The following is a 103,097-nucleotide window of genomic DNA, read 5'->3' on the forward strand; positions in this document are numbered from 1 at the left end:
CCATCAGGAGGTCCATCAGTGAGGCCAGGACACTAGAAGCCCTTCCACTGTGCCCCCCACAAGCACCAAGAAGACATAGCATCACTGCCCCAGAAACAAGAACATAAGAGAAGCCATGCTGGATCAGGCCAGTGGCCCATCCGGTCTAACACTCTGTATCACACAGTGGCCAAAAAACCCAGGTGCCATCAGGAGGTTCATCAGTGGGGCCAGGACACTAGAAGTCCTTACAGTGTTGCCCCCACTCAAGCACCAAGAGTAAAGAGTATCACTGCCCCACACATAAGAACATAAGAGAAGCCATGTTGGATCAGGCCAATGGCCCATCCAGTCCAACATTGTGTGTCACATAAGAACATAGGAGAAGCCATGTTGGATCAGGCCAATGGCCCCTCCAGTCCAACATTGTGTGTCACATAAGAACATAGGAGAAGCCATGTTGGATCAGGCCAATGGCCCATCCAGTCCAACATTGTGTGTCACATAAGAACATCAGAGAAGCCCTGTTGGATCAGGCCAATGGCCCCTCCAGTCCAACATTGTGTGTCACATAAGAACATAGGAGAAGCCATGTTGGATCAGGCCAATGGCCCCTCCAGTCCAACATTGTGTGTCACATAAGAACATCAGAGAAGCCATGTTGGATCAGGCCAATGGCCCATCCAGTCCAACACTCTGTCACATAAGAGAAGCCATGTTGTATCAGGCCAATGGCCCCTCCAGTCCAACATTCTGTGTCACATAAGAACATAGGAGAAGCCATGTTGGATCAGGCCAATGCCCCTCCAGTCCAACACTCTGTGTCACATAAGAACATCAGAGAAGCCCTGTTGGATCAGGCCAATGGCCCCTCCAGTCCAACACTCTGTGTCACATAAGAACATCAGAGAAGCCCTGTTGGATCAGGCCAATGGCCCATCCAATCCAGCACTCTGTGTCACATAAGAACATAAGAGAAGCCATGTTGGATCAGGCCAATGGCCCCTCCAGTCCAACACTCTGTGTCACATAAGAACATCAGAGAAGCCCTGTTGGATCAGGCCAACGGCCCCTCCAGTCCAACACTCTGTGTCACATAAGAACATCAGAGAAGCCCTGTTGGATCAGGCCAATGGCCCCTCCAGTCCAACATTCTGTGTCACACAGTGGCCAAAAAACCAGGTGCCATCAGGAGGTCCATCAGTGGGGCCAGGACACTAGAAGCCCTCCCTGCACCCCCCCAGCAGCTAGAATGCAGAGCATCACTTGTTCCCACTTCTCCCCACCCATGCATCGAATTAGTGAGACAACCTGCCTGGCTGTCTCTATTCCTCACCTTTCTAAGCAGGCAAAGAGTCCGGCTTTTCCTCCCACAGCACAGAGCACTTTAGGCGGGCAGCGAGGGCGTGTCGTCAGCACTGTCTGATAGGACAACCTGTGCTCAGGCATGAAGTGGTACTTCAGGGCTTCGTTCAGCAGGTGCTTGCAGGTGTGGTCGTCGCGGATGAGGTGGTTGGCCTCATAGAGCCTGGTGAGGAACTTCACGCTCAGCAGCGGCAGGCGCACACAATGCAGCAGCTGGGCCAGGTACTTCTGACGCTCCTGCACGTCGTACTTGATCCAGGACTCCAGGGCGTAGAAGACCGTCTCCTCCGTGACCACGTTCAAGCAGTCGTTGGAGACGATTTCGTCCAGCTCGGAATGCGTCAGCTCAAAAAACTCCTCCGTCTGGCAAACGTCTTCGAAGTTCTGGCAGATGTACTTGTTGGCAGCCAAGTAGAGGTCGTGGCAGCCGTAAGTCTCCGCAAAGCGAGAGATCCCGATGCAGTTCCCGGGATCCAGCTGGCTTTCCAGGAAGGTGCAACATTCCTTTAGCACGAGCTTGATCTGGAGGAGGTTGGCAGCGGGCAAGAGAGACTCCACCGTGTCCTGGGAGATGAACACCGTCCCCGTGTAAGCGTACTCCACAATGGCCTGCAGGGCGGCCTCAGCGATGCACTGGAATTCCACCTCGGAGTTCTCCTTTTCGGAAAGGTTGCCGCCGAACATGGCTTTGAAGTAGGGGCTGATGCTGGCGAGCACCACCTTGTGGGCGTGGATCTTGACGTCTCCGACCCGCAGGATGATGTCGCAGAGTTCATGGTGCTGCCGGAGGAGGTTCAGGCCCTGCAGGAGCTGCTCTGAGTGCAAGGGAGTTAAGTTGGCAATCATGTACGTCGGAGACGGCTGGTCCATCTAAGACAAAGGGAGACACGTTTTTAAACTGGAGAGCCAGTTTGGTGTAGTGGTTAAGTGTGCGGACTCTTATCTGGGAGATCCGGGTTTGATTCCCCACTCCTCCACTTGCTGCTGCTGGAATGGCCTTGGGTCAGCCATAGCTCTCGCAGAGTTGTCCTTAAAAGGGCAGCTGCTGTGAGAGCCCTCTCAGCCCCACCCACCTCACCGGGTGTCTGTTGTGGGGGAGGAAGATAAAGGAGATTGTTGGTTAAAACAATTTTATTTGGTAACATATGGTAACAAATTATATTTCTTGCATCATTAATAACTTCTTTTATCTATCCCATATATTACTTTCTACCCACCCCTCCCCCCGTTACTTGACCCCCGCCGGTGTTATTTACTTAAAGTACTAATATTTAAAGGTACCCTTAACTAATAAAAACAAAAATTAATATTCTTCTATTTTCTAAGGCTTAATCATTATCAAAAATTGTCCAATGTCCTTTTATTTTCCACTTTTTCCCCCACATATCTTCTGAACTTTTTCAACTCCATCTTAAAAACTCCTAAATCATAGTCTCTTAAAATTCTTGTTAATTTGTCCATTTCACTCCATGTCATAACTTTTACAATCCAATCCCATTTCTCTGGTATTTTTTCTTGCTTCCACAACTGCACATCCAATGTCCTAGCAGCTAAAAGCAAGTACCAAATTATAGTTCTATCTTCTTTTGGAAATTTTTCTATTTGTAATCCCAACAGAAAAGTCTCTGCAACTTTGTTAAATTCATATCCCAAGATCCTAGAAATTTCTTGTTGAATCATTTGCCAATACTTTTTTTGCTCTTTCACAAGTCCACCACATATGGTAGAAAGAACCTTCATGTTTTTTACATTTCCAACATCTGTCTGGCATCTTATTATTCATCTTTGCCAATTTCTTAGGCGTCATATACCATCAATACATCATTTTAAAACAGTTCTCTTTAATACTATGACACGTCGAAAGCTTCATAGAGTTCCTCCACAAATATTCCCAAGTTTCCATCTGTATTTCTTTATTTACATTAATTGCCCACTTAATCATTTGAGATTTCACTACTTCATCTTCCGTAGACCATTTTTAAAATAATTTATAAAATTTTGAAATAAATTTTTCGTTGCCTCCAAGCAGAACTTTTTCCATTTCTGTTTGCTCTTTTCTTATTCCTTCAGTTTTAATGTCATTCTCCACCAAGCTCTTTATTTGTTTGCATTTGAAACCAATCATATTTATTATTCAGCTCTTCAGCAGTTTTCAATTCAATTTTGCCACTTTGTATTTTTAATAGTTGATTATATGACAACCACTTTTCTTCATCCGTCTCAGCTGTTATTTTTATCACTTCGGCTGGCACTATCCATAACAGTTTTCTCTCATCTCCATATTTCTTATATTTCATCCATGTATTTAGCAAGCTGTTTCTTATATAATGGTGAGAGAAAAAGCCGTCTATCTTTTTCCCCCCATAATACATATAAGCGTGCTAGCCAAATTTATTTTCATGACCTTCCAACGCTAAGAGTTTTTTGTTTAACAACATTATCCATTCTTTTATCCATACTAAGCAAACTGCTTAATGATATAATTTTAAGTCTGGTAATTGAAATCCACCTCTCTCTTTTGCATCTGTTAAAATTTTCATTTTAATTCTTGGTTTCCTCCCCGCCAACACAAACTCTGAAATTTTTCTTTGCCATCTATTAAATTGTTTACTGTCTTTCACAATCGGAATAGTTTGAAACAAATACATTATTCTTTGTAGAATATTCATTTTAATTGCGGCTATTCTACCCAACAGTGACAAATTACGTTTATTCCGCTTTAACATATCTTCATCCATTATACGCCATAGAAAAAGGAGATTGTGAGCCGCTCTGAGACTCTGTCCTTGAAAGGGCAGCTGCTGTGAGAGCCCTCTCCAGCCCCACCCACCTCATAGGGTGTCTGTTGTGGGGGAGGAAGGGAAAGGAGATTGTAGGCCTCTCTGAGCCTCTGTCCTTGAAAGGGCAGTTGCTGTGAGAGCCCTCTCAGTCCCACCCACCTCACAGGGTGTCTGTTGTGGGGGAGGAAGGGAAAGGAAATTGTGAGGCGCTCTGAGACTCTTGGGAGTGGAGGGCGGGATATAAATCCATTATCATCTTCTTCAAAAAAGCGCTCAGCAGGGCTTGGGGCTCAAACCTACCCCTGCCACCTGGGCTGGTCAGCCATGGGGAGGGACTCTGGTTCCATGGTAGCACCTCTAGTTTGCATGCAAATGGTCCTAAGTTCAATCTTGAGCATTTCTGGTGAAAAGAATCAGGCAGGAGTGGACGTGGAAGATTTCTGCCTGGGACCCTGGAGAACTGCTGCCAGTCAGTTCAGTTTATTGTTACAGTCAGAACATTTCAGTCATCTAGAACAGGGGTCCCCAACCCCTGGGCCGTGGACCGGTACCGGGATATGGCCTGTTAGCCATCGGGCCGTGAGTTGTATAATTATTTCATTATATATTACAATGTAGTAGTAATAATAATAATAATAATACATTCGATTTATATTCTGTCCTCCACTCCGAAGAGTCTCAGAGCAGCTCACAATCTCCTTTCTCTTCCTCCCCCACAACAGACACCCTGTGAGGTGGATGGGGCTGAGAGGGCTCTCACAGCAGCTGCCCTTTCAAGGACAGAGGCTCAGAGTGGCCTACAATCTCCTTACCCTTCCTCCCCCACAACAGACACCCTGTGAGGTAGATGAAGATACTGGATTTATATCCCACCCTCCACTCCGGAGAGTCTCAGAGCGGCTCACAATCTCCTTTCCCTTCCTCCCCCACAACAGACACCCTGTGAGGTAGATGAAGATATTGGATTTATAGAAGAAGAAGAAGAAGAATTGCAGATTTATATTCCGCCCTTCTCCCTGAATCAGAGACTCAGAGCGGCTTACAATCTCCTATGTCTTCTCCCCTCACAACAGACACCCTGTGAGGTGGGTGGGGCTGGAGAGGGCTCTCACAGCAGCTGCCCTTTCAAGGACAACTTCTGCCAGAGCTATGGCTGACCCAAGGCCATTCCAGCAGGTGCAGATTTATATCCCGCCCTCTACTCCGAAGAGTCTCAGAGTGGCTCACAATCTCCTTTCTCTTCCTCCCCCACAACAGACACCTTGTGAGGTAGGTGGGGCTGAAAGAGCTCTCCCAAAAGCTGCCCTTTCAAGGACAACTCTGCAAGAGCTATGGCTGACCCAAGGCCATTCCAGCAGCTGCAATTGGGAAATCAAACCCAGTCCCCCCAGGTAAGAGTCTGCACAGTTAACGGCCACACCAAAATAAAGTGCACAACTGTATCATCTTGAAACCATCCCCCCCCCCACCCCAGTCTGTGAAAAAATTGTCTTCCACAAACCAGTCCCTGGTGCCAAAAGATTGGGGACTGCTGATCTAGAAAAACCTTAAAAGTACCTTATAAAAAGTCCCACAAAGAATCTGCATGTTAAAATTTGATGACTTGGGGGTTATAACAGTAAAAAAAAACTTAAAAGATTATTATTTAACCCTTTCAACCATTTTAAAAAGTCATTTTAAAATTTTGTGAAAAGATTTACTGTTTGGCCTATTTGTCTCGCTTTTTGTGTTCTTTACACACCTGGGAACAGAACCTAGCCCCCTATTGTTTGGTGGTTCCTATCTGACAGAAGATAATCTAACTTTAGTTTATTTGATATGCCAGGGCACCTTTCCAACAGCAGGCTGATAATTTCCCTTTGGCTCGCCATATGAAAAGAACAATTAAATATATAAATTATATATATATCTTCCAGAGAAACTGCCAGTCTGAGTAGACAGCATGGATCTTGATGGACCAAAGGGAGGGGGGTCTAATTCAGTACAAGGCAGCTTCATGTGTTCTCATCCCAAGCTACAGTATGGAGCAGCAAGGGGCAGAATGTTCCTTTCCAAGCTTTGAAACAACTCTTAAGAACATAAGGACATAAGAGAAGCCCTGTTGGATCAGGTCAATGGCCCCTCGAGTCCAACACTCTGTGTCACACAGCGGCCAAAAAACCCCAGGTGCCATCAGGAGGTCCATCAGTGGGGCCAGGACACTAGAAGCCCTCCCACTGTGCTCCCCCCAAGCACCAGGAATACAGAGCATCACTGCCCCGGACATAAGTACATAAGAGAACCCACGTTGGATCAGGCCAATGGCCCATCCAGTCCAACACTGTGTCACACAATGGCCAAAAAACCCAGGTGCCATGAGGAGGCCCACCAGTGGGGCCAGGACACCAGAAGCCCTCCCACTGTTGCCCCCCCACAAGCACCAAGAATACAGAGCATCACTGCTCCAGACATAAGAACATAAGAGAAGCCATGTTGGATCAGGTCAATGACCCATCCAATCCAACACTCTGCGTCACACAATGATCAAAAAACCCAGGTGCCATCAGAAGGTCCATCAGTGGGGCCAAGACAATAGAAGCCCTCCCAGTGTTGCCCCCCCCCCCAAACACCAAGAATACAGAGCATCACTTGCCCCAGACAGAGAGCTCCAACAATACTCTGTGGCTAATAGCCAGTGATGGACTTCTGCTCCAGAGAGTCAGTTTGGTGTAGTGGTTAAGTGCATGGACTCTTATCTGGGAGAACCGGGTTTGATTCCCCACTCCTCCACTTGCAGCTGTCGGAATGGCCTTGGGTTAGCCATAGCTCTCACAGAGTTGTCCTTGAAAGGGCAGCTTCTGAGAGAGCTCTCTCAGCCCCACCCATCTCACGGGGTGTCTGTTGTGGGGGGAGAAGACATAGGAGATTGGAAGCTGCTCTGAGTCTCTGATTCAGAGAGAAGGGCGGGATATAAATCTGCAGTCTTCTTCAATCCCCTCTTGAAGTTGTCTATGCTCGTAGCCGCCATCATCTCCGGTGGCAGTGAATTCCAGGTGTTAATCACCTTTTGGGTGGAGAAGTGCATGCTTTTATCTGTTCTAACCTTGCCGGCTCAGCGATTTCGTTGTGTTAACCCTTCCCTTAACAGTCTCTCGGAGTTTTTGTCTGCAGGCTCTGGGCCTTCCTGCCATTTATGTTCCTACTGTCTGCCTGTATCCCTTCTTCGCCCTGACTCAGATAGACTGCTCACACGCAGCTGCCTGTTCCTGAATCAGACTCTTGGTCCAGCAAGGTCAGTATTGTCCACTTGAGCCGGCAGTGGCTCTCCTGGTCTCAGGCTGAGGTTATTCACCATCAGCTGCCGGTGGATCCTTCCAACTGGAGCAGGCGAGGCTTGAACCTGGGACCTCCTGCAAGCCAGGCAGATACTCTACCACTGAGCCAAACTCATTGGCTTGACTTTCGGCTGACGGCTGCATGCTGCTTCCACACAGACTTGCTTTCTAGATGCTGCCTGGGCCCTGTTGCGGGAAGTGGGAGAAAAACAGGAAGCAGCTAAGCAGAGAAGACGTGAAAGAAAGTCACGGCTGCAGCCCTTCAGGGCCTGCTGTGCGCAGAGACAAGAAGCAACAGAAGTGAACGGGAGAGGGAGTGTAATCAATGCAAAAAAAGTGCGCCCTTTCCTTTCTTGGGATGCAGCCAGGTGGGTTTCAGGGGCTCTTTGTGGTCCATCTCTCAAGTTCTGGCACCTGAGAATTGGAATTGCTCGCTGAAAACCTCCAACGAGGCCCTTCTCTCAGCACGACATACCTAACAAGAGCATCTCATTCCTCGTAGCGTATGAGCAAACAAAGCAGCCAGCTCTTCTCGGCTGTACAGGAATAGCGCAGAAAAAAGAGAAACAAGCAAAATAGATATATAACTCGTTACTGACTGGGAAAGGCAGTCGTGATACTGCATTTACTTGGCTCCAAGTTGCCAGAGGACTGAACATATGAACATATGAAGCTGCCTTATACTGAATCAGACCCTTGGTCTATCAAAGTCAGTATTGTCTTCTCAGACTGGCAGCGGCTCTCCAGGGTCTCAAGCTGAGGATTTTCACGCCTACTTGCCTGGACCCTTTTTGGAGATGCCAGGGATTGAACCTGGGACCTTCTGCTTCCCAAGCAGATGCTCTACCACTGAGCCACCGTCCCTCGACTGCTTGGGTGTTTATTCCACGCCCCGCCAAGTTAGCACCGAACACACACCGAACAGCCTTCTATTGAATCCAACCCCTGGGCCATCAATGTCAGCATTGCCTACTTAAGATTGGCAGCAGCTCTGCAGAGTCTCAGGCAGAAAAGGATCTTTCACAGCATCTACTACTGTCTGGCTCTTTGTAACTGGAGATGACCAAGACTGAACCTGGACCTTCTGAAGATCATATAAGTGCATACCAAGCTGTCTTAACAATGGGTCAAGCCACTGGCCATCAGTACTGTCTACTCAGACTGACAGTAGATCTCCAGGGTCTCAGGTACAGATCTCTCACATCACACACAGTGCGGTCCTTTTAACAAGCGATTAAAACAGGGAACTTGTGAATGCCAAGCAGATGCTCTACCACTGAACCGTAGCCCCTCCCCAAAGAATATTCAGAACATCGTGAGTTGTCAGGACTCAGGGGGATCTTATCAATTGCTGCCACCACTCTGGGTTAAGGGTTCCCCTTGAGAAGGCCCAGAGTCCCCTCCCAAGCCCTTCAGGCCTCTTGTAGCCTAGGCCAAATAATAGGCGTGAGAACCAGGCAGAGTGAGCAACAACAAAAAGGTTTATTTTAAAGTCAGTGCAACATAAATTAACAAGGTGCAGAAAACAGTAAAAGGGTGGAGGGAAAACAAACAAAAGTCCTGACGCGTCTGAACTTACATTCCCTGAACTACTAACCAGTACTCACCCCTTGCCTTGGATGAGGGAGCTTTCCCCTGCTCAAGCTCTTCAGGCACAGCCTGCCTCCAGCTCAGCCTTCCAGGGAAAGACCCCCCCCCTTCCTGGGCTTGGCCTTTATATTCTCTTCCCAGGCCCCACCCCTCTCCGACCCTGTTTCCCTCCAAACCCCTTGCTACCCAATCGGAGGGACAGAGGGGATCCTGGGAGATGTAAGCTTTTCCCAGTAACTCCTAAGCAGGCTTCCCTGGGGCCTACAGGCCTCACTAGACCCAGTATCATGACATGAGTGCACAGGCAAAGCTGCCTTATACTGAATTTGATCATTTGGCCCATCAACATCAGTATTGCCTATTCCAGGAGTGGGAAACAGTGGCTCTCCAGACGTTTTTGCCTACAACTCCCATCAGCCCCAGCCATTGGCCATGCAGGCTGGGGCTGATGGGAGTTGTAGGCAAAAAACATCTGGAGAGCCACTGTTCTCCACCCCTGGTCTATTCAGACTGGCAGCAGCTCTCCAGGGTCTCAGGTAGACATCTTTCACATCAGTTTGGTGTAGTGGTTAAGTGTACAGACTCTTATTTGGGAGAACCGGGTTTGATTCCCCACTCTTCCACTTGCACCTGCTAGAATGGCCTTGGGTCAGCCAGAGCTCTGGCCGAGGTTGTCCTTGAAAAGGCAGCTGCTGTGACAGCCCTCTCATCCCACCCACTTCACAGGGTGTCTGTTGTGGGGGAAGGAGATAAAGGAGATTGTAAGCCGCTCTGAGTCTCTGATTCAGAGAGAAGGGCAGGGTATAAATTTGCAATTCAATTCTTCTTCATCACCTCCCGCTTGGTTTTTTGAACTGGAGATGCTGGGGATCGAACCTGGGACCTTCTGCATGCCAGGCAGATGCTCTATCATTGAGTCAAATCCCCTCCCCAAACACACACAGAACTGCCTTATACTACCCTTGGATCATGAAGGTCAGTGTTGCCTGCTCAGACTGGTAGCAGCTCTCCAGGGATCTCAGGCAGAAATCTTTCACATCACCTCTTCATTTTAATGGGAGACGACAGGGACTGAACCTGGGACCGTCTGCATGCCAAGCAGATGCTCTGCCAGAGAGCCACAGCCCAAACACACATGGAACTGCCTTCTATGGAACCAGACCCTGGGTCCATCAAGGTCGGCACTGCCCACTCAGAGTGGCAGCAGTTCTCCTGGGTCCCTGGCAGAGAAAGCACTTCTAGGCCTCTTACTGCCCGGCTCTTTGAAGTGGAGATGCTGCCTGCCAGGGATTGAACCTGGGACCATCTGAGGATGCTCAGTCACTAAGCCCTATCCCTTACCCTCCCACGAAGTGGGGCAGGACAAAGGGAGGGATGGAGGCCCCTGCCTGCCCTCGCCTCTCAGCCGCTGCAACTCAAGGGGGCCTCTCAGGGGTTGGTGCAAGGGGAGGGGTCTCTATGGCGCCCCAGAGGAGATAGCACCCAGCCTGACGTGCAAAGAAAGGCTGGATATATAGATAATAATAATAATAAAGATAAATATAGATAAATACAAATTAATACAGATGAATATACGTATATACACCCACACCAACCACACACAAAGACAAACACACACAAAGACATACAAATACACACATAAAGATACACACACGCACAAAGATATGAACACACACACACAAAGACACACACAGACACACAAAGATTTGTTGCTGTTCAGTCTCACAGTCGAGTCCGACTTTTTGTGACCCCATGGACCAAGTCACACCAGGCCCTTCTGTCTTCCACCAACCTCTGAAGTCTGCTCAAATTTGTGTTTGTTACATCAGTAACACTGTCCAGCCATCTCCTCTTCTGCCCTTCCCTTCTTTTGCCTTCTGTCTTTCCCAGCATCAAGGTCTTCTCCCTTCTCATTTGGTGGCCAAAGTATTGGAACTTCAGTTTCAGCATCTGACCTTCCAGGGAACAGTCTGGGTTGATTCCCCTTAGGACTGACTGATTTGATCTTGCAGTCCAAGAGACTCTCAAGAGTCTTCTCCAGCACCACAGCTCAAAAGCATCTATAATTCTGTGCTCGGCCTTCCCTATGGTCCAGCTCTAACAGCCATATATTACTGCTGGGAATACCATTGCTTTGACTATACGGACTTTTGTTGACTGGGTGATGTCTCTGCTCTTTTTTATACTGCCCAGGTTTGCCACAGCTGTCCTTCTAAGGAGCAACTGTCTTTTAATTTCATGGCTACAGTCACCATCTGCAGTGATCTTGGATCCCAGAAATGTGAAGTCTGTCAGTACTTCCATGTCTTCTCCTTCAATTTGCCAAGGTGTGATGGGGCCGGATGCCATGATCTTAGTTTTTTTGATGTTGCGTTCCTGCCAAGTGTGCTTATTTCTGTGATATAATGAATTCTGAGACAGTTCTCCCGCTTTATACTGCTCCCCCCTTATTTACAACCATGGGGCAAGGATGTTTATGCTACAGCCTGGCTGGTACCACTTTCAAGCCGCCTCTCCCACAGGTTCACACAGACAGCTAGAGAAGTGTGAGAATGGGAGATGTTTTTAGTAGCCTAAATTCCTTAGTAAGAAAAGAGATAGTGTTCAGCAACCTTTGAACCCGTGACTCAAGTATGCATCTGTAATGCAACCTTTGAAGATATCCTCTATAGCAACTGTGTAACTTTGTATATGTCCTCACTCCCAAGGCTTGTGTCCTTGGTACAGCTTCTGAGTTTCTAAAATAAAACAGCTTTGATTTAAAACAAAAGACTGCTTATTGAGAAATATCGACGCTTGACAGTTTCAAAGCCTACTTTTGTGCTCTCCTCTTTCACCCTCAACAAGAGGTTCTTTTGGTTCTCCTCACTTTCTGCCATTGGAGTGGTGCCATCTGCAGATCTGAGGTTGTCGATGACACAGACAGACAAAGACTCACACACAGACACCCCCCACGCCAAAGGGCCTTTGCGGGCGTTGCAGCCAAGCCGCCCTCGAGGCCTGCCGGGAGAGGGGCGGGAGAACTTGGCACCCGCCCAGGGGCAGGGGGAGGGGCTGGCGGGCCCTCCCCCCATTCCCTTCCCCGCGGGGCGGGGGTCGCAGGCTCACCTGGGCGGGCGGGCGGGCAGGGCCCTCCGCAGGCTCCTCTCAGGCACCCCAACGGAAGCGGCGGCGGTGGCGTCACTTCCGGGCAGAAGGAGGTTCCCTCAGGGGCGGAGGGGAAGTTTGGAGGGCAGGCCCGGATGTTGGCGACCTCTTTTCCGGAGAAGGCGCCGGGGCGTGTGCTGCGCAGGCGCGGTTCCGTCTGGTGCGGAGCGGAGGCCCGGATGTTGGCGACCTCTCTTCCGGAGAAGGGTCCAGGGCGTGTGCTGCGCAGGCGCAGTTTTGTCTGGTGCGGAGGGGAGGCCCTGATGTTGGCGGCCTCTCTTCCTGGGCGTGTGCTGCGCAGGCGCAGTTTTGTCTGGTGCGGAGGGGAGGGCCGGATGTTGGCGGCCTCTCTTCCTGGGCGTGTGCTGCGCAGGCGCAGTTTTGTCTGGTGTGGAGAGGAGGCCCTGATGTTGGCGGCCTCTCTTCCTGGGTGTGTGCTGCGCAGGCGCAGTTTTGTCTGGTGTGGAGGGGAGGCCCTGATGTTGGCGGCCTCTCTTCCTGGGCGTGTGCTGCGCAGGCGCAGTTTTGTCTGGTGCGGAGGGGAGGGCCGGATGTTGGCGGCCTCTCTTGCGGGGCGTGTGCTGCGCAGGCGCAGTTCCGTCTGGGGCGGCGGCAGAGCCCGGATGTCGGCGGCCTCTGTCCCCCAGAAGGCGCCGCGGCGTGTGGTGCGCAGGCGCGGCGTTGCCGTGGCGACGGCGATGCGGCTGCCGTGCGCGGGGCCGGCGGGGGGTCTGGTCGCGCTGGCGGGGTCGCCGGGCGAGGCGGAGGAGCTGGTGCCGCGGGAGCTGCGGGCGCGGCTGCTGGACGCGCGGGACCACCGCGGGCGGGCGGCGGCGATGGCGGCGCTGGGGCGGGCGCTGTGGGAGGCCCCTGCGGGCGCGCTGTCGGGGCCGGGGCTGCCGGCGCTGCTGGGGCTGCTGCGGGGCGCGCTGGGCGACGCGAGCCTGGCGGTGGCGCGGGGCGCGCTGGAGGCGCTGGGGCTGGTGGCGGCGCGGCTGGGCCCGGAGGCGGCGGGCTGGCTGGAGGCGCTGGTGGGCGCGGCGGCGGCGGCGCTGGGGGACCCGAAGCCCGCCGTGCGCCTGCGCTGCCAGCAGCTCTTCGTGGGCCTCATGCGCGCCGCCGGGCCCCAGCCCGTCCTCGACCGCCTGCTGCGCCCCGAGCGCCTGCAGCACCGCCAGGCCCGCGTGAGGGAGGCCCTGCTCGCCCTCGCCGCCGCCGCGCTCCTCGCCTTCCCGCGCGCCGCCTTCCGCCTGCCGCGCCTCGCCCGCGCCCTCGCGCCCGCCCTCGCCGACCCCAAGCCCCGCGTCCGCCGCGCCGCCCTCGAGGCCCTCGCCGCCCTGCACGCCGCCCTCGGGCCCGCCCGCGCCGCCACCCTCCTCCGCGCCGTCGACGCCCTCGAGCTCCGCCGGGAGGGACGCGGCGCCCTCGCCGCCCTGCGCGCCCGCCTCGCCAGGAAGGCCCTGCCGCGCCTCACCCCGCACGGCCTCCTCGAGTACGCCCTGCCCATGCCCGCCGCGCCCGGAGCGCCCCCCGGCGCCGACACCGACTGGCTGCTCCAGCCCGCCCGCGCACGCAGCGCCCACAGCGGCACCAGCGCCCGCGACGACGACGACCCCGCCGGGCCCTGCCCCCGCAGGGTGCTCAGCGCAGGGAAGGGCAAGCTGCCCTGGGAGAGCGACCCCGCCAGCCTGCCCCACACCACCGCAACCGTGAGTAGCGCTCAGGGCGGCCATCTAGGCCAGCACCCTCTCTCACACACAGGGCAGCATGGGGACACAAGCAGAGCCCTCCTGGGTCAGGCCAGGGAGGCTCCATCTAGCCCAGCACCCTCTCTCACACACAGGGCAGCATGGGGACACAAGCAGAGCCCTCCTGGGTCAGGCCAGGGAGGGTCCATCTAGTCCAGCACCCTCTCCCACACGCAGGGCAGCAACAGGACATGGGGACACAAGCAGAGCTCTCCTGGGTCAGGCCAGGGAGGCTCCATCTAGCCCAGCACCCTCTCTCACACACAGGGCAGCATGGGGACACAAGCAGAGCCCTCCTGGGTCAGGCCAGGGAGGCTCCATCTAGCCCAGCACCCTCTCTCACACACAGGGCAGCAACAGGACACAAGCAGAGCCCTCCTGGGTCAGGCCAGGGAGGCTCCATCTAGTCCCCTCTCCCGCACACGGGCCAGCAACAGGACACAAGCAGAGCCCTCCTGGGTCAGGCCAGGGAGGCTCCATCTAGTCCAGCACCCTCTCCCACACACGGGCCAGCAACAGGACACAAGCAGAGCCCTCCTGGATCAGGCCACGGAGGCTCCATCTAGCCCAGTACCCTCTCCCACACACGGGGCAGCAACAGGACACAAGCAGAGCCCTCCTGGGTCAGGCCAGGGAGGGTCCATCTAGCCCAGCACCCTCTCTCACACACAGGGCAGCAACAGGACACAAGCAGAGCCCTCCTGGATCAGGCCAAGGAGGGTCCATCTAGTCCAGCACCCTCTCCCACACACGGGCCAGCAACAGGACACGAGCAGAGCCCTCCTGGATCAGGCCAGGGAGGCTCCATCTAGCCCAGCCCCCTCTCTCACACACGGGCCAGCAACAGGACATGAGCACAGCCCTCCTGGATCAGGCCAGGGAGGCTCCATCTAGTCCAGCACCCTCTCCCACACGGTGATCCACAGCAGTATGTAAGAATGTATGCAGAGCCCTCCAGGGTCAGGCCACTGAGGGGCCGTCTAGTCCAGCCCCCTCTCCCACACACAGGGCAGCATGGGGACACAAGCAGAGCCCTCCTGGGTCAGGCCAGGGAGGCTCCATCTAGCCCAGCACCCTCTCTCACACACAGGGCAGCATGGGGACACAAGCAGAGCCCTCCTGGGTCAGGCCAGGGAGGCTCCATCTAGCCCAGCACCCTCTCTCACACACAGGGCAGCATGGGGACACAAGCAGAGCCCTCCTGGGTCAGGCCAGGGAGGCTCCATCTAGCCCAGCACCCTCTCTCACACACAGGGCAGCAACAGGACACAAGCAGAGCCCTCCTGGGTCAGGCCAGGGAGGGTCCATCTAGTCCAGCACCCTCTCCCACACACGGGCCAGCAACAGGACACAAGCAGAGCCCTCCTGGATCAGGCCAGGGAGGCTCCATCTAGCCCAGCCCCCTCTCTCACACACAGGCCAGCAACAGGACATGAGCAGAGCCCTCCTGGATCAGGCCAGGGAGGCTCCATCTAGTCCAGCACCCTCTCTCACACACAGGGCAGCATGGGGACACAAGCAGAGCCCTCCTGGGTCAGGCCAGGGAGGCTCCATCTAGCCCAGCACCCTCTCTCACACACAGGGCAGCAACAGGACATGGGGACACAAGCAGAGCCCTCCTGGGTCAGGCCACGGAGGCTCCATCTAGCCCAGTACCCTCTCCCGCACACAGGCCAGCAACAGGACATGAGCAGAGCCCTCCTGGATCAGGCCAGGGAGGCTCCATCTAGCCCAGCCCCCTCTCTCACACACGGGCCAGCAACAGGACATGAGCAGAGCCCTCCTGGGTCAGGCCAGGGAGGCTCCATCTAGCCCAGCACCCTCTCTCACACACAGGGCAGCAACAGGACATGGGGACACAAGCAGAGCCCTCCTGGGTCAGGCCACGGAGGCTCCATCTAGCCCAGTACCCTCTCCCGCACACAGGCCAGCAACAGGACATGAGCAGAGCCCTCCTGGGTCAGGCCAGGGAGGCTCCATCTAGCCCAGCACCCTCTCTCACACACAGGGCAGCAACAGGACACAAGCAGAGCCCTCCTGGGTCAGGCCAGGGAGGCTCCATCTAGCCCAGCACCCTCTCTCACACACAGGGCAGCAACAGGACACAAGCAGAGCCCTCCTGGGTCAGGCCAGGGAGGCTCCATCTAGCCCAGCACCCTCTCTCACACACAGGGCAGCAACAGGACACAAGCAGAGCCCTCCTGGGTCAGGCCAGGGAGGCTCCATCTAGCCCAGCACCCTCTCCCGCACACAGGCCAGCAACAGGACACAAGCAGAGCCCTCCTGGGTCAGGCCAGGGAGGCTCCATCTAGCCCAGCCCCCTCTCTCACACACGGGCCAGCAACAGGACATGAGCAGAGCCCTCCTGGGTCAGGCCAGGGAGGCTCCATCTAGCCCAGCACCCTCTCTCACACACAGGCCAGCAACAGGACACAAGCAGAGCCCTCCTGGGTCAGGCCAGGGAGGCTCCATCTAGCCCAGTACCCTCTCCCACACACGGGCCAGCAACAGGACATGAGCAGAGCCCTCCTGGATCAGGCCAGGGAGGCTCCATCTAGCCCAGCACCCTCTCTCACACACAGGGCAGCATGGGGACACAAGCACAGCCCTCCTGGGTCAGGCCAGGGAGGGTCCATCTAGCCCAGCACCCTCTCCCACACATGGGCCAGCAACAGGACATGAGCAGAGCCCTCCTGGATCAGGCCAGGGAGGCTCCATCTAGTCCCCTCTCCCGCACACGGGCCAGCAACAGGACATGGGGACACAAGCAGAGCCCTCCTGGGTCAGGCCAGGGAGGCTCCATCTAACCCAGCACCCTCTCCCGCACACAGGCCAGCAACAGGACACAAGCAGCGCCCTCCTGGGTTAGGCCAGGGAGGGTCTATCTAGTCCAGCACCCTCTCCCACGCACAGGCCAGCAACAGGACATGAGCAGAGCCCTCCTGGGTCAGGCCAGGGAGGCTCCATCTAGCCCAGCCCCCTCTCTCACACACGGGCCAGCAACAGGACATGAGCAGAGCCCTCCTGGGTCAGGCCAGGGAGGCTCCATCTAGCCCAGCACCCTCTCTCACACACAGGGCAGCAACAGGACATGGGGACACAAGCAGAGCCCTCTTGGATCAGGCCAGGGAGGGTCCATCTAGTCCAGCACCCTCTCTCACACACGGGCCAGCAACAGGACATGAGCAGAGCCCTGGATCAGGCCAGGGAGGCTCCATCTAGCCCAGCACCCTCTCTCACACACAGGGCAGCATGGGGACACAAGCAGAGCCCTCCTGGGTCAGGCCAGGGAGGCTCCATCTAGTCCCCTCTCCCGCACACGGGCCAGCAACAGGACATGGGGACACAAGCAGAGCCCTCCTGGGTCAGGCCAGGGAGGGTCCATCTAGTCCAGCACCCTCTCCCACACACGGGCCAGCAACAGGACACAAGCAGAGCCCTCCTGGATCAGGCCAGGGAGGCTCCATCTAGCCCAGCCCCCTCTCTCACACACAGGCCAGCAACAGGACATGAGCAGAGCCCTCCTGGATCAGGCCAGGGAGGCTCCATCTAGCCCAGCACCCTCTCTCACACACAGGGCAGCATGGGGACACAAGCAGAGCCCTCCTGGGTCAGGCCAGGGAGGCTCCATCTAGCCCAGCACCCTCTCTCACACACAGGGCAGCATGGGGACACAAGCAGAGCCCTCCTGGGTCAGGCCACGGAGGCTCCATCTAGCCCAGTACCCTCTCCCACACACGGGGCAGCAACAGGACACAAGCAGAGCCCTCCTGGGTCAGGCCAGGGAGGGTCCATCTAGCCCAGCACCCTCTCTCACACACAGGGCAGCAACAGGACACAAGCAGAGCCCTCCTGGATCAGGCCAAGGAGGGTCCATCTAGTCCAGCACCCTCTCCCACACACGGGCCAGCAACAGGACATGAGCACAGCCCTCCTGGATCAGGCCAGGGAGGCTCCATCTAGCCCAGCCCCCTCTCCCACACACGGGCCAGCAACAGGACATGAGCACAGCCCTCCTGGATCAGGCCAGGGAGGCTCCATCTAGTCCAGCACCCTCTCCCACACGGTGATCCACAGCAGTATGTAAGAATGTATGCAGAGCCCTCCAGGGTCAGGCCACTGAGGGGCCGTCTAGTCCAGCCCCCTCTCCCACACACGAGCCAGCAACAGGACATGAGGACACAAACAGAGCCTTCCTGGGTTAGGCCAGTGAGGGTCCGTCTAGCCCAGCATCCTCTCTCACACATTGGCCCACAACAGTAGGTAAGGAGGTAAGTAGAGCCTTCCTGGGTCAGGCCAAGGAGGCTCCATCTACTCCAGCATCCTCTCTCATACAGGAGCCAATAACAGTACGTAAGAACGTAAACAGAGTCCTGCTGGGTCAGGCCACCGAGGGGCTGTCTAGTGCAGCATCCTCTCCCACATGGTGGTCCACAGCAGTACGTAAGAACGTAAACAGAGTCCTGCTGGGTCAGGCCACCGAGGGGCTGTCTAGTCCAGCATCCTCTCCCACACAGCGGTCAACAACAATACAGAGCATAAGTACATATGAACGTCAGACTATTGAGGGTCCATCTAATCCAGCATTCTATCTCACACAGTGGCCGGGCAGTTTAACAACAGGGCATAGAAGCTGTGACTTTCCCCCGATGTTGCCTCCTGACTCTGCGATTCAGAGGATTAATGCCTCTGAAGTTAAACTAAATTATGCAAGTATCAGGTGCCTGCAAAGATTATATGCCTCTAGTAGGCGTGTGTAGTCAAGCAAACAGTTTAGCAAGTTACAAGTTCAAGATAAGATAACAGTGTTTTGTCCTCCGGGGGCTGGATTCTAATCATCTTTTGAAGGCAGGTCGCATTTCAGACATGCTTGGACTTACTAGGAAATCTCTGCCTGTGTAAGTTGTTAGCTTGCCAGCCCATATGTGGGTATATCGGTTATGTAGGCCCTGGAGAGAAGGCAAGGAAGTAGAGGAAAGACAAACACGTTTATTGCCCGAAGCTTGCGTTTTTCTACTCTTGGCAGCCATCGTTTCTTGGCACGCAAGGAAGCAGCTGTTTGCAAACAGGCACTGTTGCTTTGAGAGTGATGATGTTTGATGTGTTCACTAAGTCTCAGGTGGCTGGCTTACTGTGGAACAACAGAGATGTGTGCTCTCTTTTCCTGGGGTTGCTTTTGTTACTTTATGGAGAGATTGAGGGTGGGGTTCTCTTACTGCCTTGTTGCTTCAGCCTGAGCTGAGGTTCCTCCAGCAAATGTGTTTGAATGAGCTTAACATTGAAGGCTCAGGTTCCGAGCTGAATTTTGACGCTGGCTACGATGCCGTTAAGAGCCCCGTGATGCAGACTGGTAAAGCTGCAGTACCGCAGTCCATGCTCTCTGCTCATGACCCGAGTTCGATCCTGGCGGAAGCTAGGTTCAGGTAGCTGACTCCAGGTTGATTCAGCCTTCCGTCCTTCCGAGGTTGGTCAAATGAATACCCAGCTTGCTGGGGGGAAAGCGTAGAGGACTGGGGAAGGCAATGGCAAACCACCCTGTAAAAAGTCTGCAGTGAAAACATTGTGAAAGCAACGAGTGGTGCTTCCACAGGGGTCTACCTTTATCTTTACTATGCCATAGTGACTGGCAGATTCAGCTTCTTACTTGCTGTTGTTTAATAGTTGTTATTAATAAGTATAGAATTGCAAACTAATCTTTTATCTAGTGAATATTCTTCCTTGTATCAGAAACCTATACATTTAATTTGGGACGGTTTGTTGTGCTTCTCAGTTGCATTCCCGTTGTCCCACATTGTACGATGAAATGTTATGGAGGTTTGTAGTGAAAATTCTTAAATTCTTTCCTTTAGGTTGAGTCCCACAAATAGGGAAGTCTGTTTACCCCTGTATTGCTTTCACAGAATACACGCATAGCGTAGCTGCTTAGGGTGGGGAGTTTGGAACTGTGTGTGAACAGCTGGGAAAAGAAGAGGGATTCTTGGGGTCAGAGTCATAGATTGGGGTAATGGTTCGGTGCAGCCATTTTGGTGTAGTGGTTAAGTGAACTGGCTCCAATCTGGGAGAACCAGGTTTGATTCCCCGCTCCTCCTCTGCATGCAGCTGCTGGTGTGATCTTGGGCCAGTCGTAGTTCTCTCAGAGCGGTTTCCTCAAGAGCTCTCTCAGCCCCACCTACTTCACAAAATGTCTGTTGTTGGGAGATCCCAGTAGGCAGCTGTGTTGGTCTGAAGCAACAGAGCAAAGCAGTAGATAAGTGTACCTTTAATTCAGAATGCAAGCTTTCGTATGCTCTTAAGCAGACTTCATCAGACAAAATGGCATTTTGTCTGATGAAGTCTGCTCAAGAGCATACAAAAGCTTACATTCTAAATAAAACTTGGTTAATCTTAAAGGTGCACTTTTCTACTGCTTTGTTCTGTTGTTGGGAGAGGAAGGGAAAGGAGATTGTAAATTGCTCCAAGACTCCGAGTGGAGGGTGGGATATAAATCCAATATCTTCATCTACCTCACAGGGTGTTTGTTGTGGGGGAGGAAGGGAAAGGAGATTGTGAGCCGCTCTGAGACTCTTCGGAGTGGAGGGCGGGATATAAATCCAATATCTTCATCTACCTCACAGGGTGTCTGTTGTGGGGGAGGAAGGGAAAGGAGATTGTGAGCCGCTCTGAGACTCTTCGGAGTGGAGGGCGGGATATAAATCCAATATCTTCATCTACCTCACAGGGTGTCTGTTGTGGGGGAGGAAGGGAAAGGAGATTGTGAGCCGCTCTGAGACTCTTCGGAGTGGAGGGCGGGATATAAATCCAATATCTTCATCTACCTCACAGGGTGTTTGTTGTGGGGGAGGAAGGGAAAGGAGATTGTGAGCCGCTCTGAGACTCTTCGGAGTGGAGGGAGGGATATAAATCCAATATCTTCATCTACCTCACGGGGTGTCTGTTGTGGTGGGGAGGGGAGGAAGGTAAAGGAGATTGTGAGCCGCTCTGAGACTCTTCGTTGTGGAGGGCGGGATATAAATCCAAAATCTTCTTTCCTGCAGTACCAGAGGAAACACGTGTCATTTGGGACGTTTACAAGCACTAGATAGGTAAATTTTGTAGCAACCGAAATTAATCAGCTCCTCCCCCACCACCTCGTAAAAAAAGGAAAAACCGGAGTACATGTAATACTCCCTTTTTTTGTTGAACCTAAACATATTTTACTGATTCAATAATTTTAAAAAAATGCATTCATCATCATCATCATCACCATGTAATTAATCACCCCATCGCAGCTTGGGTAAGGCTCTGGGCAATTTACAACATAGTTAAAACACTTAAAATTAATAACAGCATACACATTAGCTAAAATTGTAAAAAACACAAATGGAACCCTGTAGGCATTCTTTAAATCCTAGACTACCAGGGCATCCTGCTGTGGGGGGAGAAGGATACTTGCAAAGTGTCTGCGGGGAGGGGAAAGGAAAAAAGGAGGTGCAAGCCAGATAATAAACTGTTGCCACCCTCAGCTAAAAATTCTGCCTTACAGGTATCCTACTCAGGGAGTATATAAAATTATATAATTTGGCATATTTGTGAAACAACAAAGCGTTAATGTTCTTGTTATACATAGATGTGTTGGTGTGCGTGTATGCACACACAAACATACACATAAACTGCAAATGTGCCAAGTACTTGAGAATGAGTTGCAAACTGCTGATGCTGTATGTTACCGTTGTATCTTGCTTATCTGAGAGGTACCAAAAAAAATTACATATAGAAAGTTCTGTACTGAACAAGAGAAAGTGTCTTATTTGGGCAGAAATGCTCTTTTACAGTCACATGAGGTAGAATTATTCCCCAAATACCCCAGTTATTTTGTTGGATAAATTTGAACACACACACATACACCTTCCCCCCCCCCACACACACACATTTCCCTGATTTTTCCCAGCCTTCACCTGTCCAACAAACACTGGATAAATCTTATCTATTGCCTATATTTATGGATCAGTTGATTAATTGAAAGGAAATTGTAAGGCTGGGTAGTTCTCTCAAGGTCTGAAAATGTTTTTCTTTTGGAGTGACGGAGGAAACAGATGTAATTATTAATTTTTGGTGCATTCCAGCGAGTGCAGCTTGTTACAAATTAACACACAGCGGCAGAGGGTATTTATGGCTTCAGCAAATTGGTAACAGTAGCTAGAGTTGGAAGGAGAGGGGGAGAAGCCACAGGAATGGTGCAGGTCTTGGAAGGGAGCCGTTGTTGGGAGAGCTTCTGGGTCTAATGGACGGCAGACCTCTGTTTCCACCGGTAATCAGCTCACGGGTGGAGCAGAGGGCAGGAAGTAGACAGTGCTCACTTTATATATTTAGAAAATGTACACAACGGTCTCTCCGCAGAGCCTGCTTTTGAGGCACATCCATACAAGAATTCCAGCCAGGGCAGAGTCTTTGTTTGATTACTTTAACCGATTAACTGAAGGCCAAGAAGTCTCCAATAATGTGGATAATCACCATATTTCAACGTTTTTCTCTTTTCTTTTCCTCTTGCAGTTCTCGACATCGAATGATTTCTTTCATTCTCCAAGACTGAGGCCGTCTCAGGGTAAGCCAGCCACGCGCAAAGCGCAAACTGTGTCTCAGGTCCCACGGGTGCTCTTGGTCATGCTTTTGGGACACGGCGCGATGGGGTGCAAAGGAGAAGGCGCCTTCTCCTCCGGGCTCGCCTCCCAGGGGGACGGGCAGCAACATTACAAGGTCTGAGTCCAGCGGCCCCTTTAAAACCAACAAAGTTTTAATTAAGGTATTAGCTTTTGTGTGTACGCACACTTTCCCAGGTATCTGAAGAAGTGCGCACGTGTGGACGCTTATAATAATAATAATAATAAATTTTGCATAAAACAATTTTAAAATAGTTAATAAATACATTTAAAACAGTTACATAAAAAGTTAAAACTACAATAAATTAAGGTGCTATGTTCAGTAGATGTATTCCGATGGCTAGATATCACTTTCAGGGCTCCTTATAAGCTTGCAGAAGGAGGGTGGTTTTGCAAGCCCTGCGGAACTGATTAAAGTCCCGCAGGGCTCGCGCTTCCTCCGGTAGTTGATTCCACCAGTGGGGGGCCATTATGGAGAAGGCCTGCTCCCTCGTTGCTTTCAGTTTGGCCTCCTTTGGTCCAGGGATCCTTAAAAGGCTTTGGGAGCTAGATCTTAGTGCTCTCTGGGGAACATGTGGGGAGAGGCGGTCCCTTAGGTAGGCAGGTCCTCGGCCATATAGGGCTTTAAAGGTAATAACCAGCACCTTGTAGCGAACTCGGAATATAATTGGAAGCCAGTGCAGTTCCTTTGGATAGAACTTCGTTGGTCTTAAAGGTGCAGCTGGACTCGAAGTTTGTACTGCTGCTTCAGGCCAACACAGCGGCCCACTTGGATCTTGTTTCTGCGCAGTCTCAGGCACAGCCTTTCCCCCTGTTGCCTCAGGGCCAGCGTGGCTCTTGGGAATTCGGTGGGCATGGGAATGACTCACACTCAGCATTCCAAGCTGAGTCTAACTCACTCTCCCCTGCCCATCCTTTGCTCAGGCTCTTGCCTGCTGCCATGTGGCAAGCAGAGCGGATGAAGAAAGGGGCTCGTGCCCCACCTGGGGCCAAGATGGGAGAGACCAAGCACTAGGACCCTGTTGTGGGAAAATTCTGCATTGGCCTCTTTAGGAAAGCAACCCTTGACATTTGCAGGCTTTTCATACAGTGTTTGAAGCACTTAAAATCTACTTGCTGCCTATAAGCTTGTGGAATTTAGCTGCCAGAAGAGAATCTAGGTCAGAAGAGAGTTTATCTGAGGATGTCTGGCTTAACGGAAGATGGGAAACTCTTGATAGCAAAAAATTTCTCACTGGACTTTATCTGAGCCCAGCATGAGATCTCAGAGAGATGGACATTGGTCGACATGGGAGTCCATCTGCACAAGCAGGTGGTAAGAAAAGTGTCAAAGTGACATTAGCAGGCAAGACGGGTCTCGCTCATGACAGAGGCTGTAAAAGCTTTAACATTTTACCATCTCCTTGCTGTCTCCTTAGAGCAGGGGTGGGGAACCTCTGTCCCGAGGGCCGCATACATCCGTCAAGGTCACTTGGTGTGGCCCTCGGGGATTGCTGGGCCCAACCGAGCCATGTGGCAGCCTCCCTGGGGCCTGGCTGGCCGGCGAGGATCGTGGGTCCCAGCCGCACTGTGCAGCAGCCTCCCCAGGGCCAGGCAGGGATCACAGGGCCCAGATGTACTGTGCGGCAGCCTCCGTGGGGCCTGGCTGGCTGGCCAGAATTGCTGCAGGGCCTGGAAAACTTGCTGTCACAGTTCAGTTTGCGCATGATGATCCCAGATGGGTGTGGACTATTACACTAATGAGTGTGTGACCTAATATGCTAACATTAGGGGATGTGGTCTAATATGCTACTGAATTCATCCATGTGCCTAGGGTGTGTGTGTGGGCTAGATTAGGCTCTCCCCGCATGACTTCACATAGGACAACAACGATTTGCGTTAATTTTGCTAGCCTGAATCATTCTCCCTCGGTGGAGCACTGTTTTTTTAAGTTGATAATTTTATATGGCCTGCGAATAATGTTATAAATATCCATATGGCCCTTGGCAGAAAAAAAGGTTCCCCACCCCTGCCTTAGAGAGCCAACAAGGGTGCTGTGGAGAGGTCAGCCAATTTGGTTAAAGATCTTTAACAAGAGTGGGTTGATAGAACTTAGAGAAGAGAAATATTGAGAGCTTAGAAACTTAGCTTCTGACATGCTTAAGCATCTAGCTTAGAATCTAGCAAGTATAAAATTGTGCAAGACTTTCTAACGAAGAAAAATAGAGGGTGTGAGCCTTGTTATTAAAACTGGAAATTGTTCTGAGAGTATAAGGTATAAGAGTTTCTTACTATAAGAGCACAGAGTGTACGTTTTGTTATCTATAACTGGAAATTGTTTTGCTTCTTCTACAAGAAGCCTGAATACGCTGTTTGTAGAGATCGCTGAAAAATAAAGTCTTAGCAGTTGTGTGGAACAGGGACTTTGTGTCTCATGTATTGGACGCTGGGAGAAAGTTTTGTTTTGAGAAACAGTGGTAAGGGAAAGTGTGTAATTATAAGAGAATATAAAAAGCAAATCTCTGACATGCCCGTTAGTCCAGATGCTCACCTTTGTCCTACCTACCCATTGCTCCAGTGCAAATTGCTGGGATGGGTCCAGATCATTCTAGCAGGATGGCTTATACTAGGAATCTCCAGCCCGTCTGCTGTCTGCTTGCTTCTGGAAAGAGTCAGGCCAAATGGTCTTGAATGGAACAAAAATCTGGGGGGTTTGGGATCGCCCAACTGGCTACAAAGCTCATTCGGGACGATGGTGTCATTTCTGTTGACCTGTGGCTTTTCAGGGGATGAGGTCTCCCCACTCTTTGCAAACCCAAACCCAAATTGCCTCTCTCCCCCAAATCAAGGAGCCCATTCCTCCCACCCTCACCCAGCATGGCAGCAATTTGTAAAAATGGTCGCTACCCTTTCTGAACATTCCATGGTCAACGGCAGGCTCCCAAAGCTTTTGGGACTACAGGATAGTCTCTGAGTGCAAAGGTGCCTTTTTTATTTCATCTCTAGTACATTTTTGTCGTTCTTTCTTGAGTCAGCTGGAAGGAAAAAAGGATCAAAATTTCTTAATATTTCTGTAGTAGTAGTAGAAAGATGGTGATGATGTGCTGTCAGTTTGTGAATAAGGTGACCCTTTGTGGGGTTTTCAAGGCAAAAGATGTTCCAACATAAGAGAAGCCATGTTGGATCAGACCAATGGTCCATTCAGTCCAACACTCTGTATCACACAGTGGCCAAAATATATATATATACACACGCGCACACACATACTGTGGCTAATAGCCACCGATGGACCTCTGCTCCATATTTTTATCCTATCCCCTCTTGAAGCTGGCTATGCTTGTAGCCACCACCACCTCCTGTGGCAGTGAATTCCACATGTTAATCACCCTTTACGTGAAGAAGGACTTCCTTTTATCCATTCTAACCCAACTGCTCAGCAATTTCATTGAATGCCCACGAGTTCTCGTATTGTGAGAAAGGGAGAAAAGTACTTCTTTCTCTACTTTCTCCATCCCATGCATTATCTTGTCAACCTCTATCATGTCACCCCGCAGTCGACGTTTCTCCAAGCTAAAGAGCCCCAAGCGTTTCAACCTTTCTTCATAGGGAAAGTGTTCCAACCCTTTAATCATTCTACTTGCCCTTTTCTGCACTTTTCCCAATGCTATAATATCCTTTTTGAGGTGCAGTGACCAGAATTGTACACAGAATTCCAAATGAGATCGCACCATCGATTTATACATGGGCATTGTGATACTGGCTGATTTGTTTTCAATTCCCTTCCAAGGTGACTTGCTATTCATTGCCTGCCTCTACGTAGCAACCCTGGACTGACTTAGCGGTCTCCCATTCCTTGCTTAGCTTCCTCATTCTGACAAGTTTAGGCTAGTCTGGGGCAAAAGGCAGGTTTTCTCCTAGCAGCTTAACCTTGCCCTTTTTATTACAAACTGTGCTGCCCACTCGAGTTCGGCTTTCTTGGTTGTCGACCGATAGACAGAAAAGCAAGGATATGCGTTTCCTTTGCTGGATTCGAACGTCAAAGTAGTCTGTGCTTGCTCCGTCGCTGAAGATTCTCGCAACATGTGCGGTGAAGGGCATTGGGCATTTCAGATCCATTGTGCTCACCTCCGTAGCGGAGGTCTCGTCTGCTCTGTATGCATCTCCACTCAGAGATGGATTTCGCCTCTGACAAGCGTGGCCTGACTTTGGTTGCCTTGCATCCCTTCTGCCTGAATGGTCCGGTTTCTGAGTTGAGACATTCAGCTGATGATGAAGTCAGAAGTTCCGCTGCTCTGTGTGAGGTCTGGCCACGCATGGATACTCAGCTGCCTTTCGAGTCACTCCTCCACTCCACATACCCCTCCCCCAGGAATTTCTCCCCCCCCCCCCAAAGCAAACAATCACCCGTTCATCCTATTTCCAAGACCAAGAGGAGGGAGCTGGGGTTATTGCATAGACCGCACAACGCAGGAGAATGTGTCCCTCCTTGCCAGTTACATTAGCCAAACGTTTTAAAATCTTTCTGTACGAAGCCATCAGGAGTTTCTTGCAAGCTCTTCGGAAATGAGCCTGGGCTGCCAAATGACAGAATGGGGGAAGGCACAGAGCCGGCTGCTTTAATGGGGTCCCTTTGTGCAGAAACACCAGCTGCGGTTGTCGTAGGAACCAGGCCATGGGGCCCTTTCAGGAAAAGTGCCGGCTTCCTGTTGAACCAAGAGCATGGGGAAAGTGGTGCCAAGATAGCCCTGCTTCCCCCCTCCCCCAAGAAGTGTTTGCTGGGAGCGCTCCTGTTTTAATGTGAGTGTTTGCTTCTTTATGCTTTCTTTCTACGTCCATGATAGGATAACGAGTAAGAGATGCGGATGCAGTTGCATGGAGTTGAAAGCCTTACAGCAATCGTCTCCAACCTGTTTTGAGGCCATGGGCACCTTTGCTCTGGCTCCTGATTTTGGCCACTGTGCTGGACTGCATGGGCCATTGGCCTAATCCAGTACGGCTTCTCTTCTGTTTTATGTCTGGGGCAGTGATGCTCTGTATTCTTGGTGCTTTGGGGGGGGGGGGGCGCAGTGGGAGGGCTTCTAGTGTCCTGGCCCCACTGATGGACCTCCTGTTGGCACCTGGGTTTTTTGGCCACTGTGTGACACAGAGTGTTGGACTGGATGGGCCATTGGCCTGATCCAGTATGGCTTCTCTTCTTTTCTTATGTCTGGGGCAGTGATGCCCTGTATTCTTTGTGCTTGGGTGGGGGCAGCAGTGGGAGGGCTTCTAGTGTCCTGGCCCCACTGATGGGCCTATTTTTGGCACCTGGGTTTTTTGGCCGCTGTGTGACACAGAGTGTTGGACTGGATGGGCCATTGGCCTGATCCAGTATGGCTTCTCTTCTTATGTCTGGGGCAGTGATGCTCTGTATTCTTTGTGCTTGGGTGGGGGCAGCAGTGGGAGGGCTTCTAGTGTCCTGGCCCCACTGATGGACCTCCTTTTGGCACCTGGGTTTTTTGGCCACTGTGTGACACAGAGTGTTGGACTGGATGGGCCATTGGCCTGATCCAGTATTGCTTCTCTTCTGTTCTTATGTCTGTGCCAGTGATGCTCTGTATTCTTTGTGCTTGGGGGGTAGCAGTGGGAGGGCTTCTGGAGTTCTAGCCCTGCTGGTGGATCTCCTGAAGGCCCCTACGGTTTCACCACTGTGTGACAGAGTGCTGCTAGACTAGATGGGCCATTAGCCTGATCCAACATGGCTTCTCTTATGTCTGGAGCAGCGGCTCTCTGTGTTCTTGGGGGGTAAAAGTGTGGGGGCTTCTGGAGTTCTCGTCCTGCTGGTGGACCTCCTGAAGGCCCCTGGGTTTTGGCCACTGTGTGACACAGAGTGCTGGACTGCATGGACCACTGGCCTGATCCAGTACGGCTTCTCTTCTGTTCTTATGTCTGGGGCGGTGATGCTCTGTATTCTTTGTGCTTGGGGGGCAGCAGTGGGAGGGCTTCTGGAGTTCTAGTCCTGTTGGTGGAACTCCTGAAGCCCCTGGGTTTTGGCCACTGTGTGACACAGAGTGCTGCTAGACTTGATGGGACATTGTGGGAATTTCAGAAACTTGGTGGAATGAGGAGAATCAGTGAGACACAGTGATTCCTAGATATAAGTTATATCGGAAGGATAGGAAGGGAAGGGTTGGAGGTGGGGTGGCTCTGTATGTCAGAGAGGGCATACGGTCCAGTAAGACTGAGGTCAGAGAATTAGATTCCCTTCTAGAAATGCTTTGGGTTGAGAGAGCCCAAAAGGAAATTTAACTATGGGAGTTTGTTATCGCCCACCAAATCAAAAGATAGAGGACGACAATAATATGATGGAAGTAGCTAGATGTAAAAACTAGATAGTGGCTAGATGTAAAAACTGTGTTGTCATAGGTGATTTTAACTACCCTCAGATTGATTGGGTCAATATGTGTTCTGGTCGAGAGAAAGAGATTGAGTTTCTTGATGCTCTCAATGACTGTGCTATGGAGCAGATGGTCTCAGAACCTACCAGGGGTGGGGCGATCCTGGATCTGGTCCTAAGTAATGCCCAAGACTTGGTGAGAGATGTAAAAGTGATTGCGCCGCTTGGGAGCAGTGACCATAATGTTATTGATTTCACCGTTTGTATAAATAGAGAGTTGCCCCAAAAGACCAGCACAACCATGTTTAACTTTAAAAGGGGTAAATTCTCTGAGATGAGGAGGCATGTGAAGAGGAAACGGAAAGGAAAGGTAAATACAGTCAAAACCCTTGGGGAAGCGTGGAGGCTATTTAAAACTACAACCCTATAAGCTCAGATAAAATATATACCACAAGTTAGGAAAGGCACAAACAGGTATAAGAGAAGGCCTGCATGGTTAACAAACAAAGTAATGGAAGCTGTAAAAGTTAAGAAGGACTCCTTTAAGCGGTGGAAAGCTTGTCCAAGTGAGATTAATAAAAGGGAACGCAGGCAGTGGCAAATCAAGTGTTGAGCCGGAAACTCTTTTGTTTTAATTTCAACCCATTGGTTCTGGTCCTACCTTCCGGGGCTACAGAAAACAATTCTGCACCATCCTCTATAGGACAGCCCTTCAAGTTCTTGAAGATGGTGATCCTATCACCTCTCAGCCGCGTCCTCTCCAGGCTAAACATCCCCAGCTCCTTCAACCTTTCTTCATAGGACTTGGTCTCCAGACCCCTCACCATCTTCATCACCCTCCTCTGGACCCGTTCCAGCTTGTCTAAATCCTTCTTAAAATGTGGTGCCCAAAACTGAACACAGTCCTCCAGGTGAGGCCTTACCAGAGCAGAGTAAAGCGATACCATCACATCACGTGATCTGCACACTAGACTTCTGTTGATACAGCCCAAAATTGCATTTGCCTTTTTAGCCACCACATCACACTTTTGGCTCATGTTTTTTTTTTTTTTTTTTTTTTTTTTTTTGTATTTATAAATTTATTGCTTATAAATTATATACAAACATATTGTTAACAAATAAGTAATTTCAGTCACTTAGTGCACAGGTAATAAATATATAATTATTTTTTTTATAGGATTAACAGCATCCTATTACCTATCATGTAATCTAATGAGGTGAAACCCATGGTATTGAAACAGTACCGCTACACATTATCACCGAATCTCTTTATCTAATAAAAATAGATTAATAACAAATAACAAATAAACATTTAAGTTTAATTATTTTCTAACCACAGATATATTTTTTCCCATCTTCTTTTTGCTTCTTCCTTCGTATTTCCTTTCATCATACTAGCTAGGATATCCATTTCAGCCACCCTCAAAATTTTTTGGATAATTTCCTCCTTCTTAGGGAATGTTTTAGACTTCCAGTTTTGGGCGAATAGAATTCTGGCCACGGTTATAATATATATCATAATAAATTCATCCTCACGTGGAACCTCCTCTTTAACTAAAGATAACAACATAATTTCTGGTTTGAGGGCAAAATTAGTCTTAAGTATTTCAACCAAAATTTTATGAATTCCCTGCCAATATTTTTTAGACATTTTACAAGACCACCATAAGTGGAAATAGGTTCCTGCTTTAGTATTACATTTCCAACAGATAGGTGGAATATCTTTATTAATTTTATTCAATAAAACTGGTGTAATATGCCATCTATAAAAAAGTTTCAAAAAGTTTTCACGAAGGTTTACCGGTTTTATGATCTTATAATTGTTCTTCCAAAGCGTCTCCCATTGATCCAGTGTAATGGTAATCTTCAAATTCTCAGCCCATTTGAGCATCACATTTTTGACAGTTTCGTCCTCCAATTTAATATGTAAAAAATAATTGTAAACTTTCTTAATCATTTTATCAGTTTTCGTGGCTAATAATATATCAAAATCAAAATTTGCTCTTGTAAACCCTTGTGTCTTGTCTTTATTATATTTAGCTATGATTTGCGTCATTGTCCACCAGTCTATTAAAATTCCTCTTGCTTCTATGTCCTCCTTCTGTTTTAATTTATCATTTTCATCTAATAGGTCTTTGTATCTTATTATCGTCTCTAAGGGCTGCGATTGGGGTCGTTTTGAAGCCTCCACAGGGGACAGCCACCTAGGTGTTTTGTTATATATTTTCCTCCTTATTTTTGTCCAGACTTGTAATAAAGATTTGCGAATAAGATGGTTTTTGAAATACTTTTGAGGTTTTTGAATGTACCACATATTGGCATGCCATCCAGCTTGTAGATCCGAGCCTTCTATCGTAAGAAGTCGGAAATCTTCTAACATAATCCAATCTTTGAGCCATAAAATTAAACAAGCAGTATGATATATCTCATAATCAGGAAGACCAAGACCTCCATTTTCTTTTCTATCTGTAAGAATTTTCCAACTAATTCTTGGTTTTTTCCCCTGCCATATAAATTTTTTCGAAAGCTGGTTAAGGTCTACAAAAAACGAATCTTTTACAACAAACCCTGCTGTCTGAAACAGAAATAAAACTTTAGGAAGAATAACCATTTTAAGCAAAGATACTCTCCCCATAAATGATAATTTCAGATTTTCCCATTTTTTAAAGGAGGACGCTATTTCCTTCAGTACAGGCACGTAATTATCTTCATATATAGTGCTACATTTTTCGGATATTACTAATCCCAGATATTTTATTTTCCTAGCCCTTTGAAATCCCGATTTCCTTTCGAGTTCTGATATTACTTGTCCAGACATGTTTTTGGTTAACATTTTTGACTTGTCTATGTTAATCTTCAACCCGGCAACTCTCCTATAATCTGCTAAATGGTCCAAAACTACATCAATTGAGTCCAATGGGTTTTGAAGGACCAGGACCATATCGTCTGCATATGCTAACATCTTGTAATTTTGACCTTTAACTTTTATACCCTCAACTCTACTATCAGTCCTGATTGTCTCCATAAACAACTCCAGAGTAAAAATAAATAATAAAGGGGACAGGGGACAACCTTGCCTTGTACCCTTACTGATACAAATTTCTTCAGTCAAATCTCCATTAATTATAAACTTTGCGTATTGTTTATCATATATAGCCCGGATACTATTTACAAATTTTTCACCAAAATCATATTTATCGAAAAGATCTAACATAAAATCCCAATCCAGATTGTCAAATGCTTTCTCCGCGTCTAAAAATAAAAGTGCTAATTGTTTGTCCCTATTGACCTCAAAGTATTCTAAAAAATCAAATATCAACCTGGTGTTTGTTCGGAGATGTCTTCTTGGTAAAAACCCTGTTTGATCGGGGTGGATAATTTCCCTCAAGATCATCTTTAATCTGTTTGAGAGTATAGTTGTGAATATTTTATAATCTATGTTTAATAAAGATATGGGACGATAATTCCCTATATCGTCTACTTCTTTACCGGGTTTTGGGATGAGGACCACATTACTGTGCCGCCATGACTCTGGGATAACAGCAGTACACCAAACCTCCTCTATTAACAATTTAAATGGATCCACTAATTTCTCTTTAAAAATTATGTAGTATTCCGGAGGTATGCCGTCCGGACCTGCTGCCTTATTACGTTTTATTTTATTCCACGCTTCTATTATTTCCACCATTGTTATCGGTCCGGATAGTAGTTCTCTCTGCTCAGATTTTGGCTCATGTTCAGTGTATGACCCACTAGGACCCTGAGATCCTTTTCGCATATACTACTGCTAAGACAAATCTCCCCCATCCTATAACCAACCTATAATGAAGCTTTGCGAAGTGTATCTTCTCCAGCAGGGACTGCAATTCTCCCAGCCCTCCCTACCTCACTTCTGAAGCAGGCAGAACACTTTTGTACAGCCCGGGGGTGGGGGTGGGGGCTCTCCTTCTGTGGAGATGTCCTTGCAAATATTGTCTTAAGGTGCTGCAGGAATTGAGTCTAGCTGTTCTGCGGACCGGCGCGGCTACTGCCTGTAATGATCTGCCGCCTGAGATCCTTTAGGGAAGCGACCACGGTTCAGTGGTAGAGTGTCTCTTTTCCATGCAAAAGGTCCCCAGGTTCAGTCCCTGGAATCTCCAGTTCAACGGATCGGGTAGTAGCTTTTATGCAGTACCTTTCATCCTAGGAAGACCCTTTTTTTGAAATCTCCCAGCATTTTGCTGTTGGCTGTGCACAGAAACTGACATGACGTTTTTGTGTATTCAGAAACTGACTTGAGGGGAATTTGTAGCAACATTCTGTAAGGAACTATAAATACAACACAGTAAGGCAGGAGGAATTATACATAACGAAGGGTAACAATTGAATTTCGGCACTACTTACCTACTGCATTTATTATTTGAGAAGACAGTCCCTCGAAGAAGGGCTATTTGGCCGGAAGTGGTTTTTGGACCGGTTCTCCAGTCGGACTTTTCATAAACTTTATTACATTTGGACGTTAGTCACAGAAAGTACAGTAGGAGTGGCGCGCGTTGGGGATGGATCTTTTCCTGTATGATTTCTTGTATATTATATTGGAACTTAGTATTGTTTGGGTTTGTTAGTAAACACCTGTATTTGTTAAATTGTTAAATTTTGATTATCGTGCTTTCACGGGAGAGAGGGTTTGTTGATAATGTGCACAGTCGTTCCTCTGTGGTCCTTGAGGGAGGGACGGTGGCTCAGTGGTTAGAGCATCTGCTTGGTAAGCAGAAGGTCCCAGGTTCCATCCCCGGCATCTCAAACTAAAAAGGGTCCAGGCAAAGAGGCATGAAGAACCTCAGCTTGAGACCCTGCAGAGCAGCTGCAAGACTGAGGAAACAAGACTGACTTTGATGGACCGAAGGTCTGATTCAGTGTAAGGCAGCTTCTTCTGTTCATATGTTTAGGGGAGGGATGGTGGCTCAGTGGCAGAGCATCTGCTTGGGAAGCAGAAGGTCCCAGGTTCAATCCCTGGCATCTCCAAAAAAGGGTCCAGGCAAATAGTTTTTCACACCTATTTGTGAAAACCTCAGCTTGAGACCTTGGAGAGCCGCTGCCAGTCTGAGAAGACAAGACTGACTTTGATGGACCCAGGGTCTGATTCAGTATAAGGCAGCTTCATATGTTCATATGTAGGGGAGGGACGGTGGCTCACTGATAGAGCATCTGCTTGGTAAGCAGAAGGTCCCAGGTTCAATCCCCGGCATCTCCAACTAAAAAGGGTCCAGGCAAGTAGGTGTGAGAAACCTCAGCTTGAGATCCTGGAGAGCGGCTGCAAGTCTGAGGAAACAAGACTGACTTTGATGGACCGAGGATCTGATTCAGTATAAGGCAGCTTCTTATGTTCATATGTTTAGGGGAGGGATGGTGGCTCAGTGGTAGAGCATCTGCTTGGTAAGCAGAAGGTCCCAGGTTCAGTCCCCAGCATCTCCAACTAAAAAGGGTCCAGGCAAATAGGCGTGAAAAACCTCAGCTTGAGACCCTGGAGAGCCGCTGCCAGTCTGAGAAGACAAGACTGACTTTGATGGACCAAAGGTCTGGTTCAGTATAAGGCAGTTTCATATGTAGGGGAGGGACGGTGGCTCACTGGTAGAGCATCTGCTTGGTAAGCAGGAGGTTCCAGGTTCAATCCCCGGCATCTCCAACTAAAATGGGTCCAGGCAAGTAGATGTGAAAAACCTCAGCTTGAGACCCTGGAGAGCCTCTGCCAGTCTGAGGAGACAAGACTGACTTTGATGGACCCAGGGTCTGATAAGGCAGCTTCATATGTCCTGGCAGCTAGCAACGGCTGTGCACATCTGGCAGCTGTTTGGTGGTTGTGCTGCCGCAGAGTTCCACGGGCCAGATTATGGACCTCCACAGTAGGCAGCATCACTGACCTTGAGAGGCCAGTGATCTGACTTTGCAAGTTCCTGTGGAGGTGTCAAGAACTGGAATGGGGGGAGGAAGAACGGGGGTTCTGCATACAAAGGTCCTCCTGTATCACTGAGCCACAGTCTTCTCTGCCTTTGGTTAATCCTGTGTCATTTTTGGTGCCAGCAAATGTAAAATAATGGTGTGGGGGGGAGTGCTCCGGGGTTGTGTGGGGAGCACACGTTGCTGGTGGTTGACAGGAGAATGTGGGGGGGAGGTGTATGTACCAGCTCCGTACACTTGAGAAAGGAATTCTTAGAGCATTTAGACTCATCAGCACATTTTTGAAAGGGTGCCGAAACTCAGGGACTTCTAAAACAAAAGCGCCCTCTTGCTTTAATAAGTAACCAGCCTTAATCCTTCCTGCCCCCTGTGAATACTGAAGAGGCCCGCGGAAAGATCGGGGCAAGCCCGGGCCTGCTGTGTTCCCTTGCCTTGGCACATCTCTGCGTTCATTTAGCAGCATGCCTGGTTTGGCGGACTCTTTGAAGCACCCCGTTTAGAAAAAGAGTATCTGATTTCCTTTAGTTCTGCGTATTTAAAGAAAAAAAAAGTTATGTTTCGATGTGTACCTTTGTTGTACTCTGTTTGATTAGAGCAAGGAGGCATTTACGGGCAGCTGCTGTGTCTCTCCTAATAGGCCTCGGCACAGCGCGCTTCCCTGCCTTCTGCCAGCTGCTGTGTCCTGTCTGTGAACATGAAGAAAACCGGCTGAACAGTTGCCTGGGAGATTTTTTTGCAGGCAGCCCTGGGCGGGAGGGCTGCCAAAGCATCACTTCTCATTCTTTCCCCCCCTTCCCCCCCAAAAAAAATCCCCCAAAGGGTGTGAAATTCCCAGGACAGAGCTGGGTGCCTCTTTCTTTTTCCTTAATAAACCTGTGCAAAATCTGTTGCTGCAGGCAGCACAAGGGAGGTTGCTTGACCTGCTTTTCCTTTGTGTCTGAAAGGTGCCATGGCCTCTCACCAGCCTCCGCTGTCCGGAAAACCTGGGCTGCTGGGCTTGCGGGGGAAGAGCGGCAGCGTGGATTCCGACTTGCAGTTCCTCGGGCTGAGTACCCCCCGGCACGAGACAGGTACCTGAAGGACCGCTGCCTGGGGGAGGGTTGGGTGGGTCTCCGCACATCCCCTCCCAGTATGTGCCATGCTTTGTGCCAGGGGAGGGGTCCAGCTGGGACAGGGGACTGGTTGGCATGAGCTCAGCTAGCCTGAAAGGGGGGAGGGGGGGGCTCTGGCCAGTGGCAGCTTCAGAACTTCTTTGGCAGAATGCTGCCCTGTTCCACTGTCGGAGGTGTCTGGGATTGGTCTTGTGCAAAGGGCAACGGCTGTAGAATTGCAAAAACAACAGGAGCCAAAAGGTAGGCCTTCCGTTTAATATAGTCATGGGTTCTTCTCCTTGCCGTCAGCAAAGGCACATCCAAGTGCAGGCGAGGGATCTCCCTCCACCCCAGTGGGGCAGCAGTAACAGATTCCAGCCCCAGGGTCAGTTTGTTGGCTTTTCTCTACAAAGCAAGGTTTCTGACTGTGACTGAAGACCTAGGAAGTGACCTGATAGCTTCCTGACAGCCGGAGCGTCATCCCTCGTCACTCAGCTGTGGTGGCTCTGATTGGCAATGGCTGCCTGCAGGGGATCGGGCAGAAGAAGGCCCTTCCTGTCACCTGCTGCCTTGAGCTTCTTGAACTGGAAGGGGTGAGGGTAGGGCTGCCAGGCCCCCATCCAGGCGGGGCTTCCCCCGCCTGAGAGCTTCCCAACTCACCAGCCCGGTTTTCCCTCCCTAAATACTCTATGGTTTTCCCGGACGCCCTAGCAATTTGTGGGGGAAACTCTATGGTACAATAGTTTTCCCTCCCAAAATACTCTGTGGTTTTCCCGGACGCCCTAGCAATTTGTGAGGGAAAACTCTATGATACAATAGTTTTCCCTCCCAAAATACTCTATGGTTTTCCCGGACGCCCTAGCAATTTGTGGGGGAAACTCTATGGTACAATAGTTTTCCCTCCCAAAATACTCTGTGGTTTTCCCGGACGCCCTAGCAATTTGTGAGGGAAAACTCTATGATACAATAGTTTCCCCTCCCAAAATACTCTATGGTTTTCCCGGACGCCCTAGCAATTTGTGGGGGAAACTCTATGGTACAATAGAGTTTCCCCAGACAACGCCTAGAGCTGCTGGTGCGTGACATCACTGGCACGATGACATCACTCACGGGAGACGTCATCGTGCCATGCATGCGAAACAAATCCCCCGCCAGAGGCTGGGAGGGACATGGCAACTCTAGGTGAGTGTTGGATCTGAGTTGGGGGCCCTGCTGCTGAGCTGTGGCCCTTCCCTGTGATTCTGGCTCTCTGCTTTTTTAAAAAAGGCCTGTGAGAAAGCTCAGTGCCGCCTACTTCCCACTGTGGCCTTCCACTGTTTCCTTACCTTGTTTCAGAGGTGGAACAGAGAAGAGTCTTGTGGTCCCCCTAAAACAGCAGTTTCATTTCGGCATAAGTGCTCACAAACTGCGGCCCGCTTCTTGAGATGCTCACAGGTAGAACCTGAGGTCTGCTTTGGGCATTTGCTCCCTGGGTCCACTTCCAAGTACCTGATTGGATCTAGGCCTTAATTCCAAGGCCCACTTGGGCACACAGCTAGCGATTAAAATCTGGCAGAGGAGGTAGCGACGGCCACAGGAATGAACAGCTTCCCCCTCCCAGATCCTCTTGCATGTAGAATGACAGTATCCAGCAGGCCGAACTGTTAAGAGTCGGAGTTACGCATAACCCTGGGATATTTTGTGGCTGCACCCACCGCCCTGTGTGCACATTTCAAAGGAGCCTGGGGGCTCGGAAAGGTTGTAGCCTCGTTGGCCCAGGGAAGGGAGCCGTCTTGCCTCGCTCCAGAGCTCTCCCCTGAAAGACACAGACAGTCGCTTGCAAGGAAAATAGTTCTCCTGGTTGGCACGATTAGGAGCTCACAGGGAATCATCTCCGTGCGAGTAGAGCATGAAACGGCTTGCACACACTTTCTTTCTTACTCTTTTTTTTTTTACTGACTCTGGTATCTTGTTTCCCGCTATTTTATTGGCTTTGCCCTCTGCCCTTCTCACACAGATTCGGTTCGTGCCAGCCTCAGTTTCACCAGCAAGCCCCAGCGGATGTTCTGCAGCCCGCCTGAGCCGGCTCCTCCTCTCCTGGGCTCCCACACCACCCCGGGGGCCTTCATTCTCCCGTCCTATCCCTTCTCGTCGCCCAGCCACAGCCCAAAGCATGCCTCCTCTCTGGCCGATCCGCTGAAGAAGTCACCAGGGTTCGGGGTCAGCTTCTCGAACTCCTGGCCCCTGAAGAGTTTTGAAGGCCTTCCGAAACCGGCTGCCCAGAAGAAGTTCTCCAGCCCGACAACAGGAGGGGACGCAGGTAAAAATCTGAGTGAGAACAGCCCTCGTGCAGGCGCCGGTGTAGCAAGGGGTGGGGAAAGAAGGCAGAGCAGCACCCAGACCAGCCCCAAGGGCAGACCTCTCCCTCGTGCCAGATAGGGGATGCATTCATCAAACCGAAACTGCTGGGTGGGCTTGCTTTATTTTAGGCAGTGCCAGGAAACTGCAAAGGAGAGCGGGAAGGAAATTTAGGACATCATCCTTTATTTCCTCCCCCAGTTTTATAACATTTTTATTAATTAAAATAAACCTACTGTTGTGTACTCTTTTGAGAGCCAGTTTGATGAAGTGGTTAAGAACGCGGACTCTTATCTGGGAGAACCGAGTTTGATTCCCCACTCCTCCACTCGCAGCTGTTGGAATGGCCTGAGGTCAGCCAGAGCTCTTGTAGGAGTTGTCCTTGAAAGGGCAGCTTCTGTCCGAGCTCTCTCAGCCCCACCCGCCTCACAGGCTGTCTGTTGCATGGGGAGAAGATAGAGGAGATTGTAAGCCGCTCTGAGACTCTGTCCTTGAAAGGGCAGCTTCTGTCAGAGCTCTCTCAGCCCCACCCACCTCACAGGGTTTCTGTTGCATAGGGAGAAGGTAAAGGAGATTGTAAGCCGCTCTGAGATTCGGAGTGGAGGGCGGTATATAAATCCAATGTCTTCTGCATTGCTTATGTGTTTTCACATATAGTAAAATAGAAGAAAGCAGAGTAAAGCAAAAATATGATCGCGTTGATATAACTCAATTATGTATGTATCGTTTTGATCAGTGCAATAATGTCTTCCTTCATTCGTGAAACCTCACTCGTCTTTCTCACCTCGCGTAGAGACGAAGCCCCAGGATGCTCCTCCGATTCAGCTGAAGCCGGCTTTTGTGAGATCTCCGGCGTCACGGAAGGGCCTGAACGGAAGCAAGCCTGTGCCTCCCATCCCCCGCGGGGTCAGCCCCTTGCCCGAGAGAGCAGAGTTCCGGGACAGGGGGCACAAGAACGGAGAGCCAGAAGACATCTGGCTGGACGGAAGGGACGGGAGGCTGGCCATCGACCTGTCGGAGCTGGACATCAGCGAGAAGGAGCTCGAGGAGGAGGAGGTGGGAGTCGAACACTTCTTATTCTTACTGTTAAGAAGGAACGGAATTTGCCTCTCGTCCCTGCTGTGCTTCACTGACAGGGAGTTTAAGCACTCTAGTCTTGAGGGAATGATCAGCCTGGAGAAGAGGAGGTTGAGGGGGGGGGATACGGTTTCTCTTTCTAAGCATTTGAAGGGCTGTCCTTTAGAGGAAGGCAGGGAGTTACTTCAGTTGGCAGCAGGGGAGAGGTCTCCTCGACAGCCAGTTTGGTGCAGTGGTGAAGTGTGCGGACTCTTACCTGGGAGAACCGGGTTTGATTCCCCACTCCTCCGCTTGCAGCTGCTGGAATGGGCTTGGGTCAGCCACAGCTCTGGCAGAGGTTGTCCTTGAAAGGGCAGCTGCTGTGAGAGCTCTCTCAGCCCCACCCACCTCACAGGGTGTCTGTTGTGCTGGGGGGAGGGAAAGGGAGAGTCAGTTTGGTATAGTGGTTAAGTGTGCAGACTCTTACCTGGGAGAACCAGGTTTGATTTCCCACTCCTCCACTTGCACCTGCTGGAATGGCCTTGGGTCAGCCATAGCCCTTGCAGAGCTGTCCTTGAAAGGGCAGCTGCTGTGAGAGCCCTCTCAGCCCCACCCACCTCACAGGGTGTCTGTTGCGGGGGAGGAAGGAAAAGGAGATTGTGAGCCACTCTGCGATTCAGAGTGAAGGGCATGGTATAAATCCAGTATCATCTACCAATAATAATAATGGGATTAAATTAAGAGTGGGGAGATATCCTCAGGATATGAACGTATGAAGCTGCCTCCTACTGAATCAGACCCCCCTGGGTCTATCGAAGTCAGTCTTGTCCAGGGTCTCAAGCTGAGGTATTTCACGCCTATTTGCTGGGACCCTTTTTAGTTGGAGATGCCGGGGATTGAACCTGGGACCTCCTGCTTACCACACAGATGCTCTGCCACTGAGCCACCATCCCTTCCCTAAATTATTAGGAAAGAACTTTTTTTATTAGGAAATTTTTTGTTATTAGGATATTAGGAATAACTTTTTTAAAGCAATAAAGGTAGCTCAGTGGTGGTTGACAGATCGCACCCAAAGAGTGTTTGTGAATGGTTCCTCATCCTCTTGGAGAGGAGTGACAAGTGGAGTGCCTCAGGGATCTGTCCTGGGACCTGTTTTGTTCAACATCTTTATCAGTGATTTGGACGAAGGAATAGAGGGAACGCTTATTAAATTTGCAGAGGATACTAAATTGAGAGGGGTTGCAAACACAGAAGAAGACAGAACAGGATAAAAGAAGACCTTGACAGGTTGGAAAACTGGGCTAAAATCAATACAATGAATTTTAACAGGGATAAATGCAAAGTTCTGCATTTAGGTAGGAAAAATCCAAAGCATAGTTATAGGATGGGGGAGACTTGTCTTAGCAGTAGTATGTGGGAAAAGGATTTAGAGGTCTTAGTGGATTATACACTGAACATGAGTCAACAGTGTGATGCGGTGGCTAAAAAGGCAAATGCAATTTTGGGCTGTATCAACAGGAGTATAGTGTCCAGATCACGTGATATGATGGTATCGCTTTACTCTGCTCTGGTAAGACCTCATCTGGAGGATAGTGTTCAGTTTCGGGCACCACATTTTAAGAAGGATATAGACAAGCTGGAACGGGTCCAGAGGAGGGAGAAGAAAATGGTGAGGGGTCTGGAGACCGAGTCCTATGAGAAAAGGTTGAAGGAGCTGCGGATGTTTAGCCTAGAGAGGAGGTGGCTGAGAAGTGATAGGATCACCATCTTCAAGTACTTGAAGGGCTGTCATCTAGAGGACGGTGTGGAATTGTTTTCCGTGGCTCTGGAAGGTAGGACCAGAACCAGTGGGTTGAAATTAAATCAAAAGAGTTTCTGGCTCAACGTTAGGAAGAACTTCCTGACCGTTAGAGCGGTTCCTCAGTGGAACAGACTCCCTCAGGAGGTGGTGGGCTCTCCTTCCTTGGAGGTTTTTCAACAGAGGCTAGATGGCCATTTGACAGCGATGAAGAGCCTGTGAATTTAGGGGAAGGTGTTTGTGAGTTTCCTGCATTGTGCAGGGGGTTGGACTAGATGACCCTAGAGGTCCCTTCCAACTCTAGGATTCTATGACAGTTAGAGCGGTTCCTCAGTGGAACAGGCTTCCTCCTTGGGAGGTGGTGGGCTCTCCTTCCTTGGAGGTTTTTAAACAGAGGCTAGATGGCCGTCTGACAGCAATGAAGATCCTGTGAATTTAGGGGGAGGGGTTTGTGAGTTTCCTGCATTGTGTGGGGGGTTGGACTAGATGACCCTGGAGGTCCCTTCCAACTCTAGGATTCTATGAATTGTCCAGGCCAGGGTTTTGGAGGTGGTACAGCAGAGATTTGGACATCTGTTTAGGTCATCCTGCGCAGTGCAGGGGGGTTTGGACTGGATGGTCTTTAGACCCCTTCCAACTTTATTCTGTGGTTCTATGATGCAGAGTATCTACTAGCCATAGTGATTGAAGTCAGCCTCTTAACCCCAGTGCTAGGTAGCAATATCAGGGGAAGGCCTCAGCCTCTCTGCTCTGTTGTCGGCTCCTCAGAGATACTTCCTGGCTCCTTCGTGTCAATTATACTGAGGTTTGAGAGAGAAGTGATATAAGCTGGAGAAGCATATGTTCTGAATGAATAAGCTTTTGCTGGGATAAAGCACTGGAGCGAAACAGGAAAATTAAATCGATTAATCCTGTCACGCCATTGATTGATCTATTGCTTAATCTGCTGCTGAAATAAGCACGCTCGCCGCTGAAGAGGAAGAGTGATTGTTGTGGATGAACTGCATACAGGCATTGTTCCATCCACACCTTTCTAAGCCTTATTGCTTTAAAAAATAAATTGAAGTTGGATTACAAGAGTGTTCAACTAGACTTTATTGATGGCATACAAGCACTTGTTCAAAGGTGTCTTTTAAGCCGGTTGTACACGGAGCCTTGTGGTTTTTTCTGGCTCCCTCGTGAGACAGGATGCTGGACTTAGACCCTCACCAGTCTGATCTAGCAGGGCTCTTACGCTGTTACGGATTGGTTAAAATTCTTTTCCATCTGGAGGACTGACCACGTGGATTGAGAAATGTGCAAACAAAAGCATCTCTTACTAGTGTTTTTGGTGTTGTTTTCTGAAAATCTTCCCAGTTGACATGTTTAATTTTTATGACAGCTTCCGCCTGCCACTTGTGCCGAATCAGATCCAGGTCTTTGCACATGTCAAAACACCTTTGTTAAGTTGTATGCTAATTTCCTTGTTCACCTCTGAAGAGACATGTGCCTGTATATTAAGAACATAAGAGAAGCCATGTTGGATCAGGCCAGTGGCCCATCCAGCCCAACACTCTGTGTCACATAAGAACATAAGAGAAGCCACGTTGGATCAGGCCAGTGGCCCCTCCAGTCCAACACTCTGTGTCACATAAGAACATAAGAGAAGCCATGTTGGATCAGGCCAGTGGCCCCTCCAGTCCAACACTCTGTGTCACATAAGAACATAAGAGAAGCCATGTTGGATCAGGCCAGTGGCCCATCCAGTCCAACACTCTGTGTCACATAAGAACATAAGAGAAGCCATGCTGGATCAGGCCAATGGCCACTCCAGTCCAACACTCTGTGTCACATAAGAACATAAGAGAAGCCATGTTGGATCAGGCCAATGGCCCCTCCAGTCCAACACTCTGTGTCACATAAGAACATAAGAGAAGCCATGCTGGATCAGGCCAATGGCCCCTCCAGTCCAACACTCTGTGTCACATAAGAACATAAGAGAAGCCATGTTGTATCAGGCCAATGGCCCCTCCAGTCCAACACTCTGTGTCACATAAGAACATAAGAGAAGCCATGTTGGATCAGGGCAGTGGCCCATCCAGTCCAACACTCTGTGTCACCTAAGAACATAAGATAAGCCATGCTGGATCAGGCCAATGGCCCATCCAGTCCAACACTCTGAGTCACATAAGAACTTAAGGGAAGCCACGTTGGATCAGGCCAATGGCCCATCCTGTCCAACACTGCGTCACATAAGAACATAAGAGAAGCCATGTTGGATCAGGCCAATGGCCCCTCCAGTCCAACACTCTGTGTCACATAAGAACATAAGAGAAGCCATGCTGGATCAGGCCAATGGCCCCTCCAGTCCAACACTCTGTGTCACATAAGAACATAAGAGAAGCCATGTTGTATCAGGCCAATGGCCCCTCCAGTCCAACACTCTGTGTCACATAAGAACATAAGAGAAGCCATGTTGGATCAGGGCAGTGGCCCATCCAGTCCAACACTCTGTGTCACCTAAGAACATAAGATAAGCCATGCTGGATCAGGCCAATGGCCCATCCAGTCCAACACTCTGAGTCACATAAGAACTTAAGGGAAGCCACGTTGGATCAGGCCAATGGCCCATCCTGTCCAACACTGCGTCACATAAGAACATAAGAGAAGCCATGTTGGATCAGGCCAATGGCCCATCCAGTCCAACACTCTGTGTCACACAGTGGCCAATATATGCGTTTATACACACACACACACAGATATATATATATATATATATATATATATATATATATATATATATATATATATATATATATATATATATATATATATATATATATATATATATATATATAGTGTATGTATATATATATATATACACACACACACACACACACACACACACACACACTGTGGCTAATAGCCACTGATGGACCTCTGCTCTATATTTTTATCCAATCCCCTCTTGAAGCTGGCTATGCTTGTAGCCGCCACCACCTCCTGTGGCAGTGAATTCCACATGTTAATCACCCTTTGGGTGAAGAAGTACTGCTTCAGTGTATCGGAGAAAATATATATTAACTGCTGTTTCAGTGTATCTGCGAAAAGTGCGCATGCACTCGAAAGTCATCGCTTGAATAAACCTTTGCTGGACTTAACGGTGCTGCTGGACTCAGCATTTGTAGTGCTGAATGTTAGCTTTTGGCAAATGCCGACCCCAGCAGCACTAAAGCGGCACCTAGTGGCAGAAAACCGGTAGTACAGCATTATACAAACCTGTGTGTTTCCTTCCAAAAAAGATTGGTTGAAGCCTGGTCCACACCCATGTAACAACTCTCTGGAAGGTGGAAGGTGTATCTGGTGCGAATGCTCACCCCTTCTTGCATCTCTCGCAGTATACAGTCTGTGTCTCTTCCCTTCCCTTTAGATGCAGAGTTCTCTTCGGTCTCTGCGCAACAGTGCAGCGAAGAAGAGGGCAAAGCTGAGGGGCAGCACTTCTGATCTAGAGAGCCCAGACTCTGTCCTGAAACTAGACTGGACCTCCGAGTCCCCTTCTTGCTTGTCTTCCCCCAGCACCAGTTCCTACAGCGAAAGCGGGGTCTATAGCCAAGAATCGGTGACGTCCCCACTCTCTGCAGAGCCTCAAGGAAGGAGAACCATGTGAGTTTTGTTCCGGTTTAAGGATGACATCCTAGATCTTGTACCGCCCTGCAAATGGCCAAAATCACTAGTTAGCCCATTTGTGTTCCTTCCTGGTGGTAGCTCCCACCATGTGGATAGGCCTGCCTGAGGAAATCGAGAAGAAGAAGATGATGATATTGGATTTATATCCCGCCCTCCATTCCGAAGAGTCTCAGAGCGGCTCACAGTCTCCTTTCCCTCCCCCCCCCCACAACAGACACCCTGTGAGGTAGATGAAGATATTGGATTTATATCCCGCCCTCCACTCCGAAGAGTCTCAGAGCAGCTCACAATCTCCTTTCCCTTCCTCCCCCACAACAAACACCCTGTGAGGTAGATGAAGATATTGGATTTATATCCCGCCCTCCACTCCGAAGAGTCTCAGAGCGGCTCACAATCTCCTTTCCCTTCCTCCCCCACAACAAACACCCTGTGAGGTAGATGAAGATATTGGATTTATATCCCGCCCTCCACTCCGAAGAGTCTCAGAGTGGCTCACAATCTCCTTTACCTTCCTCCCCCACAACAGACACCCTCTGAGGTAGATGAAGATATTGGATTTATATCCCGCCCTCCACTCCGAAGAGTCTCAGAGCGGCTCACAATCTCCTTTCCCTTCTTCCCCCACAACAGACACCCTCTGAGGTAGATGAAGATATTGGATTTATATCCCGCCCTCCACTCTGAAGACTCTCAGAGCGGCTCACAATCTCCTTTCCCTTCCTCCCCCACAACAGACACCCTGTGAGGTAGATAAAGATATTGGATTTATATCCCCCCCTCGACTCCGATGAGTCTCAGAGCGGCTCACAATCTCCTTTCCCTTCCTCCCCCACAACAGACACCCTGTGAGGTAGATGAAGATATTGGATTCATATCCTGCCCTCCACTCCGAAGAGTCTCAGAGTGGCTCACAATCTCCTTTACCTCCCCCCCCCACAACAGACACCCTGTGAGGTAGATGAAGATACTGGATTTATATCCCACCCTCCACTCCGAAGAGTCTCAGAGCAGCTCACAATCTCCTTTCCCTTCCTCCTCCACAATAAACAGCCTGTGAGGTAGATGAAGATATTGGATTTATATCCTGCCCTCCACTCTGAAAGGTCTCAGAGCGCCTCACAATCTGCTTTCCCTTCCCACCCCCCCACAACAGACACCCTGTGAGGTAGATGAAGATATTGGATTTATATCCCGCCCTCCACTCCGAAGAGTCTCAGAGCAGCTCACAATCTCCTTTCCCTTCCTCCCCCACAACAGACACCCTGTGAGGTAGATGAAGATACTGGATTATATCCCGCCCTCCACTCCGAAGAGTCTCAGAGCGGCTCACAGTCTCCTTTCCCTTCCTCCCCCACAACAGACACCCTGTGAGGTAGATGAAGATATTGGATTTATATCCCGCCCTCCACTCCGAAGAGTCTCAGAGAGGCTCACAATCTCCTTTCCCTTCCTCCCCCTCAACAGTCACTCTGTGAGTTGGGTGCGGCTGGAGAGGGCTCTCACAGCAGCTGCCCTTTCAAGGACAACCTCTGCCAGAGCTATGCCTGACCCAAGGCCATTCCAGCAGGTGCAAGTGGAGGAGTGGGGAATCAAACCCGGTTCTCCAAGATAAAAGTCCGCACACTTAACCACTACACCAAACTGGCCCTCTCTACCTCATCTTTTCACACAAGGCACAATACAGAAACGTTCAGGGTAGCATTTTAGGAAAGAGATTAGTGATAATTCTAGGTGTCACCTGCTTTTACAGCATTGTCTCAAAGCTTTTCTGCGAGAGCCAGTTTGGTGTTGTGGTTAAGTGTGTGGACTCTTTTCTGGGAGAACGGGGTTTGATTCCCCCCTCCTCCTCTTGCAGCTGCTGGAATAGCCTTGGGTCAGCCATAGCTCTTGTAGGAGTTGTCCTTGAAAGGGCAGCTGTGGTGAGAGCTCTCTCAGTCCCACCCACCTCACAGGAAAGGTGGAAGGAGCTGGGGATGTTTAGCCTGGAGAGGGGCGGCTGAGAGGTGATAGGATCACCATCTTCAAGTACTTGAAGGGCTGTCATCTAGAGGATGGTGTGGAATTGTTTTTTGTGGCCCCAGAAGTTGGACCAGAACCAATGGGTTGAAATTAAAAGAGTTTCCGGCTCAACATTAGGAAGAATTTCCTGACCGTTAGAACAGTGGAACAGGCTTCCTCCTTAGGAGATGGTGGGCTCTCCTTCCTTGGAGGTTTTTAAGCAGAGGCTAGATGGCCATCTGACAGCAATGAAGATCCTGTGAATTTAGGGGGAGGTGTTTGTGAGTTTCCTGCATTAAGCAGGGGGTTGGACTAGATGACCCTGGTGGTCCCTTCCAACTCTAGATTCTTTGGGAGGTGGTGGGCTCTCCTTCCTTAGAGGTTTTTCAACAGAGGCTAGAGGGCCATCTGACAGCCGTGAGAATCCTGTGAATTTAGGGGGATGTGTTTGTGAGTTTAGAGCGGTTCCTCAGTGGAACAGGCTTCCTCCTCAGGAGGTGGTGGGCTCTCCTTCCTTGGAGGTTTTTCAACAGAGGCTAGATGGCCATCTGACAGCAATGAGGATCCTGTGAATTTAGGTGTTTTTGAGTTTCCTGCATTGTGCAGTGGGTTGGACTCGATGACCCTAGAGGTTTCTTTCAACTCTGATTCTGTGAGGGTGTCTGTTGTGCGGGAGGAAGCTAAAGGTGATTGTGAGCCGCTCTGAGATTTGGAGTGGAGGGTGGACTACAAATCCAATATCATCACCTTTTACTCTTCCTCCTGCTCCTCACAGGGTGCCCATTGTGGGGAGGGGAAGCGAAAGGAGATTGTAAGCCACTCTCAGGTTCCTTTGGGTAGTGAAGGGCGTGGTATAAATCCAGTCCCTTCTTCTCTTCCTTCTAATTTTTTTTAAAAAATGTTCTGTGTAGCCCTTCTTTCTCACTGGGACTCCAGGTCGATTGCATGAAATAAATCAGTGCAATCAATATTTTGGGACGTCATAGACTCCTAGAGTTGGAAAGGACTACCAGGGTCATCTAGTTTAACCCCCTGCACAATGCAGGAAATTCAGAAATACCTCCCCCGCCTCCCTATTGAGCCCCGCTCCACACCCAGAAGATGGCAAAAAAACCTCCAGGTGTTAGCAAAAGCCTCCTTGCACCTTCCCCTGGAACCACCTGAAGCAATGTCTTGTTGAGGTGATTACTGAATGGTGTGCTATTCACATAGCAATTCTCTTAATATACGTTCGCAGATCTTCAGTGTCCAGTAAGAGAAACTGAAATACTGAATCATATTTTGAAAAAAAAGATAACCATGTAATCCTAAACACAACCCAGAAGATAATGCAATAGGATTTTGACTTGTGGAAGTCTAGAAACTACAGAGGTGGAAGTCAGCATAAGTGTTAACTTGATACAGTACACAGGAGAAAAAAAAAATACATTGGGATTGTCTCTTTGTGCTCTCCATCTCTGTGCTGAGTTCTAGTATCTAAGAGGTACAGAAAGAATGGCTCTTAGCAACTACTGTACACACCAGAACACAGGTTGAGTCCAGGGGACCTTTAAGACCAACAAAGTTTAATTACAAAGTTAAATTGACCTGGACCTTTTCAGCCTTGGCCCCAGCCTGGTGGAATCAGCTCCCCTCAGAGATCCGGGCCCTTACTGAATTGTTACCTTTTTGTAGGACCCATTACACGGGCCAGTGCCTTCTCAGTGGCAGCACCAGTGCTGCGGAATGCGCTCCCTGAGGCCATAAGAGCTCTGCGGGATCTCTCCCAATTCCGCAGGGCTTGTAAAACTGAACTTTTTAAACAGTCCTCTAACAAGCACTTTTATGCTACTGGGTAACTCCACCAGAAGGACCACCAGCAGGTAGATCGTATACTCCGTATAGCACCAATACTTTGTTTTAAATTGTTTTAAAATTATAATTGACTGTCTTATTTTTCTGTATTTGAAATTGAGCTGTTGGTTTTTATGATTGTTAGCCGCCCTGAGTCCGTTTGGAAGGGGCGGGGTATAAATAGTAAACAAATAAAGTAAAAGACGTTGCTCTTCCCCCGGGCATTTGGTTGCCCCTGTGGCGCGGTACCATCTCTGCTGGAATACTGAGTTTATATCTGAGGTTTAGTATATTATGATGTGCCCAGCTGAGCTGCCAAGTTGCACTGCTTGTTTTCATTGGCTTTTAATTGTTGTTTTGCTGTTTTTAAAATGCTGTTCTCCGCCCTGAGCCCATCCAGGAAAGGGCGGGATATAAATTGTCTAAAATAAATAACGTAACTTTGGGGCGTGAGCTTTGGTGGGTCTTCAAGGTGCCTGGAAGGACTCTGACTTTGTTCTGTTGCTTCAGACCAACGTGGAGATGCACCTGATTGTACACAACATTTATTGCTGTGGTTTTATTCACTTCATTTGTACCTCACTTCCCCCCCCCCCCCCAGTTAGGGATCCAAGGCAGCTCACAACATTCTTCCCTTCTCCATTTGGTCTTCAAATCCCCCTTGTGAGGTAGGCTAGTGTATGACTGGGGTTGGGTCTTTGAGCAAGCTGCCACGGCAGAGTTGAAGACTGGCCTGCCCCTCAGGTCCTGTCTGACGTTCTAGTTGCTCCCTCATGTTGGCTGTCTTGAAAAAATTAGTTCGGTTTCCCTGTATTCTCAATACTTGGGAAGCCCATTTGAGATTCTCTGCACACATGCATTGCTTTTCCTAAGAGGAAGGCATTCAGTATTGAAGCCCATCCTGCAAGACAGGAATATTTAGGGCAGGGGTGGCCAAACTTGCTAAGGTAAGAGCCACATAAAACAAACATCAGATGTTTGAGAGCTGCAAGGGAGGGAGGAAGCAAGGCAAATAGGTGGGGGAGGGGGGGAGAGGTGGCAAGAAAGCAACTTTGAGCGCTGGCTTGGCTTGGGGAAGTGATTTAAAGAGACGAATGCCTTCTCTAAGCCTGCCGACGGAACAGTGGGGGCTTCAAGAGTCGCACAACACAGGTGAAAGAGCCACATTTGAGCCGCAGTTTGGCTACCCCTGATTTAGGACATCTGTTCTGTTTTGACAGGTCAGACATTTTCCCTCTAGGAGGCAGCTCCCGAGCCACAAAACTCTCACCATCGCGGCATCGAGGTCCCATCGTGGTGGAACACAGTCTTGGTGCAGGTATCCCATCGGTTGCTGGAGGGGAGATGAGATTTAGCGAAGGCAAAGCCTTCGTAATCAAGTGGGGTTTCAGGAGTTCTTGCTGCTGAAGATGGTGCTTGGAGTTGTTAAGCATTGAGGGGGCAGCTGAAAGAGACTCTTCTTTGGGCTTCTGCTGTGTCACTTGAGTTCTGGGTTGGAAAGCCGGGATGCTCCCAGAAGCACTAAACTTTCCCAGGAGTGTAAATGGGACTTGGTTGTTTCTGTTCCAAGCGCTGAGGTTGATGTTGGTTTCTTTTTAAGGGAGGAGAGAGGGTCAGGCGTAGAGGGGCCGCTCCCTATGACTGTCGGTCATGCGTCGTCCTTGTCTGTTTCAGCTGGCCAAAGAGACAGTTGGATGACAAAATGGTGCAGAGCCCTTGTGCCTGCTCTACCCACAGTGCCTTTCATTCTTCGGCTGCACCCTCTTTGGCTTGGCTTGGAGAAGTGATTTAAAGAGATCGCCTCAGGCTCTGGCAGGGTCAGCCGCTGGGGAGGGGCCAGGCGTCAGTGGGGGAGCAGACCACCTGCTTGGCATGCAGAAGGTCCCACGTTCAGTCCCTGGCAGCATCTCCAGTTAAAAGGATCAGGCAGTCGGAGACGTGGAAGACCTTTCGGTGCCCGAGACCCTGGAGAGCTGCTGCCAGTTTGAGTCGACAAGACTGCCTTTGAGGAAGCAAAGGTCTGATTCAATGAAGGCAGCTTCATTTATCTCCTAAGTATATCTGTAAAGGTAACCGGGGAAAAGCACAAAGAGAAAAATCCCAAAGGAAAAAAGCTCAAATAAAACCCCCCGCTGACATAAATGCTCACAGGGGAAAAAGCCTACATGGAAATAAACCCACACGGAACGAAGGCCACGTAGAAAAATATGTAAAGCACCGTAGATGCTTATAATTGTGGATAACCATTATTAATATTTTGTTGTTATTTTAGGATTAAAATAAGTCCTATTCACATGCAACAAAAAGTGACCATTCTGTTATAAGAACATAAGAGAAGCCATGTTGGATCAGGTCAGTGGCCCATCCAGTCCAACACTCTGTGTCACACAGTGGCCAAAATATATATACACACACACACAGTGGTTAATAGCCACTGATGGACCTCTGCTCCATATTTTTATCCAATCCCCTCTTGAAGCTGGCTATGCTTGTAGCCGCCACCACCTCCGGCAGTAAATTCCACATGTTAATTGCCCTTTGGATAAAGAAAGACTTCCTTTTATCCGTTTTAACCTGACTGCTCAGGAATTTCATTGAATGCCCACGAGTTCTGGTATTGTGAGAAAGGGAGAAAAGGACTTCTCTCTACCCTTAGCATTATCAAGGACAGAATGAGTAGGAATATTGATGAACACGGGTTATTGAGGAAGACTCAGCATGGGTTCTGTAAGGGAAGATCTTGCCTTACTAACCTGTTACATTTCTTTGAGGGGGTGAACAAACATGTGGACAAAGGAGACCCGATAGATGTTGTTTACCTTGACTTCCAGAAAGCTTTTGATAAAGTTCCTCATCAAAGGCTCCTTAGAAAGCTTGAGAGTCATGGAGTAAAAGGACAGGTCCTCTTGTGGATCAAAAACGGGCTAATTAATAGGAAGCAGCGAGTGAGTATAAATGGGCAGTCTTCGCAGTGGAGGACGGTAAGCAGTGGAGTGCCGCAGGGCTCGGTACTGGGTCCCATGCGCTTTAACTTGTTCATAAATGATTTAGTTGGGAGTGAGCAGTGAAGTGGCCAAGTTTGCGGATGACACTAAATTGTTCAGGGTGGTGAGAACCAGAGAGGATTGTGAGGCACTCCAAAGGGATCTGTTGAGGCTGGGTGAGTGGGCGTCAACGTGGCAGATGCGGTTCAATGTGGCCAAGTGCAAAGTAATGCACATTGGGGCCAAGAATCCCAGCTACAAATACAAGTTGATGGGGTGTGAACTGGCAGAGACTGACCAAGAGAGAGATCTTGGGGTCGTGGTAGATAACTCACTGAAAATGTCAAGACAGTGTGCGTTTGCAATAGAAAAGGGCAATGCCATGCTGGGAATTATTAGGAAGGGAATTGAAAACAAATCAGCCAGTATCATAATGCCGCTGTATAAATCGATGGTGCGGTCTCATTTGGAGTACTGTGTGCAGTTCTGGTCGCCGCACCTCAAAAAGATATAGCATTGGAGAAAGTCCAGAAAAGGGCAACTAGAATGATTAAAGGGCTGGAGCACTTTCCCTATGAAGAAAGGTTGAAACGCTTGGGACTCTTTAGCTTGGAGAAATGTCGACTGCGGGGTGACATGATAGAGGTTGACAAGATTATGCATGGGATGGAGAAAGTAGAGAAATAAGTCCTTTTCTCCCTTTCTCACAATACAAGAACTTGTGGGCATTCGATGAAATTGCTGAGCAGACAGGTTAAAACGGATAAAAGGAAGTACTTCTTCACCCAAAGGGTGATTAACATGTGGAATTCACTGCCACAGGAGGTGGTGGCAGCCACAAGCATAGCCATCTTCAAGAGGGGTTTAGATAAAAATATGGAGCAGAGGTCCATCAGTGGCTATTAGCCACAGTGTGTGTGTATATATATAAACATTTTTGCCACTGTGTGACACAGAGTGTTGGACTGGATGGGCCATTGGCCTGATCTAACATGGATTCTCTTATGTTCTTACCCTCTCCATCCCATGCATAATCTTGTAAACCTCTATCATGTCACCCCGCAGTCGACGTTTCTCCAAGCTAAAGAGCCCCAAGCGTTTTAACCTTTCTTCATAGGGAAAGTGTTCCAAACATTGAATTATTCTGGTTGCCCTTTTCTGCACTTTTTCCAACGCTGTAATATCCTTTTTGAGGTGCGGTGACCAGAACTGCACACAGTATTCCAAATGAGACCGCACCATCGATTTTTTTATATTATTTTAGGGTTAAAATATGTCATATTCATATGCAACAAGAAGTGACCATTTTGTTATCAGTGAACATGGGAGTTTTTCTTTGGGCTTTTTTCCTTTGTGCTTTTTTCCTAGAACCATCTGTAATATACAGAATTAGTTCCTGTGGATTCTTTTAGCTATCAGAGGTGCTTTCCCTCTGGCCAGAAGACTGCTTTCCTTCCTCTGGAGTAAAGTGCCGCTGTGAGTGGAATAGATCTGTGGCTTCTCACTCAAACCCTTCTGTCATTTACCTTCAGTAACCAGAGCTCTTTTTCATGTACACGCCATTATAGTTTGCCGTTACAAAAAAGGAAAGGAAAGGTCCCCTGTGCAAGCACCAGTCGTTTTCGACTCTGGGGTGACGTTGCTTTCACGTTTTTACGGCAGACTTTTTACAGGGTGGTTTGCTATTGCCTTCCCCAGTCATCTACGCTTTCCCCCCATCAAGCTGGGTCCTCATTTTACCGACCTCGGAAGGATGGAAGGCTGAGTCAACCTCTAGCCGGCTACTGAACCAGCTTCCGCTGGGATCGAACTCAGGTCGTGAGCAGAGCTTAGGACTGCAGTACTGCAGCTTTGAACATATATGAACATATGAAGCTGCCTTATACTGAATCAGACCCTCGGTCCATCAAAGTCAGTCTTGTCTACTCAGACTGGCAGCGGCTCTCCAGGGTCTCAATCTGAGGTTTTTCATGGCTATTTGCCTGGACCCTTTTGAGTTGGAGATGCCGGGGATTGAACCTGGGACCTTCTGCTTACCGAGCAGATGCTTTACCACTGAGCCACCATCCCTCCCTTTAACACTCTGCGCCACGGGCTGCTGTATTAGAAAAGAGGGAATACATTAAAATACAGTGGCGGATGGGTTAGTATATGTAATAAGATAAACAGCCAATATCCTTTATTTGAGTATGTCATATGCTGCAATAAATGAGAGTCTGCTTTGGGTTAAAAAGAGGGCGTAAGGTTCTCAGAGGCTTAATTTAAACATGTAACACACACACAAAAACATCATTCTAGTTTGCCATTAAAAAAAAATGCATTAAAATAGTGGAATCGTATATATAATGAGGTAAAGAGCCAATATCCAATAATCCAATAAACAGCCAATAATGAGGTAAACAGCCATTTATTTGAGTATGTCAATACAAAAAAACATGTTTCTAATAGGGCGTTTTCGCACTCACCTTAATCAGCAGCGACCCCCCTCTTCACCGCGCAGGATCTGCGCGGATTTCGCACTAATTGCCGCGGGGCACCCGGAAGAGCCGGAAAGTCCCGCGGCTTTTGCGGCACAAATGGAAACCGCCAAAAACCAGTTTCCATTTGCACCGCAAAAGCTGCAGGACTTTCCGGCTCTTCCGGGTGCTCCGCGGCAATTAGTGCGAAATCCGCGCAGATCCTGCGCGGTAAAGAGGGGGGTCGCTGCTGATTAAGGTGAGTGCGAAAACGCCCATACACTATTCTAAAAGAGAAATACGCTGGAATACTGTGGATATATAGTTATATTTGGTGAAAGTGGGCTTAGTATATGTAATCCGATAAAAATCCAATATCCCTGCTCAGTCCTGGGGAGGTGGTTGTTCCAAGTTTCACAATAATTTGTAATTATTAACAAACGTCCCCCAGGGACCGCGTTCCATGAGAAGGCAGCTTCCAGCGTGAGTGGTCAGTGTCTGAGCTACAGCAACGGATCGGGAGATTATGAGGACGACAGACCGAGAATGGCAACTCCTGTCGCCTCGAAAGGGCAGAGCAAAGAGCACCAAAGGCACAGTAAACCCACAAAAGGTGAGCAAGGTGTGGACGCCGTGGGGTGGAGGACAGGAAGGGAGTGTAGCTCAGGGAGCCGGAAGCAGAGAATGAACCTCTGCACATGGTCTGGATGGAGACCCCTTCCCCTCTCCCATTTTTAAAGCCCTGTAAGCCCTGGGACCCGCCTCTCCCCATATGTGCCCCAGAGAGCACTCCGTTCACTTGGGGCTCTTTCGCTTGGAGAAACGTCGACTGCGGGGTGACATGAGAGAGGTTGACAAGATTCTGCATGGGATGGAGAAAGTAGAGAAAGAACAGAGCCAGTTTGGTGTAGTGGTTAAGTGTACGGACTCTTATCTGGGAGAACCGGGTTTGATTCCCCACTCCCCCACTTGCAGCTGCTGGAATGGCCTTGGGTCAGCCAGAGCTCTCTTATCTGGGAGAACCGGGTTTGATTCCCCACTCCTCCACTTGCACCTGCTGGAATGGCCTTGGGTCAGCCAGAGCTCTCTTACCTGGGAGAACCGGGTTTGATTCCCCACTCCACCACTTGCAGCAGCTGGAATGGCCTTGGGTCAGCCAGAGCTCTCTTACCTGGGAGAACCGGGTTTGATTCCCCACTCCTCCACTTGCAGCTGCTGGAATGGCCTTGGGTCAGCCAGAGCTCTCTTATCTGGGAGAACCGGGTTTGATTCCCCACTCCTCCACTTGCAGCTGCTGGAATGGCCTTGGGTCAGCCACAGCTCTCTTATCTGGGAGAACCGGGTTTGATTCCCCACTCCTCCACTTGCACCTGCTGGAAAGGCCTTGGGTCAACCAGAGCTCTCTTATCTGGGAGAACTGGGTTTGATTCCCCACTCCTCCTTTTGCAGCTGCTGGAATGGCCTGGGGTCAGCCATAGCTCTCTTATCTGGGAGAACCGGGTTTGATTCCCCACTCCTCCACTTGCACCTGCTGGAATGGCCTTGGGTCAGCCAGAGCTCTCTTATCTGGGAGAACCGGGTTTGATTCCCCACTCCTCCACTTGCACCTGCTGGAATGGCCTTGGGTCAGCCATAGCTCTGGCAGCAACAAAATACCATAGCAACCAACAACCAGACTCAACAATAAAAAAATTAAAAACTCAATTAAATATTTAACGATAGAATTATATAAAATATTCAACAATAGAATTATATTCAACAATAGAATTATATTAATCGTGATAAAATTTAGGCTGAATTATTAATAAAATTTATCCAATGACACCCTAAGAAAACAACCCACAGTGGTAAAAAGGAGATGATGTTGATGATGATATTGGATTTATATCCAACCCTCCACTCCAAATCTCAGTCTCAGAGTGGCTCACAATCTCCTTTAGCTTCTCCCCCCACAACAGACCCCCTGTGAGGTGGGTGGGGCTGAGAGGACTTTCCCAAAAGCTTCCCTTTCAAGGACAACCTCTGCCAGAGCTCTGGCTGACCCAAGGCCATTCCAGCAGGTGCAAGTGGAGGAGTTGGGAATCAAACCTGATTCTCCCAGATAAGAGTCCGCACACTTCACCACTACACCAAAATGGCGCTCTGCACCAAACTGGAGAGTAGTTAATATATCTCATTACTCATTTTTTTAAAAAATCTATAATGGCAGCCACAAATCTTGCCACTGGGAAAATACATCCGCAGTCTTCTTCTTCTTAGGATGTGCGGGGCCTTCCTTGAGTTTGCACCAGCTGGATAGTCTAGACTTCACCTCACCAAGTGCCTTGGCGGATGACTCCGTAGTCATTGTTGGAAAAGGTACAACTGGGACTGATTCTGTGTGGGTTCTCCCCGCCCCTTCACTCATCTTCACTTTTTGTGGAAGGGCAGATCAAACGAAGTGGTTCCAACGCTCTCCTAGCTTGGCAGAAAACATACTGTATTTTTCGGACCATAAAACACACATTCCCCCCCCCAAAAAAGTGTGTGTGGGGGGGAAAGTGTGTGCGTCTTATGGAGTGAAGGTACATACCTTCCGGGGGGGGGGCGATCCGCTGCCTCTGCCTCCGATCCAGCGCTTCCCCCGCGCCTCCCTGCCTGGCTCCATCTTCTTGCAGCAAGCGCTGGAATCGCTCCACGTGGCCCCACCGCAAACCCAGCGCTTTGCGAGCGCCGGCTGCGGAGGGGGCAGCGTGCTTCCTCCTTGCCTGTGTGCCTGGCTCCAGCTCTGATGCTTAAAGCAAGCGCTGGGATTGCTCCCTCCGCCCTCCAATCCCAGCGCTTGCTTTAAGCATCACAGCTGAAGCCAGGCACACAGGCAAAGAGGAAGCACCCGCCCCCTCCGCAAACGCAGCACTTCGCGAGCGCCGGCTGTGGCGAGGGCAGCGTGCTTCCTCCTTGTCTGTCTGCCTGGCTCCACCTCTGATGCTTAAAGCAAGTGCTGGGATTGGAGGGCGGAGGGAGCGATCCCAGCGCTTGCTTTAAGCATCAGAGCTGGAGCCAGGCAGACAGGCAAGGAGGAAGCACGCTGCCCCCTCCGCAGCCGGCGCTCGCAAAACGCTGGGTTTGCGGTGGGGCCACGCGGAGCGATCCCAGCACTTGCTGCAAGAAGATGGAGCCAGGCAGGGAGGTGCGGGGGAAGCGCCGGATTGGAGGCAGAGGCAGCGGATCGCCCCCCAGGAGGAAGGTGTGTCCTATCGTCCGGAGCGCCTTATGGTGCAAAAAATACGGTAAACTGTCATCGTCATCGTATGTCATAGTGCGTCGTGTAGCCGGGAGATTGTAAAATTGTCTGGAAGTTTTAGCTCCTTTGGAGTTATGCACCGCCAGGTGGTGAGCGAGACTTGTTCTTAAGGTGGTTTGCCATTGCCTGCTTCTGCGTCATGACCCTGGTCTTCCTTGGAGGTTGCCCTTCCTAGCCAAGGCTGACCCTTCTAGCTGCTGAGATCTGACAAGATCGGGCTAGCCTGGCAGCACCGGCCCAACAGCGCATGACACCGTAGGCAGACTCGTGGTCTGCTGCCCTGCTCCACAGCGTCCCCCCCATGCCGCCTTCTCCCTCCCTTCCTCACCCCAGGTCTATTTTAATGCCCGGAAGGGCAATCGCACGCCATTCGCAGGATGTCTGAAGGCCGCCTCCCCCGTCGATCGGTTGATCAGCGGGTAAAATTGCGCCGTGCCCTCACTCTCAGTACCCAGGCAGGCCAGCAGCCGCACTAACTAACCGCATCCTGAAAGGGTGCCGCCGCTGCTCTCCTCCCCAATTCCTGTATGGGAAGGAAGTGGGGGAGGAGTCAGCGGCGGCACCCTTTCAGGACACAGTTCGCTTGTGCTGCTGCTGGCCTGCCCCGGCGCCGAGTGAGCAAGCAGTGCGGCTTTACCCACTGATCAGCCGATCGGCGGGGTGGCAGCATTTAGACAACCTAATAGCAGCGCACGATCGCCCTTTCAGGCATTAAAATAGACCTGGGGTGGGGAAGGGAGGGAGGAGGAGGCGCAAGGGAGGGAAAACTAGGCATTTGCTGAGGGGGGAGGGGGGAAGGCTGAATTCGTCAGCCCTGCGCTGCTGGCAGCCTAGGCAACTGCCTCGTTTGCCTAGTGGGCGAGCTGGCCCTGTAGCCCGGGTTATCCAGGTCAGGGTAACTGCAAATGCTGCAGCTCTTTAACTGCATTGCAAATGGAAGCTCTCTTTTGAAAGTCTACCGGAGCACCCTGCTGTCAACTAGTGGTGCAGGAAAGCTCTGGGGAAGCATCTCTGCTGTTGAAGTTGCTGCTGCCCTGTGTGGTTTGAATCCCTTTCATTTTTAAAAAAATAATTGCTTGCATGCCAGAATAGGACTTGATACATCTGCAACAACCCAGCAAGCTGTGTGTTTCAGGAATGTTCGAAAGCCCGCCTGCGGCCTGTGTCCCCTGCGGCCAGTCGCAGATATTCCCCACGGAGAACGGAGACGCGCCTTCCCTCAAAGCGAGCGTGGAGCCTCTTTCGGGGATTTACGGGAGAGCTGTCCCGCAGCAGAACCCTGCGCCTTCCCTTGACGTGGACACGGAGAGAGATGTAAGAGAGGCCTTGTGGCTTGTCCGAAGGGCTGCGGCTGGGGTGCAGGATGGATTCAGTCACTTATAGCAGTTACTGTGATTGGGAGGATTTTCTGCGGAAGAGCCCTGAATTTGGGGCTTGGCCCAAAGGTGGCATAGATTGTTCACTGCAAGTCTTTTTTTTTTTTTGAACTCATTCTTTTATTTCTTCAACATATAACAACTTCCCACATTAAACATACAGGAGGAGTGTGGATGTGGTCAAGCAAGAAAACTAACAGATTTACATATTTGGGGTTGAGAAAAAAGAAACATATTATAACCTTATAGACATGTCCAATTAGCATAATCACTTTCTCATCCCCCCCATTTGAAGATTTCTTCATCCAATTATAAAATTTTCCCCAGTTTTTAAGCGTATCACAATTCGGCACCCCTTTCAACCGATTAGATAAAATATCCATCTCAGCGGCATGTAAAATTTTATCTCCTCCTGAGGTGGGCATGTTTCCTGTCTCCAATACTTAGCGAACGAAATTCGTGCCGCCGTAAGAATATAGATTGTTAAATATTCATCCTCCTGTGGGATCTCGCTTCTCACTAGCGATAATAACATCATCTCCGGTTTTAATGGTATATTTGTATTTAAAATTTCTTTTAACAATCTATGAATTTTAGCCCAAAATTTTTTTGCTACTTTACACAACCACCAAATATGATAGTAGGTATCTTTTCTCCACATTTCCAACACAAGAGGTGAAATCTTTGGATTAATTTTAGATAACTGTATCGGAGTGATATGCCATCGATGAAATAATTTGAAGAAATTTTCTCTATAATTGACTGGTTTGAAAGTCTTGTAGTTTAGCTTCCAAAAATGGGACCACTGGTCTAAATTAACATTCCTTTCTAAATTTTTAGCCCATCTAATCATAGTATCTTTCACAATTTCATCTTCTAGTTTTATTTGAGTCAAATAATTGTACACCTTTTTAATAACCTTGTTTTTATCCGTATATAGTATTTTATCGAAATCAAAATTATCTTTAGTAAACCCTCTTATTTTATCCTTATTATATTTTGTCATAATCTCCCGCCAGTGTATTTTTATCCCAGCAGCATCCAGCTCTTCCTTCCCTTTCATTTTATCATTATCATCTAATAGATCCTTGTATCTAATAACCCTGTTAAAATTCCATAATTGCGGCTGGATTGAGGCTTCCTCTGGTGATATCCACCTTGGTGTTTTGTTATATATCTTCCCTTTTATCTTTAACCAAGCGTCATATAACGCCTTGCGGATTAGATGATTAGTGAAATATTTTTGGGTCTTCCCCATGTACCATAGGTTGGCATGCCAACCTGCCTGTAGGTCGCAGCCCTCTAAGGCTAAAATTCATTTATTCTCCAATCTTTTAACCAAAGAACTACGCATGCAGTATGATATGTTTCCCAGTTTGGGAGACCTAGACCACCGTTTTCTCGCTTATCTATTAAAATCTTCCGTTTGATCCTTGGCTTCTTTCCTTGCCAAACAAATTAACGAATCAATCGATCGATTTTAGGAAATAAAGACTTCCTAACTTTTTTGTAGCAGGAACTCCTTTGCATATTAGGCCACAACCAGTGTTCCCTCTAAGCTGAGTTAGCGTGAGCCAGCTCACAGATTTTTAGCCTCCCGCTCACACATTTTTGTCTTAGCGCAGGAAAAAAATGGCCTCAGAGCACAGTCGTTTATGCGGGAGCTCACAACTTTGCTAGTTGCTCATAAAGTAGAATTTTTGCTCGCAAGGCTCTGCAGCTTTGAGGGGACATTGGCCACAACTCCCTGATGTAGCCAATCCCCCAAGAGCTTACAGCCGGCCCTGTAAGAAGAGCCCTCTAAGCTCTTGGAGGATTGGCTACATCAGGGGTGTGTGGCCTAATATGCAAAGGAGCTCCTGCTACAAAAGGAGAAGCCCTGGGCACAGCCCCTGAGAGTGAATAATGCCCCATGCGTATTGTGGCCCTGCGACAATTTATATATTGATTTTAAACATTTCTTTTCCACCTTCCTATGTTGTAGAACTCAAGGTGGCTTACAATGCAAATAAAACAGCTTAAAAAAAAAGAGAACTCTAAAAGAACCACAATTTAAAATCTCAGGAGTACCAGTGAATCAAAACCAAATTAGTCAAATGCCATCCAAAATAAGTCTGCTTGTGGAGAGGGCGGGATAGAAATTGAAAGTAGTAAACAAATAATAAATAATAAATAAATGCAACAGTCTTCAGCTGCCTCCAAAAGTGAGAGAGCCAGACTCCCTTCCTCGGAGGGGTTCTTTCTTGTGTGGGCACCAAATGAGCTTGTTTTGTTGGTGGGCAGTCAAGACGGCCACTCTCTCCGATCTTAATTCCCAGGCAGGAAAGTACGGATGGGGGAAGAAGACGGTTCTGCAGGTACCCCAGTCCCTGGACATGCTGGGCTTTAGTGGTTGTGGCAGAACCAGCCCGATTTTGACTTCGGAACCAGTCCCGTCCAACTCCCTTCTGAGTTGCTAACTCCTGAAGGGAGTTTATCTTCTTCCCACCACTAGGGCACGCTGCCACCCCCAGCTCAATTGAGGGGTTCCTGACTGAGAGGAACAGGACTCTCAATCCCCTTCCTGCCAGTTCTGTGGCCCCAAGGTCCTCTGCCAACCCAGCACCTGGTTAACACAGAGACCACAGTCCTTCTTCGGGAGACCCCTGGAGGATTGGCACCCTTGCCAATTGCATCTTCCCTGGACTCCCCTCTTGCAGTAGCGTGGTCTAAGGCGGTTGGGGAAACTAGGTGGTACAGAGGGGATGACCTTTTCAACAAATAAAACATTTATTTAAAACAAGCAACTATTTGCAGGCATTTTTAAATGTGAACACAAGCAATAAATTAAAGTAGGGATAAACGCTCCTTCTTTCCCCAATATAGAACTTAGGGTTGCCAATCCCCAGGTGGGGGCAGGGGATCCCCGGGTTTGGAGGCCCTCCCCGCGCTTCAGGGTCATCAGAAAGCGGGGGGAGGGGAGGGAAATGTCTGCTGGGAACTCTATTATTCCCTATGGAGATTTATTCCCATAGAAAATCATGGAGAATTGATCCACGGGTATCTGGGGCTCTGGGGGCTCTGTTTTTTGAGGTAGAGGCACAAAATTTTCAGTATAGTATTCAGTGGCTCTCCCCAAAATACTCCCTAAGTTTCAAAAAGATTGGACTAGGGGGTCCAATTCTATGAGCCCCCAAAGAAGGTGCCCCTATCCTTCATTATTTCCTATGGAAGGAAGGCATTTAAAAGATGTGCAGCCCCTTGAAATGTGATGGCCAGAACTCCCTTGGAGTTCAATTATGCTTGTCACACCCTTGCTCCTGGCTCCACCCCAATGTCTCCTGGCTCCACCCCCAAAGTCCCCGGATATTTCTTGAATTGGACTTGGCAACCCTAATAGAACTGGCCCTGACCATACCATCGAGAACCGACTCACCCACCACCAAGACTCAAATCAAACTCCTTTTCCCTCCCAAAATCTCTTAATATCAAACCCAGTTCCCACCCAGGAACTGGTTTTCCCTCCTGCAGCATTCTGGGAGACCAGCCTGACAGAATTCCTGTCTCTCTAGGAGGCCTCAGAATTGCTGTTCCCAGACAGGAGAGGAGGAATAGACTAGGCCAAAGCCTTGCCTAGAGTTTTATAGACTCCTCTAGCCAACTCCCAGACAACCACGGGCCTAAAATGGTGTTTCTCCACAGTGGTCAAAAACATCACCTTAAATTTGGACTCTGAATCTGTGTTCTTGGGCACACATCAGCGGCTAGGAGAGGCGAGCCCTGCAAGTTAAGCCTGGCGCATGCAAATGGTCTTTTGTTAGGGTTTCCAATCCCCAGGTGGGGGCAGGGGATCCCCCTTCCCCCCCCCCCCGGTTTGGAGACACCCCCCCCCCCTCCGCCTCAGGGTTGTCAGAAAGCGGTGGGGAGGGGAGGGAAATGTCTGCTGGGAACTCTATCATTCCCTATGGAGATTTATTCCCATAGAAAATAATGGAGAATTGATCCATGGGTATCTGGGGCTCTGGGGGGGGGGCCTGTTATTTGAGGTAGATGCACCAAATTTTCAATATAGCATCTAGTGCCTCTCCCCAAAATATCCCCCAAGTTTCAAAACGATTGGACCAAGGGGTCCAATTCTATGAGGCCCCAAAAGAAGGTGCCCCTATCCTTCATTATTTCCTATGGAAGGAAGGCATTGAAGAGGTGTGCCGTCCCTTTAAATGTGATGGCCAGAACTCCGTTTGGAGTTCAATGATGCTTGTCACAGCCTTGATCTTGGCTCCACCCCCAAAGTCCTCAGATATTTCTTAAATTGGACTTGGCAAGCCTATCTTTTGTGGACACCCCTTTTGGCTGTGCCAGATGAAGGTTCCCTGGCAGCATAAGGAAGCGAGACGTGGCCATCCTTTGGGTTCAAGTGTCTGCCCAGCAGCTGCTTTTAAACTCCTCTGCAGCTATTAACCGCTCAGTCGGGCATTCCCGAAATGTGTCAGTGGCACCATTCAAAGTGCACTGGACTAATGTAAAGTGAAAGGAAGCGCATCAGGTGGTTGTTCCTTTAGACATCAGCTTGTTGAAGGAGCTCTCAATCCGCTGTTCTTTTGAGTTAGAGGGGCATTTCTCTAAAAAGGGGGGAGAAATTATGGCTGGAAGGAGAGGGGGGATTTGGTGCTGGTATTCTTTCTCTCGTGAATATTCACTTTACTCTTCTGCACAGGTGAAAGTGGCCCTATCCAAATCTGCACGGGAAAAAATGAGACAGAAAAAGAAAGAGGAGAAAGAGCATCAGGAAGTTGGAGACCTCGAAAGAAAGGAACTGAGCTCCTGGGAACTCTTTAAGCAAAACGACTCTGAAAAGATGGCACCAGAAGCTAGTAATCCATGTTTGTTTGTTTGTTTTTAAATCTTAAAGATAACTTTTCATGTGGCTTCCCAAGATTCTTGGTGTATTCTTGGTGCTTGGGGGGGTGGTGTCCTGGCCCCACTGATGGACTTCCTGATGGCACCTGTTTTTTTTTGGCCACTGTGTGTCACAGAGTGTTGGACTGGATGGGCCATTGGCCTGATCCAGCAGGACTTCTCTTTTGTTCTTACGTCTGGGGCAGGGATGCTGTGTCTTCTTGGTGCTTGGGGGGCACAGTGGGAGGGCTTCTGGAGTTCTGGCCCCACTGGTGGACCTCCTGATGGTGCCTGGGTTTTTTGGCCACTGTGTAACACAGAGTGTTGGACTGGATGGGCCATTAGCCTGATCCAACATGGCTTCTCTTATGTTCTTATGTGACACAGAGTGTTGGACTGGATGGGACATTGGCCTGATCCAACATGGCTTCTCTTATGTTCTTATGTGACACAGAGTGTTGGACTGGAGGGGCCACTGGCCTGATCCAACATGGCTTCTCTTATGTTCTTATGTGACACAGAGTGTTGGACTGGAGGGGCCATTGGCCTGATCCAACATGGCTTCTCTTATGTTCTTATGTGACACAGAGTGTTGGACTGGAGGGGCCACTGGCCTGATCCAACATGGCTTCTCTTATGTTCTTATGTGACACAGAGTGTTGGACTGGAGGGGCCACTGGCCTGATCCAACAGGGCTTCTCTTATGTTCTTCTGTGACACAGAGTGTTGGACTGGATGGGACATTGGCCTGATCCAACATGGCTTCTCTTATGTTCTTATGTGACACAGAGTGTTGGACTGGAGGGGCCACTGGCCTGATCCAACATGGCTTCTCTTATGTTCTTATGTGACACAGAGTGTTGGACTGGGTGGGCCACTGGCCTGATCCAACAGGGCTTCTCTTATGTTCTTATGTGACACAGAGTGTTGGACTGGGTGGGCCACTGGCCTGATCCAACAGGGCTTCTCTTATGTTCTTATGTGACACAGAGTGTTGGACTGGAGGGGCCACTGGCCTGATCCAACATGGCTTCTCTTATGTTCTTATGTGACACAGAGTGTTGGACTGGAGGGGCCACTGGCCTGATCCAACAGGGCTTCTCTTATGTTCTTATGTGACACAGAGTGTTGGACTGGGTGGGCCACTGGCCTGATCCAACATGGCTTCTCTTATGTTCTTATGTGACACAGAGTGTTGGACTGGAGGGGCCACTGGCCTGATCCAACATGGCTTCTCTTATGTTCTTATGTGACACAGAGTGTTGGACTGGAGGGGCCACTGGCCTGATCCAACAGGGCTTCTCTTATGTTCTTATGTGACACAGAGTGTTGGACTGGAGGGGCCATTGGCCTGATCCAACAGGGCTTCTCTTATGTTCTTATGTGACACAGAGTGTTGGACTGGAGGGGCCATTGGCCTGATCCAACAGGGCTTCTCTTATGTTCTTATGTGACACAGAGTGTTGGACTGGAGGGGCCACTGGCCTGATCCAACAGGGCTTCTCTTATGTTCTTATGTGACACAGAGTGTTGGACTGGAGGGGCCACTGGCCTGATCCAACAGGGCTTCTCTTATGTTCTTATGTGACACAGAGTGTTGGACTGGAGGGGCCATTGGCCTGATCCAACAGGGCTTCTCTTATGTTCTTATGTGACACAGAGTGTTGGACTGGAGGGGCCACTGGCCTGATCCAACAGGGCTTCTCTTATGTTCTTATGTGACACAGAGTGTTGGACTGGGTGGGCCACTGGCCTGATCCAACAGGGCTTCTCTTATGTTCTTATGTGACGCAGAGTGTTGGACTGGATGGGCCACTGGCCTGATCCAACATGGCTTCTCTTATGTTCTTATGTGACACAGAGTGTTGGACTGGAGGGGCCACTGGCCTGATCCAACAGGGCTTCTCTTATGTTCTCATGTGACACAGAGTGTTGGACTGGAGGGGCCACTGGCCTGATCCAACAGGGCTTCTCTTATGTTCTTATGTGACACAGAGTGTTGGACTGGAGGGGCCACTGGCCTGATCCAACAGGGCTTCTCTTATGTTTTTATGTGACACAGAGTGTTGGACTGGAGGGGCCACTGGCCTGATCCAACAGGGCTTCTCTTATGTTCTCATGTGACACAGAGTGTTGGACTGGAGGGGCCACTGGCCTGATCCAACAGGGCTTCTCTTATGTTCTCATGTGACACAGAGTGTTGGACTGGAGGGGCCATTGGCCTGATCCAACATGGCTTCTCTTATGTGACACAGAGTGTGGGACTGGATGGGCCTTTGGCCTGATCCAACAGGGCTTCTCTTATGTTCTTCTGTTCTCTTACAATTAGGAAGGCGCCAGGGCTAGGTTCCAGAGAGGTTCGTTATGTCTGTTGGGGGAGCTAGGTTCGGTGTTCCTTCCTTGTGCTGCCTTTACAATGGATGAATCTGAAATGTTCTTTCAAAGTCAATAAATGCCGCAGGAACCGTATAACTCCTTTCCGTTATCCATAGAATCATAGAGCATCTCTGGCCAGTGTTCGTCCAGCCACTGCTTAAAGACTACAGTGAGGGGAAGCTCACCACCTCCCTAGGTAGCTGATTCCCTTTTGAACAGCTCTGACTGTAAAAAGAAAAGTTTTTCCTCAGGTCAGGCTGGTACCTTCCCGCCCTTAATTTAAACCCATTATTGCGAGTCCTCTCCTCTGCTCCCAACAGGAACCGCCGAGAGGTGGTTGGAAGAAGTACTTGAAGGGCCGTCATCTAGAGCAGTCTTTCCCATCTGCAGGGTCGTGAATTGTTTTCTGTTCCCCAGAACCAGTGGGTTGAAATTAAATCAAAAGAGTTTCCGGCTCAACATTAGGAAGAACTTCCTGACCGTTAGAGCAGTTCCTCAGTGGAACAGGCTTCCTCCTCGGGAGGTGGTGGGCTCTCCTTCCTTGGAGGTTTTTCAACAGAGGCTAGATGGCCATCTGACAGCAATGAGGATCCTGTGAATTTAGGGGGAGGGATTTGTGAGTTTCCTGCCTTGTGCAGGGGTTGGACTAGATGACCCTGGAGGTCCCTTTCCCACTCTAGGATTCTATGATTTTATGACTGTTAGAGCATAAGAACATAAGAGAAGCCATGTTAGATCAGGCCAATGGCCCATCCAGTCCAACATTCTGTGTCACACAGCGGCCAAATATATATATATATATATATATACACACACACACACACACACACACTGCGGCTAATAGCCACTGATGGACCTCAGTGTTCCTTCCTTCCTTCTTGGGAGGTGGTGGGCTCTCTTTCCTTGGAGGTTTTTCAACAGAGGCTAGATGGCCATCTGACAGCAATGATGATCCTGTAAGTTTAGGGAGAGGTGTTTGTTGGTTTCCTGCACTGTGCAGGGGGTTGGACTAGATGACCCTGGAAGTCCCTTCCAACTAGGATTTTAGGATTCTTCAGGAGGTGGTGGGCTCTCCTTCCTTGGGGGTCTCTAAGCAGAGGCTAGATGGCCATCTGACAGCAATGAAGATCCTGTGAATTTAGGGGGAGGTATTTCTGAGTTCCCTGCATTGTGCAGGGGGTCGGGCTAGATGACCCTGGAGGTCCCTTCCAACTCTAGGATTCTTTGATTCCCCTAAGGGACAGCCCTTTAGAAACTTGAAGAGGACAGTCATGTCCAAATGTTTTTCCTTTTTTGTGCTATTCAACATTTGATGTTTTGATCTATTATTATTTCCCTTTGATTTCCGGAGATTAAAACCAATGCCAGGCAGCCCTTTAAGTAATCACGGGAAGTGCCAGAAACCAACGCTGGTTCTTTGCCCCTAGGAAATACACCCTTCACTCCACTGTTGAAGAGAACCTCGAGTGTGAAGCGAACGCAGCCTGCAGTCGCTGGAGAATCAGGTAAGGCTTTGCAGTGCGGCCAAGGGGGCGTGTGTGCTGTTGCAACGGAGGACAGCCCGTAGAGTGCGGGTCTCCAGTGTTTTTGAGCCTGTGGGCACTTCTGGTATTCTTGCGCAGTATGATTGGAGGTGGCAGCTGACCTCTCTGCTACGCGTGGCCAGTCACACTGGGAAGATTTTTGTGCTGTGGTGGCAAAGCAGTGTTGTTAAATGTCTGCACAGCCAATCAACTCTCCAGTAGCCATTCAGAAACCGTTCGTGCACGCTGGCTGCAATCCACTGGGATTTACTTCTGCATAAGCAATAGGGGAGCCAGTTTGGTGTAGTGGTTAAGGGCAATGGACTCCAGTCTGGGGAACCGGGTTTGATTCCCCACTCCTCCACTTGCAGCTGCTGGTGTGATCTTGGGTCAGCCACAGTTCTCTCAGAGCTGTTCTCGAAAGGGCTCTCTCAGCCCCACCCACCTCATAGGGTGTCTGTTGTGGGGAGAGGAAAGGAAGGAAATTGTAAGCCATTCCAAGGGAAGGGCAGGGTATAGAGCCAGTCTTCTCCTTCTTCCTCCTCCATGGCTTCCACGGGCACTACGTTGTGCCCTAGACTGAAGGGCCATGGGGGGGAGTGGATTCCCAAACAGCCATAGACCTCAGCATGTAGAAACGAACCAGAGTCCAGGAGTGCCTTAAAGAGTAACAAAATTTGTGGCGGGGGAGGAGCTTTTGTGAGTCACTGCTCACTTCTTTGAATTTTAACAGGGATAAATGTAAAGTTCTGCATTTAGGTGGGGAAAATCCCATGCATGGTTATAGGATGGGGGAGACTTGTCTTGCCAGTAGTCTCTGCGAAAAGGATCTCGGGGTCTTAGTGGACCATATGCTGAACATGAGTCAACAGTGTGATGCGGCGGCTAAAATGGCCAATGCAGTTTTGGGCTGTATCAACAGAAGTATAGTGTCCAGGTCACGTGATGTGATGGTATCGCTTTACTCTGCTCTGGTAAGACCTCACCTGGAGTATTGTGTTCCGTTTTGGGCACCACATTTTAAGAAGGATATAGACAAGGTGGAACGGGTCCAGAGGAGGACAACGAAGATGGTGAGGGGTCTGGAGACCAAGTCCTATGAGGAAAGGTTGAAGGAGCTGGGGATGTTTAGCCTCACGAGAAGGCAGCTGAGAGGTGATATGATCACCATCTTCAAGTACTTGAAGGGCTGTCATCTGGAGGATGGTGTGGAATTATTTTCTGTGGGCCCGGAAAGTAGGATCAGAACCAGTGGATTGAAATTAAACCAAAAGAGTTTCTGCTTCAACATTAGGAAGAACTTCCTGACGGTTAGAGCGATTCCTCAGTGGAACAGACTTCCTCCATGGGAGGTGGTGAGCTCTCCTTCCTTGAAGGTTTTTAAGCAGAGGCTAGATGGCCATATGAGAGCAATGCAGACCCTGTGACTTTAGGGTTAGGTATTTGTGAGTTTCCTGCATTATTCAGGGGGTTGGACTAGATGACCCTGGAGGTCCCTTCCAACTCTTATCATTTTATGGTTCTTCAAGTACAGCTAGGATGTGCATCCCTCTGTAAGCTTTTCTAAAGTGGTGGGTTTGGGTTCTCCTTGTTGCCTGGTGGTGTGACAGCGTCCAGCCCACCGCAGCCGTGAATCTGCCCCCTTGTTGGGTAGGGTGTCAGCCAGCATCTTCAGACTGTGGAAGTTCCTCAGTCATTTCGGGTCAAGCCACGCAGCGACCTCACAGGTGCAATATCCGCAGGCCCACGGATGCCGTTCAGGGACGGGACTCTGTTGATGGCACGCAGCACAGAGATCATGGGACCCACGGAACTGAGACCTTTCTCCAAGCCGGAAGCGGCTCTTTCAGAAGCGCTGCAATATCTCGCCGATGACGACTGGTATGTGCGTGGGGCCAAGTCCTCTTTCCATCATCCCAGGGCTTCCGTTAGGGCCCAAAAGGAAGCCATCTTTCCCATCCTGAGCGTCTAGAGTGGGGGCCAGGGATGGGGAAAGGCATCTTGGTTTTTAATAGCTGGATTCTGTTCCAGGAGCACCTTAGACACCAATAAAATTTTCAGGACAGGAACTTTCAAGAGGCAAAGCTCCTTTTGTCAGAGACCTGCCTGATGAAGGGAGTATCTGACAAAGAGATCTTCGTCTCTTGAAAGCTCCTCCCCCCCACCCAAAATCCTGTTTTCTCTCAAGTGCTACTGGACTCAGATCTAAACTCAGAAGGTCGTTTCAGAGGGCAGCCGTGTCAGCGTGCAGTGAAACAGCTCGATTTGAGTCTCTGTGCTGGGTGTGGCCAAAATTGGCTTAACGTAAGAGCTACATAGAATAAACATCAGATGCCGGAGAGCTGCAAGACATGAACGTCAGATGTTGGAAGGAAGGAAGGAAAATGGAGGGAGGAGGGAGGGAGAGGGATGGTGGCTCAGTGGTAGAACATCTGCTTGGAAAGCAGAAGGTCCCAAGTTCAATCCCTGGCATCTCCAACTCAAAAGGGTCCAGGCAAAGAGGCATGAAAAACCTCAGCCTGAGACTCTGGAGAGCCGTTGCCAGTCTGAGTAGACAAGACTGACTTTGATGGGCTGAGAAGGTTCTGATTCAGTAGAAGGCAGCTTCATAGGTTCTGTTATTAGGGGAGGGACGGTGGCTGAGTGGCAGAGCATCTGCTTGGAAAGCAGAAGGTCCCAGGTTCAATCCCCGGCATCTCCAACTAAGAAAGGTCCAGGCAAATAGGCGTGAAAAACCTCAGCTGGAGACCCTGGAGAGCCGCTGCCAGTCTGAGTAGACAGTACTGACTTTGATGGACCCAGGGTCTGATCCAGTAGAAGGCGGCTTCATATGTCCATATGAGAGTGGAAAGAAAGCGTCTTTTAACTTCAAATCCATTCTCCAAGTTGCTGGCTGGCTTGATTTGAAGAGACAAATGCCTTCTCTGAGCCAGCTGACGGGGCAGCGGGGGCTTCAAGAGCCACACAATGTGTGTGAAAGAGCCACATGTAGCTCTTGAGCCACGTTTTGACCACCCCTGCTCTACGCCAAAAGAATCTTGCTGGTCTCTTAAGAGCTACTGGATGCAATCCTGTCTCTTCTCCCACAGACCAGCAAGGCTACCCTCTGGAACTCTCTTTGACACATTCCACTCGTAGCTCTTGCCTTGCTTCTGTGAAGGGCTCCTCAGATTCCCCCCTCCTCCCCTTGCACCTGCTGGAATGGCCTTGGGTCAGCCAGAGCTCTGGCAGAGGTTGTCCTCGAAAGGGCAGCTGCTGTGAGAGCCCTCTCAGCCCCACCCACCTCACAGGGTGTCTGTTGTGGGGGAGGAAGGGAAAGGAGATTGTAGGCCGCTCTGAGACTCTGTCCTTGAAAGGGCAGCTTCTGGGAGAGTTCTCTCAGCCCCACCCACCTCACAGGGTGTCTGTTGTGGGGGAGGAAGGTAAAGGAGATTGTAGGCCGCTCTGAGACTCTGTCCTTGAAAGGGCAGCTTCTGGGAGAGCCCTCTCAGCCCCACCCACCTCAAAGGGTGTCTGTTGTGGGGGAGGAAGGTAAAGGAGATTGTAGGCCGCTCTGAGACTCTGTCCTTGAAAGGGCAGCTTCTGGGAGAGCCCTCTCAGCCCCACCCACCTCAAAGGGTGTCTGTTGTGGGGGAGGAAGGGAAAGGAGATTGTAGGCCACTCTGAGACTCTGTCCTTGAAAGGGCAGCTTCTGGGAGAGCCCTCTCAGCCCCACCTACCTCAAAGGGTGTCTGTTGTGCGGGAGGAAGGGAAAGGAGACTGTAGGCCACTCTGAGACTCTGTCCTTGAAAGGGCAGCTTCTGGGAGAGCCCTCTCAGCCCCACCCACCTCACAGGGTGTCTGTTGTGGGGGAGGAAGGGAAAGGAGATTGTAGGCCACTCTGAGACTCTGTCCTTGAAAGGGCAGCTTCTGGGAGAGCCCTCTCAGCCCCACCCACCTCACAGGGTGTCTGTTGTGGGGGAGGAAGGTAAAGGAGACTGTAGGCCACTCTGAGACTCTGTCCTTGAAAGGGCAGCTTCTGGGAGAGCCCTCTCAGCCCCACCTACCTCAAAGGGTGTCTGTTGTGGGGGAGGAAGGGAAAGGAGACTGTAGGCCACTCTGAGACTCTGTCCTTGAAAGGGCAGCTTCTGGGAGAGCCCTCTCAGCCCCACCTACCTCAAAGGGTGTTGTGGGGGAGGAAGGGAAAGGAGACTGTAGGCCACTCTGAGACTCTGTCCTTGAAAGGGCAGCTTCTGGGAGAGCCCTCTCAGCCCCACCTACCTCAAAGGGTGTCTGTTGTGGGGGAGGAAGGGAAAGGAGATTGTAGGCCGCTCTGAGACTCTGTCCTTGAAAGGGCAGCTTCTGGGAGAGTTCTCTCAGCCCCACCTACCTCACAGGTGTCTGTTGTGGGGGAGAAAGGGAAAGGAGACTGTGAGCCGCTCTGAGACTCTTCAGAGTGGAGGGCGGGATATAAATCCAATATCTTCTTCTTCTTCTCAAGCTCTTTTCCCTGCATTGGCATCTCTGGAGCAGGGCTGCACGGTCTCTGCTTGCGCCAATTCAAAAGCCGAGAATGAGACCTGGACAAAGGCTAATGCCTTTAAAGTCAGAGGACACCATTTTGAAACATTTCTGGGCTTTTGAGGTTCTTCTGAAATTGACATCTGGGTCTCTGTGTCTCTATGGCTTGCCCTGCCCTGCCCTGCCCTCACCTGCATGGCTTGCTCTGTGTTCTCGTTTGCAGGGAGAAGAAGATGGAAGGCCTTAATGCCATCAGGTGCCTGTCTGCCTACCACCCGGACACGCTGACTGCAAAGCTCCATGAGACCACTCTGGCTGTCGTGCAGGAGGTGAGAGGTTCGCACCCAGATCTTCTGCGGTAGAAAAGATATTATAGCATTGGAAAAAGTGCAGGGAAGGGCAACTAGAATGACTGAAGGGTTGGAACACTTTCCCTATGAAGAAAGGTTGAAACGCTTGGGACTCTTTAGCTTGGAGAAACGTCGATTGCGGGGTGACATGATAGAGGTTTACAAGATTATGCATGGGATGGAGAAAGTAGAGAAAGAAGTACTTTTCTCCCTTTCTCACAATACGAGAACTCGTGGGCATTCGATGAAGTTGCTGAGCAGTTGGGTTAGAATGGATAAAAGGAAGTCCTTCTTCACCCAAAGGGTGATTAACACATGGAATTCACTGCCACAGGAGGTGGTGGGGCTACAAGCATAGGCAGCTTCAAGAGGGGAATGGATAAATATATGGAGCAGAGTTCCATCAGTGGCTATCATCCACAGAGTATTGTTGGAACTCTCTGTCTGGGGCAGTGGTGCTCTATATTCTTGTGCTGGGGGTGGGGCACAGTGGGAGGGCTTCTAGTGTCCTGGCCCCACCGATGGACCTCCTGATGGCACCTGGGGTTTTTGGCCACTGTGTGACACAGAGTGTTGGACTGGATGGGCCATTGGCTTGATCCAACATGACTTCTCTTATGTCTGGGGCAGTGATTCTCTGTATTCTTGGTGCTTGAGGGAGGGGGGAAACAGTGGGAGGGCTTCTAGTGTCTTGGCCCCACTGATGGACCTTCTGGTGGAACCTGGATTTTTTGGCCACTGTTTGGCACAGAGTGTTGGACTGGAGGGGCCATTGGCCTGATCCTACATGGCTTCTCTTAATGTTCTTATGTGACACAAAGTGTTGGACTGGAGGGGCCATTGGCCTGATCCAGCATGGCTTCTCTTATGTGACACAGAGTGTTGGACTGGATGGGCCATTGGCCTTATCCAACATGGCTTCTCTTATGTTCTTATGTGACACAGAGTGTTGGACTGGAGGGGCCACTGGCCTGATCCACCAGGGCTTCTCTTATGGGACACAGAGTGTTGCACTGGAGGGGCCATTATCCTGATCCTACATGGCTTCTCTTAATGTTCTTATGTAACACAGAGTGTTGGACTGGAGGGGCCATTAGCCTGATCCAACATGGCTTCTCTTAATGTTCTTATGTGACACAAAGTGTTGGACTGGAGGGGCCATTGGCCTGATCCAGCATGGCTTCTCTTATGTGACACAGAGTGTTGGACTGGATGGGCCATTGGCCTGATCCAACATGGCTTCTCTTATGTTCTTATGATGGAGGCATCTGGAGCTCTGGTGTTGCCTCCTTGCATTCTTGCTGGCACTTTTGTTTTGTTTGCCATTCCCAAAGTCTGGTATTTCCTCAGTTTTTCAGCTAACCCATCAGGCAGCCTGTGGTTTTGCGTAATGTGCCAGAAGTAATTTATGCTGGCATTTCTCTTGACTGCCTTTGCATAATGAAGGTGAATTAATTTGCAGTTTGACTGTGGGCTTGGCAAAAAGATTAAACTTTTGGTTTTCTGTCTGATCCTTCTTAAGGAGTGCTGTCTGTATCACAGACCCTCAGGTTTCAGCGGTGTGTTCTTGCCAGGTTCATAGTTCTGAGATGAACTTAAGCGCAGTGGGTTGAATCCAGTGAATTCTGCTTGTAGGACAGAACTTTTCTATCTCCTCCTTCCTGTTGCAGCTCCCTCTGCCCCCTAAAATACCATCTCCAGGGTTCAGGGGTGCCACAGGAATAACTCTGGATATTACAATGGGAGGGAGGGGGGAATAAGGAAAACACGCGCCCCCCCCCCCCAACACTAGCTATAATCCACTGGGATTTATTCTTGCATGAACATGAGATTGAGTTGAACGTGGCCAGAAGTGGAACTGACTCTGCTGGAAGAAAGTGACTATAGATCATAATGGCACTTTCAGGAACTTTGAGTGTTTTGGGGGAACCTGAGCTGTCCCATGTGAAATGCAGCGGGCGGAAACCCAATTCCACGTAAAGGGAACAGGTTGTTCTCTTATCCTCGCTTCTAATTTTTTAAAAATACAATTCCCCTCGTCCCCCAACTCTTTCCATAGCTTTTCTAAATGCCCCCGTTTGGAAAATTCTAAAAAGGGAGAACTAGATTCGAGACCCATCTTACTTTAGAGACATTGGAGCGCTGACTCAAAGTTGCCTTTTGCTGAGGGGCCTCTTTCTGGCTTGCAGGTGAAGAACCTGCGCTCCGTGGTGTCCCGAGCGGCGGTCATTTGTTTGGGCGACCTGTTCAGCCACCTGAAGAAGAGCCTGGACCAGGAGCTGGACGGGACGGTCAAAGTCCTCTTGCACAAGGCCGGGGAGTCCAACACCTTCATCCGGGAAGACGTCGAGAAAGCCCTGAAGGCCATGGTAAACAACGCCACTCCTGCCCGCGCTCTGGCTTCCCTCATCAACGGAGGCCAAAGGTAACTCTCCAGAGGTCCTTTCGAGAGGGGACCCTTGCGCCAGGCAGCTCGGCTCGGCAAATGAATCTGGAGCAGAGTGTAGTTGAAGCCTGTTTTTAGACGGGCTCTGATTAGTCTGTTCTGAGCCCCATTTCTCTCTGGCACGTGCACAACACCCCCCCCCCCCCCGCAGATGGCCCTGCCCAAGCTGCCACACGCTGCGCCCCCCCCTTCTTCCATCACCCCCTTGGGTGCTCTCAGTGAGGCTGGTTCAGCAGAGGAGCCTGGCAGACTGCCGTGTGGGTGGTGTCAGCTTTGGGGCTGTCAAGCATGCTATTTCTGTGTAGTGGTTCCTGAAGCCCAGTGCACCGCTGCAGGTGTGATTGCACTGGACGGCTGCTTCCTTCCACGTTCAGAGACTCCTCCTGCAGGCAGCTCTCCAAGGGATACGGTTTCAGTTTGGCCCTGCTCTGCTTCTCTCCAGGGATCAAGCACGGCTCCACACTTCTCTCCGTCCTTCGCTTCTCTCGAAAGGGCCAGACAAATAGAAGTGTGGAGCCGTGCTGGATCCTGGAAAAGGATTCTCTGAAAGTGGACGGAAGCAGCAGCCCCACCGGTTTGGGAACTGCAGTTACGCCTCCATTGGTGCATTGGACTTCAGGAAGAAGAAGAAGAAGATGATTTTGCATTTATATCCCACCCTATACTCTGCATCTCAGAGTTTCAGAGTGGCTCACAATCTCCTTTACCTTCGTCCCCCACAACAGACACCCTGTGAGGTGGGTGGGGCTGAGAGAGCTCTCACAGCAGCTGCCCTTTCAAGGACAGAGTCTCAGAACGGCTCACAATCTCCTTTCCCTTACTCCCCCACAACAGACACCCTGTGGGGTGGGTGGGGCTAAGAGGGCTGTCACAGCAGCTGCCCTTTCAAGGACAACCTCTGCCAGGACTATGGCTGACCCAAGGCCATTCCAGCAGGTCCAAGTGGAGGAGTGGGGAATCAAACCCGGTTCTCCCAGATAAGAGAGCTCTGGCTGACCCAAGGCCATTCCAGCAGCTGCAAGTGGAGGAGTGGGGAATCAAACCCGGTTCTCCCAGATAAGAGAGCTCTGGCTGACCCAAGGCCATTCCAGCAGCTGCAAAAGGAGGAGTGGGGAATCAAACCCGGTTCTCCCAGATAAGAGAGCTCTGGCTGACCCAAGGCCATTCCAGCAGCTGCAAGTGGAGGAGTGGGGAATCAAACCTGATTCTCCCAGATAAGAGAGCTCTGGCTGACCCAAGGCCATTCTAGCAGGTGCAAGGGGAGGAGTGGGGAATCAAACCCGGTTCTCCCAGAGAAGAGAGCTCTGGCTGACCCAAGGCCATTCCAGCAGCTGCAAGTGGAGGAGTGGGGAATCAAACCCGGTTCTCCCAGATAAGAGAGCTCTGGCTGACCCAAGGCCATTCCAGCAGCTGCAAAAGGAGGAGTGGGGAATCAAACCCGGTTCTCCCAGATAAGAGAGCTCTGGCTGACCCAAGTCCATTCCAGCAGGTGCAAGTGGAGGAGTGGGGAATCAAACCCGGTTCTCCCAGATAAGAGAGCTCTGGCTGACCCAAGTCCATTCCAGCAGGTGCAAGTGGAGGAGTGGGGAATCAAACCCGGTTCTCCCAGATAAGAGAGCTCTGGCTGACCCAAGGCCATTCCAGCAGGTGCAAGTGGAGGAGTGGGGAATCAAACCCGGTTCTCCCAGATAAGAGAGCTATGGCTGACCCAAGGCCATTCCAGCAGGTGCAAGTGGAGGAGTGGGGAATCAAACCCGGAGCTCCCAGATAAGCGTCCGCACACTTAACCACTGCACCAAACTGGAAGTCCTACAAACAAAGATAAACTTTGTATATTGCAAAATGGATTGTGAAATAATTCCAAATATGTGAAGAATACTGTGGTGTAAAATTTTGTTTCTAAGTTATATACCTTGCTCTTGGCCAGACCTGTTCTTTTGACTTCCATGCTTCGGCTTTGGGCCAGATGAGTCCTCTAGGTCTTAGCAGCGGCTTTGGCCTACACACCAGGGACAAAGGGGTGCTTTCAGAGTCACTGTTAGGAGGTGAGGTCATCGTTCACGCTTCTCCTGAGGATTTGTTCTTTGCCCTTCCAGCCACCTGAACACAGCGGTGAGAAGATGCGCAGCCCAGCATCTGTCGGATGTCGTTGAGCACATGGGGCCCGGGCGCGTCTTGTCTGGGATCAAGGACGTCACCGACAAGGTTTTGCCTGCTGTAGCCAAATTCGTCCAAGACGGCTCACCGGAAACAAGGTCAGCCAGAGCAGAGCGAGGGAGGGTTGGTGTTTTGAACCCTAAGGGAGCGGAGGGTAGCCATGGTGGTCTGCTGAATCACAGCTAGCTCTTAGTCCAGTATCACCTCAAAGGCCCGTGAGATTTTATTTTTTTTTTAATTCATGATTTGTATCCCGCCCTTCCCACAAGTGGCTCAGGGCGGCTTTTGGGGACCAGAATTCTCTTGTATCTGATAAAGGGAACTGTGACCCTTGAAAACCTTACTGGTTTTTATGGAGCTGCTGGATTCGAATCTAGCTATGGAAACATGCATTTCTAGTTAAGGCTCTTGGGGCTCTTTAGCTTGGGGAAACGTCGACTGAAGGGTTTACAAGATTATGCGTGGTATATAGAGAAAGAAGTCCTTTTCTCCCTTTCTCACAAAACGAGAACTCGTGGGCATTCAATGAAATTGCTGAGCAGTCAGGTTAAAACAAATAAAAGGAAGTACTTCTTCACCCAAAGGGTGATTAACGTGTGGAATTCACTGCCACATCAGATGGTGGTGGTGGCTGCAAGCATAGACAGCTTCAAGAGGGGGTTGGATGAAAATATGGAGCAGAGGTGCATCAGTGGCTATTAGCCGCAGTGTATTGTTGGAACCCTCTGTCTGGGACAGTGATGCTCTATATTCTTGGTGCTTGTGGGGGGGAGGGGGCGGGCAACAGTGGGAGGGTTTCTAGTGTCCTGGCCCCACTGGTGGACCTCCTGATGGCACCTGGTTTATTGGCCACTGTGTGACACAGAGTGTTTCATTGGATGGGCCATTGGCCTGATCCAACATAGCTTCTCTTATGTTCTTTTGTGACCCAGAGTGTTGGACTGTAGGGGCCATTGCCCTGATCCAACATGGCTTCTCTTATGTTCTTCTGTGACACAGAGTGTTGGACTGGATGGGCCATTGGCCTGATCCAACAGGGCTTGTCTTATGTTCTTATGTGACACATAGTGTTGGACTGGATGGGCCATTGGCCTGATCCAACATGGCTTCTCTTATGTTCTTATGTGACACATAGTGTTGGACTGGATAGGCCATTTGCCTGCTCCAACAGTGCTTCTCTTATGTTCTTATGTGACACAGAGTGTTGGACTGGATGGGCCATTGGCCTGATCCAACATGGCTTCTCCTATGTTCTTATGTGACACAGAGTGTTAGACTGGATGAGCCACTGGCCTGATCCAACATGGCTTCTCTTATGTTCTTATGTGACACAGAGTGTTGGACTGGATGGGCCATTTTCCTGCTCCAACAGTGCTTCTATTATGTGACACAAAGTGTTGGACTGGATGGGCCATTGGCCTGATCCAGCATGGCTTCTCTTATGTTCTTATGATACACAGAGTGTTGGACTGGATGGGCCACTGCCCTGATCCAACATGGCTTCTCTTATGTTCTTATGAGACACATTGTGTTGGACTGGATGGGCCACTGGCCTGATCCAACATGGCTTCTCTTATGTTCTTGTGTGATACAGAGTGTTGGAATCCAGCCTTGTATGTGCGCAGTCAAGCTGTCTTTACAGGCGTGTTCATTTGTGGTGGTTGCAGGTACTACGGCCGAAAGATGCTCTTCTCCTTGATGACACACGCCGACTTTGAGAGGATGCTTGAAAAGTACGTGCAGCCAAAGGACTTGCCTTATGTCAAAGAGACTCTCAGCAGTCTGAGGCAGAAGGTACACCACGACGCTCTCTTGGAAACGTAATACCTGAAACGTGATGCGCATGGGTTGGTGGGTTGGACTTTGGGAATAGGTCTGACCGTTGTGGGTAGAGCAGCTGCTTGGTCTGCAGAAGACCCCAGGTTCAATCCCCAGCTGCATCTCCAGTTTGAAAGGACCAGGCGGGAAGTCACTGGAAAGACCCTGCCTGAGGCAGTGGAGAGCGGCTGCCAGCCGGAGTAGACAATACTGATTGTGATTAATCATTGGTCTGTCAGTAGAAGGCAGCTTCATCTATGTAGCCCAAAAGGGAAGGAATACCTGCCTTGTGTTTTGTCTCTGAGGGCCGTTATCCTGTAAGGAGCTGCAACGGTGGGATCAGGAGATCTTCTTCGTGGTCTCTGTGCAGTCCCACACATGGGTCTTGCCGCAGGCAACGGATCCATACCTCGGAGCTCCAATAGCTCGCCTATAACGTCTTTTGGCGCGCTTTCCTCCCGCTCTGGGGAGCAGGCAGCGACCGCGCATGCCTGGAGCGGGGGGAGAGCGCCCATTCCACTCAGTTTCTTTCCTACCGCCGCCCGGACAACACCTTCCTCGCTGCGTTCCTCCTTAGCTCGTCCTTTACCTACATCTCTTCACCTTTTCCTCAACTGGTATCGTATTTTCTCTTTTATATCTTCGCTCGTCCCGGAAAATTTAAAAAAAAAAAAAAAAAAACCCGCTTCTGCGCTATCTTTCCCCTTTTCTCCCTTCCCCCCCCTCCCTTGTCCGGAGCGCATGGAAGGGAAGGTTACTTTCAAAAAGTGCACGCGCTGTGGGACCAAAATCCCTACTACAGACGGCCACAGCCACTGCCTTTTCTGCTTGGGCGAATCTCACCGAGTTGATTCCTGCCCTCATTGTGCGAACTTCGGAAAGCAGGCCCGGAAAAACCGTGCGGCAAGGCTCCGGAGTTTCCTGATTGAATTGTCCTTAAGGGCTATGCCCGCATCGGACTCGCCGCCTCCCCAACAGCAAGCGGGAGATTCGGCGTCTACGGACGTGGACGTGTCTCTCTCCAAACAGAGGCACAAGTCCGATAAAAAGTCTTCGAAGCACGCCGAGACCGGCCATAAGGCTTCGAAAAAATCGCGCCATCTCGAATCTACGGATCCGGCGCACAAGAAATCTCGTCCTTCCGGATCGGCCGAGTCGGCTCCGAGGAAACTCCACTCGCACTCGGCTCCTAAGAAGCCTCAGGCTCCAACCTCGACTTCGACGTCTATGGATCCTGCGGCTCCAGCACGACCTGCCCTTCCGCCTGAGTTGTCGGTTCCGTCGGACGTCATCACAGACATGCCCCAACTGACGCCTCACACTTCCACAGCAGTGGAGGTCATTCCAGTCCACTCTCGTTCGCCTTCAGTGCACAGCGTGGTCCCGACCGACTTTCTCGAACCCGATCTCACAGCCGAGTCTACGCAGACCTACCTTAAACCTCCGCTTCGAATCGGATCCTTCCGAGACATCGGGATTTCTCCCCTGTATAAGGACTTCCGAGACATCGGGATTTCTCCCCTGTACAAGGACTCAGCCGCTCAGGCCTCAAACAAGGATCACTCTCGCTCACCCTCTCGTCGAGCCCGATCCCGGTCCCCGCTCATCAAGGGCCGCTCCAGATCACCACGTCGGCGCCGAGACTCCGATTCCTCGGATTACTACCGCGACTACTATGCCACTCCAAGATATGACCGTTACTACTCTCGTACCCATCGCCCTTCTCGGTCTCCATCTCTGGAAGGTTCAGGTTATTCCCCTTACCGTTACGAGGACTCTCCTGCACCCCGTGATCGACTCCGTGACTTCTCCAGACGCCTCCGCGATTCTCCACGGTCTCGAGGTTTCGACCGCGACTTTTCTTCTCCTCGACCCCGTGATTACTCTCGAGATCGGATCCGAGAGTCACGCCGTGGCTTCGACCGTGACCTCTCTTCTCGATCCCGCGATCAAGATCGGACCCGAGAACATGACCATCCTCGGGATCGGATCCGAGAGCTTGACTACTCTCGCTATTCTCCTCGACTCCGTGATAGGCTTCGCGAATGCGCTCGTCTCTCCGAGCTTCAGCGATCCCGGGACCACAACCAGCCAGAGGACGCTAGACCGCGCACTCCATCAGCCTCGGCCTCGACTGCCCCGCCGGTCTCCACCCCCACAGACCAACCCGCTCAGACGGTTGAACCGAAGACCGTTCCTTCGGACCCGATCCGGCCTTCACATCCTCCTTCCGGTGACGATTCCCACTCCGATCATGAATCGTCAGCATCGTCTGACTCCGAGGACCGCCCTGACTCGGTAGCCTCGGACTCGGTGCCACAACCTCGACTTTCTCCGTCAGATGCGTCCAAGGCCTATCTCCATCTAATAACCACCATGGCCGAAGCCCTCAACATTACTCTTCCGTCGGACTCACCTAAAGTCTCGGATGTTGTACACGACCTCGTGCAAACGGACTTCCCACCTGGCTCTTTGCTCCCTATGCTTCCGGTGCACCTCGAGGGCCTCCGTGAAACCTGGGACAAGCCTGCCTCGGTCCCACCAACCGCAAAACGCTTTGACTCTCTTTATAGAGTTCACGCTCCTGAAGCCAAGTTTCTTGCCTCTCATCCGGCACCCAACTCGATTATCGTACATTCGGCAACTAAGGCCAAGCCGTCCAGACATCCGACACCTCCTGACCGCGAAGGCAGAAAATTGGACACCCTGGCAAGAAAGATGTTCAACCTTGCCTCTACAAATTCTAAACTAAACAATTACTTAGCCTATTTCTCGGCTTACGTCTTCAACTTGGCCAACCAATTTACACCTCTTATTCCCGCACTTCCTGAACCCTCCCAAAGAACGGCCTCTGCCTTGGTATCAGAACTCTCTAGAGTGTCCAAGCAGCAGATTAACACCATACGCCATGCTGTCTCCTGCTCTTCTAGAGTCTTTGCGTCATCTGTTGCCTTACGTCGCCACGCCTGGCTGAGGTCCACAAATTTACAACCAGACATTAAACAAAAGATCGAGGACCTTCCCTTTGATGGCCTCGGCCTTTTTCATGCTTCCACTGACGAGGTCCTCGCCTCGGTGGATGACGGCCGTAAGCGCGCTAAGCGCTTGGGAGTTTCCCAACCGTTCTCCCAGCAGTCCAACCGTGCAAAGCCCTGGAGACCATCTTTTCAAAGGCGCCAAAGGTCACCTAAGCGTCCTGATTTCTGGAAGAGGAAGACTGGCCAGCAGAAATCTCAGTTTCAACAGAGGCCGCGGTCACAACAGCCTAAAAAGTCCTCCCTTCCTTCTAAACAGTCTCTTTGACTTTCCCGAACCATTCTTACAAACACGCCTGTCACCTTTCCTTCCCATTTGGAACTCGATAACAACCGATTCCTGGGTGCTGACCATCGTGCGCCTAGGTTACGCAATCGAGTTCATTTCTCCACCTCGCTACCACTATTTCACAGCTACCCCTCCGTCTCCTCTCCTCCGTCAGGAGATTCTGGACTTGCTCAACAAGGAAGCCATCGAACCCGTTCCCCCCCTACATCGGGGGACAGGCTTCTACTCAAGATACTTCCTAGTTCCCAAGAGGGATGGAGGAAAGCGTCCCATTCTAGATCTAAGGAAGCTCAACAAGTACATCACATACAGGAAGTTCAGAATGATCTCCCTGCAGTCCATCTTGCCCCTTATTCCCAGGAATTACTGGATGGCTTCCCTAGACCTTCAGGACGCTTACTTCCATGTGACCATTCGACCTCAACATCGGAAGTATCTGCGATTTGCCATGGGCCCGGACCACTACCAATATGTGTCCCTACCTTTCGGCCTTTCCACTGCGCCGCGCGTTTTCACCAAATGCATGGCGGTTGTGGCAGCTGCACTTCGCACTCGGAACATCCCAGTCTTCCCATACATCGACGACTGGCTCCTGGTGGCCCCGACACTACAGCAATTGGAGCACAATCTCGACACAGCTCTCACTCTTCTGCGCTCCCTGGGCCTTCGCGTAAATGCATCAAAATCGCACCTAACACCTACCCAGAACCTCAAGTTCATAGGCGCCCTTCTCTGCACCTCCCTGCATCGAGCTTTCCTTCCCGAGGACCGGGCACACACTATTATTGCCCTAGCCAAGTCAGTTCAACAACAGCCTCTCCAGTCTGCGTTCACCATCCAACGCCTGCTGGGCCTTATGGCCGCTACTACATCTGTCCTTCCTTTTGCAAGACTGCGAATGCGACACCTACAGACATGGTTTGTCCGAGCTTACCACCCTCAAACTCAATCTCAAGCTGTTCTGCTCACTATTCCGCACAGAGTGCTTCTATCTCTCACGTGGTGGACTGCACCCAACAATCTCCTCGAGGGCAAGCCGTTTCTATCGCCTTCCCCGACGGCCTCGATAACAACAGATGCCTCCAAGGGGGGATGGGGAGCCCACCTAGAGGACAAAACTGTCAGAGGACTTTGGACGACCGCCGAGAGCCGTATGCATATAAACTGCTTAGAACTGATCGCGGTGCACAGAGCTCTTCAATCATTTCTTCCACTAATAAGGGGCCAACATGTCCAGATCTCAACGGACAATATGGCAACTGTTTATTACATAAACAAACAAGGGGGAACCAGATCCCTCCGTCTCTGCCGTATAGCCGTGCTGCTCTGGGAATGGTGTGTCAAGCACAACATATTCATGACTGCCATTCATCTTCCCGGGGTGGAGAATATTCTGGCCGACTCCCTCAGCAGGATTCGCATAGACGACCACGAATGGTCCATCAATCCGATCTACCTTCGGCGCATCTTCCGTTGCTTCGGAACACCCAAGGTGGACGCCTTTGCATCCAGGAACAATGCCAAGTGTCCTCAGTTTTATTGCAGGAGGGGCAACGACGCATTTCTGCACAATTGGACAGGTCCCCTTCACTACTTCTTTCCACCGACCCCTCTTCTGACACGTGTGTTGGTGAAGATAGCTCGGGATGGCACAGATTGCATCCTCATTGCACCATGGTGGCCTCGGCAACCGTGGTTCACGCGGCTGCTCCAACTGTCACGCCACACTTACTACCGACTTCCTCCTGCGGGCGACCTCCTTTCTCAAGCCAACGGTCAGATTCTCCATCACAACCCTCGAGTCCTGGCCCTGGCTGCATGGAGAATACATCCACCTACCTCTCAACAGAGGTAGCAAATGTCATCCTCAACGCAAGAAAGCCCTCCACGAGACTTTCTTATCAGCGTAAATGGAAGCGCTTCTGTTCCTTTGCGACATCTTCCCATCTGCAGCCGGAATCGGCACCACTTAACCTAATCCTGGACTACCTGCTTTCTCTACAGAAATCGGGGCTCTGTTATTCCTCCTTGAAGGTTCACCTTTCTGCAGTTTCTGCTTTCCACAATCCGATTGATGGCAAGACTGTGTTCTCCCATCCTTTATCAAAGTCCTTTCTTAAAGGCATGTTGCACCTCAACCCACCTGTTAAGCCCTTTGTTCCGACTTGGAGTTTATCGTTAGTCCTTTCCTGCCTGATGAAACCCCCTTTTGAGCCTATGGCTACCATAGACCTCAACCTTCTTTCCTGGAAGACAGCATTGCTCGTAGCCCTTACCTCGGGCAAACGGGCAAGTGACTTATGCGCCTTCCGCCACGATCCTCCCTACACCATTTTCCACAAGGACAAAGTTGTTTTGCGACCGGACCCTGCGTTCCTGCCGAAGGTTGTCTCCCAGTTCCACCTATCTACCTCAACTTCTCTACCAACCTTTTTCTCCAACCCATCCGACCAGGGTCAACGAGCCCTGCATTCCTTGGACGTTAGAAGGGCTTTATCCTTCTACCTTGACCGTACACAACCTTTCCGTAAGGACCCTAACCTGTTTGTGGCCTATGGAAACCCTCACAAGGGTCTTAAAATTTCTACCCAACGTCTGTCGAAGTGGGTAGTCAGTGCCATCAGGTTGTGTTACGAACTGGCTAAACAGCCTTTGCCCGAAGGCCTTAAGGCCCACTCTACTAGAGCGGTCTCGACGTCTTCGGCCTTTCTACAAGGCGTTTCTCTAGAGGACATTTGTGCGGCTGCATCCTGGTCCTCTCCATCCACGTTCGTCTCCCATTATGCGCTGGACGTTCGTGCGAGACGTGACGCCTCCTTCGGTCAAGCGGTCCTCAGATCCATCTTCCACTGAAGCCAGGGGTGAGTGCATTCGCTTCCATCTTTTCGCTGCATACCATGTCACATGATGGTTGATTGCGTGATTACATATGATCTGATTGCTTCCTGTGACTAACTTTCTTCTTTACCAGCACCCTCCTCCAGGTCATCTAGCTGGCTAGTCACCCATGTGTGGGACTGCACAGAGACCACGAAGAAGATAAACAGGTTGCTTACCTGTAACTGATGATCTTCGAGTGGTCATCTGTGCAGTCACACACGCCCACCCAGCCTTCCCCGCTGCTGGCCTCTTGTAATTGTTCCTTAACCTTGTATAGTGTCAGTGCCGGCGGCGGCTGGAAGAAACTGAGTGGAATGGGCGCTCTCCCCCCGCTCCAGGCATGCACGGTCGCTGCCTGCTCCCCAGAGCGGGAGGAAAGCGCGCCAAAAGACGTTATAGGCGAGCTATTGGAGCTCCGAGGTATGGATCCGTTGCCTGCGGCAAGACCCATGTGTGTGACTGCACAGATGACCACTCGAAGATCATCAGTTACAGGTAAGCAACCTGTTTTTCTCCTCGGTGGCAGAGGACCACAGGATTCCATGCAGGAAACAGTGGGAGGGCTTCTAGTGTCCTGGCCCCACTGATGGACCTCCTGATGGCCCGTGGGTTTTTTTTGGCCACTGTGTGACACAGAGTGTTGGTCTGGATGGGCCATTGGCCTGATCCAACATGGCTTCTCTTATGTTCTTATGTGACACAGAGTTTTGGACTGGATGGGCCACTGGCCTGATCCAACATGGCTTCTCTTATTTTCTTATGTGACACAGAGTGTTGGACTGGATGGGCCATTGGCCTGATCCAACAGGGCTTCCCTTATTTTCTTATGTCTGGGGCAGTGATGCTCTGGATTCTTGGTGCTTGGGGGGGTACAGTGGGTGGGCTTCTAGTGTCCTGGCCCCACCGGTGGACCTCCTGATGGCACCTAGTTTTTTGGGCCACTGTGTGACACAGAGTGTCGGACTGGATGGGCCATTGGCCTGATCCAACATGGTTTCTCTTACATTTTCTGATGTTCTTACGTTTTGTTTGTGGGGCCTCCTCAGTTGCTGATTGACCCTGGAGCTGGGCGATCACCCAAACCCTCTGTAGGGGTTGCTCTCTGGGGCATCAGGATCCTCAGCAGACCAGCAGTGGTCTCCTTAGACCCCAGGAGGTCCTCCTGCTCTCTCCCCAGTGAGGAGGTCATGGCCCAGAGAGGGGCCCTGCTGAGTTCTTCTGCTGCATAAAAGAACTTCCATATCCAGAGGATGTGATGCTGCCTGGTGCTTTGGTTCTATAACATCTTTAAGGCTGTCCGATCAGTCTCTGGAATGGGGACGACTCTCTCCGAAGACCTTGCAGGGCAGGCAAAGCTCTCAAGCCATGGGATGCTTCTAAGAGGGTGGCGTAGAAGGAGGAACTGACAGAACTCTCTGACTGTCACCGCAGGGCCTGGGAGAGATGCCCATCGTTACGCCCTCAGCCAAAGGCAGGCGTGCGCACACCAGCACCACGGATAGCTCCAGATCAGCCTCTCTGTCGCGGGACACGCTCAGCGCCGGGGACAGGTATTTGTTCGTTTTTATTTCACTGGATCCCTGACTTGTGTAGGCCAGGCTGGCCTGGTCTTCTGTGACCGCGGCAGCTAAGCAGGTGGGGGTGGCGCCTGACGCTGCCGCCACTCTGGAATGAGGGTCCCTTGGGAAGGCCCAGAGTCCCCTCCCGAGCCCTTCAGATTTCCCTCGCTTTGGCCAAGGAAAGAGGCACGTAGACCAGGCAGAGGAACAAAGAAAAACAAAAAGGTTTATTTTACACGGGAAAATCAATAAAGAGGAAGTGACCAGATAAGGTGCTTTAAAAGAGCCAGTTTGGTGTAGTGGTTAAGTGCGTGGACTCTTATCTGGGAGAACCGGGTTTGATTCTCCACTCCTCCACTTGCACCTGCTGGAATGGCCTCAGGTCAGCCATAGCTCTGGCAGAGGTTGTCCTTGAAAGGGCAGCTGCTGTGAGAGCCCTCTCAGCCCCACCCAACTCACAGGGTGTCTGTTGTGGGGGAGGGAGATAAAGGAGATTGTGAGCCGCTCTGAGACTCTTTGGAGTGGAGGGTGGGATATAAATCCAATATCTTCATCTGCCTCACAGGGTGTCTGTTGTGGGGGAGGAAGGGAAAGGAGATTGTGAGCCGCTCTGAGACTCTTCGGAGTGGAGGGCGGGATATAAATCCAATATCTTCATCTACCTCACAGGGTGTCTGTTGTGTGTGAGGGGGAAGGTAAAGAAGATTGTGAGCCGCTCTGAGACTCTTCAGAGTGGAGGGCGGGATAAAAATCCAATATCTTCATCTACCTCACAGGGTGTCTGTTGTGGGGGAGGAAGGTAAAGGAGATTATGAGCCGCTCTGAGACTCTTTGGAGTGGGGGGCGGGATATAAATCCACTATCTTCATCTACCTCGCAGAGTGTCTGTTGTGGGGCAGGAAGGGAAAGGAGATTGTGAGCCGCTCTGAGACTCTTCGGAGTGGAGGGCGGGATATAAATCCAATATCTTCATCTACCTCACAGGGTGTCTGTTGTGGGGAAGGAAGGGAAAGGAGATTGTGAGCTGCTCTGAGACTCTTCGGAGTGGAGGGTGGGATATAAATCCAATATCATCTTCTTCTTCTAAAATCAAACAGCAAGCCTTTATTGGCATAAAACAGGTTTAGCAGTAAAATAGCAATATAAATGATATAACAATATAAAATCCTAGATTATAGAGTACATAGGGAGCTAAAATACATAAAATAAGTAAAATATATATGAGTCGAGTTTAGCCAAATTAAATAATTAAAACAAATAAAATGTGGTCATTCCAGAACCATTCTCTGTCGTATTTCCATGGCCTGTTGGAGAAATCTAGCCACCATTAAAATTACCTCAGCGCAAGTGTCATTTAAAAGTTTGTGGACTTTGCCTGAATCAGCACAGCCCAACATATCTGCTAAGATATCTTTCAGGTATATACAACGAATATCATCATAAAGAGGACAGTGCAATAATACATGGGAAATAGTTTCAATACATTTGGAATTACAAAGACAGTGTCTATTAGAGTACTCAATCCTGTTAAATCTACCAAATAGGATAGCAGATGGTAATGCATTACATCTCGTTAACAAGAATGCACGCCGTTGCTGTGGAGGTTGTAGAGAGGAGAAATAAGACGCTAATTTCCCTACTGAGAGAGGAAGTTCAAAATTCAGCGGGGAGCAAGACTTGTTGGCCAGGCTATATAACGTTTGCATTCCAATATCTAGAATTCTGAGTTTAAGTGGGTGAAGGAAAATAAACATAAAGTCCCTAATGCGACTGAACTTCACTGTTCCTAATCTGCTAGGCCCCTGCTGCCTCTCTCCCTCAGAGTTAGGGTCTTCCTCCTTCCTGCTTGGCCTCTCAGGAGGAAAGAGCAGCGTTTGTCTCCTGAGAGAGTTTTTAAACAGTTCCCCTCAGAGCCTTCTTGGACGCCTAGTGGCTGAAACCAGCGCCAGGCATTCTGGGGATTGTAGGCTGCCTCTTTCTACTGCGACACAGTGTCCTTAGGCCCACTAGGCCTCTCTCTCACAGCACAGCACAGGTCACAACAGCAGGGTTGGCCAAGTACTTGGACGCGAGACCTCCAAGGAAGCCCCGGGTTGCTGTGCAGAGGCAGGCAAGGGAAAACCACCTCTCTTTGTCTCTTGCTACGAGGCCCTTTCCAACACCGTTCTGTTGAAATGTTTCCAGCCCCGCCTTTCTTTCTCCCCAACTCAGCTTTGGTCCAGGGCAGATAACAACATAAATTAAATTCAGGTGGGTACCCCGTGTTGGTCGGAAGTAACAGACCGAAGCTGGTTTGAAGTAGCAAAACAAAGTTGCTCAGATATGGTCGAATGAAGGAGAATTGCAGATTTATACCCCGCCCTTCTCCCTGAATCAGAGACTCAGAGTGGCTTACAGTCTCCTATATCTTCTCCCCTCACAACAGACACCCTGTGAGGGGTGGGGCTGAGAGGGCTCTCTCAGAAACTGCCCTTTCAAGGACAACTCCTGCGAGAGCTCTGGCTGACCCAAGGCCATTCCAGCAAGCGCAAGTGGAGGAGTGGGGAATCAGACCCGCTTCTCCCAGATAAGAGAGGTCTGACTGACCTAAGGCCATTCCAGCAGGTGCAAGGGGAGGAGTGGGGAATCAAACCCGGTTCTCCCAGATAAGAGAGGTCTGGCTGACCCAAGGCCATTCCAGCAGGTGCAAGTGGAGGAGGGGGGAATCCAACCCAGTTCTCCCAGATAAGAGAGCTCTGGCTGACTCAAGGCCATTCCAGCAGCTGCAAGTGGAGGAGTGGGGAATCAAACCCGGTTCTCCCAGATAAGAGAGCTCTGGCTAACCCAAGGCCATTCCAGCAGCTGCAAGTGGAGGAGTGGGGAATCAAACCCGGTTCTCCCAGATAAGAGTCCGCACACTTAACCACTACATCAAACTGGCTCTCCCCTGTTGCACACCCCTACTGGTTACTAGAGGCTGTGCATGACTCTGTCTGTTATCCTGCCTTCTGATACCAGCTGTGACTACTAGGCAAGGTTCGTAACAAGCACAATCTTACAGAGGTCCAACAATGTGGGAACAAATAGCTTAAAAAGGGGATTAGATAGAGGATAAGTATATCAATGGCTACTAGCCACGGTGGCTGAGGGGCACCTCCACATTCACAGGAACTAATCCTCTGAAGCCCAGATCCATCGGGAAGGCCTTGGCCTCTCTGCCCTGCTGTTGGCCCTCCAAAGGAACTGGCTGGCCACTGTGTGAGACAGGAGGCTGGACTAGATGGACCCTCCCTGGTCTGACCCAGCAGGGCCCTTCTGATGTTCTTATGAAGGCCTCAGCCTCTCTGCCCTGTTGTTGGCTCTCCAGAGGAACTGGCTGGCCACTGTGTGAGGAGGATGCTGGACTAGATGGACCCTCACTGGTCTGATCCAGCAGGGCTCTTCTGATGTTCTTCTTAGGGGAAGGCCTCGGCCTCTCTGCCCTGTTGTTGGCCCTCTGGAGGAACTGGTTGGCCGCTGTGTGAGACAGGAGGCTGGACTAGATGGACCCTCCCTGGTCTGATCCAGCAGGGCTCTTCTGATGTTCTTCTCAGGGGAAGGCCTCGGCCTCTCAGCCCTGTTGTTGGCCCTACAGAGGAACTGGCTGGCCACTGTTTGAGACAGAATGCTGGGCTAGATGGACCTTCAGTGGTCTGATCCAGCAGGGCTCTTCTGATGTTCTTCTCAGGGGAAGGCCTTGGCCTTTCTGCCCTGTTGTTGGCCCTCTAGAGGAATTGGTTGGCCACTGTGTGAGACAGGAGGCTGGAATGAATGAACTGTTGGCTCTTCTTATGTTCTTCTGTGTTTAGCACCATACAGGAGTGGGAGACTTCTAGGTCTGGCCATTGATCTCCTGTGCTCCTTTCTCAGCAGAGAGGTGAGAGAAGTGTGTGACGTGACGAGGAAACTGGGCCCCCGCAACACCTTGGAAAGTGCCGAATACGTGAAGGTCCTCACAGCTTCACTGAATGCCAAGGACTTCCGCGAGAGGATCAGTGGAATTAGACAATTGTTAGAAGACACAGAAAGCAACCAAGACCTCGTGGTTGCCAACATTGTTAAGGTAGTTTTATTTCCATCAATTATAGTTGAAAAGAAGAGAGGACTTCTTCCCTGGAGTGCCCTTCAGAGGACTGCGATTCTCATCTTAGGTCCATGTGTTATTTATTTATTTAATTTATTGTGTTTATATCCCGCCGTCCCCTGTCGGGCTCAGGGCAACTAACAGCCGTCAACAATTTGATAACAAATTTAAATAATTAAAATAAAATTATTAAAACAATTCCAAATACAATTTCAAATCCAATTCCAGACGGCGTTCTGTCTTGTTCAGAATCATTTATGTTAATACTGTGGGACGGCGGCTACTGCGCACCCCCGTAGATGTTAAGAGCACCTCCCATTAGTTTTTGAAAGCCTGCCTGAACAGGAATGTCTTACAGGCCCTGTGGAATTGTGGGAAACCCCACAGGACCCTCGTCTCTTCAGGAAGGGCGTTCCAGAGAGCAGGCGCAGCCACGGAGAAGGCTCTTGCCCTCGTAGTAGTCAGACGGGCTCTATACGGGCTGTATACATATAAATTGAACAAATAAATAAATACATGCCCATAGTTTAGAAAGTGACCTTTCATCGGGTTTTGCCCTGCCAACTACTTACTGTTTTGCAAATGAGGCTAGTAAAGTCAGCGACTTGCCCAGGGATGCACATCAAGGCAGTGGCAGAAGAAGACAACATTGCATTTATGTCCTGCCTTCCACTCAGGAGTCTCAGAGCGGCTTACAATCTCCTTTATCTTCCTCCCCCACAACAGACACCCTGTGAAATGGGTGGGGCTGAGAGAGCTTTCACAGCAGCTGCCCTTTCAAGGACAGTCTCAGAGCAGCTCACAATCTCCTTTACCTTTCTCCCCCACAACAGACACCCTGTGAGGTGAGTGGGGCTGAGAGAGCTCTCACAGAAGCTGCCCTTTCAAGGACAGAGTCTCAGAGTGGCCTACAATATCTTTTCCCTTCCTCCCCCACGACAGACACCCTGTGAGGTGAGTGGGGCTGAAAGGACTCTCAGAGCAGCTGCCCTTTCAAGGACAACCTCTGCCAGAGCTCTGGCTGACCCAAGGCCATTCCAGCAGCTGCAAGTGGAGGAGTGGGGAATCCAACCCGGTTCTCCCAGATAAGAGAGCTCTGGCTGACCCAAGGCCATTCCAGCAGGTCCAAGTGGAGGAGTGGGGAATCAAACCCAGTTCTCCCAGATAAGAGAGCTCTGGCTGACCCAAGGCCATTCCAGCAGCTGAAAGTGGAGGAGTGGGGAATCAAACCCGGTTCTCCCAGAGAAGAGAGCTCTGGCTGACCCAAGGCCATTCCAGCAGCTGCAAATGGAGGAGTGGGGAATCAAACCAGGTTCTCCCAGAGAAGAGAGCTCAGGCTGACCCAAGGCCATTCCAGCAGCTGAAAGTGGAGGAGGGGGGAATCAAACCTGATTCCAAGTAAAGATCTAATCTCCTCCTCCTTTCTCACAGTCAATCGCATCTCCCTTGCTCAGGTAAAAACCTCGGTGGCCAAAAGCCTCCCCCCCATTTCCTGCAGACATTTGGTGGGCATCTGGGACTTGCCTCCCAGGGACACCTTGAAGAAGATGATGATAGTGGAGAGTCTCAGAGCAGCTCGCAATCTCCTTTATCTTCCTCCCCAGCAACAGACACCCTGTGAGGTAGGTGGGGCTGAGAGAGCTCTCCCAGAAGCTGCCCTTTCAAGGACAACTTCTGCAAGAGCTATGGCTGACCCAAGGCCATTCCAGCAGCTGCAAGTGGAGGTGTGTGGAATCAAGCCCTGTTCTCCCAGATTAGTGTCTTTGAACCTAAGAAGAAGACCGTAGATTTATACCCCGCCCTTCTCTCTGAATCAAAGTCTCAGAGTGGCTTACAATCTTCTTTCCCTTCCTCCCCCACAACAGACACCCTATGAGGTGGGTGGAGCTGAGAGAGCTCTGACAGAAGCTGCCCTTTCAAGGACAACTCCTACGAGAGCTATGGCTGACCCAAGGCCGTTCCAGCATCTGCATGTGGAGGAGTGGGGAATCAAACCCCGTTCTCCCAGATAGGAGTCCTCACACTTAACCACTGCACCAGACTGGCTCTCTTGTGGGGACTCTTGCCATAGATGAGAGGCCACAGGGGATTCTAGGAACCAGCTGTTGTGGTTGAAGTTGTTCCTTCCCCCAAGGCTACGGGATCCCAACTCTCGTGGCCTTTGCGCAGATCTTCGACGCTTTCAAGCCCCGCTTGCACGACTCCAACAGCAAAGTGAACCAGGTGGCCCTGGAGACCATGCGGCAGCTGATCCCCCTGCTGAAGGAGAAGCTCTCCCCCGTCATCAACATGCTCATCCCCGCCTTGGTGGACAACAACCTCAACTCCAAGAACCCGGGCATCTACGCCGCTGCCACCGGCGTCATCCAGGCCCTCTGCCAGCACTTAGGTAAGACAGACGCTTGCCGAGCGTTCGGGGTGGCTGTTGCCAATACACATTTCTGCAAAGAGGATTTGTTCAGATGGAACCAGGGACTTCCCGGGGAGGGGGGCAGAACATCCGCTCGGCACGTGGCCTAACGCAGGGCATTGTCACTCTTGCGTCTGGTTAAATCATCTGGACTAAACAGTTTTAAAACGACTTTGCCCATTCAAACTGCTTAGCATCAGAGTTCTCCAGGTTTTATACATTAAAGGCTGTTTATCAACCTTTAGAACGGAAGAGAAGCCATGTTGGATCGGCCAGTGGTCCATCCAGTCCAACACTCTGGGTCACACAGTGGCCAAAAAACCCAGGTGCCATCAGGAGGTCTATCAGTGGGGCCAGGACACTAGAAGCCCTCCCACTGTGCCCTCCCCAAGCACCAAGAATACAGAGCATCACAGCATCAGACATAAGAGAAGCCATGTTGGACCAGGCCAATGGCCCATCCAGTCCAACACTCTGTGTCACACAGTGGCCAAAAAACACAGGTGCCATCAGAAGGTCCATCAGTGGGGCCAGGACACTAGAAGCCCTCTCACTGTGCCCCCCCCCCCCTGCAAAGCACCAAGAATATAAAGCATCACTGCCTCAGACAGAGAGTTCCAAGAATACACTGTGGCTAATAGCCACTGATGGATCTCTGCTCCATATGCTTATCCAATCCCCTCTTGATGCTGGCTATACTTGTAATCGCCACTACCTCCTGTGGCAGTGAATTCCATGTGTTAATCACCCTTTGGGTGAAGAAGGACTTCCTTTTATCCGTTCTAACCAGACTGCTCTACACTTTTATTGAGTGTCCACAAGTTCTCGTATTGTGAGAAAGGGAGAAAAGGACTTCTTTCTCTGCCTTCTCTGTCCCGTGCATAATCTTGTAAACCTCTGTCATGTCACCTCTCAGCTGACATTTCTCCAGCTCTTAAATAAGTAAGTTGTCAGTTTGATTCATTGAACTATAACCAGCAAACTAGGCAGAAAACCTTGACATACCTTTATCTTTTATTGAAAAAAAATGAAATAGTTATTTTTTTTATGTTGCAAGACATTAAGAAATACAGGCATGTGAAAATTAACCTAAAATTATTGTAAAAATAAGCGGTAAAATGTTCAAAGTTCCTAACATTGCTTAATCATATTATAGTGGGTAATATTTTTAAAAGCAGCCCAGATTTCAGATTTTTGCCTCGTTGCTTTTAGCAATTATCCTGAAATCTCAAGTTGCACACATGGAGAAATCACACTTTCATCCTGAGAAATCTAATTTGCTTTTCAATTTTAGTGCATATTTATAGAACAGTATCAGTCTTCTTTTTCTAAACCTCTGTTATAAGCATGCAATTACTATCTAGATAAGAGACTGGCTCTTAGCGAAATAGGAGATAATCAACAGAAGCGCAAATGAGGGAATCAGCAGGTGCAAATGAGTTACATCTGATAAAGCAAGATAAAGTGGCCAATTAAACTCTAAGCCTCTCTTAAAAGCAGTCAATCCTGCTTTTTTTGTATCTGCTTCAATTAGCGATCAAAGATTAAAGTAACTTTAAGCAAGTAGAGTTAACAGTTGAAGAGCGTGTGAACTCTCTGTTAACATGCATAATGGCAGGAAGAAAAACCCTGAAGTAATCAGACAGGATCATATCTACATGTTTTTTGAGGAGGGCCAAATTAAGAACAGAACAGAAGAGAAGCCATGTTGGATCAGGCCAGTGACCCATCCAGTCCAACACTGTGTGTCACATAAGAATATAAGAAAAGCCATGTTGGATCAGGCCAGTGGCCCATCCAGTCCAACACTGTGTGTCACATAAGAACATAAGAGAAGCCCTGTTGGATCAGGCCAATGGCCCATCCAGTCCAACATTCTGTGTCACATAAGAACATAAGAGAAGCCATGTTGGATGAGGCCAATGGCCCATACAGTCCAGCACTCTGTGTCACATAAGAACATAAGAGAAGCACTGTTGGATCAGGCCAGTGACCCATCCAGTCCAAAACTGTGTGACACAGAAGAACATAAGAGAAGCCCTGTTGGATCAGGCCAATGGCCCATCCAGTCCAAAACTGTGTGACACAGAAGAACATAAGAGAAGCCCTGTTGGATCAGGCCAATGGCCCATCCAGTCCAAAACTGTGTGACATAGAAGAACATAAGAGAAGCCCTGTTGGATCAGGCCAATGGCCCATCCAGTCCAAAACTGTGTGACACAGAAGAACATAAGAGAAGCCCTGTTGGATCAGGCCAGTGACCCATCCAGTCCAAAACTGTGTGACACAGAAGAACATAAGAGAAGCCCTGTTGGATCAGGCCAATGGCCCATCCAGTCCAAAACTGTGTGACACAGAAGAACATAAGAGAAGCCCTGTTGGATCAGGCCAATGGCCCATCCAGTCCAACACTGTCACACAATGGCCAATATATGTTTGTGTGTATACACACACACACACACATATAAGAATACACATATATCTAAGAAATTAAAAAATAGTACCCCTTTATGGGCCATTCTATCTTATGGTCCCATAAAATACCATGGGCTCCGTACCCAATTAGGCGCCCCCCTCCATCTGCGCCCAGGGCAAGCACCTCTCTCTGCCCCCGGCCCTGTAATCAGATAATGGAAATGAAGCAGGGTCAGTGCTGGCTGGTGTTTGGACGGAAGGCCTCCAAAGAAGAGCAGGGCCTTCTCTTGCCTTGAAAACCCCACCAGAGGTTGTCACAATCCAGCTGGGACTTGATGGTAGAAATTAAACTAAACTAAACATTGAAGCATCGGTGGAAGGAGGAGAAGAAAAGTCAGACAGGAAAAGGAGAGTCGTATTCAGCGACGAGCAGGGGTGGAATTCTAGCAGGAGCTCCTTTGCATATTAGTGCCCCCCCCCCCGATGCAGCCAAAGAAGAACGTTGTAAGCTCTTGGAGGATTGGCTGCATCAGGGGGGTGTGGCCTAATAGGCAAAGGAGCTCTCCTAGAATTCCACCCCTGCATATTAGGCCACGCCCCCGATGCAGCCAATCCTCCAAGAGCTTACAGGGCTCTTCTTACAGGGCCTACGGTAAGCTCCAGGAGGATTGGCTGCATCAGGGGTGTGTGGCCTAATATGCAAAGGAGGTCCTGCTAGATTCCACCCCTGGTGATGAGTGAACGTGACTGATGGGGGGAGAGTGGTATATTGGAGTCTGTCTCACAGTCCTGTGATTTCGGGGGCCACAGAGTCACCAAGCATCTACTGCCTCCTGATGGAATGGAAGGGCTGCCTATTGAGTTGGGGTCTCTGTTCTGTCTTCCTCTGCATTTAGACAATTACCTGCTCCTCCAGCCATTCTGCACGAAAGCCCAGTTCCTGAGCGGGAAAGCCAAACAGGACGTCACTGAAATACTAGCCGGTAGGCCTGGGACCTGCCCCACAGATCTCCCTCCTCTGCACAGCGGATTGACCCTTTCCGCACAGGCCTGTGGGGTGGGTGTGTGTGCGTGTGCGCGTGTGCATTTAAGTTGCTTGCAGTAGGAGCCCCGATCCAGCTGTGGAGCCCGGCCATTCTGGGTGCTTGTTGCTACCATCTTGAACGTATGAGACAGGGAACACTTGATTAGAAATCAGTTCAAAACGATGCACTAATATCAAATCAGAAGCGAACGGTGGGGAGAGATCCCAACTCCAGCTATAGGCAGGCCCGTAGCCAGAAAATTTTACATTTTTTGGGAGGGGGGCAGGGAATAAAACTTCAGGTGGAAGGGTCTGGGGCCCAGAATGAATCACACACTTAAAAATGACATCACGCTATAAAAAGCGGAGTGGCAGGTAGCGTGGGGGCTGCAAGAGCGGCCAGGAGAGCAGGGGCCGTGAGAGCGGTGAGATCGGGGGCCGCCAGTGGGGAAAGGAGGGGCCATAAAGGTGGGAGGCGGGTTTGGGTGGAGCAGCCACACACCCCCCCCCCCGGGCCTCCCCATACCTACGGGCCTGATTATAGGGCTTGGGACTTAACTGAAAAATGAAACAAAATTCTTTTTCCCAGTCTTGGAGCAGAGGAGGGGAATCCTGAGGAATGAAGTGGTATACTCTTTGTCCATCAGGAGGTGAAGAAGACTGCAGATTTATACCCCGCCCTTCTCTCTGAATCCGAGACTCTTGAGCTACAATCTCCTATATCTTCCTCTGACAAAACAGACACCCTGTGAGGTGGGTGGGGCTGAGAGAGCTCTCACAGCAGCTGTCCTTTCAAGGACAACTCCTGCAAGAGCTCTGGCTGACCCAAGGCCATTCCAGCAGCTTCAAGTGGAGGAGTGGGGAATCAAACCCGGTTCTCCCAGATAAGAGAGCTATGGCTGACCCAAGGCCATTCCAGCAGGTGCAAGTGGAGGAGTGGGGATTCAAACCCGGCTCTCCCAGATAAGAGAGCTCTGGCTGACCCAAGGCCATTCCAGCAGCTGCAAGTGGAGGAGTGGGGAATCAAACCCGGTTCTCCCAAATAAGAGAGCTCTGGCTGACCCAAGGCCATTCCAGCAGCTGCAAGCGGAGGAGTGGGGAATCAAACCCGGTTCTCCCAGATAAGAGAGCTCTGGCTGACCCAAGGCCATTCCAGCAGCTGCAAGCGGAGGAGTGGGGAATCAAACCCGGTTCTCCCCGATAAGAGAGCTCTGGCTGACCCAAGGCCATTCCAGCAGCTGCAGGTGGAGGAGTGGGGAATCAAACCCGGTTCTCCCAGATAAGAGAGCTCTGGCTGACCCAAGGCCATTCCAGCAGCTGCAAGTGGAGGAGTGGGGAATCAAACCCGGTTCTCCCCGATAAGAGAGCTCTGGCTGACCCAAGGCCATTCCAGCAGCTGCAGGTGGAGGAGTGGGGAATCAAACCCGGTTCTCCCCGATAAGAGAGCTCTGGCTGACCCAAGGCCATTCCAGCAGCTGCAGGTGGAGGAGTGGGGAATCAAACCCGGTTCTCCCAGATAAGAGAGCTCTGGCTGACCCAAGGCCATTCCAGCAGCTGCAGGTGGAGGAGTGGGGAATCAAACCCGGTTCTCCCAGATAAGAGAGCTCTGGCTGACCCAAGGCCATTCCAGCAGCTGCAAGTGGAGGAGTGGGGAATCAAACCTGGTTCTCCCAGATAAGAGAGCTCTGGCTGACCCAAGGCCATTCCAGCAGCTGCAAGTGGAGGAGTGGGGAATCCAACCCACTTCTCCCAGATAAGAGAGCTATGGATGACCCAAGGCCATTCCAGCAGCTGCAAGTGGAGGAGTGGGGAATCAAACCCGGTTCTCCCAAATAAGAGAGCTCTGGCTGACCCAAGGCCATTCCAGCAGCTGCAAGTGGAGGAGTGGGGAATCAAACGCGGTTCTCCCAAATAAGAGAGCTCTGGCTGACCCAAGGCCATTCCAGCAGCTGCAAGCGGAGGAGTGGGGAATCAAACCCGGTTCTCCCCGATAAGAGAGCTCTGGCTGACCCAAGGCCATTCCAGCAGCTGCAGGTGGAGGAGTGGGGAATCAAACCCGGTTCTCCCAGATAAGAGAGCTATGGATGACCCAAGGCCATTCCAGCAGCTGCAAGTGGAGGAGTGGGGAATCCAACCCACTTCTCCCAGATAAGAGAGCTATGGCTGACCCAAGGCCGTTCCAGCAGGTGCAAGTGGAGGAGTGGGGAATCAAACCCGGTTCTCCCAGATAAGAGTCTGCTCATTTCACCATTACACTTGCAGCTGCTGGAATGGCCTTGGGGCAGCCAGAGCTCTCTTATCTGGGAGAACCAGGTTTGATTCCCCCCTCCTCCACTTGCACCTGCTGCAACGGCCTTGGGTCAGCCAGAGCTCTCACAGGAGTTGTCTTTGAAAAGACAGCTTCTGTGAGAGCTCTCTCAGCCCTCCACTTGCAGCTGCTGGAATGGCTTTGGGTCAGCCATAGCTCTGGCAGAGGTTGTCCATGAAATGGGCAGCTGCTGTGAGAGCCTTCTCAGCCCCACCCACCTCACAGGATGGGGGAAGATAAAGGAGATTGTGAGCACTCTGAGACTTTGAGATTTAGAGTATAGGGCGGGATATAAATCCAATGTCTCCTTCTTAATGTTCTCAACAACAACCCTGTGAAGAAAGTTAGCTCAAGAGTGTGACTAGCCCAAGGCAGCCTATTGTGTGCTCATAACGCAACAAAAAATGCAAGCTAATGACCCAATTTACTAAGAAGTATATAGAAATCAGTCCAAATGTCCAAAACATGTACATTCAAGTCCCAAAGTAAGAACATAGGAGAAACTATGTTAGATCAGGCCAATGGCCCATCCAGTCCAACACTCTGTGTCACATAAGAACATAAGAGAGGCCATGTTGGATCAGGCCAACGGCCCATCCAGTCCAACACTCTGTGTCACATAAGAACATAAGAGAGGCCATGTTGGATCAGGCCAACGGCCCATCCAGTCGAACACTCTGTGTCACATAAGAACATAAGAGAGGCCATGTTGGATCAGGCCAACGGCCCATCCAGTCCAACACTCTGTGTCACATAAGAACATAAGAGAGGCCATGTTGGATCAGGCCAACGGCCCATCCAGTCCAACACTCTGTGTCACATAAGAACATAAGAGAGGCCATGTTGGATCAGGCCAACGGCCCATCCAGTCCAACACTCTGTGTCACATAAGAACATAAGAGAGGCCATGTTGGATCAGGCCAACGGCCCATCCAGTCCAACACTCTGTGTCACATAAGAACATAAGAAAGGCCATGTTGGATCAGGCCAACGGCCCATCCAGTCCAACACTCTGGGTCACATAAGAACAGAAGAGAAGCCATGTTGGATCAGGCCAACGGCCCATCCAGTCCAACACTCTGTGTCACATAAGAACATAAGAGAGGCCATGTTGGATCAGGCCAATGGCCCATCCAGTCCAACACTCTGTGTCACATAAGAACATAAGAGAGGCCATGTTGGATCAGGCCAATGGCCCATCCAGTCCAACACTCTGTCACACAGTGGCCAAAATATATATATATATATATATATATATATATATATATATATATATACACATACACACACACACACACACACTGTGGCTAATAGCCACTGATGGACCTTTGCTCCATATTTTTATCTAACTCTCTTGAAGGTGGCTATGCTTGTGGCATAAGTAGTGTGGTGACAAGCCAATCGATTAAGTTTCGGGCCTGATTATAGGCTTTGGGCCTATATATTCATATGTTCATACTTGTTTCTTTCCAGTCTTCATGAGACCTGGGACCAATATTGATTCAATTATATAGATTCTTTACACAATTTTCAAAAAAGACGGACGCAGCTGTAGCTGATGTGAAATTGCTGCTGGAGACGCTCTGCGTCCCTCTTTTTTGAAAATTGTGTAAAGAATCTATATAATTGAATCAGTATTGGTCCCAGGTCTGATGAAGACTGGAAAGAAACAAGCACTTCAGCGATTGGCTTGTCACCACACTACTTTGGGACTTGAATATATATGTTTTGGACATTTGTCCTGATTTCTATTTACTTCTTAGTACATATGAACATATGAAGCTGCCTTCTACTGAATCAGACCCTGGATCCATCAAAGTCAGTCTTGTCTCCTCAGACTGGCAGCGGCTCTTTCTCCAGGGTCTCAAGCTGAGGTTTTTCACTCCTATTTGCCTGGACCCTTTTTTGGAGATGCCAGGGATTGAACCTGGGACCTTCTACTTCCCCAGCAGATGCTCTACCACTGAGCCACCATCCCTCCCCGAGGTTGTCACTAGCTTGCATTTTTTGTTGTGTTATCCATTATAGTGACCTCTCGGATTGTATTCTGTTGTGTGTTCATGGCGAAGTGAGCCCGGGTTCTCCGGGTTCCTGCCTGGTGCTTCATCACCACGGAATGTGCTTTCCCCTCCATCACCTCCCTCCCCCCTTCCTGATTCCAGAGCTCGTCGTCGACTTGTACCCTCGGAAGCCTCACGCCGTGGAGCAGAAAGTCCCCGTGGTTTTGTGGCACCTCTTGGGCAGCTTGACCAACAGCGGCTCCTTGCCCGGAGCGGGCGGCAACATCCGGGCCGCCACCGCAAAGTTGTCCAAAGCGCTTTTTGCACAGATGGGGCAGAACCTGCTCGCCCAGGCTGCCTCCCAGCCTCCGCACGTCAAGAGGACTTTAGAGGAATTCCTCGACCAAGCGACCTGAAGCGGCCGACGCGGCAGAGGCCCGCTCAGGGGCAGAGGAGCGTGTTGCGGGTTATCGGGCTGGGGCCCCGTGGAAACGAGAGGAGCGGTCTCCGTGGTGTCTCTTTACAGTGCCTGCGTCATCCGCGCAGAAATGGACCCGGAGCGGCTGTCCTGAAGGAGTCCTGCACCTCTACCACTGACGAGTCCTGCACCTCTACCACAATCATTATGGTGCTTGCACCTTCGTCTCTTCCTCAGTGCTGGTCCCAACATCCCACGAAAAGTGGGGGGAGCAGACGTCTTGGGCGGCAAAGCCCAGCCTTGTTTGCACTCTCTCGTGGACTCTGAGGCACGGTGCGCCCTGCACGCACTCACGGAGCTGGAAAATGTTCAAAATAGGAGTAGTTTTAATCACGAAATCATGTTACGACGCATCCTCTCTTGTCGCCTTGCGTGGAAAGGCAAGAAGTCCTCGAGAGACACGCATTCATCTAACAAACAGGGTTCTGTGTGGCGTTTGTGAACAAAAGGTGTCTTTTCCAAATCAGCCCCACCCCTGACTGTGCAGTGATCGCTTCGCTCCCCCTGCTGCCGACGAGCCGCACCCCACCCGCTCGCCCCTCGGGCCTCCTTATCTGCACACTCCTGTCAGACTTCTCTTAACGAGTTAGAATGAAGCATGTTGACCAAAATTTTCAGGAAATGAATATTTTTTCAGATTTCGAGCAGCACACGCCTTAAAAAGAAACGTCGTGTGTTGAAATGTCACTTTCGTATTTTTAGTGTGGGAAAACAAGATTGAATTTTATCTCTGTCCAAAATTTATAAAGGTGTTAAAAACTTCTGTGCTGTGGCGTCCTCAGCGATATAGTGCCAGTTCTTCTCTTCCACCACCACCTCCTCCTCCTCCTCCAGTACTGTATTCATTTGAAACAGAGGATGTTCTAAAAATAAATGGATTTTATTTCTGTACACATGAGACTCCCCTTTGTTTTGACTGGTTTTAAAACAGATTTGGGTGGAGCCGTAGCATTTCAAACCACCATCAGCTGGTAGCCTCAAGGCGCCCCAAATTATCTTTCTCAATTAAGAACATTAGAGAAGCCATGTTGGATCAGGCCAATGGCCCATCCAGTCCAACACTCTGTGTCACATAAGAACAAAAGAGAAGCCATGTTGGATCAGGCCAATGGCCCATCCAGTCCAACACTCTGTGTCACATAAGAACATAAGAGAAGCACTGTTGGATCAGGCCAATGGCCCATCCAGTCCAACACTCTGTGTCACATAAGAACATAAGAGAAGCCATGTTGCATCAGGCCAATGGCCCATCCAGTCCAACACTCTGTGTCATATAAGAACAAAAGAGAAGCCATGTTGCATCAGGCCAGTGGCCCATCCAGTCCAACACTGTGTCGCACAGTGGCCAAAGAAACCAGGTGCTATCAGGAGAACTCCAGAAGCCCTCCCACTGTTGCCACCCCCCACAAGCACCAAGAATACAGAGCATCACTGCCCCAGACAGAGAGTTCCAACAATATGCTGTGGCTAATATCCACTGATGGACCTCTGCTCCATATGTTTATCCAATCCCCTCTTGAATCCCTCTATGCATGTAGCTGCCACCATCTCCTGTGGCAGTGAATTCCATGTGTTAATTACTCTTTGGGTGAAGAAGTACTTCCTTTTATCTGTTTTAACCTGACTGCTCAGCAATTTCATTGAGTGTAAGACATGTTTCTTCAGCTAGGCCAAATTTTGGTCTCTGCCACAGAACAGCCACCTGCGGCCACTCCACCAACTTATCCCCCCTTTTTAACAAAAGAATTAATCTATTTCAGGGATGGCCAGCGGTAGCTTTCCAGGTGTTTTTTGCCTACAACTCCCATCAGCCCCAGCCAGCA

At 50.1% G+C, this 103,097-nt stretch overlaps 2 protein-coding genes across 2 annotated transcripts in view; one reads left to right on the forward strand and one right to left on the reverse strand.

Moving 5' to 3' along the window:
- Positions 1-2,234, reverse strand: part of KLHL28 (kelch like family member 28) — a 19,466-nt gene extending 17,232 nt beyond the window's left edge. Inside the window, exon 1 of the mRNA XM_060262484.1 lies at positions 1,316-2,234. Within this exon, the coding sequence (XP_060118467.1) occupies positions 1,316-2,214 (899 nt within the window). The 5' untranslated portion in view covers positions 2,215-2,234. The remainder of the gene's footprint in view (positions 1-1,315) is intronic.
- Positions 2,235-12,270: 10,036 nt separating this feature from the next.
- TOGARAM1 (TOG array regulator of axonemal microtubules 1) lies at positions 12,271-102,167 on the forward strand. Its single transcript, XM_060261361.1, has 23 exons — positions 12,271-13,884; positions 19,156-19,273; positions 22,382-22,504; positions 35,793-35,918; positions 37,936-38,238; positions 39,070-39,332; positions 44,540-44,772; positions 49,848-49,945; positions 54,519-54,680; positions 56,327-56,425; positions 58,486-58,664; positions 63,423-63,579; positions 67,408-67,485; positions 69,246-69,384; positions 72,227-72,332; positions 74,543-74,778; positions 76,896-77,054; positions 78,624-78,750; positions 86,410-86,528; positions 90,429-90,618; positions 92,809-93,028; positions 96,361-96,447; positions 100,959-102,167. Exons 1-23 carry the CDS (start codon positions 12,271-12,273, stop codon positions 101,210-101,212), a joined length of 5,190 nt encoding a protein of 1,729 aa, XP_060117344.1. The 3' UTR covers positions 101,213-102,167.
- The last annotated feature ends 930 nt before the right edge of the window (positions 102,168-103,097 follow it).

The sequence above is a fragment of the Heteronotia binoei genome, chromosome 21, assembly GCF_032191835.1.
Source record: "Heteronotia binoei isolate CCM8104 ecotype False Entrance Well chromosome 21, APGP_CSIRO_Hbin_v1, whole genome shotgun sequence".
In the NCBI taxonomy this organism is placed as follows: domain Eukaryota; kingdom Metazoa; phylum Chordata; class Lepidosauria; order Squamata; family Gekkonidae; genus Heteronotia; species Heteronotia binoei.

Bases quoted from the DNA above. Each gene is read 5' to 3' on its own strand.
- TOGARAM1 (XM_060261361.1), top strand. From the start codon at position 12,271: ATGTTGGCGACCTCTTTTCCGGAGAAGGCGCCGGGGCGTGTGCTGCGC. The intron at 35,919-37,935 runs GTACCTGAAGGA...CTTCTCACACAG, and splicing joins TACCCCCCGGCACGAGACAG to ATTCGGTTCGTGCCAGCCTC. The intron at 49,946-54,518 runs GTATCCCATCGG...AACGTCCCCCAG, and splicing joins GGAACACAGTCTTGGTGCAG to GGACCGCGTTCCATGAGAAG.